The 107909-nt window shown below is 47.4% G+C and overlaps 2 protein-coding genes, 1 long non-coding RNA gene and 1 other non-coding gene across 7 annotated transcripts in view; 3 read left to right on the forward strand and 1 right to left on the reverse strand.

The window, feature by feature from the left end:
* The window catches only part of LOC119179495 (ras-related protein Rab-37), a 114162-nt gene extending 102252 nt beyond the window's left edge, over window positions 1-11910 (reverse strand). The window contains exon 1 of the mRNA XM_037430579.2: window positions 11610-11910. Within this exon, the coding sequence (XP_037286476.1) occupies window positions 11610-11777 (168 nt within the window). The 5' untranslated portion in view covers window positions 11778-11910. The remainder of the gene's footprint in view (window positions 1-11609) is intronic.
* A 15203-nt stretch (window positions 11911-27113) lies between these two features.
* LOC142767274 (uncharacterized) lies at window positions 27114-33421 on the forward strand. 3 transcript variants are annotated; one of them, XR_012884797.1, is made up of 6 exons: window positions 27114-27218; window positions 28135-28569; window positions 29158-29217; window positions 29287-29391; window positions 29447-29560; window positions 29855-33421. It is a non-coding gene; the product is annotated as an uncharacterized LOC142767274 (long non-coding RNA). The 3 variants fall into 3 exon arrangements; XR_012884796.1 differs by lacking the exon at window positions 27114-27218 and having other exon boundaries at window positions 27231-28264; window positions 28394-28569; XR_012884795.1 differs by lacking the exons at window positions 27114-27218; window positions 28135-28569 and having other exon boundaries at window positions 28591-29391.
* Window positions 33422-37391: 3970 nt separating this feature from the next.
* On the forward strand, window positions 37392-107281 carry sn (fascin domain-containing protein singed). 2 transcript variants are annotated; one of them, XM_075868624.1, is made up of 8 exons: window positions 37392-37594; window positions 98769-98892; window positions 99632-99961; window positions 101312-101541; window positions 102832-103004; window positions 103813-103969; window positions 104866-105164; window positions 106709-107281. In XM_075868624.1, the coding sequence occupies exons 2-8, from the start codon at window positions 98782-98784 to the stop codon at window positions 106912-106914; spliced, it is 1506 nt and encodes a 501-aa protein (XP_075724739.1). In that variant the 5' UTR covers window positions 37392-37594; window positions 98769-98781; the 3' UTR covers window positions 106915-107281. The 2 variants fall into 2 exon arrangements, with proteins under 2 accessions (XP_075724739.1, XP_075724738.1); XM_075868623.1 differs by lacking the exon at window positions 37392-37594 and adding an exon at window positions 94827-94957.
* Window positions 64662-64733, forward strand: TRNAA-CGC (transfer RNA alanine (anticodon CGC)). The gene has a single exon. It is a non-coding gene; the product is annotated as a tRNA-Ala (tRNA).
* Window positions 107282-107909: the final 628 nt, after the last annotated feature.

Consider the following 107909-nt stretch of genomic DNA (forward strand, 5'->3'; position numbering starts at 1 on the left):
TAGCTATGTATAGCCTTGTTGATTAATATGTGGGGTTTAACGTCCCAAAACCACTATATGATTATGAGAGACGCCGTAGTGGAGGGCTGCGGAAATTTCGACCACCTGGGGTTCTTTAACGTGCACCTAAATCTGAGTACACGGGCCTAAACATTTCCGCCTCCATCGGAAATGCAGCCGCCGCAGCCGGGATTGGATCCCGCGACCTGCGGGTCAGCAGCCGGGTACCTTAGCCACTAGGCCACCGCGGCGGGGCTATGTATAGGCTTGTGTTTGTTACCTAATATGCAATGTCGACTGTTGCGCAAGAGAAGAGGAGTTGGACTCAGTGCGTGTGCCATGTACCTATGTATAGCCTTGTGTTTGTTACTTAATATGCAATGCCGACTGTTGCGCAAGAGAAGAGGAGTAACCAGTGCCACGCAATGGCACCAACCTCCCCTTATATAACTTTAATTCTTTAAAAAGCCAAGCTAAAACCTAAGCAAACATCTCCGGCAATATCATTCAAAAGCAAAAGAAATTTCGTGAACGTTTTCTCGTACATTTTGGTTCATAGCAAGAGCTCGCGTGCGATTGTACGGACACGTTTTTGAGACTTCACAAAGGGCACGATGTCTTCAGGAAGCTATATCTATAGCACATTTTGTGATTTTGCGTACTGGCCGTCCGAGGTCCGATTCCGTGAACTGATATATAATTGACGGGGATTCCTTGCGAACACACACACACACACACACACACACACACACACACACACACACACACACACACACACACACACACACACACACACACACACACACACACACACGCGCGCGCGCGCGCGCGCGTTCCTACGTTCACAAGCTGAGAGGACAGGGCGGACTCTACTTTCATGTAACCTCGATAAGTGTTTGTAAGTTAAAACGTGTTTGACTAAGCAGTTTCCTGTGCGCGCATGTGTGCTTTCCTGGATGCATTATAGTGCGCTATGCCTCGAATGAGGTTAGATGAAAGACAGGCCCATTCTGTCCTCTTGTCTTGTGAATGTGTGTTCTTCTGCGCTTCGAAAATCTGTTCAACCTATGCAATATCTCGCCGATTTTCCAGTTTTGTTAAACTGATACATCTCTGCGGCGCTAAGTTACAGGAAGCGGGTTCGATTTCCGTACACAGTGGTAGTGATTCAACAGGGGGAGGAGGAGAAAGTGAGAGCGACGTGAAAACTAACCCATGCATGTACGTGCACAAGGTACACGTTAATTAGGTATATGAGACGAGTTCAAGGTGAAAGCCATCTATTTTTTTGCTATTCAGAGTATGTATAAAAGCAAAAAACAGTAGCCATGACATACGGAACAACGGAGTGTATTCAATATATTTGTGTACTCGCGTATGCAGTGGCTGTTAGATTCGAAGATAAATACGAATTCGACAATATTCGATCCGTTATTCGAAAATAACGAATGTTCGCGCAGCCACGTTCTTGTGAAGATTCCATTTTGAGCGTTATCTGCTTCTCTGAACGTTGAGGCGACGACATACGCGATAGGTGGCGTTCAAACAGGTTCCGTAGGCGAAGTCTCATCCAAAGCGTAGAAAAGTGTATTCTCAAAGGCTACACTTTTGCGTACTGAAAATGTTCGATTCAATTTAGGGAGACGGAAACATGACATAATTACCGTGTTTCCGACTGAATCTATATGGCACTTGGGTCGTCCAACTTTCACGTGCGCGACCATATGGTGACATTTTCATATTATCAAACCACTGCACGGTATATTGCCGAGACGTGGGCGCATCAGATACGCAATGAAAAGTGCAGACGCGAAAGCAAACTGCGTTACCGTGGATACGAGAGAAAGAATAAGCATGCAGCACTGATGGCTTGGTGGGTTCAACACAATCCGCACGGGAATTCCTCTCGAAACGCACAGCGAAGTGCTTTGATGGCGCGGAGCTTTTCAGCTGCTTCTCTGCTTACGGAATCGATCGAACCGAGAAAAGATTTTTGAAGCGCCGAGAAAGAGACGAATGAGTCACGAGGGGGTGGACATAATATATAAGCGAGAAGACATGTATACTTCAACTCTCCACTTCAGGGACAAGATGGCGGCGGATATTTATGGTGTAAACGATGCTTTGCCGAACTTCGCGAGGACACCGAGATGGTAGAGCAGTAAAAATGGAGTCGCCCCCACCAAAAAAAAAAAAGAAACGAGAAATAAAGAGCTGGAAAGAGCGACCGGGAGTGTTTCGGACGAACCGCTATGAAATCCATTAGCTCGACGCTCCCGACAAACGGTCCTGTTCATTGAAGCCGCCATCTGAGTACGTCGAACACACCTAGTATTGTTCTGCTATTTCCCAATAAAGTGATGTCTGGAACCATCTGAAAGAAGCGACGCCCGTTCGGAGGTAATTATAACAAGAAAGCGAGAAATAAAGAAAAAAATGATAGATTAGATAGATAGATAAATAGATAAATAGATTAGAGAGATAGGTAGATAAGTTAGACAGATAGATAGATACATAGATAGTTAGATAGATAATATTGATAAATAGATAGATAAGATAAATAGATAGATAAGATAAATAGATAAGATAGATAAATAGATAGATAAGATACAATAGATAAATAGATAGATAAGATAAGATAAATAAATAGATAGATAAGATAGATAAATAGATAGATAAGATAAATAAATAGATAGATAAATAGATAAATAGATAGATAGATAGATAGATAGATAGATAGATAGATAGATAGATAGATAGATAGATAGATAGATAGATAGATAGATAGATAGATAGATAGATAGATAGATAGATAGATAGATAGATAGATAGCATTTACAGCTACCTCACTGTATAACGCGCTGTTCATCCTGCTGAGTAAAGCACTGAAATGCGAACCCTTCAGTGAATCGCCGTTTAGCTCAGCACTACGCCCGTATCTTTCCTCCCCCCCCCCCCCCCCCCGAAATGTAGGATAGCCAACCGAGCCAAGCTTGGTTAACCTCCCTGCCTTTCCTCTCCATCTCTCTCTCTCTCTTCCTTCGGCGATCCCTCTGCGCTATACGTGGCAGGGCCATCGCGTCCCCCTTTTCCATGTCATATCGCTTATATAGTTTCTCGAAAAAGGTGACTCCCGAGACGGCCCCAGCTGCTGCAAATGGCGTTGTTGACCGACTCGAAGTTCAGACACTCTCTCCTTTTTTTTCGCGACGTCGACCCACAAGTGGACCGACAAGAGAGGCCCTCGTTGTCCCACAAGGCGTGCCTCGGAGGCACGTTGCAATGGCAGCTGGTCGTCCCTGCACCTGGTCGTCCCTGCACCTGTTGTGTACTGCGGTGCGCGTGGAACAATGGGAAAGTGGGCCGGAGAGCCGCCCGACGGATTCGGAAACAAATGCGCGCAGCGCTTTAGTATACTGACACGAATTTTTATTAATTTTTCGGATTGTTACTCAAACCAAAGGTACTGTTTCGAGAAACTTAAAACAGGTATTGCGGTGCTCGAGAATGCATCTAATATATTTTGTTACCGCTATCTCAAAGAAAGCGCTTACGAAATAGTCTAAGGGACGTGGAACTGAACTTTACTGCGGACAGGGCTGGACAGTTTTGAAGATATATGTGTCTTAGAGACTATTTGGACATTTTGTATCTGTATCGCGATACGTCTCGGAAGACGAGTATCTGTGTCTGTATTTCCGTTACATTCGATAATGTGGAGTATCCTCATATACAAGATACTGCGATCGCAACCATGCTAATCACAACGGCGGAAAGGAAAAAAAAAGGCGCGATAACTTACCTGCACATGTTCATGATATATGCGGACCAATCGACACGACAAGACAAGGCAAGGCAAGACAAGAAGCGTACCTATATTTGTTTCGTAAAACACGCCAACAAATTCCCCGATTGCCGTACAAATGTGCTACATGTAAGGTCCCTTTCAGCTGCGGCCGCTTTTACGTTGGAGCCCCTGCATTCATCAGAGATTATTGGAGCCCGAGAGATAGCTAACCAGAGGCTCCCCTTGTAATCTTTCTTTGTATTGCAAACAGTGCAAGAACACGCCGAAATTTGATGGATACGCAGTTTTGTATGGCCGGCCCCGGAATGAAAAAAATAAAAAAACACGTCTGAAGATTGAGGCATGACATGTCGATAATAGCAGTTAAACCGTCGATCAACTTGGGCAAACGTGAAACCAAACGCCTTAACCATTATCGTTCTCAAATAGACCTCCCCCGGCACGTCGAGTTGGTAATTTTGGATATTGCATGGGCGTGTGCATGAGTAAGTTTTCTTTTCAGTTTGCGGTCATTAGTGATCAGTCAATTAGTCCCGTTAGTCAATTTACAGTTGTTAGCATCTTTGGCGTCATGAGTTGCTATCTTAAGTCCGTGTTTGCATGCCCTGTCTTTTCATGCGTGCTCCTTACGGCGTGTGATGACTCTGTAACGCCGTATGCGATGTACGGGACATCCTTCTTGGACTCGCGCATTAGTTAGCAAGACCACTAGGGAAGAAAAGTGCTAGACCCCTCCGCTCACTTGTGGAGCGATACCAGGTGCGGTCATAAACCAACACGTAAAAAAAGACTTATTCCCTAACGCTTCCATTAGGTGTATACTCATCATCGCCTTTTTCGCGCAGACACTGCGAATATACCGTATTCCACCTATAGGCAAATTGTGTCATCCCATTGCTCTTTGATAGTGCAGCACATTGCCTGATTAGGTGGTCGCAGTGTCTCCGTACTTCGCTGAGCGGCTATGAATTTCTTCTAATTGATGGAGTTATCTTCGCAGTGCACCGTTCGTATTGATCTCTAAGTCTATTATGAAGTCACGACTACCTCGTTTTAGAGTCCGCGTCTCTTCAACTGTTTCTCTAATTGCTTATTTTTACTGTTGTTATTGTTATTATTGTTGTTATTGTTTTTTATTGTTGTTATTGTTTTTGTTATTGTTGTTATTGTTGCTGTTATTGTTATTGTTGTTGTTATTGTTGTTGATGATGACGATGATGTTGTTGTTGATGATGATGATGATGATGAAGATTATGGCGATCATGATGATGATGATGATAGTGATAATGATGATGATGATGACGATGATGATGACGACGACGATGATGATGGTGGTGGTCGTGATGATGATGATGATGATGATGATGATGATGTACCAACTCTCGCGTTAAAAATATTCCGACTCTCCTGCTAAAATTGTTCGGTACCGGAGGATGTGCTCCTTCATCAATAAACAATCGTGTTCTACTAGTAGCGCATATATAATACTGGCTCGTACTGTTAGTATATATGCTCGTTACCCACCATTTCTCGCCGCATGAATGATGGCGAGTGATCGGTGCATTTCCGTAAACTGCCACCCCATTTATTCGTAACTAAGATATCCAGCATGTGTGGGTTATATCCGATCATCCACCGCTTTTCCGATCCAAGCTCGACACGCTATTTGCATTTGTATTCGGTCGTGTTACGCAACTCGCGTCACCATTTATACCGCTACAAACAGCTGCCGACAGCATCGTGTACCTGCCTTACCGCGCCGTGCGTGATCGGGTGTTCATGGCGATTCACGACGGAACGGAAAGACAGGAAATTGCGTGACACCTTGCGCTGATAGACGCGCAGAAGAGAGGAGGAGTAGGGCGGAAAGAGCGTGAAGTCTGCCCCGTATATTTACGAATTCTTACAATTGTTTATAATACCTTTTATTTTACTTTACGTCTCCCAACCACGATAGTGACACGCGCGCTCGTTGTGATTGTTTGCGGGGAGCATTGTTATCACTTTCTGTTAAGTGCAACGCAGGCCGCGTTTATCTTGCATGCCACTCTTGCGTTGCGCTTAACAGAAAGTGATAACAATGCTCCCCGCAAACAATCACAACGAGCGCGCGTGTCACTACCCCCCCCCCTGAAAAAGCATCGTCCCGATGCTAAAGACAGAACATAAGAGAGAGAGTACATGCAATAAATTACATTAACAATGCTCCCCGCAAACAATCACAACGAGCGCGCGTGTCAATATGGTTTTGATAGACGCCGTCGTAGAAGCCTACGGAAATTTCGACAACCTATAGGGTTCTTTAACCTGCGCTCACATCGCACAGCACACAATTCTCTACCCTTTCGCTTCCATCAAAATGCAACCGCCGCCGCCGGAATCGAACCCGCGACCTTCAGTTCTGAAGATCACCGCAGCCACTGCTCCAAAGATCGATTTGTGGGGCGTCCCAAAACCGCCATATGAGAGACACCGTATACAGTGGCGTGCTCCGAAAATTTCAACCACCCGGGGTTTCACTTAACGCGCACTACAATCTGAGCACACGGGCCTACAGCATTTTCACCTCCATCGAAAATGCAGTCGCCCCAGCCGGGATTCGATCCCGCGACATGCGGGTCAGCAGCCGAGTACCTCAGCCAATAGACCACCGTGGCGGGGGGCAGCCATTGCTCCACTATGGCGGAGCCCGTAATTGTTCAAGGTTATGGCCGCTTTGGTTAAAATAATTACTACACTCTCACAACAATGGCGGCAGAAGGCCCTAATATAACTTGTAAACTTTGGATTTTGAAGTTACGTTATCCTGCTGCTGGGAGAAAATCAACCCCATTTTCTCCGCTAATAATAATAGCGATAGTGTAGCATACGGCATTACAGTTCTCAGAGTGCAGTTCGTAAATCTAAACCAAGTCATCATTCTTCTTTAGTGTCCCGTTAAGATTACAGATATACAGACAATAATGCGCGAGGGGCGATCGGTCGGCATTCTCTATGCTATAGATAGCAGATCGTTTCTGGCGCGGCGCGCTATCGTGATCAAATCGCCGATGTATCGATCTCACAAACTAAGCGCGATATTTTCGACATAAAAATCAGGCTCTCCATATTTTGCCACGTGAAACAACTTCACCATAAAAACAACCGCCTAAAATTGATAATAAAGATCAATTTTTAAACATTATTCAAAATTACCTGTTTTTGAATAATCTAATTAGTGTGCAAAATCTTTGCACCTCAGGCTAGAAATTGGCTTCGAAGGCGACAAGTGCCTAGCAGGTTAAGGAGAGCATTGCAAATAGTCCAGTAGATCATCCGTGAGAACAGTTACAACGGAAACGTTTATTTTGACAGTTTCGACCAGTGTCTGGCTACTTGAATGTGTGTGCGTGTGCGTGTGTGTGCGTTCGTGCGGAAAAGGAATCATCTTTTGGAAGCCGGTCCACGTCGCTTTTCATCCGTGTTCCTTTGTGAGCTATAAAAAAGTGAAACATGGATGAATTTCTGTGCTTGGTGTTTACGAAAGTAAGCTGTTTCCTCTCTTTTGGGCCTCTGCAGATGTGTTCGCCACTCGTCATATATATATAAGCGCTGAGCATTGTTCGGAAAATCACTGTCTCTCAACTCACAACAAATCGGTCGATACGAACGGGTCACGCGGTCGACCACGTGCGCACCAAAGCAGGACGCTGCGCAAGTGCTCACGTGTACTTATACACAAAACGAAAGGATGGGAATGGATTCAGACAATGGAATATGTAATAACAAGCAACATGCAATAACTAATCATTGCTGTTGGGGGTAATCTTCCCAAAACCAAGATAACATTACGAGAGACGCCGTATAGTATAGAGAACTCTGGAAATGCACAGCGACTATTGCCTTCGCAACACGCTCAACAAATTGCATAACGAACCTCTGTCGGAGGATAGAATTTTACCACATCGTCAATATGCGACGTCACAGAAGAAGGTCCTGCAAGAGTTTACCGAGTTTTTTTTTTTTTTTTAGATCGACCGACCCTTCTGAAAGATTATAGCCAAGACGCCCCTTCCTGCCGTATGTTATTGTTTTCTCCTGCGTGCATATGCGTTTGAATTGGTGACTATTCGCGTTTCAGAAGCATGATCTCGGTGTGTTTCGTGATCTCAATTTGTTTTCGAACCGAGATCCTAGGACTCGAGATATTTTCGAAGCCGTCTACATCAATAAAGTATTTCGTGCATAAGCATGCGCTGTATACGCTTGCGCTGTCTAGCCGCAAGGTAGAATACCTTGATATAATTTAATCTGCTGGCCTATAGGCGTGCTCGGCGTTCTTTTATATGCATACACATTCTGCGGTTGATGCCATTCTTATAGTTTTCTAATGTGTTTGTGTATATCTTTCAACACTTCCGACTAAAACTTCAATAGAGCACGTCCTCCTTACACGTCCGTCCCTGCAGTGTACACGTCTCCGATGACGTAGGCAAAGTTAACTCAACTCCAATTAACACTTATTGTCAACGTCTCGATCGGGCGATGTATATCAAACGCGAAGCTGTGACGGTCATTCCTACGAATAATAATTAGGCCAAAGTTCAGTTCATGCTGTAGCGCTTTGGCTTAATGCGCGCAATATACCATCACATGCGCGACGTGGCATATTGATGAGACAGCGTATAGTACCTGCAGGTATCACATCGCGTAATGACGTATGCACATTTAACAGTAATACGTACGAGCAAATGCATAAAAAAAGGTAAAGCAGCTTCACCTTATTATTGCAAAGCCTGAAGAAAGTTGGCAGTTTTCTTCAGGTCTGTTAGATTCACGTGCACGGAATAGGTGCACGGCTGTGCAGCAGAAATTGTGCAGCGCGAGTTCGGCGGCGCAGGCACCGCCGAATGACGATGTACCGACAAGGTGCAGACCCTATATTTGCGTTCGCTTAATTTGCACCGTTCAACTAACATTGACCGATGGCAAACTGCACGCGCTAACAGTTTATGAGGTACAAACATCTTGGCAAAACACACCAGTATAGAGGCAGTATACGACGTCTATGCATAAGTTAGGGGCCGTCTGCTCAACTGCACGTGCGGCTGCACCAAGCCGGCACCGTCAGCGTAGGGGGTGCAGGAAAATTGTGAACCAGTGCTCCACCTCTTCTGCCCCCTTTCGAAAAGAACGGCAGGGTTCATGAGGTCATCAATGCTGCACCGCCGAAACGAATGGCAGGGAGCAGCACCTCGTGAACTGGTTCACGTAATGCAGGCGAATCAAACGGACCTTTTATTTCTCTCTGGCTTTCTCTTTCCTTCCTTCTCTCATTATTTCTTTTTCTTCTACTTTTCCTCAGTTTTTTCCTTTGTTTTTTATCTATGATTTTCTTCCTATTTTTTCGTTCTTTTTTTCTTTTAGGGGCGAAGCTCTTTAGGGTCGACATTGTCCGCCGTCCATCGTGACGCGCCATGACGATGACGCTCATGACGATGAAGAAGCATTCTCTTTCTGCCATGGAGAAAAAAGACCACGAAAGCGCTCCGATTTGCGAAAGGCCCTCATGGGGTTGACCCTTTTTATGACGACCAATAAAACGAAATCGTATGCACTGTGCAAACATGTTGTCCCTCATTTGCGCGTTCAAGTGGACAATGTGGACGACAACCCGAATGACCCCGCGGGAGCTTCGCCTATTCATCATCGTTGACTTCGTGTTAATGCTGCGACGTTTTGCTATTTATCGCCCGCTTCCTCTTTCAATTGTTGCACGTGGTTTGCGTTGTCGCGTTTTCTTAGTTAGCCATAGTAGTAATATTCGCGCTTAATATCATCACCTAGGCGCTTAAAGAACACTAGAAAAGAGGAGCTAGCTAACCTACCTGTCCTTCCTCATTTATTCCTCCTAGAAAAGAGGTGACTATTGGACACGAGTGTGAGCTCAACACGCGGCAGTTGGCTATGCAAAATGTGGCGGAGCCCTTCTTTTTGCGCTTAGCGTCAACGACGAAACATGATCACAACATACGACAGCTCGTCGCCTAAACTGCTCCGCACATATAAATAATAGCTAGAGCTCAGCACATTTAAATATGAGCTAGATCAGGGGTGCATATTCGTGTCCGGCATGACAAGCGCCTAGCATCATAACGCCAGTAGCCTGTCCTCACCGATTGGCTGGCTACAGTCACGTGACAGGATGACTTATCTTTTCAGATTTAGTGGCGTAGCGAGGGGATAATGCGCGTGACGCCAGAGTTTTGATTTCGTCGGTTCTCAGCCGAAGTTTGGCTCATCAGTATACGGCGCATTTCCGAATATCGGGACATAGTCATTACTGCCATCCGGAGACGGTAAGATATGCGGGCGTTCGGCACAATATGCACTCCTCGATAAAGGCTTCATGATCCCGATTTGCAAAGACAGAATCACGCATGTGTAGAACCCACAGCTGGCTTCACCAGTTTGCCACTTTCTGGTGAAATCTGCAATCACCGAAACGATACCTATCGCGACAATGACATTACTGTCATCTTAAGACGGTAAGATATGCCGGCGTTCGGCACAATATGCACTCCTCGAAAAAGACTTCATGATCCTGATTTGCAAAGACAGAATCACGCATGTGTAGAGCCCACAGCTGGCTTCACCAGTTTGCCCCCTCCTGCTGAAACCTGCAATCACCGAAACGATACCCAAAGTAGTCAAACTTCGTGCTAAGTCCTCTAGCTATAATTCAAAAGCATGATCGAAAACTCGTAGCTAAGGTGCGGCAGCAACTGCGGACAACAACGGCGCCCACAGCCGCGTGCTCGACCGCACTATAAAAGCGCGCTTCCGTCTGTACTGCACGTAAATTTTCTCCGTGCTCTTTGACAAGTGTGACGAGAACGTGAGCTTTGCGTGTTCCTGTGCCGGGCTTCTTTGCACTCTCCGACCGTTTGCCGCGAGCGTGTTCTGTGCAACAGGAAGCCTTCCATACGGTCACCCACGTTGACACCCCGCGAAACAGGCTGGCGATTTATAGTCCAGTGTCGATCGATAAGCAACGCGTGTGCTACAGCGCTCATATATAAAAACGTCCCCAGAAAACTACAAGCGCTATTCGAAAGCGGAGACGTAGCGAAACTAAAACGCACACAGCGAGAAAGAACCAGGCCGGACAAAGGTTGTACTTAAATGTAAACCTTTATTGAAGTCCTACACACACGAACCATCAGCGCATGCGTGAATGGACCATCTCGGCCGTGTGAAAGTTTAGCACGTATCAGTCGAAGCCTACGAAACACGTCAATGTCGTACTAACAACGAGTTACATGACTTGGTATAGGTGGGCAACCGTGAAACGGCTCAGATAGCCTGTTTAAGCGTGCACTTCTGGTTCACGTGTGCGGCGGCTTTCTTCTACAGATATTTAGTTCTAAGCCTTGTCCTGTCTGGTTGTCAGCTGTCATCGCTGTCGTTTTCGCTAGTTTAATAATATATGTTGGTGTTATACGTCCCAAATCCACGATATCGTTATTAGAAATACCGTGTTGGGGGGGGGGGGGGTGCTCCGGAAATTTCGATCACCTGAGGTTCCCTTAATTCAAGAGTACACGGGTGTTCTTTGAATTTCCGTCAAAATGGGCCGCGTTTCCGGGAATCGTACCCGTGCCCTCGAGCTTATAACAGCACGACACTACTTGCCATTACAAGTTTTTTTTTTTTTTTTTGCTGATTTCCTCTTCCGAATAGCAGGAAAGGTACAGTACTACACAGGCGCGCAGCAGCAAACGCAGAATCGTGCAGCAGCTGTTGGTCGACAAGCACTCACCTTGAACGCGACGTCGTAGAATTCCACGCTGCTGATGGACGAATGGCGAAGCATGGCCCGTCGAAGCGCGGGTCCGTTTCCGTTGGCGACCGCGGGGCCGGCGGGCGACGCGCGACCCGAACTGGGCGCCGTCGAAGTCCTCGACACGGGCGACGCCGGATTCGACATCTCGTCGAACCTCACGGCGCACGCACTAGTGGCCCCCTCCACGACGACGACAGGTCAATTGTGGAGCGACAAAGAAACACCACACACCGAATCGCACGAAAACTTTCTCGCAGAAAAGCGTAGCTAGGAGGCGTGTGTAGCAGACGCCATGATTTCCGCGCGTCGTCTGGTCGGGCCTGCGTGGGAGGAGCTCCGTCGACGACGCTGCTACGAGCAGACGCTCAGTGCGCTAGGCAACCGCGGCGACACGATGGGGCCGTTAGCGCCATTAACGAAAAAGAGCGGTATGTCGAGGGCCCACAGCTGAAGCAGCTGGAACGTCCGCCGCCACTACGAGACGCTAGCGACGCTAACGCGAAAACGAAACTTGTGCGAGAGCGGCGCCACCTTGTGCTTCAATGCTGAATCTCATGTTCGACTTTCCGAGTTCAGATGGCGCCAGAAAGCGCGTACGGTGCAACAAAATTTTTAGATACTTTAGTGGCAGCAACGCTTTCAAAGCGCGCCAAGATTGACGTACTGCGGCCGATGGTGAAGCCACTCGTTCAGCTAAATACGCACTGTAATATTTTTGTATAAATCTGCAAGCATATGCATATGCGTTGTTTGTTCGATATGTTCCGATGTTATTTTTTTAAGAGAAACCTGGAGCAGTGGCAGACGCTGAGGCTTCAGTAGCGGAAGCGGTTCAGGTTCTGTTTAGCTAGTGTATTGTTTTGTTTTTGTAATATTCGTTTTTCGAATATCAAAGCCATTTTGGTTATCAGTTTGTTTCGCTTCCTTACCCCTTCCTCAGTGCAGGGTAGCCAACCAGGTATTCTTTTTCGGTTTAATTTCCCTGCGTTTCTCCGTCACATATCCCTCTCTCTCTCTGCTTACCTAGAATATTTGCACTTTATTGTAATAGTTACGTTACGACAGGTTTATGTTGTATACTCCTACGGTGTTTTATTTAACATGAACTGTAACTTTTATTTAAGAGATAAACATATACATAGGAACAGAAAGAAAAAACACATACAATGAAGACAGAGAAAAACAGAGAGCACGACAGAAAGGGAATTACTGCGTGCTATAGATAGAAACAGAAAGAAAGTAAGAACGAATGAACAAACGAAAAAAAAAGAAGATTCAGAAAGTAGAAAAAGTGAAGGAGAGATATATAATGAAAGAAAGACTGCACAGCGAAAGAGGGATAAGAAAAAAATTAGAAATATAGAGAGAAATGAAGGGAATAAACAGATAATAAAATAGAAAGACAGAGAACAGTATTAAAAAGAGACAGACGCGAAAAAGATCGGAAAACAGAGAGCAATTTGGGAGGAGAAATAACGAGAAAAATAAGAGCAAGAAATAAATCAATAGAAAGGAACAGATAAAAACGGAGATATCAAGACAGCAAAAGAAAGAAAAAGAAAGAAAAGAAAAAAGAAACATAAAGAGAAACAAAAAGGCCAACCAGGTGCGCCCCCCCCCCCCTCTTTAAGGCTTGGTAGAACCTCTGCAATATTTTCATGACATTTATAGTGTTGTTTTTGAGAGCATGTAAGATGGGAGAGTCTACTAGGACCTGAACAACTCTGGGCGACGTGACGTGAGCGAAAAAATTCCAGTATGACATCACACCATCACCCTACAATCTGAATGAAAGGTAAGCTTCAGCCTGTCCTTGCGTAATTATCACTGTTTTTACAATGCCAGTGGTCAAACATTACGACCTGCACATAAATCGCCTGTAGAGCTAGCTTCATGGCAATATTAGCCATAATGCGGTGAAGCCACACGACAACATTACCAGAACCAGTTTATGCATAAATCACCTCAAAAGCTAGCTTCATATGAGTCACATTGAGATGAAGCCACACGTGAATATTTTAACATTTCTTGTATTATGATGTTATTTTTCAACTCTTTCTCTATAATTTCGATGCACAAACTATAGGTAACTACATGACACACGTTAATTAGAGCGAATTCCGACAGTTATATTATTTTCGGGTGTATAGTCTGGGCCCTGAATTACGACAGGATGGAGGGAGGGCGTGTAATCCCGACGTATTTCGGAGGAGATTTCATTCAGTTATGTTTCGGACGCTCCGTATCACACAATCTTTCGAATATATCCAGGCAAGATGCTCTTAAAAATGGCTGCTCCATTAGGTTGTACTCCGCGCTCCCTTTCAGTGACGAGATAGGTTTTCCGCTTTCTCGAAGCTGCACTGTCGTTGCACTCAGGCTATCGTTGACATAGCACTAAACTTCATAGCGTAGCGGCAACGCTTTGGCCTAATAGTAAATGTAGATGCGGCAGTATAAGCCACATTGTAGCACAATGTTCCTCACTGATCATAAGTTTTCGTTCACGTCACGCGTTTTTTTTTTCTTTTTTTGCACCGGTTCATGTATCAGATTGGACCCCATTATTGTGCGGTCTGTACATAGGTTACCACAAAGTTTGTGTGTGCTGACACAGACCGGAACGGGACTATCTCACGTGTCAATAGAGCGGCATAGGTTGCGACGCTTACGTCACACAGTGAACGTGGAACTTCAAGCAGCTACAGCGACAAGTTAATGTGAAAAACACAAGGCTCAACCAGCACGAACTGTGAGATGAGGGCGACCCCGTAGGCACATTGTCTACGCTTCCGAAGTTGAGGCACACATTGAAGATGCATTCTCGCAACAAATTATCTTATCAACGAAACTCTGATAGCAACCTGACTCCGCAGATTAATATCTTTTTTTTTTTCCTTGTTGGCGAGTGCAGATCCAACTCTTTAGGTGTTTTTAAATATGCGTTCATAAAATATTTTAATGTGAATAGTGCTAAATCAGAAATTTTTTAAATTATGTTCGGATATGGCTATAAAATTGTTTTCCACTACTCTGCAGACTAGATTCGTTTGCAACCACTGCAGACAATAGATTTCGGTAGACACTTTGTCTTTCTTTTTAGGTTCTCGCAATTTCTTTTTTTTTTGGTCTACCCTGCAGACATCAATCAACTAGCACAGAATTTTACGCATCTCGTAGGAGTCATTTCTCAACGGACCGCTTGTCTTAGCGTTGCCGAATGCGTGAGTCAAAGAGTACACGCAATTTGTGCCATTGACTCACCGTGAAGCCGATGCCCACTGTGGCGGAGAAAGAGCCCGTCTGGAACTTTCCCTGGTCGAACTGCACCAGCAACGACGTCTTGCCCACTCCGCTGTCGCCGACCAGGATCGTCTGCGTGCGAATCGTCGCTCCTTTACACATAGCTCGGTCGTTAATAAGCTATACAGTTACAATACGAAACGAAAGTGTTTATTCTCAGAACAGAACACTCAATTGTTAAAACGTGTTTACGATACGATACGAAAACGTTTATGACCAGGTACAGCGTGACCTTCTTTAGCACTAGAGATACATGACATATGGAGAGAACATCCAGTGTCTTGGGCTGTTTTCAATTTGCTTTTTGTTTTCGTGGGAAGTTCTTTGTTTTTTTAGCGTTATTGGAGTTTTCAAGAGGTGCTGCGCACAATACGTAACTTTTACAGGGTGCTTATCAGTAAGCGATGAAGCAGATCACAATATACCAACGCTTATAGGATGATGCAGAGCAGGCTTCTCAAACTTCTCATCACCTGGCAGGCCGCGGACAGAAATCTTATTTCCGCAAGGACCCGGACAGAGAAGAAAGTTGAAGGAGGGGCAGAGCGGAATGTCACGAAAGACTGCCACTCTAAAGGACGCATTTCCCACATATCATTCGTGAATCATTCCTGGATGCCAAGATTTGAAACATACGCTTACTGGTTTCCCGCATAACTCAAGTTGGTACACCCGTCGCGAAATTTAGAGAATTTGTTGCTCGGTCAGGCTTGAACCCGTGATGACCGCATGGAGAGACTCATGAAAAAGATTCTCGAAACTAGTCTCGTCGCTTTGGCTTACCCGAGTAAATCGTTAATAATGGTGATAGGTGAGCAAATAATTCCGCCACCATTTTCAAGGTCGCAAGCATTTTATTTTTTTGTGAAGACATGGGCTGCGTGTTTCAGGCCCCTGATATGAAGAAACAGAGGAATGGCTCGGTGTACCGAATCCGTCCTGCATTAGTATCTTTTTTAGGCCAAATGACATCGAAGCTTTTTTTTTCTTGAGGGGGGACGGGGGGTGGCATGGTATACGATTGAACGAACGGAGTATGGGACACGATACCTGATGTTCGCAGTGCTGCATCTGTATAATTCTCGCGCTCAGGCACTCGGGATGACAGATTACCGCCACATCGACCGAATCTCGGTGGCTGCAGACTAGAGAACATTTTCCACTGGGGAATACGTGCGAGATAGCCTAATGGCTACGTATAGCTTATCAGCACGCATTAAAATAACAAAGAAAAAATACGCGAGGGATGAGCTCACACCACGTTTAGTCGCATCTCTCAGGACTCTTGATAAATTTTGACTAACCAACCAACTTGCACGTACACTGTATAACTCTCAAGTGCCCTGAAAAAGCAACTTCATTTGTCCCGTAGAGACAAAACTAGAACCGAGTTACATTAGATAATAGCTCGCTGCTAGTCGGTCGAAGCACGCGTAAATTATTTGATCCTTCCAAGTGATGGACCTGTCAAAACAAGATTCAAACCAACTCTCCTTTAGCCAGCCTCTGATAAAGTACAGCGCTAAAAACCTATGAGCACGAAAAAAAAAATGGAAGCAGCGGACTAGCGCTTCACTTGTTCTTCACTCGAACGGAGCTGTTCGAATGAAGCTTAATCGTGAGTATAGCGTAAACAAACATTCGATACGCTGTATCGTGCGTAATAATACACAGTAACTGGATATGGCTCGGTATAAGGCTTAGTCTTCGATTTTTTTTCTTTTTTAAATGCTTCACAGGCCCGTTTTACGGCGGCATTTTCATCCTTTCAGAGGAAAGAATAACAGTCCCGACGGGATGCCGCAACCGCATAATTTACTTTATCGCAATCTCATCCATTCGAATAACTGGCGTCCGTTTTTTTGCGCGCATCGACAACAGCCAAAATGTCTGCGGACACTATTCCGTCAAGTGCCCGAGAGAAGACATTGCAACAGAAGGCGACAAAAGCCCTGTTGAAATTCCTACGCGACACGGACTTGAACGAGCGGCTGTAGCAGCAATGTCACACACCGCGAAAGACAAGACTGGACTATATGACTGAGTGTGCGCGCGTGTGCTGCCGAATGTGCTGTGTTTATCTCTCTTCCCTCTCTATCTTTCATCTCCCCCTCTTATGCGCAGGGTAGCAAACTGGCTGCCTATAGGCTGGTTAACCTCCCTGCCGTTCTTTTCCTCCTATTTTCCTTCCTTCATTCATTCGAAGGGTACGCGCATTCGCATCGTGCGAATGCGCGTATCGACCCGTGCATCTTAAAACAAAAGCCCTTCTCAGCGCGGGCGATAAATAAAGGCGCAGCATATATGAAAAAGGGCGGGCACGCGTAGTACACAAGCGCGGCGGTGGAGTCGCGTTGCACGGGACAGCGCTATTTTCGGGGGACGGGCCGGGATAATTGCGCGAGCCGCTCGATGGCCGACGCAGATGCACTCGCGATGATGCTCTCGCCGGCTTACGAAGTTTACTCGATCGAGTCGGGACGAGCGGTCAAGTCCGGTTTCAAGTTTGGGTTTACGTAAGACCTGTCCATGGCGGTCGAACGAGGGTCGAGGCGAGTTTGGCTTGACGGGCGTCTGCAATGCACGGGGCAATGTGGGTTCCATGAATGCCACTCGCCAAGTAGTACGCAAACGTGGTCGGCACTTGTCCAACCAGAGGAGTTTCAAGTCTTTGAAAAAAATTTTGAATTTTGCATGTATACACCAGCACGAACATGCGTCAGGTGTAGTTGAACCCCCTCATCCCTCGCCCATATCTACCACCAAAAAAAAAGAAAAAAAAAGTTAGAGCAGCTTCGTCGCACTGGTCGTGCCGGATAAAGTGCTGAGCTAGGCAAGCTTCTCTGTCAAGTTATTTTCTATTTTCTCTTCAATTTTTTCTACTAGCTTTCTTTCTTCCCTGTTCAAGATACTTCTTTCAGTTTTTTGCCTCTTTATTAATATTAATTCTAATTTTTCCTCCTATATATTTCATTTCTGCCCTCTTTATATATCTCGCTTGCTTCCTGTGTTTCAATTTTCATACGTCTTTAAACAGGGCCCCCAAAGTGAACTGCTCCAACATCATGATCAAGGCGCTCGAAGAGCAAGAGGAAGGAGTCTTCTCCTTGGAGCGAGCAAGCACTCAACATGCTGCAGCTGGCTACTCTATATGTGGTGTTTCCTTCGTTATACTCCAAGTGATGACAGCATACGAATCGAAACGTATATGACTGCGTAATACAGCCCGCCCCTATGAAGTATCCCGCACTAAGCACATTCTGGCCGAACCCCTGGCGGTAGGATCTGCTTGTACCAGCTCGACCTCTGACTCACGTATAGGGTGGGCTATATACTCAACGCAGTTGCCTATATATATTGACAGACAGCGGCGTGGTGGCATTTGCATACCATGGAAACGACGGACACCTGTCGGTGTCATTTAAGTCTATATTTCTGCGCCACAATACATCGTCACAATCATCAGGATGACTGCCCCCGCTGCAGTGCAAAGGCATCTTCAGTGATCCACCAACCAACCCGGCCCCGTTGTAATGGCAGGCTTTTCAATGCCATCTGCCCACCCAACTTTCTATCTCCTCTTCGTACGTTTGCCTTCTCTGGGAATCCAGTCAGTTACCCTTAATGAAAAAGCAGTGTTTTCCTGCCAAGGCCCAGAGGCCCTGCCATGCATGTCTATTCCTTCTCGTCGATTTCATCTACGATATGTCCTTAACAACCGTTTGTTTCCTGGTCCACTGTGCTCTCTACATGTTTCTTGATGTCACAATTATACCTTAATTATGGTAGAACAATAGACTTTCCCCCTAATATGTTCACACGGTTGACTTCGTCTTATATTACCATCAACATCGGCGTGAGCTTGTAGTATATAGTTAACCATCCGTAGTTATAACTTTACCGTTTCCCGCGGGTTCCAGCTCCTTGACGCGTTCACGCAGATTTTTTTTTTGGATGTTGCTGCGCAAAAATTTAATCCTCCGCGCACATATTCATAAAACAAAATTATTAATGAAACAATTTGCGACGTATAACGGACTATAGCCACGCAATGGCTGTAATCGTAATTGACGCCTGGCCTTGTTTTTGGTACAGAAAAAACAAGCATGACTTTTTAAAAGTTTCTTTCGGTTGGCCGATCAGTATACACCTCAGCATACGCTGAGCCGAAGGTCGTGGGTTCGATTCCAGCCCCAGCTATCACATATCGATGGAGACTAAATGCACGATGTCAGCGAACGTTAAAGAATACCAGATGGTCCAAACCTTTCGGAGCCCTCCACTTCGGCGTCCTACATAATCGTGTCGTGGTTTTAGAACGTAAAATGCCAGATAATATTAATATTATTACACTTCAGCGTAAACTGAACGAGTGCGTGAAACCGCTGACAGTCGGTGCTGGGAACGACGACGCGTTTTTGATATAGCTTGTTATCGGGCACGTTTAATGGCTGCAGCTATCGGTTCGCGTCAAAGGGAAGGAATTCAGAGAGGAAGTCTTGATCGCTTATCACAGATCGCGGTAAAGCGATAGCGATAATTTGATCTGACAACGGAAGAGAGCGACGCTCCGCGGGATCACCCGAGACTGTATCGGGCGTGGAGCTCGGCAAAAAAGTACACCGTCTTTTCTTCACAATGTGTGCATCCCTCCAGGACAAATTTCATCCGTCGGCTGGCAGCTCGAATCTATCGGCCCACGGCCATATTTTCGTCGTGGTGTAACGTACAGCGTCTACAAGATGGAATGAAATCGGCGGCGCTTTGTTAGGCGTAAATCTGGCCAACGATCTTCTATGTTTCAATCAAGACCCGAGCAGTGAGCGAAAGTCGCAGACCGCGAGACGCTTCAAGAGGCCAACAGCCCCAGTAACCCAGAAACACGGGGTTAACGAACCGCGCCTGTTTAGACATGCGGCGCGAATGCTCTCGCCACGGACTCAGCGGCTCTCCGCATCTGTCGTCTGCTACGCCGCTAGGCCTACCTTGTGTATGATGTCGTCTGCGTCGGGGTCTTCGAGCAAATATCCGGCAGAACCCCGGCTCTGTAGACGCTGCTTGTCTTGACCGTTACCGACGACCCGCAGACCCGCGCCGCCATCGGAGTCGGAGGCGGCGGCCATCTTTGCCGAGACGGGGTCTCTCTTTTTCTCGCTTTTTTTTCTCCGTCTTCGACCGCGGCTGCTCTCGGAGGCAGCGCAGTGCGCGCCCTCTGCCGACCGACGCGGACCTTATAGCGTGCTCGTCCCGGCCCATCCCCCGAACACGCTCACTCTCTTCGCACCCACGGCTCATCGCCGCGCAGTGTCCCGATGCAGGATCGATGCAGCCTTGAATCGGGCTCCGGCTTCGGCTACGAAAACAATCGCGTCGTCTGCTAAGCGCCATGCACGGGAGTACACGCAAACTGCCTTCTGCCAAGGCCGACGCGTTTGTCTCGCCACTGCGCCTTTCAAATGAGAAGTCGCTAGAAGCAGCAGTTTCGTATGTGTACCGCCTATGCCCGAATAAAAGCAGCAGTGAGGAAAATTACATTACGGTATTTCTCGCTAAGTCTCCTGCTCACCTCACAGAACCTATACTTCCCTTTTATGCGCAGCTTGTTCACACACACCTGTTGCCAAATACAAATGTCACCAAAAAGGATCCCAATGACTGCAGAGTAGCCTTTTCCGTGTACTCAGCAGTTCGTGATGGAAACGCAGGAGATCAAAAGAAAATTTCAGCCCCATGAAAGCCTACGAATCACAGACCTAAAGGCTTACAAAGAGGGTACAACCTAAATTGAGAACGACGCAGGGAGCAGTAGAAAGAAAAATAATAGGTGAAATCTTAAGGAGATAAAAAGAGGGCTGAATAGGTCAAGGAACAAACAAGTGTTAACGATATGATAGTTCGAATCAAGAAGAAAAATTCAAAATGGTCCGGTCGCAGCGCGTAGGCAGGATAACCGCTGGTATTTAAAGGACCGCTAAAGTACCCGGAGTTCGAAGACCAGACAGTAGTCTCTATCTACTGTCTATCTCCTAAAGCGATGCGTCCTAGTCGTCACTTATTTCTTTATAAACACGAGAAATATCAGCAATAAGCGTTGAACCAGTTATAATCTCGAGATTTTCGACTACACGCTGTTATCTCTGCTTGCGCAGACGCAAACGCAGAAAACGAAGTGAAATCAGTTATTGCGCCCGGTATAGTCATGCAATACAAGGTAGGACGGGCATGCGACTCTAAAGCAGAGTGCAAAAAATAGTGACAACTATTTCTCGTAGACTGACCAATCCAGAGCTTATTTCATTCTGACGTCACGCGAACAGACTAATGATGTCACAAATAGCGTCCCGAGGACGCGAACTGCCTGGAGAGAATAAAGCCTTGCATTCCTTTTGTATTTTCACACGCTGTGCAAGGGCACCTTTAAGGGTAACTGGCAAGATTCCGTGAGAAGGCAAAACGAGCGAGAGTGCAGACAGAAAGTTATAGGTGAGCCGATGATATTAAAAAGTTTTCGGACGGCTGCAGAATGCTAAGGACCGAGTTGATTGGTGGAACATTGGAGAGGCCTTCGCCCTACAGGGGGCGTATAGTCAGGCTGATGATGGTGACGACGTAAAGCTTTTTTTTTTTTACTGATATGATATATAAGGAGATGTTGGCGCACAAATATGGTGCCGGCTACTCCTTAGCCCTTGAGTGAAACTTGAACACGTATCCTGAAGTAGAATATAAAAAGCAGTGCATTGAAAATAGAACACTCGGGCACAGATATGCAAAGACGCACTTATAAGCACACCAAACAGAAAGAAAATGTTTGGAAGTCACAGAATTAAGTCTCTGAGAATGTCTTTCGTTAATGTTCGGTCCAACCAGCACAAAACAGCAGACGACACACCTGGTCCTTACGAAGATATATTCACTCGTGTGTACATAAAGTCGACACGTCATTCACTTCAGTACACACATACGATGGGTGTCACGTGATACGGAGCTGAGTGATCTTAGGTGCTCAACGTGTGCCTGCTTGGCTAATGCTAGGTCATTATTGGCGTGGACAAGGCAGAGTCGATCAACAACCTTACCACTGACCATGCGAGGATGTCCAAACTCCCGCACCAGAACTATCGCGCGAAGCTTGATGTGGCCCCCACCGTGGTGGTCTAGTGGCTAAGGTACTCGGCTGCTGACCCGCAAGTCGCGGGTTCGAATCCCGGCTTCGGCGGCTGCATTTACGATGGAGGCGGAAATGGTGTAGGCCCATGTGCTCAGATTTGGGCGCACGTTAAAGAACCCCAGGTGGTCGAAATTTCCGGAGCCCTCCACTATACGGCGTCTCTCATAATCATATGGTGGTTTTGGGACGTTAAGCCCCATAAATCAATCAATCAATCAATCAAGCTTGATGTGGCGCCACCGGCAGAAGCCACAATGCGGACGGTTTTTCGAGGACACCCAATGTTTCACCTCGAGCTTCAAGAATTTCGCTGTTCAAATTGATATATAGTCCCTTGAGCAAACTCATTGTTTTTTTTTCTTTCATAGACTAATCAGAGACCAAGCTGCTTTTCGAGCGCCTGTCACTCGCTTCATCGTATTGGTGCCTCGCTCTGCCTCTTTTATTTTTCTAATCGAGCGTTTATTCAGAGGCTAGCTACGACGCAGAAATTTTATTTCGCTCACTCTTTCGCAACCCTCGCATCTCCTAAATGTGAGAAATCGGACATTACCCTCCACACATTTAGAAAAGGCAGAATGACTGACAGACAGGTTTGTGTGGGCAATATTTGATCGTTAGATAATAAAAATAAAACAACAAACAATACCCTGCCTGCTGCACCGAAGTATTTCAGGCCATATTAATAAACAAGATCAATAGGACGAGTGTAAAATGGTAGTTTTGAAGGGAAATGATAATGCGACAGCCTGGCGGAGGTAACGCCACCAGCATCGTTCTTTCATCATTGACCGCGAAACAGAGCAGGTGGATTTTTTTTAGAAAATAATTTAACAGCCTGCACTGATTTCTCGTATCACTTTGCAGTAGCTTTAAAAGCAAAACGAAGCAACACAAGAGGCCGAAGTAAGGCAATGAATGAGTTGGTGTTACGTTCGGGTTGTAACGGCAGTATCCCAGCTGGCAAAATACTATAGATCGCAGCCCCATATGCACAAACCGTGTCGCTCCCGAGGGGCTACGTTTTCGGAACACGACAGCGAGAACACGTGACGTCAGCAGATGGAACCGAGGACGAATGGAAGCTTTATTCCACGGTTAATTCGAGCCCCTCCCTGGGCAGCTGAGCACGGCACGAAACTCGACGGCTCACAAGGCCGAAAGTGGGCGAAGCTACGACGTTGCTTCGTATTCTGTAGCAAACAGCGATTCGGGGGCGTAGAGAGAGAGAAAAGACTTGCGTAAGCATCATTTTTCTTTCGTGGGCGTAGCCAAGGGCTGGGGCGAGGAGAGGGGGGTTGGAAGATTGATTGATATGTGGGGTTTAACGTCCCAAAACAACTATACGATTATGAGAGACGCCGTAGTGGAGGGCTCCGGAAATTTAGACCACCTGGGGTTCTTTAACGTGCACCCAAATCTGAGCACACGGGCCTACAACATTTCCGCCTCCATCGGAAATGCTGCCGCCGCAGCCGGGATTCGAACCCGCGCCCTGCGGGTCAGCAGCCGAGTACCTTAGCCACTAGACCACCGCGGCGGGGCGGGGGGTTGGAAGAGTTCAAAGCCCCATTTCCCTCGGAAAATTTTCAATTTAGCTTGCGTTTTTTGTTGTTGTTGCTTTGTTATTTTTTCTAATTATTTTTCCCTTTCTATTGACTGTACCTAATCACTGCCTTAGATCGTCACCCTGCTACAATCCCTCTGGGATTAACAGTTTGTATAAATAAAATAAAAATAAAATAAAAAATACATACAAGCACCGCCACAAACGCTCACACGAACATACGTAAAGCACGGTTGGACCCTCCCCCCTGCCTCCTTCAAAAAACTTTCTGGCTGCACCCCTGGCTGGGAGCTTGAAATGGTCATTTCTCGCTGTGTATGCCACGGCGAAAAACAAAAATAAGGTGAGAAGGAAAAAGAAAACGAGAATGTTTGCCTATGCCACCACGCGAAGCATTGTTACAAGTTTATTTTACTTATATTAAAAGCAAATAAATATGAACCACGCACCAAACGCGGGAAAAATTATGTTACCACGATTTGTTTACATCAATCTTGTAGTTAGGCAGACGCGTTTGAAATGGGAAGCAATCTCAAAAATTACCCCAACTTATCCGTAATACTTGGTCATCGAAGCTAACTGAAGGCAAGAGATGCCACCTTAAACAGTTATTTGCAGCGAACAAGGTGAATCTTCCAACAACCACGTCAAAATCCCTTTAAAGCGGGCGTCCGAGAGCGCCGCCATGTTTACGCACACTACGTACACTTCCACCTTAAATCTGAAAAATACCGCACGTACGGTAAGTGCTACGGGTAACGTACGTATCTGCGCATGCGCACTTCGATTCCGGTATCACGGTACGCCCGGTATCACGGTAAGTCCGATATAACATAACATATAACAGTCTATTATTACTGTATGCTGAGCTCATCGAATGCATCTGGCTTAAAATGACTATTTTATCTTTAGGTTCTAGTTCATTAAATTACCTGATATTCAGTTCTTCATTCGCTTGTTTTCCGTTTCTTGCTCCTCAATCGGGTGTGAAACCGAGTTTAGCCTATCCTCGTACTCCCTTGCAAAAGCTGGGTGGAAGTGGCACGTGAATTAGGCATCCCACAGCAAAATAAACTTTGCAGGGGGGTGTCTTGAAGGGCCGGTGGGTATTTCAAGATATCGGAATCGGATCGAACGTGAAATCTATGAAGTGTTCCAAACCAAGAAAGAAAGGGAACACGTGCGCCAAGGAGCCCTTCATCGCGCTTCTTAAAATAGTGACTGTGTTACTGTCGAGCTAAATGAGCATCTTCACTAGATACCATGTGTGCATCCAGCCACTCATTTGAGAGAGAGTGGGGGCAATCACTTTATGTAAAACCAGGGAGGTCAGAGGGCCTCGATTCTTACGTTTAACAGTTAATTACTATTATCACAAGAATTCCATCACAGCATATATACTATCAGTTTGTGCTCACGTGGGTTTCACCCATCTGTTCTAATCAGTTTTCAAGTCGTAATGAATTTGAATAATCAAACCACATTACAGGCTACCACACTTCAGTTATAGACAAATGTGGGGTTGAGCGGCCGTTGCGAACACGGCTTGGAGGCACTTAAGAAAGATGGGGGCGCCCACCCCTGCTGCCTCTCCCCATCTTATGTGACTTCTTGTAGGATTAGGGATAAAGTTACTGTATATGCTCCCCAGCCAGCGATACTTCGGTGCAGTAGGCAGGGCTTAACACTTTATGTTCTTTTAGGTAAATTTAAAGTGCCCAACACCACTCTCTGTATATGCTCCCTAATATGCTGCCTAAAGGTGGCATATACAGTAACTCTAACTAGAGAGGGCGCCCCTCCCCCCTCCCCCCCTATAGCAGGCGGCCCTCTGCAAGCACCGCTGAATCATCGCTAGGAATAAAAATCGACGTGAGGGACATTATGCAGAATACAGTCGTAGTGAATCCAAGTAGATTACCAATTTGAACCACTTAACCTCGCCAAATTTGTCTTTTTTAAGTTTCAACATAATGGGAAGCATCTATAGCAAGGAAACAGTCATGCTGTACATGACACATGAATGTCATGATTGTCTTTTCACCACCTGCCATTTATGTTCGTCATACATTCACGCCACGCAATACCAAATTCGGTGTATATCAATAGTTCGCGAAATGGCCATGACTCCGCTAGCGTGCCACAAGCGTGCACCATGGCTTGCTATAGCAAGCCATGGTGCATCCCGTACTGGTGTATATCATATATATCATGGTGTATAACATGGTGTATATCACGTACAGCATAGCTATAGCTACGTTGTACGTGATATAAACCTCATGATTTTTATATTACCACCAGTCATTTATATTAGCCCTCCAGAAATGTCTCGTAGTACCACTTTTGGTGCATTTTAGGCGAACGAAATGGCGGCAAGAGCACCGAGGACAATTATCATGTAAACGATGTCGTTCATGACAAATAAGTCATGATTTTCGTTATGTGTCTTGTCATTTAAGTTTGCCATACAGTCAAGTTATGCCATACCGATTTCGGTGTGTATACCATTAACGATACCGTCAGGAGAGCAAAAAGTTTTAGGCGGCTCAGTCACCTGATAGATACACTCATAAATAGACTAAAGTCACCGAAGTGCGCCAAGGAATATTTCTCATGAAAAAAAAGAAAAAGAAAAAAAAGGCAGATCCCATGTACAGTGGGAATCGATGATATGCGAAGCACGAATAAGAAATGTTGATATGTCACCTTAAAATCAGCACAACGTTACGTGGTGGAGGTAAATGATGCCGTACCTGACCTCCGTGTCATGATTATCATGTTTGGATGTGTGGTCATTCATTCACGTCACGTGATACCACATTTAGTATATGTGTAGCTAGCGAAACGGCCGCGAGCACGCTATTAGCGTGGTATGTTGTCATGTTCTTACACGACACGCGTGTCAGGATTATCATGTTTGCACCAGTCATTAATTTCGTCATCCACTGACGTCACGTAACACCGAATTTGGTATATGCGGAGCTAGCGAAACGGCCGCGAGCGCGTCATGAAGGGCCCAATATACTCCAATGTAGCGTTGACGCGCGCGCTCAAACGGACGCGCTGAAACGCGCATGCGCCAAAGCAACGCAGCGCGGCGCGCGCCTGCGAGTAGATGGCAGCACCAGTGCCTGGCGCATAGAGAAAGAAGAAGACAAGAGCGGACACTCCGCAAAACCTGGCCTCAGGAAGTGCGTCACGACTACGTAACGAACTAGTGCTCCCACCAAACTTCAGAGGGCGCAAACGCAAAAAAAAACACAGTTATAATCAATGCAACAGAATTGTTTTCACAAATTAATAATTACACGCCCAAATTCGGTATGTTCTTTATACATAAAAACGATTTATTCAACACACCTTACGCGATTATTTTTCTTCAGCCGTACTGTCATAAACACCATCTACCCAGCGACCACGGAGGAAGGAAAAGGTTTTTCCTTCCTCCGTGCCAGCGACAAGCCCATGCACGACTGACAGCGAGAAGCTTTCGTCGCTTTCGTCAACGTCGGCTGCGTCGGCGCTTTCGTGCGTGAGATATCAGGTGAGGCTCGTTTTCAAGCGAAGCTTGTTGAATGACATGTTGTTGGTCTTGTTGGGTCCTTTTTTCAGAAAACGGTTACGCCTGCGCGAAAAAGACACCATGCAACAAACATAGAAAGATGCACACACACACGTTGCGCTTCGTGTGTGCGAGTTTGTTTCTTACGTGGCGTCTCATTCACGCAGTTGTAACCTTTTTCTGAAGCTTGTAAGGACTGGGAGGTTCACTAAAAAAGTTTGTGGCTCTATGCGGCGGTTAGACGGGAACATTGTGCAACGTATGCAGTATAGCAAAGGCGGCACGGCGTCAAGCCGAGGCGACGCGTGCTGCGTTTGCCACGGACGCGAGCGTCTGTGCGCTGAGCATAGCAGGGCAGCTAGGTCAAAGGTTCGCTGGCTCGGTGCAAAATATTGAGAATCGTTCGCTGGGCCTCGCATGCTTCACGACGCGTTTCCCGAAGGCTCGGAACACGAATAATTCTTGGTGTGCCGGAGGCAAATCTGGACTAGCCAAGTGGCCATCATCTTCGTTTCTTCGCTAGCCTTGTGCCACTAGTGCAAGCTGCCCACAATTTTTTTTTACGTTTCCAATATGATTTTACCGCACAAATTTCAACTACGATTTTTCTTCCCAATGTACTGCTGATACTGCGTACGCACGAAGGTGTTCTAAAGTTTCCAGGCCGCGATACCATTGCATTACAAGGGATAGCGGCCTGGAAACTTCTGAAGATCTTTGTTCGTGGTCTTGACGTATATCTTTGTAAGTCAGAGTTTTATGGGTCAGAGATGTATCACTGGTTTTGTATTGTGCATCGATTAGCTAATCATTCAAAGGGGTTTGCTGGTACACTTATGACGTGCACATATCTTTTTCGTAATTTGACAGCGAAGCATCCACTTACTAACATTTTCAGACCGCGCTGACGCCATGCCGTCCGGCGGTCCAAGCTACGGCAGCTACTGCTGTGTATCGTGGTGCTTCAACAATGGCAGAACCCACAAGAAGCCTGGGACAAGTTTCTTCCGCGTACCACGGGACGGCAGGTGTGTTAAAGCTTTTGTATGGTTTGCATGTCTGTAGGCTTACTGTTCGTACTTGCTAAGTGAGGGTAACAATAAAAAATCATTATTCAAGCACTTCCCCTTTCAGCTGATAGTTCATTGCCAATGCAGGATGAAAGCATGGATGCAGTATGCTGGACGCGATGATCTCCTGAGTAAGCCGGCCAGCCTATTGTACGCAACGTACAGGGTTTGTAGCGACCATTTTACTGCTCAAAGTTTCATGGACCCTGGGCACACAAGGCTTACAAGAATGGCTGTTCCCAGTGTGCAACCAGCTGCACCATGTAAGTGATTGACTGAAACTCAAATATGTGCAATAGCAGCCACTTGTATTGAATCAGTGGCGACAGTTAACCGTGAAGATTTTTGTAGCCGATGGAGAAACCTCACTACAGAAGTAACACTTGGAAAGTCTTAAATTCTGTGAATTGTGGGCTGTTACCTTCCTAACAGCAGCTTTACATTTCTGTCGTTTTTTGATGCTCTTGACCAGCGCAACTTGTTTTGAAAGACTTTCAAGGGCTATTTCACGTTATCTTCAAGCCTGAGTGCACATGTACATATACCTTTCCTCGGTGAAAGCTGGCACTGTTGATAATTCCAAAAATCACAAATTACTTGTTTCCTAGTTGGTTCCTTCTCTTTTCCTCCACGTTCGACCAATTTGCGCATTTGAAAGAGCTGTTTAAGTTTCCCCATGCTACAAGCTTTGTAACTTGTACCAACTGCACATATATGCACGTTCTCCGAGCGTCGCTTCAAATAGTGACTGTGACATGACTGCAGAAGCTGCACTGCAAGGTGCGGATGAGCTTCAGTTTGTGTTATTTTAAGCCTCTTACTGACACATTGTCGTAATTTCATTTCTTCAGGACCTGCGGTAGAGGCTTCAAAAAGCGGCTCCCACACATTGAGGTGCCCCGATGAACAGGGTGCGTTCAGTGTCGCGATTTCTTTTTTTTTTTTTTTACCCAAATTGACTGTTGACCAAACCTCTGCAGGTGGCAGCTCCCTTGGAGCTGGTGAAAGAATTTCTGCTGATTTCGTCTTGCCGGAGAAAACCTTAACCAGTCGTTCAGCTGTCACAAAAGGAACCTGTGTGGCCGGTAAGTTGTATGTTCACTTCAACACCAGAGTGGATTGATATAGAGACTTCCGCAGGCCGCTCACAAGATTGTTCCGACAGCACTGTCCGAGGCACTGAACAAGCTTCACAAGACCCTCCAGAAGACGTCTCCGCCAACAGCTCCACGCCTGAGTGCCTTAGAGATAATGGTGACTATGCTTTTATTGCAGCAGTTTTTAATATGCTATTTTATGTTTAGGACATTCTGATGAAACTATCCTCAAAAGGACAATACGTGTGCACTTACAAAATGTAAGGGTGGGCTCTCGGTGATTTTCATTTTTTGTGCATTGTCAACATTGTGAATGGTTTGTTTTTAGGTAGTGGAATCGAAAACTTTGTACCACAGAAAGTTGTGCACCTTGGGTCTGAAAGAGCGAGGAAAGTGCTCGTATGGGATTAGTTGTTCTTCGCTTTTACATCAATTTTTTTGTTTATTGCAGTGCGTTCCTGTGTGCCAGCGACAATGTCTCCATCAATGAAGTACAAGCAAACCATTAAACATCTGCAAGCCAAAGTAGCAGCACAGCGTAAAACTATCAAAAGACTGCAGAGACAGCCTCACCAAGCACCGTCATCGACTTCGAAGGCCCTTGAAGTTATCCGACCGCACGTCACCGAGGAGGTTTTTAAACTTCTTTCTGCGCATGTTCGCTTGAGGCCCAAACGCAAGGGCAAGCGGTTTCCCGTGTGGTTCAAGAAATTCGCTCTTCACTTAAACTTCCGAGGTCCGCGAGCATACCGATTTCTGGCTCCATATTTTTCTTTGCCCTCCCGGCGTTCATTAAGGAGGTGGCTAGCTAATGTAAAGATGACTCCAGGCATAATTCCAGGAATCCTTTCTTCCATTGCAACAAATACTCAAGCTTGGAATGAACGGGACCGAGTGTGCGCTTTAGTTTTCGACGAAATAGCACTCAAAAAGAATTTGTACTATGATGCTTCAAGAGACGTTGTCCAGGGTTTTACAGATGATGGCACTCATCGCACTTCAACCATCGCTGATCGAGCACTTGTTTTTCTGCTTGTTGGTGTTTCGAGAAAGTGGGTTCAACCGGTTGCTTTTACTATAGGGCACACATCAACACCATCATCTGTTATGCATAACTTGCTGGTGTCACTCATTTTGGAGCTTAGGAGCATTAATATTGCAGTGAAAGCAGTCATTTGTGACCAGGGCAGTTCAAATGTAAGTCTCGCTAATTAACTAAGAGTGACTGTAGCAAAGCCTTTTTTTGAAGTTAATGGTGAGCGGCTATATTACATTTTTGATGTTCCGCATTTAATTAAAACAACGCGCAATAATGTCCAAGCACACAAGTTATACATTGGGGATGACATCGTTAACTGGTCGCACATTGTAAGCCTTTACCAATCCTCACATGAGTTGCGGTTGCGATTGGCTCCAAAGTTGACTGAACGGCACGTTCATCAGAAACCTTTTTCTAATATGAAGGTCAGCAGAGCAACTCAGGTCCTCAGTGCATCAGTTTCGATTGCTATCACGGCAATGGTGTATGCGAAGGTGCTGCCTGCCTCGGCCATCACTACAGCTCAATTTTGTGATCGTATGGACAGGATTTTCGATGCCTTGAACAGCTCGAGTAAAAAAAGAACTTCGCAAAAGCTGCGGCATGCAATCATGAAAAATGATTCAGAGCTGATTGACTTCCTCCGAGGCCAGCTTCCCTGGATTGCATCATGGCAGTTTGTTGGCAGACGTCAACCACAAACCATCATAGGTTGGCAAATTACAATTCAGGCAATTTGTCAACTATGGGACGACCTCTCCAAAAATTACAATTTTGAATACCTGTTAACACGCAGGCTTCAACAGGATCCTCTGGAGAACATATTTGGCCACATTAGGCAAAAACAGGGTTGCAACACCAACCCCAATGTAGCACAATTTATTTGTGGCCTGAAGCCCATCTGCATAAGAAAACTCTTCAAGCTGTCAGAATACAGAAAGGTCGAGGATGATGAATGTGACCTCCTCCAGGAGCAGCTCTCGCCATTCTCCCTCACCAGTGCGTCTCTTGTGGATAATGAGGAGTGTGCACAGCCAGAGCCTGTCGACTTTCCCGCTCTAGACGATCTCTCTGAACTTGCGACAAACATTCACTCCCATATTATCGATGACTCCGCTGCATATTATGTAGCTGGTTTTCTCATCAAACACTTCCTTCGGAATGCATGTGACGGTTGCAGTTGCCCACAGTTACTGAAAGACGACAGTGAGACGCTTAAGGGTACCCACCAGTATTTCACAATGCTCAAAGCATACCACGTCCCCAGCAAACTTTTTGGGAATCTCACTGTGCCATCAGAAGCAGCTTTTGCATACGTACAACAACTTTAATCTCACTTTCTTGCCATAATTGAGGCCACTGCACATCACCTGAAAGTGTGCGATGTTTTGTATCACCATCTGTCAAGTGTTGGCGATTTTCATTTCTGCTCTGCTGGGTGTCGCGCTAAGTTTCTGAAAATGTTTTGCCGGGTTCGTTTATGTTGGCATGTGCGTTTTGTGAACCGAAACTTAGACAGGGTTAGGTTCCAGTCTTCAATCTCGGGCATACAGCTTGACAAGTTCAAAGGTTAGCAATTAGCGGCGGGTTTACACTAAAGTATTCGAGTTGAGCCGAATCCTGCAATAGCTTTGTTATGTTATTACTTCGTTACAGCAGACTTCATTATGGTCTTATATGCTTATATTCAGTTCAACTGGACTAACCACTCCTTCGTTGCATTCATTGTTTTGGTTACCCGCTATGAGGAGTACGAACACTGTGTATTCGCTCGAAGTGATTTGCATAACCTTAAAAAGAATGTTGGGTATCCCTTCTGTATTTTTTGTAGCAAATACGGGCGAACTGTACACTTTACTGTGGGTCGCTTGGTCACTGTGTATGCTTTATCTCTCCAGCTCAAGTAATATATCGATAACAAAACCGCTTGTTGAAATGTCTTCGAGCGGGTAAGGAACACAGTATGAAGTGGGCACGGTTCATGCTATCACGCTTTTCGTATTTTAGCTTCTCATCAACCTCCTCATCTTGCCCATCAAAATTTTCAAAAGAATACCCAAACTTGTAGCGTTTGATGGGGCTGCGGACGCTGCCATTTTATTTTTATATAGCTTGTGAGTGATAACGTACGATGTAGAGCCTTTGTGAAAAATAATGAGCCAAAGTGGTTTCCTTCTGCTAGTTATTAGCCCTGTAATACCGCTCTCGTACCACCAATTAAAGTCCACAATTCTGGATAAGTGATGACTACAATCTATTTTAGCTCGCAAGCGTCACTGCAACACCCAGACGCAAATCACTTGGGATCTTAAGTTTTTGATGAAGGCGACGCATAACAAAAGCCACAAGACCTGCCAGTGTTTTTTTTTTTTTTTTTTTTTTATTGATACAAATACAAGAAGGTTACATGAGTTAAGTATACATAAGGAGGTCCCAAAGTCGAAGCATAAAGTGTAGCATAAAGTTTGTCTTTCACGTAGTGAGCAAGCTGCAAAGCCCTACCTTTCTGAGGACAAGCAGGCATCAAGTCTGCTTTTTTTCATTTTGGACTAGCTGTTCTTAAGCACAGCCAGCACACTGCACCTTTGCCTTTCTGCTATATTGTGTCGTGTGGTTTCTGTGCGCTCTTTTTTTCTATGCATTATTTCGGTTAAGCCCAGGCGTGATTCGCGACTTCATTGCTGTGTATATGTCACTTCTTCCTTCTTCATCAGCATTGTGCGCTGTGTTTTTGCCATAGATCCTTACATACCCACTGGCCCGGTGTGTCATACTTCACCAGCTTCTCGGCTTCTGCCAACTCTAGCGATGTGTGCGTTGTCTGTGTTCTCTATGTATTTGTTACAATATTTGTTACAATTTATTTGTAAGGCGAGATGCATTTGTTGTCTACCTTTGTCATATTGTGCTTTTTATATTCTCATACTCTACCTTGCCTTTGAATAAAACATTGCGGATGCTCTGTTTCTTTGACTGATATATACATTGATCACTTGTTCCAAAAGAAAAACACAAGCGCGATGAATAAAACCGTAGTGAATTATAATTACCTGCATCTCTTTTTATTAGAACTTAATCGAAATAAAAATTACGTCACGACCGATTCGCACGAACCACTGAAAAAAACAAAACAGGGAATCGCTAAATCAAAACGACCTACAAAAACTATCCATTTGGGCGATGAATAGTAATCTGAAATCATGAACATTCGTCATAGCCAAACGTCGGTTATGCAAAGTAATTCAAAATTTGCGCCAGTGAAACCGAAACCGGAAGCGCTTGCCACTTGCTCTCATCAACCACTAGGTGTGCTAGAGTCGATTGGGCCGCTGGGGTCTATGGGAGTGTCCACTCTTCACCTTTTTTTATTTCTCTATGCCTGGCGTGGCAATGCCGGTGTGACGCGACGAAACGAACGCCGGCGAGCACGCGCACCGCGTCACGTCGAAGTGTATTGACACCTTGACTGTGGCATGTTTATGTTCTCACATGACACGCATCTCACGGTTATCATGTTTGCGCCAGTCACATACTTTCGTCATCCATTGACGTCACGTAATACCATTGATTGATTGATATGTGGGGTTTAACGTCCCAAAACCACTGTATGGTTATGAGAGACGCCGTAGTGGAGGGCTCCGGAAATTTTGACCACCTGGGGTTCTTTAACGTGCACCCAAATCTGAGCACACGGGCCTACAACATTTACGCCTCCATCGACGTCACGTAATACCAAATTTGGTACATGTGAAGCTAGTGAAACTGCCACGAGCGCATCATGAGTGTGGCTTGTAGTCATGTTGTTACATGACCCACATGTCGTGATTATCATGTTTGGATGTGTCATTTACCTTCGTCATCAGTTCACGTTTCGTAATACCAAATTTGGTATAATTGAAGCTAGCGAAACGGCCGCCAGCGCATCATGAGCGTGGCATGTAGTGATGTCGTTACATGACACGCATCTAATGATTATCATGTTTGCCCCAGTCACATACCTTCGTCTACTATTCACGTACCGTAATACCATATTTGGTATATGTGGCACTAGCGAAACGGCTGTGAGCGCATCATGAGCGTGGCATGGAGTCATGTTGTTATATGACACGCATGTCATCATTTTCATCTTAACGTTTGTCGCTTGTGTTCGCCATGCAGTCATGTCATACCATGTCAGCTTTGCGACATGTCATGTGAACAAAACCACCGCGAGAGCTGTAGGGCCATGAAATGTAAATCATGACATTCATGACATACATGTCATGATTTTTATGTTATGACAAGTCAAATATGTTCTCCATACAGTCACGTTATGCCATACCCAGTTTGGTATCGATACCATAACCGAAACAACCAGGAGAGCCAGAAGTCGTAGGCAGCTAGATAGATAGATAGATAGATACGCTCAATGTCGCCGAAGTTCGCTGAGAAATCCTTCGCATTTAAAAAAACCGCGTAAACTGCAGAGTGAAGAAAAAGCAGACCACAGTGTTGTGCTCAGCATCCTTTCCTCGACCTGGAGTTCTACAGCGTTGTTTTTCTCCTCGTGACAAAATAACACAATATCTGTAGTCCCTCTCCTGTTCTTGGTTGTTGATTCACATGAAATACTTCATTCCTTTCGCGCAATGGGAAAGTCCCAAATGCTACCAGGGGAGAGATTCACCGAAATCGCTCTTTAGCCATGCTTATCTCGCATGGTGAGGAATAGGGAGGCGTGCGATATCAAGCCAGCGCAGCAGATAAGGCAGTGTGCCAAAAAAAACTTGGACAATGGGGTCAGGTGAAACACGGAACTTCATAGCAGCGCTCGTTCACGAAGTCTACATCATCCCCGCTTACAATGACTATCCATGCATTTATATACCCGGCAATTTCACGACGTGTTTATGAACGGTTTTGAGCGCTGTTACATTCAAGTTATTTTAAAAAGTGCTAAACAAAAACATATGTCTTGGCAAATTATTGAAGAAATTTCTTTTGTACCATAGTTCTTTTAAGATAAAATATGACTCTATGCTAAACTGTAGGCAGCGTTGCGTTTTCATAGAATAAAAAGCTTGCATGATTGACGTTGGAGAGAAAGCGACATCTACATAAACACGAGCACGACTTCGTCGTTGCGTTCGTTTTGGTACTCTAGATGGCGCAGCCTGTTCACAAATTTGTTTGGAGTGCTTTGGAGCATGGTAAGGCAAGCGCGGACAGTGGCGAAGTCAACAAATGCCCATCAGAAACTCAGAAGTGTAATAAAAGAAAGAAAGAAAAAATAACGTTGAAGACCATTCTGAACGATACAGAGCGCATTAGTGAACTTAATCGTGACTGGACACAGCTGCTGCTGTCATAGCAAAGATAGGTCACATCACGGCATCTAAGCAAAAGCTAGAGACACCGGCTGCTTTAAAATGACGACCTGCGCGCATCCTGTGATTATTATGGCTCATAACAGTCCTCTAATTTCGGGCATGCGCTGTCATAAGCATGCGCTCGCATAACAATGCAGATATGAAAATCTATTGGACCGCCGTTCAAAAAAGAGCACACCTGGAACTAAATTGAACTCGTTTTTTTTTTATTCGTTTGGTCCGCGTTGTGTGGTAGCCAGTTTCAATTGGCAATTTTCGTCTAATGTGTTGGAATTCGGCCGATTATGTTCACAAGAAAAAAGGTAATTAAACAAAGGTGCGTTAAACGTAGCCAAGTTCAGATTGCGGCTTGTCAGGACCAGGAGATCCAAAAGGTAGAACAATATTCTCCAGGGGCAAGGTACGAAATTGTTTCGCAAGCACAGTCACGAGAGCGCACAGGTCGAACTGCTCTATCGGCCAAAGCTGCTTAATTAATTGAACGAATGATTAAACGATGGCAATAGCATAGCGCTGACTCAAAGCAACGCTTTTATCGGCCGTCTGACTGGCTGTTGCGCTAGATTAATGCGCGATCGCCACATACACCTACACACGCAAAAAAAAAAAGGCAACCATATTTAAAACGACAAGAAAATATGAAGCAAGTAACGATGACAAACCAAAACTAAAACCGTCATTTTATGCACTACCAAAGCCCATCAACAGGACTCTAGTATTACAAAGAAACTGCACAGAACATGGTGAGTCTGCAAGCTTTTTTTTTTTATCTGTTGGATTAGTCGCTATACATATGACGTTTTAATGCCCCCGCCATGAAACTGGCTTCTTTTTTTTATTTTACTGCTATTGTAAGCTTTTCATTGCTTATAAACTGCAACTATTCCACTTTGAACATGTTGCAACTGTGCATGAATGTGCATGGTGGAACTGTGCATGGTGCAACTCTGCAGTTTGAACCTGACGTTCCGCTTATTCTATGCGTGTGTTAAATCCATGTTGTACGCTCAAATCATCATCGTAAGAGAGGCAATTTGATAACATTTTTGCCTAGTTTGCCTCAGACTTACTCACTGCTGTATTTGCGTAGGTGCAGCTTTTTCGAAAACTGCGACACTCTGATGACTCAGACCACCGAAAAATCCCCGCCCGAATCATGATCATTTGGCGGCACCTCTAACCTTACTTATCTGCGAAGTCATCCATGGCCGCGGGTCACGCAAGGTCAGTACAATTACAAGACGATACTCTAAATTATTTTCTTTATTTATTTGTCTTTACATGCGGTTATTCGTCAAGAACTCTGGCTGGGACACAGGAAGGCTTCGTGGTAGTGGATCACGAAACCGAAACCATTTCTAGGCGCGTAAAGCCAATGGCGAGTAGCGATTGGTCGGTACAGATCACGTGACGTGAGCGCCGTTGTTTTGGGTGTATCTGAGAGCGTCTGGAAAGAGAGACAAAAAAGCGAGGTGAGGAGGCAAAGAAAAAGAGAAGCGAGCAAAAGAGAGCAAGAGGTAGCAAAGAGAGTGAGGAGGCTGGAGACGACGGCTGGCTCGGCCGTCAGGTTCGGGGAGGCGGGCATCATCAAGGGAGAGACGAGCAGCAGGCATCGGTGCGGTCAGGCCTGCGCTGTGTCGAGCGGTCTTCGCTGGGTCGACGTCGACGAGTAGTACGCCAAGAAAGCGTGGTGGTGTGCCCCAGTGTGTGCGGACTGCAGGCTCGACCGGTGCCGAGACCGCGAGAAGGTTCGAAGGAGACCGTACCGCAACAGCACGCAAAGGTGAGTGCACTTGCAAGCCGGGCACCGGCGGCTTTGTTCGAAGAGAGGCCATTCCGTGGCCGCCGCTCGTATTTTTTCGGGGGTGGGTCTCCTCTTCCCGTGTCGGTCGGGCGTCTGTTGACTCACCCGCCGCCATCCGGTCCTCCTCGACTTTGAACCTGACCGGGGGACCTCTTAGACGATCACACCTATGCCGTCTCGTGCCTCATTTTGCTTGATTTTTTTCTTTAAAATATACCAAGGAAGCCGGCCACTCACCCTTTCAGTTTTTGTTGTTACGGGCCGCGGTGGCTGTGCTAGATACCTTTTGTTTCCTTTAGCGCTCCGTGCTCACTTTTTCTCCTTTCCATTCAGCCGTCGCATGCACGCCCGCAGCTGTCAAACAAAAGCGGCGCCGACTTGATTCCTTGTCGCGTTCCTTGTCGCCACCGCTCGGTTGTGGATCTTCATGAAGCACCGACGCTCGATTTCTCCGTTCGTCGGGCAGTGCTATTTTTCTTGTCTTTCAATCGCATTATATCGTAACACCGTTTGTACACAAGTAAGGCGCCTGCTTAGGTGATGCAGGGCTAAAAAGAAAGACACACCAGATGACGTTGTCAAGGTAGCAGGGCGTTAAAAAATACGACGAGTAAGTTTGGCAGCGCATACTGGTTAAGGCAGCTCCAAAACGTTGAAAAAGAAATTTGAAAGTATGAATAATATCGTCCCACGATCAGAAACTCGAGTCAGTGGCAAGGACATGCAGACATTGTAGCGAGGTTTAAACAAATGAAAATTAATACATGAAGTGCAGGATTTAAGTGTCCTGTGCAGGCCTGAAAGAAAGTTCCTAATCACTTTCAAGCGCCGATCCGTACCAAAGGTGTGGCAGCTTGGGCTAGTCGGTATGGCATGACGACAGTTATAGCTTGAGAACAGAACGACGACACAGAGTGTCCTTCTTGTCTCCGTGTCGTCGTTCTGTTCTCGCGCTATAACTATCGTCGTGGCAAAGGGTTGAGGACGAGTGTTTCCGTTTTGCTTATCATGCAACGGGTATGATGTGCAGCGAATGTAACGTGTTATCGTGAACTGGTCTGCTGAAACTCTACTGAAAGGTATTCATCCAGCCTTCTGATGTTTTGCTTGAAATCGTCATTAGCGCTTTACAATGTGCCACTCGAATGTTCCACACTTGGCTGCTCAGAGAACCGCCATTCACATTGAAGCTCTCGCATGAAGTATTCACCACTGCATGGGAATCAGTACACCTGGCTTCTGTGTGAGCGGGCAGGTCCGATTCTCTGCCGTGATGACTGCAGGAAAATAACGTGTACGATATATTTGGTCGCGCTTCAGCGGACCTCGTGTTCTCAAAGTTAGTGCATTAAACCTGCCAACTTGTGCGTATATGAGACTTCGTGGCTCTACCGCTGATTGCGTCATCGAATCCCGACCGTGACAGCCGCATTTTTCTAGGAGGTGAAAAATGCTTGAAGCCCGTGTACTCGGGTGCACATTAAAGGACCCTTGTTGATCGAAGTTTCCGGCGTTCCTCGCAACCGTATCGTGCTTTTGGGACGTTGAACCGCATTGATTATTGAAGAACTGGTGGTGTGGTTTTTCTCGAGTTCTATGCGCGACAGTACGTAGTTATTGCTCGAGCGGCCATATATGACATATTCCAGTCATCGAGCTGTCCAAGGAGCAGTTAAATTACACAACATTCAACAAAACAAGTCACCAAGAAACGTACATGGTTTGATGGGAAGGCGTGAAATAACCGCACGTTGTCAAAATTAGCCAGGAGTCTCCACACTACGGTGTGCCTCATGGTTTTCTCACTTAAAAAATTAAACGCGGTTTTGTTAACGTCCATCTTTTTTTTTTTTGCTTCATTCGAAGTCAGGCCACTGAACTCAGTGCTAATCAATCTGATTCTGACATTTTATTACATATTGTTCTGTCTTGGTGTTGGTGTTTATCTTTGCACGACTGCTCTTTTTGAAGGTGACAAACGCTTCAATTTCTGGGTCTTTTTTTTTTTGTCATACACTCGCCGCCAATGCTCCCTTCTCAATAACGTCCGATTGATGTGTGAATAATATTGGACCTTGTTAGCTTCAATGAAGCGAGCGAAATGTTGGGAGCTGTTGTTAATTCTCGTAGCTGTGACGCAATCTTAACCTCGAAAAGGTCAGTCACCTCGTTCTGCCCCCGACCGCGGCCATTGTCTTGTCCAGATTGTGAATAAAATTTCAGGACTGAATAAGAAAGCACAACTGCCATAACCCGCCGCTCTGCCCCTTCTTCGCCGCCAAAAGATGTGGAACCTTGCGTATACCGTATTCACTCGCACATAGGCATCGGTTTTCCTCCCTTTCATTGTTCGCTCCTGGCCCAGTACTGCTAGCACGCTTAAGTTTACAAAGCGGACGGTATTACGATTTGATTGCCTGAAAACTACGTTCGACATGCCAAGCAGCGCGTGATTAAAGCGTTCACGTCATTGATTATTTCCTACGTCTCCGAAGGCTGTCAATACCACGGTACTGATAAGTGCTAACTCGAACATCTATGATTTCCATTCCTTATTTGAAGACTGTTGTCAAAGATGTCGAGTAGAGTATTTTTGCTGAATTGTTATTATATATTGTCGTGGCTGCCACGTTTGAGCCAGGGACATCGCTCTGCCTTTTCAATTTGGACGTGCCCATAAAGTATACAGCTAACCATTGACATTCGACTAGAGAGAGAGAGAAAAAAAAGACTTTATTCGGCGGACGACTATCCTAGCCCCGCGAGGGGAGAAAAATAAAATGACTAATTAACCACCGTGACCTTGTAATGCATCTGTACGCTTCTTCGAGTATTGATTCTTACGCCGGAAAGTTGTGGTGTTTATTTATACGACAGTTTCTCGTATGTTTTCGTCCAAGTAAACGAAACCGCATGTACAGAAAACACATTGAACTGTCGCTCAAATCCAAAAAAAGTCCCTTGGCATTTTTTTTTTATCTTCAGCTTAGATCGCAGCGCACCTGTTCTAGTGGGAAAAGGCATTCTTCGCTCACTAATTCACAACTACGTGCGCCGGTGCTACAATATACGCGACGATTTCCCGCGAAACAAGAGAGAGAGAGAGATGAAGATGCAAGGAAAGGCAGGGAGGTTAACCATATGCACACCCGGTTTGCTACCCTTCACTGGGGAAGGGATGAAATAGGCACTGCGCCGTGTCGCCTGTAGGCAGACAGAAATTAGGTGCCTTCTTCCTTTTCCTCATGAACCACTAACAAGGGATGAAGGGGAGAAAAGGGGCTGCAGAGAGATAAGAAGGTACACACAATCACGAGCACACTCGGGGGAGCACACACAGTCTACAGGCGGTCGCTCAGGTTTGTTATCTAAGTAAAGTAGGAGTGCTTTAGTCGCGAAACAAACAACGTACATATATATTTAAACGCGCTCCGCCTTATGGTAGTCTCTTCAGGAGCGCTTTCGACGCGCTCTCAATTTAAACCATCCAACCCATTTTTTTTTATGCATTGGTTATGCACACGTGCTATTCACGCCACTCTGTTCATTTCCAGTAAGCAGGAATAAGTTCTCGTATTTTATACTCGTGTGAAGGGCGCGTATTAAGAGCTGAAGATGACTTCGTAAATCGAAAGTTGCTTCTTGGGATTCGTCGTCTTGAGAGACAGGCGACGAAAATGTTATAGAAAGTAGACCACAACAACAAATGCGAATAGCTACTGTGGAAAATAGAATAATAAACAGTGGAGATAGCAGAGCACGGACTCGGCGCACAATGAATTGTTTGGAGCGAATAGTGAGTGATGTAAAGTATACCGTGTTCCTACAACTAGGTTGAGAGATGAAGAGAAATGGTACATAATATGTCGAATGGCGAACACCCAGTGAATCGAGCTTGGCTGTAGACACGCAACGGTCGAAATACTGCACCATTGCTGACGGTGCGGGACCCGTCTAACGTGCCGTAAAACGCGGTATAAAGAAGCCGGTGTGCCAGTGTACCTTGGCTACGCAGTGTGGCGGTTTGGACTAGATGGTATATGACATGACGGTAGATATGGCGCGAGTACAGAACGACGACGATGGGACAAGGAGACGAGCGCTACGTCCCTGGCCTGACTTCTTCCGGTGCTCCTTGTTTATTACACACGTGTTTGCGTACATTATTTCACAAATCAATGAATGAATCCATCAATAAATCAATTATTTAACGTGTCCAGGAACGGGTGATTGTAATGACGCACAGTGCCTGGGCTCGTTAAAATAAAACGACTGAACGTCAGCATATGTAGAAACCTTTTGGCACAAAGGTGGCATTTGGCACAAAGGTGGCAACGAAAGCAACTTTTCGTTCCAAGTTTGACCAGAGTATCGGTTGTTGCGTGCTCAAACGCGGGCTCGGCTTACTACGAGCGTCGACAGCGAAAGAATGCATTTTTATTATTTTTCCCGGCCTTGAAATGTGCGCCACTTTCATGGTGTGACATGGTGACGTCACCGTTGTCGCCTCGTAACCGACTGGCCGTGTCGTTTGCGATTTCCTGTTTTGGTGCCGCGCCCAAGTGATATGCAAATCTTACGCATGGAGCGCAGCAGGGCGAGTGCCCCGCCTCGTGCGGTGGGCGATTCTTGCCGAACTTTCGCGGCTCTGCTTCGGGGAAATAAAAAAATCACCGAGTGAGCTAATCGATTCGCTGAACGGTGCCGAGATCGTCACGCTACGCCATGAGGCTGCCTCAGTGCAGATCGTCGATGATTGCAAAACTATTCAAATACTTTGAGTAACTATTCGCTGTTAACGGACGGCCAACGTGCACGTAATGAAATGGTTGAGGGACAAAAACAAAGTGTAAGAAAGTAAAAAAAAAATTATATTAGCATAAGACACCGGTTTATAAATCTTGAAGGCGTTGGAGAGAGCACGAAATAAGCATTACTCAATGTAAAGTGACAAAAAAATGTAAAATAGATGAAAAATTCGTGAACACGTATTGTTACTGGAGAGACGTATACCGACAAGCGTAGTAGTTTTCTTCAAGGCTGTGATTGTTTTCCTTGGCGAGTGTATGTGTTATTGTTGTACCCTTTTCTCCAAGCAAAACAAAATAGGAAGCAAACTGCTTGAGAAAAACAACACTCCGTGTTCGAGCAACACTTCGTGCTCATGAATTTTTCATTACCAAGCTTTTATTTCCCCCCTAAACTTCTTTCTTTCTTTCTTTCTTTCTTTCTTTCTTTCTTTCTTTCTTTCTTTCTTTCTTTCTTTCTTTACAAAAATGCTAACTCTTCAGGCGTAAAACGCCACCTTGCCCCAGGTAACAGTTCACTTTCTGCAAAAGGAAGGAAAACAAGGCAGATGGGAAGGTCAGGGATACTCGCCGGTTTCGGGTATACTTTAAGAAGGAATTGGGGCTCTTCTGTCCGGTTATCAACGGAAGATAAGCACACATAATTAATTACGATTTATTAGTCTTGGCTCGGTGGATCAGTGACTATAGGGTGCTCGGCTGCCGACCCGAAGGTAGCGGGTTCGAACCCGGCTGCGGCGATCGCATTTCGATGGAAGACTCCGAGATCGCATACGGGTATACTTTGTGATGCCAATGCACGTCAAAGAACACCAGACGATCGAAATTTCCGCATCCCTCCACTACTGCGTCTCTCGTACTCGTATCTCGGTTTTGGGAAGTAAAACCCCCACATATTATTAATTGCGATCTATTCGATTAGTTCTTTCCCCGCCGTAGTGGCTTTGAGACTGCCTTCTGCTCACGTGCACGAGGTCGGGAGGTCGATTACCCAGCGCCATCTGATGACGATTAAATTAGATGTAAAGATCTTTTACACACATGTAGGTTTACAGATGCGTGTACTAGACCTTTTTTTTTCTCTTCGTTTTCTACGTGCACGCCTTTTGTCGAAAGAGGAAACTCTGCTGTTCTCCCTCGCAAACAACGCCTCGTCCACGCATGAACATTCATTTACGCGCACTTTTTCCTCGCACCTGTCAATGACGGCGGCAGGTACGTTAAAAAGAGAACGGACATTGTTTTTATCATGCTATGGTTGCCCACCACGACGCCATGATGGCGTTTCCACGCGGGCCTTACAGTGTGAGTTAAGGATGCCTTTTACGCAACTGTGCGCCCCCCCCCCCCCCCGTCTTGCTCAATGTGGGTTCTTCAATCGATGCGAGGCGGCCGCAGTGGAAGTACCCACGATTGGCGCCAGGCGTCGCACCTTTCGGAGAATTCGACCAGCAAAGCCCGACGCAACACCGGCACGAGCGACCAACAGTAACGTTGTGGATGGATGCTATTGAGTGCCCCACCTTTATAAAGGGGCCTGTGCGCCACCTAGTTCGAAAAAAAAAAACTGCTTTTTAATTATGATTATTCGGTCCAATGCGTTTTCTACGTTAGTTAAACTCCTCTTCTCATAGAAAGAATGGACGTAAGTGTGTGCAGGGGGAGGGGGGGGGGGCATTTTTATTTTGGGGAGGGCACCACCTTTCAAATGTTCAATCCATATATTGTGGTGGAAAAAAAAATTCGAGGGGACGGGGGCACGGACCCGGTGTGCCATCCCCAGGCTACGCCCCTTCGCTATGCGCCCTATCAAGTCAATGTATGGAGTTGTACTTGCGCCCCCCCCCCTCCCCAGATCCTGCGTTTGTTGATAGGTTGTAACTGAGATTGGTGCCACAGCCCAAGTGGCACTGAAAAGGCGTTTGCATACTCTATATACAAAGCGCAGCAGCGGTGGTGGCACTTCCGGTAGCCGTGACATATGGTATAGTCGCGTGACCTGAGCAGAAAGTCACCTATGACGTCACTGCTAGGGCAGCGCACGTCGCCCTCTGGCGTCTTTCGTGCCGTGCGCAACGGCTTCGGCCTTCTTATCTCTGCTACGCGGAAAAAAAAAAAAGAGAGAAAATGGCTACGCAAGAGCTGCCGTTGAGCGGGTTGGTGCCTGCGATCTGCTTTCTGGTTCGCGTGACTTTCGTTTCCCGCCGCTTCGCTGCTTTTTTTATTTATTTTCACTCTATTTTTTTACCGCCATCTTGCTCCCCGGCTTCCTTCTCTCGCCCTTGTCGCTGCTTGTCGCGCCGTGCTTGGCCGACCTTCCATATCGCCCCACTCGTGCTCGCTTATTTTATTTTTTTTCGCCTTAACTCATACCGTCTTCACTTTTTCTTTCTTGATTCTCCGTAGCGAATCTTCTTGAAGCGATGATTGACGATTTATTTTACGCGTGTTTTTGGGCGCCCATCGGTGAGCATTGTTCGCTTCAATGTCGTTGAGAGTTACTCGGCCGCACAATTTACCGGAAATGGGATTTACCTACGCATTATTGCATTAGTGCATAATTTCTCTGAAGACTTTGACTGAAGCACCCATAAAAAAAGAGGATTGACTGCGTTTTTTTTTTCGTTTGTCCCTTTTTTTATGAATCTCGGCTTGCCGCATAGACAACGCTCTTGAGGGATACACGTTAACTCCGTGGTGGACACTTAACTTGTCCTGCTAAAGATAGTTATATATTTGGCAACTCAGACGAGACACTCTTCTTCTAAATCCCAGCCCTCAAGGTCTGAGGAAAGATTTGACCTGTTGTTACGTTTGGCCCGGCGATTCGTCTGGGCAGACGCCATTGTGCATAAGCCGGCCTACTGGGGAGGCTCTTAGCCCCTTCGGCGCCCAGTCTGCCAGACGCTGTCGAAGATTTCGGCAATTACCCAGACCATGCGGCAAGCAACGGCGAGTTCCTGACTTTATCAGTAGGTTAGGCCGTCTCACTCACGTGACGGAATGGAAATGTTCGTGAGAAGTCGCTCCCGGATTCATCGATGACATCATGTGGCGGCGTCTTTTCCGTATATTGTACCTTAAACCGAGCCATAGGACTGTTCTACCCGCCGAGCTATACGGCTGTCTAAGTCCAGCTGCATTCACGCCGCCACCACTGGTGCGCTGTGTTACGTTGTCCGCTAGAGTTACTGTATACGCTACCTCTGAAGGTAGCATATACAGTAACTCTATTGTCAGCATAGGCGTACGCGCGGGATGAGGGAAACCGACCCACCTAACGACGCAAACGAAGAGCGGGAGAGGAGGGGGGGGACAAAATTTGCCCCACACTGCCATTAAATCAGAATTGTTTTAGGGGCGAAGCTCCTAAAGCCGTGGGTCTGTCCATCCCTTGTATATCTCTCGTGGTACGGGACTGCCTAGTTATATGATGCGCGCTCTAGTTTGATAGGAGCAGACAGACGCACGGACGGACGGACACTTCGTCCTACTCATCATCATTCACTCGGATATTCTGCGATTTCTTTATTGATAGAAATACAGGAATGTTACATGTGTTTGGTGTAAATAAAGATGTCCCAAAATCGAAGACTGTATCGGGACCTCCTGTTAAGAGTAGATAATGATGATGCATATATGTTTGTAGCAACAGTAATGAATGAGGCTAAACACATTTGCAGCATAACAGTAAAAAATATATATGAAATGAAAATCAAATATACACGACGAAGCAAAATGGAGCGATGAATACTTTCTAAGAAGTAAACCTCTCGGAAAATACAAAAAGCTATAATACATAAAATGTGGAAATATAAATGAAATAAAGATATAAAAAGGAACAGTATTTGTAGGCATCTATAATGTGAGTTTAGTTCCGTCTTGAAATAATGTCTTGCATTTTTTTATATAGAATCTGGTATTGTATTCCGTTATGACATTGGCGGATTCAGCCGAACTCATTCGGATTTGTCCAGTCATCCATTTAAAGGGCGTAGTTATGACCATGCAGAATTTTGGAAATTATGGTGGTCGAGCGTTCCTGATATTGCATTCCATGAGTAGCTGTTTCCTTGCCATCCTTACCACCCGGAAAGCCAGAGATGGACCAAAGGCAGGCCTTTGCGACAGGCACGTCATCGCCTTGTTTCCCCCCCCCCCCTTTTTTTTTCGTCCACTGTAAAGCATGTTGTCATTTAGACAGCTACTAGCTGTGCGAACTGTCCTTCGCGAACGCCTTAAGGCAGTCGGCATAACCGCGCGGAAATGAGCAGCCCACGACGCCGAAGACGAGTACACAGTTCTTTCTCGCAATGACGGCGGAAGAAGGGGGGTCCCCGTCGTGCGCGCTCAGCTATGCGGGCGACGTCGTACGGCTGACCTACAATCCTCTGTCAGAGACGTGTGGCTCGCTCATCGGTGTTCAGCGTGTCGAAACGCTCGCCAATGCATTTCCACTGGACGCAGGTCACTCGCGACTTACAGCCGCGTCCCTCTTGGTGCGTTTGCATAGAGAGAGGAATGCATTTTTACATGTCAATAGAAAGTCCCACTTCCAACGCCCCACCCCCACTTCTCCGTTATCTCTCTGGGCTATTCAATACCTGACCGTCTGTCAGATTAGCGCGACTGTTCAAAGGAGAATAACGATGGACGTGTTCTGGTTTGCAGTAGTGCTTGCCATAGGTCAGCGAACTCACTCGCGAGTCGGCTCACACAGATTCGGCCGTGAGTTTGAGTCCGTGTGGAGTCCGGTTGAACGAAATTTTCGTCAGTGAGTCCGGCTCGGAAAAATTTCGACGAGTCTGGGTGAGTCCCAAGTGCCAACTATACTGCATGAGGGTGTCTGAGTGAGCTCCTCAAGGTTTGCCGATCTATGGTGCTTGCTCGGTGCTGAAAAAACGAATGCGAAAGAGACGTGTACTGTAGTTTATCGCCATGTCTACGAAATATATCCACAGGCTGTCGCTGACAGCCTGTGGATATATATGTCGCAAGTGTCGCTGACAATTTGTCGTCCTTTGCTATCATACCATCAGAATGCACAAGGTTGCGCGAATGTGAAACGGAAAAAAAAGAAACACAATTAGAAGCGATCAGAAGCGCAAACTTGCGACAGCTTTGTTCCGACAATGGCCCGACCTTTCGTATACAACGGCCACCACAAACAGCGACGCGTAAAGTTTGGTTGCAATGGCACGTGAAACCAGCATAACAGAGCAAGCGGTATGGAAGCCCCGAGTCATTTTCTAAGCTCTGTCGTCAGTTGCGCCACAGTTTGTATAGTATTGTCAGGATAAGTAATGTTACCTCCTCAGAATGGTCAGTTGTTTGGCTAGTTTTTTCGACAACTTGCGTAGGAAAGCGCGGATTTGGTTACAAAAAGAGCGTATTTTCTGTCGCGTGTTCTTTCCTCTAAACCAAATCCGCCCTCCCCTACACTCTAATAACCAGCTCCTAGTTAAATTCTGGCTATATCCAGGACACCGAACGAAAAATGCCTGGTTTCCTGGTTATATCCAGCCTTTTCATAAGCGGGGCTTTGCCAAGAGTGTATATGCAAAATGGCCTCAGTTTCACTGAGGAACTGGTTTCATTACGATGACACAACGATGACAGAGGTGATGGTTGGACGTGGTCAATCCAGGCTCGAGCTGTCAGGATGCTCTGCTGTCTTTGAACAAGGACGGGCAGAGCGGGGACTGTACAGTGTTCTCCCTCCACTTTCGTGTCCTACGCGTAGCGATGCATCTTGCGAAAACTAGTTGCGTTTATGATTCAATGGCGCTACTCTGTCTGCTTCCTTCCTTCTTCGTGTGATCGAGCTGTGCAGCACAAAGACGAAACAGCACGCTACGTTCGCCCACTTTTGTTCATCGGCCCGAGAAGCGGGCGTCCTGCAGCGCATCCCTACGCAGAGTTGACCCTGCAACGGGCGGAGGGGGGGGGGGTTGTTGGTACATCGGTCTATTTTCGGTCACTTCCGCTCTATCGCGAGATACACGGGCTCGCGCTAAAAGCGTGCACCATCCCGAAACCCGCGGAGCGCACTCCGTATCTTCGCAGGCACTTTGTGTTGCAGCACGTCCCTGCATTCCGGAAGGTGATGCGCACCACTTGGTCCAGGTCCTCGCCGAGAACGCGGCGAAAGCGAGCGCCAATGCTCTCCGGAGTTAGAAGCGGTATACCCTCGTGGCGGGGCGACGGGGAAACACGTTCAGTTTTTACTTCGTTTCCCGTGCTAGAGTGTACTAGAAGTGTTCCCGTGCACCTATATATCGTGGCTTTCTGTGCCGGCGCCACTTTCTTCTCGCCATCGGTGGACCGTACGATTGAGCATCAGAAGCAGAGGAACGTGGCATTGCATTCCCAATGCTGCAACGCTGACGTCACTGCGTACATAGATTTAGATCGTTCGCAAAACGCATTCCATTGTGTGTAGAATAGCGCGCGCGTCAACACTGGGCTGATCGGCGTATTCAAAGACTAACCCCCGTATTCACAAATGCTCCTCGACTCGACTTTCACCCTTCACTTGACAGAGTTGAACACTGCGCCGCAGCTCGGCTCAAAATGACGCCGCGCTGCTCAAGAATCGCAGAAGATTATCGCTTATATGCAGTGACTTTCCGTGCCTAGAGACGGCACTCCCATCGGCTTTCTCAAGTGAAGGTGAAGCGTTGAGTGGAGGGACGTTCTAGAATACGGGGGTAAGACAGCAAGGGACATGGGTCATTTAATTGGAACTGTCGTCCAAGTAATAGAAGGCAAAGGAACAGGAGGAACAGTGCAATGGAATTTACAACTTGTCTTGGCTCAATATGCCTTGCAACACGCCTGGTCCGCGACTGTGCAAGTAACATGTACTACGACGAGGTCTTCGCTTCGATAATGTTATGGTGTGCAACATGCCAACCAACTTTAAGTGCATGCTTGCTGTTCAACTTAATGTGGCTAAACATCGTGACTGTACAGGGAAGTAGTGCCTACTTGAAACCATGCTGCCGCAGTCTAGGGCCACCTCGTACTCCTTTTTACTTGCCATCGTTTTTAAACACGCCTTGACCCGAACTAAAAGCTTTCGCGCGTCACACTTCGAGAAATGAGCCATAGCAACTTTCACCTTTGTGGTCTCCTTTGCAGTTTCTTAAACATCTTAAACATGATCGAAGGGGAGCCGCCATCTTTTTCTACCACCGTCCTTAATTGTTTTCAGCGTTTACGAAACACTGGCTGCTACTTGTCCTTCACGTATGATGAAAAGGGGGGGAGGGGGACCTCGTGTCTGAGCATTGTTCGACAGCCTCTGCTCTGGTAATTCGTATTTTGCTAGGAGTGCATCGTCTGCTCTGCTGCTGCTCTCGGGCACAGAGGGACGTGAAACGCTTAAAAAAACATGTTTTACTGTAAGTTATTCTTTGTGAACCATATTCTAACGAATTTCTGCATCATGTTTGTTGATAGAAAATGGAAGTCAGTGTGAATGTCAACGTGACTTCACTGATCACTTTCTTTTTTCATATTTTGGCAACACCAGTAAATATACTCTTTAAGCTTGTAACGTTGACTACCTTCAATATAGAACGCATGCATGCAAAATTCGTTGTCTCGGTAAAGAATTACGCAGGTTCTATAGCAGCCGCAGTCGAATTCTGACGTCATGACTTGTCCTTGCAGGAACATCAGGGTAAGTGTCGCCCTAGGTATTTTGAGCGTGCCCGTCTGTTTGGCCTGCCAAGGCTGACGTGGTGGCAAACGTGACTCTTTCTGGCTTTACGCTATACCTCCGGTTTCCGCTGTCCTTACGCAGGCAGGCCCTGCCCAATATCCACACTAACCACGCGATGTATACAAAAAAGGGAGCATCACCCACTTAATAATGGCGCGAAAAACCGGTGCAGTGAATCTGTCTGCACTGCCTTCTAACCTGGAAGCCTGCCTCGAGTCGCCTGTGAATGCGTATCTATTCTTGCACCTAGGACCGAGCTTTCAGATGGAGCGTTTTCTTTGTTTCTGAAAATTTTGATCGATTTCTTTCATCGCGTGATGATCAGAACCAATATGTCGATTTATTCGGTGCTGCAGTGTTCTACTATTTACGGTTCACTTTTACTTCCTGCTGTTTCCAGGCGTACCGTTATGGTCGTAAGTCTTGCGGGCCTGAACGCCAGCGAAAGTCGTGCGTCACCGTATATGACCTGATCCCTGCGGTGGCTGTGCTTTTTCACCAGTAAAGGTACTTGGCCGCAGACCCTAAACACGCCAGTTCGATCCCGGCCACGGCTGTCGCATTTGGGTGTAGTCGAAATGCTAAGCGGCCTGGCAGTGCGCTTAGCTAAAGGAGGCGCATGCTAAGGAGTGAGTGTAGGAGGTGGTGGATTAATTTGTGCGGAGGAGTCCACTGCTGCGTCCCGTATCGTCCGAGTCGCTTCGGTGAGGTAAACTACGTAAAACCAAACCAAAATCGTTTGTTTCACCTCAACAGAGGAGCGCGCCCGAAGCCTCCGGGATGCGCCGTCGGCGGGACGGAGATTTGGGTCTTGTGCGACAAGAAAAAAAAAAAAGCCCCTGAACTTGAGCTACTAAACAGACGTGTACCGAGTAGCTAATAAATAGAACATGTGCGGGGGAGTGTTGTCAATTTGGACTGAATACGGGACATGACGGCGACGGCAACGCCGAGGACAAAAACCCGTCGGCAGTGTCCATATAATTGCTATAAGAGCCCCTACAGGTCTGGTTGGTGCTGCATCTTGGGTACACGCGTCTTTAATCGTATATACAGTGACAGACTGGGTATGTTTGTGTTATGTCCCACTCGATCAATCGCTCCCCCGCAATAGCCGAGCTATTACAGTGACTTTGGCGGGAAGCTGCCTGGTGGTGACTGTTTTGCCGCGAATGGCCTGCAGCCCGTGCCGCAGAAAAGAATTTAAGGGGACGACGCCGTCTCTCCCCTTCTGCCTCGAAAATGGGCCACCAGACAACTTCATTCTTTCTCATTTCATTCTCCTTCTTTACGCTTTTTTTTCCTGCCTGCATGCCCAGTTCTTTCTTACCCTGCAACCTCCCGATTGCCTCCCACTTCGCGTGCGCACTTTTTTTTTTTTTTCGCCTCTTCTTTTTCCTTCGCGTTGGCGTGCCGTCTTTCGCACAAGTCGGGCTGCCCGCGGCCGACGAACCCGCTTCAAATCATCCCGTCTCGTCTTTTTCTCTCTCTTTTTTTATCGCCTCGCGGTGGTCTACGTATACACCCTTTCGCTAATTCCGTGCAGCAGTCGTCGACGAGGTCGCCGATGGGTGCGACCGCTCTTCGCATGCTCCCACGTAGCAGATCTGCAAAGAGGATAAACTTCCGCTTGGTGCGCTTCGGTAGTGGAATTCGGCGAAGACTACGCCGTCCGCCGCACGTCAATTTCACCTAACGCAGTCACGTAGCGTTACGTTAGATACGAACGTCTTTCTTGTTTCTTTTTTTCGATTTCGTCCGAAGTGCCGTTGACCTGTTCGTAGACATGCAGCTCCGTACTACGTACCCTTTATTACGTCCTGGGCGGCTTCAGACCGCGAAGAAAGCAAACAAATGTGTTATAGACAGCTTAACCATCCGATTGAAGTAGCATGGTGGCCATCTTTAGCCTTTTGAAGTGTTGCTGGCTGCCTCGCCCACCAATATCAAGACATGCCTGCCGCAAGGACTCGAAAGAATGTCGCGCGATATACTGTCGCACGTTTATTGACCCGAAGCGCACCCAACTCGGCTTGCTTATGCAGCAGCGCAGCGTGAATGACCAAACCGAATAGGTCCTCTGCTGGAAAGACGTTGATGTCTGTAAGAAATCGCCACCGTTGTCATGTCGCTTTTTATAAATTTGCAGGCCCAGGAATATGAACGCAAGATTGGTCGCGTCCTTGGTTGCCAAAAAGTTTGCTGGCGGTTTTATTATGCAGCACGTTAATTTTCCCGCCACCCGCCCGTATTCGAGAAACTGTAGTAATAATTGTTGAAGCTTAAAGTCTCTGTACCATGAAAATGCTATACGTGGCAATAACACTAAGTCAGTCGCAAGCCACAGTACAGCTCACACCCAAACGTCGATTTCTTCAAATTTCTTCTAGACGCATTTTAAGGTGTTTTACTACACACTGAAAATTTCAGTGAAAAACACGCGACACAACCTCCGCGGGAAGCCCCGCTGCGGTGGTCCAGTGGCTAAGGTACTCGGCTGCTGACCCGCAGGTCGCGGGTTCGAATCCCTGCTGCGGCGGCTGCATTTCCGATGGAGACGGTAATGTTGTAGGCCCGTGTGCTCAGATTTGGGTGCACGTTAAAGAACCCCAGGTGGTCCGAATCTCCGGAGCCCTCCATCCACTAGGGCGTCTCTCATAATCATATGATGGTTTTGAGACGTTAAACCCCGCATATTGATCAAACGAAAACCTCTCCGGGGGGGGGGGGGGGGGGGCGTATAGTGGAGGGCTCCGGGAGTTTAGACCACCTGGGGTTTTCTAACGTGGACCGAATTCTAAGCGCACAGGCCTCACGCATTCTCGCGTCCCTCAAAAAAATGCTGCCGCCACGGTCGGGATTCGATCCCGCGACCTGCTGGTCAGCAGTCTAGCCAATGGACCACCGCGGCGGCTCGTATCAGAGATATATGCTCGTGCCACGGCATACAAGTGATATCGACGGCCAGTGGCCGGAATGTACTGTACGTATATACTACAAGCGTCTCGCACGCCCCATGTTCGATCTCGATAAGGTTGTGCATAAAATATGGTGACCACGACGTGTTTGCAGCTCGCGGGTACCAAATGCGGCTCTTCTATATAGAACACAAAATTATAGCCTCTTAGATTTGTGACTGGTTAATCCGAGAAGAGCCGACGCTGCAGGACGTGAGCTTCCTTCCACAGCACGGCTGCATGCGTGGAGATTATCAAGTGGTCACGCCGCCGCTGTCGAAGCGAGTACGGCTGCAAGGAATAAACCAAGATAAGGCTGTGGAGACCCAACATTATTTCTTTATTCGCATTTCGCGGCCGTGGCAGTTTTCTTTCTTTCTTTCTTTTTCTCTTTCTTTCTTTCTTTCTTTCTTTCTTTCTTTCTTTCTTTCTTTCTTTCTTTCTTTCTTTCTTTCTTTCTTTCTTTCTTTCTTTCTTTCTTTCTTTCTTGCTTGCTTGCTTGCTTGCTTGCTTGCTTTCTGTTTTCCAAAACAACGTGATGTAATCCTAAGGTGCCTTCACCTGAAATGCACTCTGCTGCGGATGACTAAGACTAACCAAACCAGTGCGGACGTTTCAGAAAAAAAAAAAAAACTGAATGAGAGCAGGCTGTTCGAATACAAAAATAGGTTGCGCTCACCTGCAGGAGAGGAACAAGTGCGGCCGTGGACAGGCCGGGTCAACTACATTCACGGGGAAATTAATAGCGAAGCCGCTGAAATTACAGTTCCCACTTTTCTTTCACTCCACGAGGAAAATATTCCTTAGGGGTCACAAGTGCCCTATAAGCGCTGCAATAGGAGCCACCTGGTTATACTGCCATGCACAGTATTGAGTAAAAGTGACGTAACCAAGCGATGGGCTGTATGCGCTCAGTCCCTTCTTGTTAATAATATATCTGGTGTTTAACGCCGCTAAACTACTATATGATTATGAGAAACGCTGTGGTGGGGCGCTCCGGAAATTTCGGCCACCTGGGGTCTTTAACGTGCCCTGATGTTGCACAGTATACGGGCCTTTACCATTTGGCCCTCATCGAAAATGATTACCACCGCGGCCGCGATCTCGAACCCGTGATCTTCGGGTCAGTAGCCGATCCAGAGGTGGACCGCTGCTTGGGTGTTCAACGTCCGTCTCCATAGCTTACGGTGCTGTTACCCGAGGTAATCGGGTGGCTATAAAATAACAGCATTAATTGAAAGAACGATTATGTGTATACGTGTAATATCAGCTGCGGTGGGCCGATAAGTATTAGTGAGGTGATTCTTCCGGGTTCACCGTATACAAACTAACTTAAAGTACTCAGGCTGTTGTGATAGACGGCTCAGTTTTACGGACGGGTGTAATCAAAACCTCGCATTGCATATCACCTAACTACATCGTCAAGAAAAGAAATGGAAATTTGAAGGCTTTTGTTTTTGTTATACACAATATGACCTAGCCAGTTTTCAAAACGCTTGACACCGATATTCGGTTTAAATGCAAGAGTTGTCGCGTTGTTAAGAAACTTTACCCACAACGTAGGGCGTTCGTAAGGCTGCACGCTTTTAGAATGAATCGGGCTGCGGCGCATCATTTTCTGCGAACGTCGCGAATCCCGGAGGGGGGCGGGACGGTCGCCACCGGTGTATACGTGAGTGTCGCCTCAACGGAGAGGACTCGATTTCAAGCGACGTCGTTATGACTTACGCCAAGTGACGTTTCTTTATTTTCAGTTATTTGTTTGACTTGATTTGTTGATTGTCGAAAATGCGTCGTCGTCTTTGTACTCATACGTCAGCTGCGACGCTATGGAACATATGCAAGAACTTCCAACGTCAGCAAATTACGGGCGTGTCGCGCTTGGATTTCGTCGTTTTACACGCGGCCTCTGCGATAGGTTACAGAAACGCGTCGCGGAGGCTATGCTAGAAAAACAGACGTTAGGCGCTCACCCTTCAATAGCAACCGTATTGATGACGAAGTTTGTTTACTTCTGAGACACAACGAATCTTTATCTATCTCTGTTTAAAAGCAAAAAAAAAAAGATCGTATTACGGGTGGTAAATTCATTGAACTATTTCTTGGTGCAAACACATCTGCTGCGAATAATCTCGCTAGCCCCTCTAACGTTGCATCTGATGTATGAAACGGAGTTAGCGAAGTGGACGGGGCGGCCTGTATCAGAACGTATGCAAGCGAACTTGTTTTTTTTTGTTTTTTTAGGGCCGGGGGAGGGGGGGAGTACGACTATAAAAAGACATTAAACGATGAATGGACGGAACTGAACTGAAGCGGTCGTCCTCGTTGTTCCCATTCGTCCGTTGTTTATACCGTTATTGCACTTCAGCTGTAAAAAAATACATTCAAAACTGAACGAATTACTTCGAAACCGCCATAACGGCTTCGTAGTGCACTCCACGGAAACATCTTTGGCCTCACTAGCCATGACGTCGTTCAACTAATGTTCGCAGCGCCTCTCTGTCGGTGGACATTGGCGGCTCGTACAAAATGAGAGACCGGTCTAGGGTATAAATATGAATGTCCACTCGATTTGTCGCTTGCCTCCGGGCAGCTCTCTAACGACGCAATAGTTTAGAAGTGCGTTTTTTTTTAATGGAACGAGCAAAAATTGTGGTATCGATTACCTGAACGACAATCCTTACTTGTAGTGAAGCAATATAAATAATAGGAAAGACGGTAAGTTGAGTGTGCGCGATTATTTATGAAAAAAAAAAAAGCGTGCAAACACGGACATGCGAGATCACTATTTTTTTATACTAGCTATTTGTTTGTGCACGTAAGCGTGCGCAGGGTTCACCTTCAGGGAGGTGGGGCGGGGTGGAAGGTTCGTCGTATAGTTACTCTACATGCCAACTCTGGTTGGTCGCAGCGCACTCCACCCTTCATATCAACATATAAAGCATACTTTGCAACCCCCCTCCCTCTTTCGTGACTGAAGGAGGTCGCCTCCCCCTCCCCCCCCCCCCCCCCTGTGTGTGTGTGTGTGTGTGTGTGTGTGTGTGTGTGTGTGTGTGTGTGTGTGTGTGTGTGGCATAGGTCGGCACTTTGAGAGACTACTCACTCATACTCACTCGCCACAATTTTTTCTGCCTTCACCCTCACTCACGTTCGTACTCACGTCTACTCCCCCTCATAGGCCCTCACTCACGTTCATACTCAAGCCTACTCACTCCAACTCACTCACGTTTATACTCACTCCTTCTCACACTCAAAGTACTCACTCACGTTCTACTCACTCCTACTCGTACTCATCAGTACTCACTCATACACTCACCACGTTCAAATGAGTATGAATGGGTGTGAGTGATTGTACTCAATGAGTGAGTATGCCGAGCTATGGTGTGTGCGCGTCCTATGCCTGTGCACGCACAACACTCATTTCCTGTCAGCATCCATCCTGGTGTGTTCTTACTCTCCGCGCTGTCGAGGAGGAGCTCTGTCTTTCTTCATGACGGGATCAAAATCGCGTTGTGTAGATCTTTTTTTGTTTTGTCCCTGTTAGACTTCTTTTTTCTATAATAAATGACAAGGTTCATTACATGAACGAGGACAGACCTGGTCAAGCATACCGCGATAGTCGCGATTCGTCGAATGTAGCGATGATGAACACGTTCGGGCTTGGGCGCGAAATTTCGAGAAGAGTAATGATGCTCCCAACGTTTAAAGTTCGCCAACGCTATTTTGGGAGTAATATCTTGTCGAGGTTCGGACTGTTAACCAAACATTTGTAGGTCGAATCGGAGGCCCTTGAAGAATCACGAATGCGGCAGCAGATTACCAGCCGTGCCCCGCCGCGGTGGTCTAGTGGATAAGGTACTCGTCTGCTGACCCGCCGGTCGCGGGTTCGATTCCCGGCTGCGGCGGCTGCATTTCCGATGGAGGCGGAAATGTTGTAGGCCCGTGTGCTCAGATTTGGGTACACGTTAAAGAACCCCAGGTGGTCAAAATTTCCGAAGCCCTCCACTACGGCGTCTCTCATAATCAAATGGTGGTTTTGGGACGTTAAACCCCACAAATCAATCAGATTACCAGCCGTCAATGGGTTGGGCGTATTGTGCTGTGAGGGAACTTATGACGTAGTTCAGGCTTAAATACCGTTGGCTGGCGGACTATAGTTATAGTAATGCATTGTTAATCCTGTTACAGCACCATGCGAGGATATATACACCACAAAAAAAAAAAAAAACACGAACGAGAATGCCCACTTCCGACGAACAGGTTTTTTACTGATGGACAGCTCGCGCACTTAAGCGAGGCCTATACCGTGTGAGACAACATATGAATAAAAAAAAAGAGGAAAGAAATCACTCAACAAAAATGAAAATTTCGAAGGTCGCGACAGGAAAAGGGTGCACGTCCTCCGGGCAGAGATGGATCACTCGCGCTGACGTCTCGTTTAGTGGCATCCACCGGCAGGCACTTGGAGTGAGTTACCGAGGGATGGATTTCGCTCTCTTACTGTTTGCCAGGCACACGGCAGTGCAGCGGCGTAACAGCGGCGATTGCGATGGCCCCTATTCTCCGAACCAAGCAGGGACCGTATACACACGGAGCCCATGTATATAGGTAACCCGGGGGCGCGCCGGCAAATGTTTGCGTGGTGTTGGGGCACTTACGAAGCACTCCGGCAATAGGAGGTGTTTCGACCCGTCCACTCCTTTCTGCATTATCCGGGTTTTCCCGGTAACCCTCCGCAACTTTGGTGATATGTCTGTCGTTCTTGGGAGCTGCGAAGTCGTGCGGATTGAGAACCTTTCTGGGACGGGCCATAGTGTTGTTCGGGTAAGGTCCTCACGCTTAGCCCGAACAGTCGATGCAGGGACTTTGCTGTAAGGGGGAAAGAGCTCTGATCGACCACGAGCCGGTTAAGACGTGGTTAAGAGATGTCTCCTCAGCCAGAGGCCAAGATTCGACGTGACCTCTGTCAAGGCCTTGCATACCATGACGAAGAATTCTCGTTTCTCTTTCTCTTTGCATGTGGTTTCCTTTGCTGTTTGCTCTGTCTCTCCCCTCTCACACTGGCTATGTATACATGGTACCGCCGGCTGGATAATTAGCCCGTTCTTTCGCAGTTTCCTCCCTTTCTTTCTCTCTGTTTTTTTTTTTTGCTAGACTGTCTGTATACACGTCGATTTCACTGAAGTAACGATATCGCTGTAAAAAATACGCTAAATTCAGATATTTTAGCTGGGAAGCGGCGGTTTTGTTCGTTTGACGTTAGCGTCCTTCAGTCATGAGTAACGACAAGGTCGACAGCGGCACTAGTTTTGTCTTAGCCTGGTGGTAGTTGTTGTTTCAGGGTGAGATACACCCTTATTTCTGCAATACAGAAGTGAAAAAAAAAAGAGATTTCTTTTCCGAAGGCCTCAAGTGGAACAGACAGACCCTTTTCTTATAGCTGTAAAGCTAGCTTTACCGCAGTGCAGTTTGTCCAACTAATGGCGGTTGCTCAAAACTGAAAACGGCTCGTTCAAGCGCAGTTATGCTCTCCCGGTGTGGCTGGGAAAACGTTTACTAGGTTAATTTAATATATGCACGCATGATAGACAAGCCCTATAGCGCGCGCACCTAGGATTTCGTCTCCACTTGAAGGACGACAGGTGCCGCCATTAGTTGGTGGTATATGCAGCATAGGGAAGCGCCCTTGCGGATTAGGAAAAGGGTATGAGCCCTTTCCACAATCCGCAGGTGCTCTTCTCTCTGATTTTCCCGCCATAATTGTCTGTCGTATTCATTTGGTTGGGCAACCCATAATGGAGCACGGCTCATCGTCGTTGGAAGGGGAGGAGTTCAAGAAGAGAGCGGGCTGGGGCCATGATCTCGAGAAATGAGTATAGCCCCGACATCGAGCACCATGCCTGGGTCACTCTCTTTCTCTCTCTCTCTCTCTCTCTCTCTCTCTCCATTGAAAAAGCCGGTTTGGCTGCACTGGAATCGAACACTGTACCTCCCCAGCATTGGATGCGTACGCTATAAGTGAAGATTGGGCGAGTTGGTTCGTCGTACTTGAACTGGTATGCAGTGAGATAATCCGGGTGAACAGTGGAAGTGCCTCAGACTGGCTGGCTGACGTTTCGATAGGAGGACCTATCTTTTCCGCCTTTGAAAAAGATTGTTCCTCCTATCGAAACGTCGGCCAGCCAGTCTGAGGCACTTCCACTGTTCACCCTGATCATCCCACAGCGTTGTTTCCATCTGTCGGCTCCCATCTAGATTTTGGATTGAACTGGCATGGCGCGTTACTTACGGTGAAGACGAGCAGACCGACACAAGAGGACGGAGCGCTCTGCAGTCCTCTTCCGTCTGTCCGCTCGGCCATTTCTTTGTTCTTTACCGTACTGCGCCGTACCAGTTGAAAGTCTACTATTCCGCCGAGATAACAACGCTGCAGCCTCCGTTTCCGACAGTGTATACCTTATCCATCTTATCCCTCCCAAGATGGGCCAACCGTGGGCGTATGTACGTGGCTGCCACGATCCGGGAGCAAGAACATAGCCGGCAGTACTCACGTCTCGCCATCCGTCAAGTACGCCGACGGAGAAGGCCTGCACTTGAGGAGGCCACCCGCTCATTAATCCACGCAACAACAATGGCGCCTTCTATCTCTCCCTGGGATCGCCTCCGTTCCTTGCGAGCAACTTATTCATGGCTTATAAGCGGCGGGTATAATAAGGCCGCGTGTTTAGTCAACAAGTCGGAAATTGAATCTCGGCGTGACGGAGCAGATGGCTTGCACGGTGGGCGTGATTGTGCGCGCGTCTTCCAAACGGGATGACGTGCTCGGTTCTCGGCGTCGTTCGCCCGATCGCGTCTCCCACGGATATCGGGTTTGTCGAATGAACAAGGCGGTCTGTATATGGTATACGCGCATATACATACACGTCTTGTTCATGCTGCGGCCCCTGACGTGTCCGCTGTCTATCCACGTGGGAAGTGAAATTGAAGGACTTATTACCCCCGTATTCAGAAACGCTCCTCGACTCGACTTTCACCCTTCACTTGACAGAGTTGAGCACTGCGCCACCTCTCGGCTGAAAAATGACGCTGCGCTACCGAAGAATCGCAGCAGACTGTCGCTGACGCGCAGTGACTTGTCGTGCCTAGGGATGGCGCTGCCATCGGCTTTCTCGAGTTAAGGCGAAGCGTTGAGTGAAGGGAGGTTCTAGAATACGGGGGTTAGAGACTGTTGCGTAGGCTGCTCGAGTAATCTAAACGGGCCCACTGGGAATGATCGCGCAGAAATAGAGACATCACATTCAATGGTTGAAGGAAAAGAGTGCCATCCAGTGACAAGCGGCAAGAGCAAATGATACGACGATGCGGCTCGCTTCTTTCCCCGTGATATAATAGCGGGTGCCAGCTAAAAAAAAAAAAGAGGATAACATAACTTTCAAAGGGAACCTTTTTTTTTGTATGGACCATGATACCACTTGAAAGCGTCTTCCTTTGTTTGGGGCGTTCGATTCAAGCCGATTGAGATGTCATTCTCTTCTGGTGACGCTTATAGCGATAGACTGTATAGTCACTGCTCATTTCTTTCTTTCTTTCTTTCTTTTTTTCTTTCTTTCTTTCTTTCTTTCTTTCTTTCTTTCTTTCTTTCTTTCTGTCTTTCTTTGTGTGAACACAGTGCTGTCGCTCTGCGACATCGCGTCTTGCTGTGAACCATGAAGTACCTGGTTCGATTATCTCCAGTGGCGACCGCATTCCGAGGGGCCGAAATTTTGAAGCACCCGACTACCGTGTTCTGTGTGGGCAACACCGTATACACCATAACAAAAAAATACCAAGCGGTGGAAACCAATCCGTATTCCCTTCCTTATACGCAACCGACTGCGCGTTTTCTGAATGTTAAATACTTATTTTTTTTTCTTTTTTGGTGAGTATGTCGACGTCAATATGCACGATGCTACGTCGCTATACTGTAATCTGCCTTGGCCGGGAAATCTACGGTATTCGTTCAATTACGGTGCGAAAATTACGACTCGCGATTCTGGAAATGAGGTTGCTCACTGTAAAAAAAAAAAAAAAAAATCAACGCGGCCAAATTCAACACGTGCCAGTGTTAACGTCCTATTCTTGCTCTTGAGTTTTTCTGTGCACTGCAAGCAGCATGCCGCTCGCCGTTTCACAAGTGGTTAGCTTTTGTTATACAAGTGGAACAGTGGCGCCGCCGCGCTTGTTTGCGCCGCGCCGTTCGTTTTCTCGTCTCGTCACGCGCGCATCCCGTGGAAATAAGCAAAAAAAAAAAAACAAAAAACGGACGCCCCCCCAAAAAAACTTATCGCCCGTTTCCTCGACGGGCGCGGCTCTGCAGCGCCAGCCAAACCCCTGCTCGCTCAAGCGGCGGGCGGCGCCATTTTCTTTGATGACCAACGCGCTAGCGCTTTTTCTTTCGGCCACGCAGGCCATCTTGCGAGTCTGCAGGCCCCCGCGCTCATGCAGCCAGGAAGGCGTGCTAGGCCTAGATAGCGGCGTTTTCCCCTTTGTGCCTCGGCGCTTTCGTCGTCTGCTGCCGTTCGTCTGCTCCGGGGAGGTGCGCACTGGCCGTCTGGATGAACGGCTGGATGAACGGCATCGGCTTTGGCCCATTGTTTCTCGCCGGCTCCCTCCTTGAGCGATGATAATGGCCGCGTGGCCCGGTTCGCCGAGTGTGACGTCAGAACCGTTACAGTGTGCCTCTTCTGGGCCGAAGAAGAAGCCTCCCTAAGCGTGTGGCTCATGCATGTGGCCCAGTTCGTTGTGCCAAGAGTGCGGCGCGAGACAGGCGCGCTCCGTGCGGGGCTTCCATGCGTGGCCCCGTTTTGTGCAGGCACGCCTTGAAAAAACTCCCGCGGGAGGCGACACACCTGCACTCCCCGACGACGCCGAATCCGTTAGGTGCAGTCTCGTGATAACCCGCGCGCTATCGCGGCGGGGTCTTCGTCAACTGTCACAGTGCATGGCTTCAATCTATGCGTTGTCGGCTCCGAGAACAAGGGTTCTTGCTGACTCTTCGAAAACGAAATGATTAAGAAACTACACTGCTATAGGCGCACGTCATTAATTCATTTTACCTAGAATATGTCTTGAACTGTGTACTGTTCGAAGCTCTCGGGATCGAATGTCTGCCGCGTTTTTGATGGATGTGTAAATGCTTGAGGCCTGTGTACTTGATATAGCTAGGCCGTAAACACGCTTTGGAGGTGCACGGCTAAAATTTCGGAGCTCTCCACTACGGTGTCTCATACCGTGGTTATGGAACGGTAAACGTCAACAACTATCATTAAACTGTCTGTGCCAATGTGTACACTCGTTCAAAAAAGAAAAGTCGACAAAATGGAAAACCAAATAATAACCGTTACAAAAAAAAAAACACACATCTTAGTAAGTGGTACTAAAATGTGCTAGAAGTTGATAAATAAATAAGCTTACTAGCACGCATTTTAGCTAATTTTGCTGCCTTTGCATTTGTTAGTGCATGCATGGGCTCAAGTATGCACTCCGCGACGTGCCTAATGCGGAGCGACTGCGTTTTTCATTGAAGCGCGCCATTCGTACACGTTCGTGACGCAAGAGGAAGTTTAGTATTTCGGAAACACCTGCCAGGGCGTATAGTGATCAGGGAGTGTACACTACAGGGGCGCCATCTTTTCTACAGGTGTTAAAAAAAAAAAGCCAGCCTTTGTGTACAAGTGCTCGTGTTTTTCGGGGACATTGAGGAATATCAAAGCCTTCGTTTTTTTTTTCTCTCGCTTCTTTTATCTTCGGCGCCCGCGAATTCCACCTTTCTTTCACGGGGGAGGCTCAGGTGCCCGTGAGAGAAGTGTGATATACGCCCCCCCCCCCCCCCCCCCCCCCTGTATACATACGCCGTTGAAGGCAGCTCACTTCAGGGCGCGGGCTGTCTTTTATTGAGCCCTTTTCACGCGTGTTCCGGACGGAGTTGTCGCGCGAGAAAAGCGGAACAATTTTCCATTTGGCGTCCAACGCGGGCGTCGTGGAACGCTTTTTCCAGCTCACAACTGGGTCAAGTTCGCCGTGTTCGTGAGCTCCGAGATGCGCGTTCTCGCTGGCGTCATCGCACGGCGGAGCGAGGAGCCGCGCCTTGCATTGTGGGAGAGTCTATTCGCACCTCGGCAGCTCGGGGTCACGTGACCCCGAGCGGGACACGTCACGTGCGACGTCATGCCGGCGTCGTGCAGTTTCAACGCAAACCAAGGTTCGCGCCTGGCGTTGCTTAAGTACTGCACAAAAAAAAAAAACAAAAAAAAAGCTGTGCATGAAGACGGAGGTAGAAGAAGCGCGCACAGGATCGTTGTGTGCACTGTATGTGCACTTATCCGGCCCTGACATGTTGGGCTGTTCTTTTGTTACAGTGCTTTCAAAGAACTATTCCATGGACAAGCATTAACCAAGATTAAGTATTGCTATTTAGTCTGTGGCTGGCCCCGCCGTGGTGGTCTAGTGGCTAAGGCACTCGGCTGCTGATCCGCATGTCGCGGGTTTGAATCCCGGCTGCGGCGGCTGCATTTCCGATGGAGGCGGAAATGTTGTAGGCCCGTGTGCTCAGATTTGGGTGCGCGTTAAAGAACCCCAGGTGGTCGAAATTTCCGGAGCCCTCCACTACGGCGTCTCTCATAATCATATGGTGGTTTTGGGACGTTAAACCCCACATATCAATCAATCAATCAATCAACTAATCAATCAATCAATCAATCAATCAATCTGTGGCTGGCCCACGTTACCAAAGTACGGGTGGGCGGGGGGGGGGGGGGGGGGGGCCTGCTGTGAAATTTGGTTGCCTTATGTTTCGCTCGGTAAGTTAGGGATCACTAGCAATACGACAATCTTTCGTACTCTCCGTATTCCTGAATGCGGAAAATCTGCATGCCTATTTGTTCCTAACGCTCAAGTTATGTTTTCGATAATAAGTTTTGTAATTGTAGAGTGTGATCATTTTACAGTTGTAAGACGGCTGCTTAACATCTGCAAGGTATCCGGTTCGATACGTCTTTCGGGAATTGTTTGATTCGTGTTCGATTCGATCTGTGATGTTACTATCCCATAAACTTCAGTGGCATTGAGGCAACACATAGGAGGCTATAGGGAAGGAGGGGGAGGGGGTTAGACATAATGTAATAGGGAATAATGATATATTTACATGTATCCATTGAATATAAAAATTATTCTATGTCACAGCAAGAGTAATAAGCATTGACCACTGAAATTGAAGTACTTAGTGACAAAATCAACTCTTTCATGAGTAGCAGCTCGAACTTTTTGTTGGATACGTGCGAGTAAAATAATAAGTAGTCTAGAAAACAGTGACGGAGTTGACGGTAGCCACTATGCAGGCGTATGCCCCTATATAAATAATATACATACGAAATTCGTTATACGCCTCCCTGTTGCCAAGGGACACCTGTTATACGCCTCCCTGTTGCAAAGGCAACAGGCGGCACTGACGGACGGTCCCACGTTTAAAATGCACCTATATTACCCTTAAAGTGGACGGGGGGGGGGGGATGACCGCCACCGTAGCTCAGTGGTAGAACATCGGACGCGCTATTCGAAGGTCGCAGGTTCGAATCCTGCCGGTGGCACGTCATCTTTTCGTCCACTTTTCTTTCTTCAGATTTACATAACTACTCCTAATAACGGTCCCTATTTTGGCATCCTCGGGTCTGTTGGTTCTCATTAATATCGTGTCTAACAAAGAAAACTAGTGCTTAAATTTACGCGTCTTTCCTCTATACGACATCTGGGTTGAGTCTGCGGCCGGCGGAATCCTTTCGCGGGCGTCGCCGCTGTTTTTTTTTTTTTTTAGGAGGAAGCGGCCGCGCTTTTGTCGGGTGATAAACAGTTCCTCCGGATGCGTCGTCCTCGTCCGGTAGTTCAACAGTCGCGTGACAAACGCCGTCGCTGGCGCGCAGCGCATCGGCGTGCGCGCTTTATCGAGGCGGTGCCCTTTATGGCGCCTATAACACGCTTTGCAGTCCAAGTCTGACTCCTCCGTTGCGCGTGCTGCTATTTACTTTTCGTGTTACCCTTTTATGACTCGGTTCGGCGCGGGTTCCGCATTTCCGGAGCGCGAAAGACGGGCCCCGCAGACCAGTGAAGGGTAACGGAGGTATTTCGGTTGGGACGGCGCCTCGTGATCTGTTCCAGGGACGGATCCAGCGACTAAACTTAGGAGGCCGGGGGGGGGGGGGGGGGAGCGGTCACTTGTAGTGGTACGGGGGGAGGGAGTCCTCACTCTTTTCAGTAGCGCGAAAACCCCATCATGGGGATAGCCAGAATGCACTACGTACACACGTCCCTGCGTCATGCTAGTAAAAACGCATTGCGCAGGTTACCCCACCAGTCCTATTTTCCAGCGAATGTCCGCTTTCACGCTCTCCCAAGAAGTCTTCATTAATAAGGTCTACGCAAATTCTGCGTACACACCGTACTCTTTAGCAAAATGGCGACAACCGGACATTGCGACAGTGACGTGCAATCACTGCGAGCTGCGCTGCCGCGCAGACCTTCACCACTTACTGGGGCAGTGTTCCGCATTTTAAAAAGGGCGAATGGCCAATACAAGCTTTGCAAACCACAAATTATCGTGAAGCGCTCCTTACGCACTCGGACACGCTGTTATTATTTGCCCAATGCGGTAGTCAGAGCGGCCTGATCAGATTGGTTTAAGCGGTCCGACAAACCACAGTACTGACCCTATATCGCCTCAGTACCAGTGATGGTGAATACAATAAGTGTAAAACCCGTGACACCGTGAACTAGTGGTGTAGCTAGAAAGTCCTGCTTATCCCTACAGAGGTCCTGTGCCTCCATTTTTTTTTCCTTTTTTCAATAAAAGACCTTCCATCCATCCGATCATGGGATAAATACTGTTAATATACGACCACAGTGGTCCCACTCATTTGTTCAAATTGCTAAGAGGTGGACAACACGCACAGAAGAGGGTTTGGGTGCTGACATGCCACGGCCGCTGGATAAAAAAAAAAAACAAGGTGGCCCTGCACTGGTAAGCAGAGGCCGTCGTTGTATACCGATGACTTTCAGCAACGTCCCTGTAGTACAAGTAGATCAGCTTCGATTGGTGCCGAGCTGCGCTTTCACTGTATACACTTAAGACTTAATTTAACGAAACTGTATTTGACTAGCTTTCCCATCTAACGAACGAATTTCTATTCTCCGGCAAATGCCCATGGAGCCTCGGTATCATTCAATCGAGTTAACTCAGTCACCAAACCAGATTGAACGAATTCATTGGTCTTGAAAATGGTGAGCAAAAAACATGTGATTTCCTTTTAATTTTCACGGAAACAAGTACGGCAGATTCGGCAAGTTGGTGCATTTCTTGGGTCTTTCTTTGAGCGTGCGCTTTTATACTGTCCCGTTGAAACATGTAGGTGCATCACGGCTATAGCTTTGTGACGAAGCATGCTCGCCACGCCCACGAATGCACGCATCAACAGACTCGTCTCTCGGCATATCGCTCTTTTGTATACCGTATAGTGCTTAAGGTGGCAATCGTTATTTCACGGCTCACGCGACAGGTGGCGCTGGTCGTCTCCTCGCAATTCCTCGCAACGACAGGGAGGGCAAAATAGACTTTAAGCGGGTAGAATTAATTAGAAGGAGGTTATCTGATTGGAGGCTAAAGTCAAGGCGCGAGTGAAAATTAAACCCCTCAGTGCAAAGTACCAGTCCTCAACCTCACTATTTAAAGGGGAAAAAAAGAGAGAAATCTAGTTTTTGGTTCACTAACCCCCGTATTCACAAACGCTCCTCGACTCGACTTCCACCCTTCACTTGACAGATTTGAGCACTGCGCCACCGCTCGACTGAAAATGACGCTGCGCTACTCAAGAATCGAAGCAGATTTTCGCTCATATGCAGTGACTGGATTAGGGAACAAACGGGGGTTAAGGATATCATAGTTGAAATCAAGAAGAGAAAATGGACATGGGCCGGGCATGTAGCGCGTAGACAGGATAACCGCTGGTCATCAAGGGTAACTAACTGGATTCCCAGAGAAGGCAAGCGAGTTAGGGGGAGACTGAAGGTTAGGTGGGCAGATGAGATTAAGAAGTTTGCGGGTATAAATTGGCAGCAGCAAGCACAGGACCGGGTTAACTGGCGGAGCATGGGAGAGGCCTTTGTCCTGCAGTGGACGTAGTCAACCTGATGATGATGATGATGATGCTTGATGATGATGCAGTGACTTGCCATGCCTAGAGACGGCGCTCCCATCGGCTTTCTCAAGTGAAGGTGAAGCGTTGAGTGAAGGGACATTCTAGAATACGGGGGTAAGTATTACGGCTTGGTGGCGTTAGCCACCGCCCGATCTAAAGGGTACAGCCATATCCATCCATCCATCCATCCATCCATCCATCCATCCATCCATCCATCCATCCATCCATCCGTCCGTCCGTCCGTCCGTCCGTCCGTCCGTCCGTCCGTCCGTCCGTCCATCCGTCCATCCATCCAAACTTTCTCACATCGTCCTTCCAAACTTTCTCACATCGTCCTTCCAAACTTTCTCACATCGTCCTTCCAAACTTTCTCACATCGTCCTTCCAAACTTTCTCACATCGTCCTTCCAAACTTTCTCACATCGTCCTTCCAGCACTCTCGCTGCATTCGAGCTTCACGTGTAACTGGCCTGCATCGCCTCCGGGTCCGGGCAGCCATCGTGCACTTTTTGCACGCGCAGGCGTGAGTTGGCTGGCAAAAACAATGCCGTGCTATCTTTTGGAGACCCTATATAGGCTACCATATTGAATTTCGCGAGAACTTCCCTTCTCGATTCCTTGAACTCCCCGATTTAACGAAATAATTCGAGCGTCCCAATCACTTCGTTTCAACTGTTCATATTGTTGCGCATGCCTTTTGATCGAGGTGTATACACCAACAACAACTTCGACTGCAACGACTTTGTTCGTCGAATATATCTACAGCGGCGCGTGCTTGCTTCTTTAGCGCGGTGTCATTCGCATCTCGACGCAGTGTTTCCGATGAACTGTCGAGCACTGCGAAAGTTCCTTGCGCCGTTGTTGCGCTGCGTGCGCGACCATCGCAGACATGTTGGCGCATTGCCCGTTGTTCTTTCGCGGAAAGGCTGCAAGCCGTGGTGCAACGCAACAATTTCACTGCCGCCGTTTCGACGTGCAACACAGGAGGGGGACGACTATACGTGGCTTCGCAGGATAGTGTCCGCATTTGGCGCTCTTCTCTTCTAGTATTTTATTGCTTCCTTGTTTTCAGGCAAACTGCAGAGGAGGAGGAGGAGGAAGGGAAGAAATGAAAGGCAGGGAGGTCAACCAGACGCACGTCCGGTTTGCTACCCTGCACTGGGGGAAGGGGTGAGGGGATTAAAGGAGAAGAGAGAGAGAGAGAAGTGAAGGGCAACGTGTGTGTGTAGATGTGACCTTGTCCATTGCACGCTTACAAGCGGTAGCGTAGTCCGGTCGTCTTTAGAAAACTTAGCAGTGTTCGCGTCGCTTTGCTGGCCAGCGACGCGTAGAGCCATGAGCCGAGTATCTTCTCTTCGGAAAAAGGTCTACTGTATAACCAGCTCACTAAACATTTCTACCTGTCTAGAAGGATTTTCCCTCCACCTCACAAAAATCTAACCCGGCCCCAAGCACTTACATTAAGGCTTTTGCCAAAGCGGATGTACCCTACTTTGAAAATGTTACACATCATGTACCCTGACCTATACCCAAGTAATCTTTGTCCACATTGTGGGGAAATAGCTTCATTAGAACACGTGCTCTGGCAGTGCACCAAATTCGCTCATTTATCGCACATCACCCCTGCCAGATGGGAGGCGGCAATCCGCAGCTCGTCCTTGGCAGATCAGCTCTGCAGGCTGTCCACCAAGCCCGCGAGGCGGCTGAGGAGCTTGGCATCTCAGTCCCCACGTGGGAGCTGCCCGCAACACAGTGATCTGTGTTTTGGAGGACCAAATAAAAGTTTATCCAATCCAATCCAATCTAGTGTCTCTAACGTTTCGCAAACTGCAGAAGGGCATGCAATGGTCCCATGCATGCAGTTTGCAAACAGTCGGTTGCGAAGGCTGCCAAACTTCCGCCACTGCTCGCGCCGGGTGCAATGGTGGTGACGCGTCTATAACAGTCTTCGTCAGTGAAGCCCGCTTACGAAACAATGACAGAGGAGCGCGTGTGACAATAGAGAGTTTTAGTACTGCGGAATTGTGCTACGTACGCATCACGCAAGCGCCTTGCGTTACGTGGCGCCGTTTGCCACTAATCGGCTTTTAGTACGCCGTAGTACCCGCGTACGTAACGAGCGTGAAGCGTGTTGCGCCATCTGGTAGATCAAAATAGAAGCACGTGTTGTTGACAACCAATGTGAGCCAATCCAAGTGTTATAGCCAGATTATGGCCATATTTTAAGCCACAGAGCTGGTCGGTGCTTGCCTTCGGTGCCGCCATTTTGCAAAACGAAGTCTCGCGCTTTCGCGAACTTGTTCGAGAGCGGCGCGATCACCTCATACGTACGCACGCACGCATCTCATGCGTGCGTACGTAGCGGCTGCGTACGTAACGCGATACGTGCGCGTTGCGGTTTGCGCATGCGCACTAGGCAGAACGTGGCGTCCTTACGTACGCAACGCCGTCACGTACGCAGCGTACGCAGTACTAAAACTCTCTAATGTGCAGATGATAGACGCGTCGATTTCACCTCGCGGATCGAACGCAGTGTGGCCGTGAGGCGCGCTTTGCCGAAAGCACGCGTAAGTGATTCGATGTTCCGAAAATGGTCGGTTATTTGGTCAGTGTGATGATAACGTTTGCGGACGCGTCGCTGCAGCATAAGCACACGCGCTGTCTTGTAAACGCTATATACATCTCGAACGGTATCGAACGCGTTATTCGGAGGTCGTATAGGTACGATTCCCGCTCATGGCAAGTTATTTTTTCACCCACTTTTCTTTCTTCTTATTTACTTTACATCGGTTCTAATAACTTCCTCTATACATTCTTTGGCATTATTGTCTGTTGGATCTCATTAATATTGTGTCAAAACACGGTAAAATTAGTTACTTCCAGCTCCCGGCTGGGCCATCATCGTACTAGGCTAAATCTTTCAGTGTCAAACGTCTAATCGCCAAACGGAGAACGGCGCGAAGCTCGAGTAGTGGACACAGCCCCGGTCAGTCACGGACGGTGAGGGACGCCTGCCTCCGCTTAGTTCGGCTTTCTCCACGCTGGCTTCCCCGAACAGAAGAAGCCCCGACGACGAGAAAGACGCCGCGTTGGTGGCTTCCGTCTTCGCCCAAGGCCCCGCGGGCACGCGGCCTCCGTGACCGCCGCCGAAGAAGCCGAGATCGGGGTCAGCGTGCTTCGGCGATCGAAATCGACGAGCAGGAGAACCTTCCCTGCCCTCGCGCGCGATCGCGTCCATCGAAGTTCGAGCGACGCCTGATTTTCCCGCCTCTCGCTCAAACGCGTCGTAACGTGTGTTCACATGCGCGAGCTGCGAGAGGGAATAATATCGGCAGAGCATATTTTTTTGTTCGCCAGGTATACGCGCGATTGAAGTTCTCACTGTTGGCGCAGGGGCAGAGCTATCGCATAATCATAACGGGGCAGCAGAGCTCGTCATGACTACGCCCGGCTGCAGGGCAAAGGCCTCTTCCACGTTTTACACCCGCAAACTTCTTAATCTCACCTGCCCACTTTACTTTCAGTATCGGCCCCGTGTCCTATTCACGCGAATGAGAACGGCCTTATAGGTGCGCCAAAGGACGAACCAATCAGTTTGCTGCGTCGCCATTCATGCGCAATGTGATCGTGTATGCGAGCAGTGCATTCTTTTATTTGTGACATATTTGCGTACGGACCATGTGACTATACATAGATAACAGCACGTGCCACGCATCATGCAGACTCGTCCCCAGTGCATTGTTGCCAATCGGTATGAGCAATTAATGTCGACTTTCCACCATTTCACCTCTCTCTCTCTCTCTCGTGCGCGCGCGCGCTCACACACACACACACACACACACAAAAAAAAAAAAAAACTGGACGAATAAAAACTCTTGAGTGCCGCTTTGGCTCTCTGTCTGCAGGCGCGGAACCCATGAACCCTTCAACACCGACCAGCGCAGGTCATCATCAGCAACGGCGCCTGTCTCATTACAATATGTCTTCCTCTTCAGTCGGAGAAGGAGAGACACCGATAAAGAAGGAGAGGAGCAAACAGTTTGCATGTGACGTTTCGGGTGCATGCGCCGCCCATTGTGCAGTCGAGGCAGCGCTCGGCCATCGTGCCAGTGAACTCTGTCGGACCAAGAGCGTCTCGCGCGGAGGCTGCAAAGGCGCGAGCACGACAGAGTCTGTCCACTTGGGCGGCCGGCCGGCCGCGGTTGTTGCCCGGAATAGAAACCGGGTCGAACAGCCCCATTATGTACAACGACGCTCTTTGCGCTAGAGGTCGACCAAATTAGTACTACTGCCCCCGGTTGTCTACTCGACTGGCACGGCCGCCCTGTCTAGGCCACTGCCGAACGATTGCGCGTCTCGTATTGCAGTCTTCCTGACCTCCCGTAACCCCGTCTCTCTGTCTGTATGTCTGTGCGTCTGTATCAGAGTGTGGATGGGAGTCAGCTTGACGCTGTCGACGTATATTGGAAAGACGCGTGTAGCGGTTTCATTTCTAACTCGAAATCCTTAGGCGCCTCATCAAATGCAAAGCTGACCGGCGTCCAACGTCAGAGCCGTCAACATGAGTGATAAAAAAAAAAGGCATCACGTAAGACGTCATCACGAAGCCGCAGATTGTGAAAATTTGTGACATGTGACTTCACATGGCGACTTCATCACGTGACACCGTCGCTCCGTCAAGCGTGGTCTGATCACAGAGGCAGGGTAAAGCCGGGGGGGGGGGGGGGGGTTAGCCTTTTCGATCTTTGAGGCCATGCAAAAACGACGTTAGGTGTAAGAGGGGGGCGGGGGGTAGAGGACACATCGACCGAGAACAGAAGGTGGCTTTCGCCAACGAGTGATGAATGCATGACGGACCTTGTGAGTTTCATATTTACACAATAATGCATTCCTAATAAAATGAATCAGATAGGCAATTAGGCCAGGTAAGGCACTAGGGACGTTAATTTTCGTCTCTTACCTGTAATATTTTTAACGTAAGTTGTTGTGCGTCGTTATTTGTCCTATCAGTCTGCTCGTTTTGTTGCGCTTCGTTGCGCATTGAAGTATGTAAATCTAAAGTAATTAAAGAGAACGATAATATGTCCCTTCCATCGGTGGGATCCGAACTCGTAACCTTCAGATTATGCACCGGACGCGTTTTTTTTTTTGTTTCTTCTCGGTCGATCTATCGATTCATCTCTCCCTCCCGCCCTCCTCCGAAATCTTTCTGCGCTAACGTTGTTTTTGCACTACCTCCAGGATCGGGGGCATCGCAAGATTTCCCCACTTCGCCTGGCTTTGCATAGCCTCCGTGATCGGCCCGCGACTAAGCGACGATGTCACGTGATGACGTCGCGTTTTGTAACAGAACGGCACACGATGACGTCACAGTGACGTCTATGGGACGTCAAAGATTTCGCATGAAGTGACGTCGTGAACAGGATTTCATATCGTGTGTTTTGGGCTGAAAAGAGTCGTGGGAAGGTGCTCTACCGCATTTACTCGCACTTCAGTCAGCCTCGCGATTCTCGTCGGAAACCCAAAAAGCGGATGGTCAGAAGCAAAGAAGCCTTAAACTTGAATACGAATGATGTACAGTCGGCCAAAACATAACTTTTGTGCGCATGCAGCGGCCACTTTTTTGTCTCTCAGCGCCATATTATAGAATGATCGAAGCTACAAAAAATTGCTTCGTGGACATGTGCTTGATGGGCATACACTGGTCCTTAATTCAACTGAAACTTCATTCAGTCGTATGGCAAAGATACACACACACAAAAAAAAACTCACTCACACACGATAGCTAAAGATTTGGCCGACTGTACTTCGCAGGGTAGTACAGTTGCTGCATTTATGAACACAAGTCTTGTTGAAACGTTTGTTCTAGCGTCATTCCTTGCTTGGAGTCGTTTTATGCACTTCAGACCTCCATCTTCAAGTTTATTATTAGAATGAAACCTCCATCGTTGTCTCAATTTGTGTGCCGAGTTCAGCGATGCAGTAGTGAGGCCTATCGTCGCTATAGGACAGCTACACTGCAGATGTCACACAAAGGCGCTAATTTATGCACGGCGTCTACACTGTAAACAGAAATAAGCCGAAATGGGAGTAAATGACCTTGTCCTCTAGCGCACACCCAGATGGGAGTTTTAAAAAACCCGTCTCTGGGAGTAAAAAATTTACTCCCCATCAGAAGGGGGTTTTCGCATGGTGTCAGGGGGGTTTTTTTTTACATCCATAGGGGAACTTTTTCAGGTCAGTATGGGAGTAAATTTTTTGCATCGACCGAGAAAAAAAATTACGTCAGCAGCCGTACCATGCGCAAGCGTAACTTTAATTACATTACATTTAATACGCACAACAATGATTACAGTACACAAACATTATCACAACGTTCACGTAATATCACAACACTCGCACTCACCACAGCTTGCCACACGCAGTACACACCTACCATATAGTCACCGAGTATATATAGGCACCACATTCTGACCTCCTGTAGCCCAGGTGAAAGCCTTTTTTTTCTAATAATTAAGCAATAAATACGCACGGCGTAAGTATGAACTTGCGGTGGTCTGATGTAAGCACTTCAACACACATGCCTTTTAACCTAATCCTGCCTAATATTTAATATTTTTTTACTATAACGAAAAAGTTTAATCAGTTGACGCTCTGTCGTACAGGCTGAATTCGCATCAGCAGTGCTGTTTGTGGACCCGTAAAATGCACTGAATCATACACAAAGTGCGCGCGGCCTTGAATGAACACATTAACGAGGCACATTCAGCAGCTCCAGCGATGAACCGAGGTAGACCGCCGCTACCGCGTTCGACGACTAGGCCTCACTCACGAGTACGGCACGGTGATTCGATGAATGACAGCTGGCGATCACAAAATGCTCTGATGTGCAGTTTACGTCTCGTTTTTCCCATGCACAGAAATAGGTGTCCGCTATCCACGCAGTTTAAGCTACGGAGCGATAGACCTAAACGAATGAGACGGTTCGCAGTCGCTGTTCCCGTTGCTCGCATGCATTGCATGTATAGCTCGCAGAGCTCGCCACGGTGGCCGGTGCGCAGTGCGAGCTCGATACGATGCCGGCTTGATACCGACGCTATAGCGAGGCCTTCCTACCGCTTAGATGTTGCAGCCGGTGAAATACTGGTGACACTCCGAGAAGCCACTATCGGAGGAGACGGGGCGAGCGCGTCGCCGGTGCAACTCTCAGACCGGTTGCCGGCCAGCCCGCCGTAGTCGAGCGAAGCCTACTTCGAACCGCTTCGAAGTTTTACGGTGCAATCGCTGACGATCGTACTCCGCCTCGTTCGGCGCTCGCCTTGTAGTTAGTCATTGACAGCTGCTGTCGCAAGGCGCAGAAGACTGTTATACATCCCAGCAGCCTTCATTTTTTGTGAAACACATTCTTTGCATCGCCGGTGGTCGGTGCTAGCTCGTAGCGCTTGCCGCGGTGGCCAGCGCACAGTGCGAGTTCGATACGATGCCGGCTTGATACCGACGGCATAGCGAGGCCTTCTTACCACTTAGATGTTACAGCCGGTGAAATACCGGTGACACTCCGAGAAGCCACTATTGGCAGAGACGGGGCGAGCGCGTCGCCGGCGCAACTCTCAGACCGGTTGCCGGCCAGCCTGCCGTAGTCGAGCGAAGCCTACTTCAGACCACTTCGAAGTTTCTGATGGTGAAACTCCAGGAGCAGCCGCTGACGATCGTAACAGCTTACTTTTGCTACCATTAATTTATTCTTCGAAGTTTTTTGTTACTCGGCCCTTTGAAGCGTGGCATTCAGGACGTTTCGTTGAGGAATCGGACCGATGTGCAGCGTGGTTTAAGGTGCGAAATATATTGAAATGTTCCCAGTAAATACCAACCGGTCGTTGCTATTCTTCGCTGCACTTATAATTTCGTTGCCTGTTGACAGATGCTTACACGGTTAGCCACACAAATCACATGTGTTTCACACCGACGTGCAAACATATGCCCGTACAGACACATACACACACACACACGTCACGCCCAAAGAGGGTTTTTAAAGCTCCTATAGGGAGTTTGTAACCACGTGACCTGAAACTCCCTGGGGAGTTTAGCAAGGTCATGTCGTTCATAAACTCTGTGATTACGGAGGGGGCATTTTACGATGACATGTGCCGAGTTCACTCCCTACCAGGGAGTAAATAATTGGGGCAGGGGAGTTTTGTGGGCTCATGTGCTGGAGAAACTCCCATTTCGGCTAACTTTTGTTTACAGTGTAGAAAACGTCTGCCTGCATGCCAGCTGTATTGCATACATGGTGCTGCAGACTGGCGGCGCCGTTGCTAACGAGATGCTGCGAGGCATTATACGCACAAGCTCAGACCGTCTCGTTCCGGAGCGATCGGGTTGCATTGCGCGCATTGAGTGAGACGAAGGCAGTTCAGTTCCCGGCTGGGAGAGCAGTGCGGTGGTTCAGGGACTTTTGCAGTGACTCCTCAGGATGCAGCTGTCTGAAGATCGTCGATCGAGAGGGACGGCGTCTGCCTCGTTGCCCGGAATGCGCTGCGATTCGGCGCTGAAATTCTGCATTTCCTCTCCACATTGGTACTTTACGTTGGAACTTTACGTTGGAACTTTACGTTGGAACTTTACGTTGGAACTTTACGTTGGTACTTTACGTTGGAACTTTACATTGGAACATTACATTGGAACATTACATTGGAACATTACATTGGAACTTTACATTGGAACTTTACATTGGAACTTTACATTGGAACTTTACATTGGAACTTTACATTGGAACTTTACATTGGAACTTTACATTGGAACATTACATTGGAACATTACATTGGAACATTACAGTGGAACTTCATATTTAATCTTATAATTGAATCTTATAATTGAATCTCATAATTGAATCTCATAATTGGAATTCATAATTGGAACTCATAATTGGAACTCATAATTGGAACACTTAGTTCAAACTATACATTGGATCTTCACATTGGATCTTCACATTGGATCTTAACATTGGATCTTCACATTGGAGCTTCACATTGGAGCTTCACATTGGAACTTTACATTGAAACTAATAAATGGAACTCTTAACTGAAACACTCAATTCAAACTCTACATTGGATGTTTACATTGGAGCTTCACGTTGGAACTTTCCCCGCCGCGGTGGATTAGTGGCTAAGGTACTCGGCTGCTGACCAGCAAGTCACGAGATCGAATCCCGGCTGTGGCGGCTGCATTTTCGATGGATACGAAAGTGCTGCAGGCCCGTGTGCTCAGATTTGGGTGCACGTTAAGTTAGAACCCCAGGTGGTCCAAATTTTGCGGAGCCCTCCGATACGACGTCTCTTATAATCATATGGTGGTTTTGGGACGTACAACCCCACATATAAATCAGTCATCATCACCTTATAGTACTGTGCATGTCGGTACAGATGCACGCTTAGCAAATGCGAGGACACGACGACGCAAGCACAGAAAGAGGAAAGGCGTGCCGCACGAGTGTTGACTCACGAATGAAGCTTTGTTGTAAACCGCATTTATAAAACAAGCGAGCGACCATGCGCGAACAACCGCGCAGTCGTCTATATCCTTTACACACTCGGCGTGTAACGGTGAGCGCTCAAATCCGAGTCAGCGTTCGTGCCACGTCAGCGGCGATACGTTACCCATTTACGAGTGGGCGACTCAATCGGGACTGACCGTGCGCTGTGCTGGAGCGAGGAATGCAAAAGTATATATTTTATTGCTTCGATCAAAATTCGTAAGTCTGATTCTGCAAGGTTCGTTTCACTACAACAAATAAGCGGCTAATCGACCCGTTACGGTTGCTATGCTTACGATGCTCGAGGTGTCGCGCGATCAAATCCCGGCCGGGGCGGCCGCCACATTTTCCGATGGAGGCGAAAATGGTCCGAGGCCCGGGCGCTTCGATTTGGGCGCACCTCGCACGACTCCGCGGGTGATCGAAATTTCCGGAGCCCTCCCTCGACTGTGTACGGCGTCTCTCATCATCATGTCTCCACATTCATTTAGAGGCGTTGCAATAAATCCTGTGCTATCTTCGCCGAAATAAAGGTTGAAACAGTGTATCGCGCATGTGCTCCCACATTGCTACATGTGCTTTTAACCGCCTGCGTCTGCATATCAATGTTACCGTTGATGTTATCATGCTAAGTAGTTTATTTCAGTGAAACACATGTGGATTATTCATTTATTGCTTTATACTGTTATATCGTTATTTTTCTTTCCATTTTTATCTTTGCGATATGAAGTGTTATTTGCTCTGTACGCGCTCTCCTGTATAGGCTTGAAAAGGCCCACAGTATTGAATAAATGATAATAATAAATAATAATAATAACGTCGCAGTTTTAGGGCGTTAAACCCCGGCAATTATAAAAAATGGCCGACGATCAGGGCTACGTTGTTAGCTAAGGCATGACGATCTTGGAGTAGGTGGAAGAGGGGGGGGGGGGCACTAGACTTAGCGCCGCGCTTTTAATCAGCCTTACACGAAGGTGGTCGAACCCGAGTCCACTCAACAAGTGTAACTCGCAACGCGGTAAAGATAGACACGCTCGAGAAGCAGCTTTGCGCACTGGAGTAATGTGAGCACGTGGAGAAAAAAAGAGGAAGAAAACGGCCTTCTGAGGAAGAGGCCGCCCGTGAAGCTTTTCCCACGCAGCAGCAAGCGGCGGCGAGATGGAAGAAGAACGGAGGCGTGATGTTTACCGCGCGTTCGCTTGCACGAACACCAGTGGCCCGAGCGAGGAGGGCGGCAGGCCGTCTCGTTTACGAGCGTCTCGGTATGCGGGGGGGGGGGGGGGGGGAATTCTCGTGTGCGGGGACGCGTGAGAGGTAGCGTGTTCCTTCACCACGTCACGCGTCTTGTTTCACGACGCGCTCTAGGGAGGGCCGCCGCCGTCTTCGTCGCCTCATTTCACCTCATCCTGGCGAGGCGAACACGTGAACCGATCGGGTTGGTCGAAGCGTGTGGTTAGGGCCAATGGCGTAGTCAGGGGGTGGCACGCCGGGCCCCCTCTTCCCCCCCCCCCCCTCCTCAATTTCTTTTTCGCTATGGCTTACAGAGCGAATGACTATTTCGAGGTGCCCCCATCCCATCGAATTCAGGGAGGTGCCCCCTCGCCCCGAAACTTCTGCCTACACCCCTTGTTAGTATCTCGTCTCGGTTCCACAATAACATCGTTCAACGATAGCGCTTGGTCTATTCGATTGTTTGATCGCTTGATTGATCTGGCGGGAGAACCTTTGTTCTATTGAGGAAAAGTCGTTGTTCCGGTGCAATCGGGGCATAAGACCTATGGCACTATCGTACAACAGGACGCTATGTGCGCTGTCCGTTTCAGCGTGATCTGGTCGGCTGTACCTCCAGAGCCAGCTACCCCCCCCCCCCCCACACACACACACACACAAACAACAAAAACAACAAAAAAACACGCCAGTTACTTTAGTTGGAATACGACTGCAGTAGGAAGATATCCGCGGTTGCTTTCTTAATATTTTTTTGACCAGCCCATTTAGAATTGCTTGTTGGTGATTCCGTCAGCAATGAACTGCACAACACTCAAGTAAAAGCATGCACGAATCGGCCAAGTCGCTCATGCGCGTTTTTTTTTTCTTTCTTTCACTGTTTACTCGAAGCTCAGGCGAGTGAAAAAGGTTTCGCGGAAAACTCGGTCGTAGAATTCAGATTGAATGAAGACAACGTTACTGTTACAACAGCGGATAGAGAACGGTCAAGAGTGAGAATACGCCAGCGTTCACTTATTCAGCGTTAGCCAACTCTGGTCCACATGGTATGTGTCAGCCATCGTCACCATATTAGCAACCCTGGTGACACCATCATGTCATATAACCCCTCCAGTGAGCGTTAGCAAATGTTTTAGCCGCAGTTAGGCAGTGCCAACCCGTCCGGTGCTGAAAGTGTTCGAACGAACGCGGTAGTTGGATTCGGTGATACTCATCGTCAGTACGTGAAACGGCCTATACAAGTTCGCGTTTAAAAGCAAACGTTAGGCAGTACACCGACCCATCTCGTGCTGTTCGGCGACAAATGTTCGTGGTCAGTATACAGTATAGATTGTCACCGATAGCGACAATCTACACTAGCCCGTCAAAGTGAAGATTCTAGATACTTCTTTTCTTTGGATGATAAAGCTATGGAAGCCACACTCACACATTTTTCTTTCATTTTGTCTATTTCAAAAGCGGGCTAGTGTAGATTGACGGGCTAGTGTAGATTGTCGCTATCGGTGATGACACGTGCATGGGCTGTGCTGTATTCTTGACGTGACATTATCCAGGTTTTATCGGTCTTCTGTTGTATAAAACAGCGTGTGTGATCGCAAATAAAACATTAGTTGCAAGTTAGTGCTGTGTGTGTGTGTGCATCTCTCCTTTGTGTGTGTCCTTGTCGTGGTGCGCTATACCAGTGAAAATGACGTGACTTAGCATAGTGGTCAGTATACGTGAAACGGCCTACAACTTCGCTAATAGAAGCAGGTGGCGTGAAATATGCGCAGAAGACTCGATTCTCGACGAGGTCGCACGCGACTTGGACGGGAGAAGAGCGCGCCCCGCCAACAGGTTTGACCATAGCGCGCGGGCGTGTGCGCCCAGCGCCAGGTGAGGTCGTCGACCTCGCGGCGGCGGCCCGATCCATTTCCGCTGGTTCTCCGGGGCGTCGATCGGCGAGCCTACCGCTCGGCCAAAGGCAGCTCCGCCGAAAAAGAGCTGCAGGTGCACGGCGCTCACTGTTGTTGTTGAGTGATTCTAGAAGGAGGAGGAAGAAGGCACCTAATTTTCTGTCAGGCCCCACTGGGCGACAGGGCGCAGTGGAAGGACGGCTCCGGCATCGGGCTGCCATGCTGACAATAGATGGGAAAGTGGGGCCGCTATTGCTGAAGGGACAGCGAGTACAAGGGACCAGAAGGTGGCAGGAGACAGCGCAGGCCCTGTCATCTTCTAGGGCGTTTGTATTCGTTCTTGGCGCTGTCCCCCCCTTTTTTTACCTTGGTCTCAACACAGACTCGTCCTCATACCTGTCATTCTGCAAAGAGGGGAGCAGCTTGTATGTCGACATGTCCCCCCGCTTGAGGACCATCGAGAATTCGTGCACGTGGTACCACAGAGACCAATAAACAAGGTGCTTGCCATGGCTAAAGACTGGACCGTTTGTTTGCGCACATAGGCGAATGCATGATGGGAGCAGGGAAGCAGCAGCCTACTCCCCCCCCCCCCCCTTCCAAATCCACTAGTTATATACCCTATATAAAGTAGACGGAAGGGTGGGGGGATGACTGTTGCCGTATAGGTCAGTTTGTAGGGAGCATGAGACGCGTCATTCGAACCTCGCACGTAGAGTCCCTGTGAGCGGCCAGTTATATTTCCGTCCACTAGAGTTTCTTCACATTTACCACGGTCGCTCGATCTTCCCCCAAAGGGGGAGATTGAGCTGCCGTGTATTTACATTACAAATAACATCCCCTGTACTTTCCTTGGCTTAATTGTCTGTTAGTTCTGATCAATGTTTTCTCGTTCTGTAGTTTAAAGGAGACAGCACATTTAAACTACAGAACATGTCCGACTTGTTGATGTACAGGGATGCGACAATCTGTTTTCGTACCATTCCTTCTGTATTATTTGCGTATATGGTGTATCTCGTACTAAGTTACTGCCACATCTTTTTTTATTCAATTCTACCGCTGTCTACATGTAATGTACATTGCAGGTACATGTAATGTCTACCGTTTATATATACGTGCTTGTACTTATGTTAATTATTCACCACACGCACGTGATTATTCTGTGCAGTGAGTGCGTGTATGGTGCTAGAGGCCTAGTCGGGTGCCGTTTCTCCTAACGTCACCTTTTGCCATCAGTACCATGACAATCTTGTTGCACAAATAAATAAATAAATAAATAAATGTTTTGGACTATAATGACTACTGATGGCCCCCGATTCCGCATTCCCAGAATAACTTTCCATCTTTTACTCCCCGAAAGGCCGGGGAGCAATTGTGAGAAACTACATCATCGCTTGAGTTTCACCTTCGCGTCTATTACGGAGCTCCTTTCCTTCGTACTCAGCCAATATGCAGTGCGGAAAGAGAGAGAGGGAGGGTGCACTTTGGCTCACTGTAATCGAAAAGCCCTCGTGCGCTTGTCTTCTGGAGATGACTATTGCATGCCGTAGTTGTGTGTGTATATATATATATATATATATATATATATATATATATATAAATTTTTTCCGCAGCATTGTCTCGGTTCTCAAGTGTTCACAGAACCTCGGCTGAACTTGAAGGTGGCATTCAGGGAACGAGGACGCGTTTTTTTTGTGTTTGTGCGTGGAGTATATAGAGACCGGTCGCTCTAATAAAGTTATGCTCACACGCGTTGGATCCTCACTGGCCACTTGTGGCTGATGGCCTTAGAAACGCACGAGCGAAGAGCAATAGAGCGCCTCTTAAGCGCTAAATTCACACACCCGCCGTATTTCCACTGCATCGGTAATTTTGTCCTTTCTCTGGGCCGCAGTTCTATACTACTACTACCTCGCCCAAGGGGGTTTCCGAGAGGGTGATATTTCCTCCTTCGTCACCGCGATCGGCACGTCCACAAAACGAGGTACATGTCGCCATGCCACTTCCAAACTTATCTTCTTAGCGTGAGCCGCTCTGTTTTCACCACAGCGATACCAAGGGAGCACGTTCATTTCAATCTTTTCGCACGTCCATATAATTTTTCATCCGTATATCATAACCGGCATGCGAGGTTTCAATGAACGTATGTATTCCTTCTACGTATGTGCATATCTAAGCGTATACGTATTCCTTCTACGTAACGACTTCAATGAGTGCTATCAGTCCTCATTCTATAACTCTTATAGACACTCTCTTCTTTCGTATCAACGTACATCACTCGGAAGTGGGTCGGATAGCTTCGGTCGGCGAATGACATCGATTATCTCTTACATCGCCTCCGAGTCTGTGCCACATTTCTTGTATTCCGGACAGCGTCGTCAACAAGAATGGACGTCCGAATAGCGAGGCCACCTGCTCCCATTGATATGTCGAAGGCTGCACCAAGGATGCTTGCAACGATAGGGCTTAGCGGCTATCTCGCTTCGCTTTGTCTTCAACTCCACCGTTGCACATTTTGCCTCTCTGACTAATTCGCATTAATTCCTTACGGAGAAATAAAAAAAATATGAGTAAGATAATCTATAAGCACAGTGTGGCAGAAAGGTTGCGATAAAAAAGCTTGCGATGAAAGAAAAAACTTCGGTAAACATGCAGGGCCCTCTGTGTTTCGACATGTGGAATTTTATTTTTCATCGCTGGAATTGATTTAAATCGATTCCAGCATTGAAGAAAGGTCCAATAGTCACAACGCCGGCTCGAACACGCAATACCGATCTATAAGCACGGGGGGCGGTTTTTTTTTTTTTTTTGGTATTTCGCCGTTTGTAGAAATTCTGCCGCTTCTGCTGCCTTGGCATGGAATCAAACTAATGCCCTCGGTGGGTGTTACCAGGGCAACCACCTTATCCGCTGAAACCGCTGGTTACCGGACAACGAGACAGAGTGATCCCTTGTTTTGTCCCACACACAGATTATCGGTTTGTTGAGCTTTAGTCGGCGAGCTAGTATATAGTTGCTCAAAAGGCGCTGACGAGCATGAAGTAATTACCTTACGTGACGGCAGCGCCATCTTTCTATATACATACTACTAACGCATATCTATATGTACATCTTTATGGAGTAATATTTAATACAATGAAACTAACAATATTGCAATACTAACAAAAAAATTGTCGACCGCTTACAGCAATCAACGGTCACGTGACCGGGTGCGTCATATGGTTCGTTTTTTTCTTCTCGTTTTTTTCTGCCGCAAGAGGAGCCACAGGTCATCTTTCAAGATTATAAACGAATAATTAAATATATAAATCCACCTCTGACGGGAAAACACAGCGCTGGTTTTGAGTCAATGCGACGGACAATCTTTCCGTGAGGGTCCGGCGCGGTTACCGGTTGCTCGGCTGCTGACCGGAAGGTCGCGGGTTCGATTCCGGCTACGGCGGTCGCATTTTGACGGAGGCGAAATGTACTGTGGGGTGTGGTCGCATTTTGACGGAGGCGAAATGTACGGTGCGGTGTGAGTGTACACCAGGTGGTCAAAATTTCCGCAGCCTTCCACTGGCGGCGTCTCTCGTAATCGTATCGTTGTTTTTGGGACCGTAGTACCCCAGACATTTTCATCAGTGGAGTCGTCTAATTTCATGTTCTGGGCAGTGGTTGGCCTTTTTAACCAGTCTTCGCGACGTTAAGTCCGGGAAGAACTCTTTTTTTTTTCGTCTAAATTACGTCGTTAAAGAGGCTTGCTTCTCTAGACGTGCGTATGAGGTTTTTTTTTTTTTCCCTTCCCAGGAACATTGCTATACGGAACGTAGTTGTGTGCGGACCGCCCGTCTCGAGTCTTCTCGTTTCCACGTTCATGTGGGAACAGTGTATACAGCGGCGGGGGATCCCAAAGCGAGAACTCGCGTGTTCCACTTCGCGCTTGTAATCCTAAAGCTCACACCAGACGAGGTCATTGCTGAAGACTCAACTAAAAAAAAAGAGAGAGCACACGCTTTATTCTCGCGGTCTTATACATTCGCGTAACGAAAGACGTCCATGCATGTTCTGACGCGTAATTACACAGCCGCGCCCACTTATAACGTAACTCCGCTGGCTTATCTTTTTTTTTTTCCTTCGCAAGACGCATCCAGGCTAGCTTTCGCTTCCAGTGTGATCCCCTCCTCCTCCTCCTCCTCCTCCTCCTCCTTCCATCGCGCCCGAAAATAGAAACGGGTGATTATTACTCGGTGTGCAGCGCGCGTGCCTTATTACTTCTTCCTCGCAAGATACGACGCTCGCGTTTGGGTTGCGTGAAATTTGGAGCGGCTACCGAGTCGCCTGCCTGTACACGCGCTCTATAACAGCGTGGCAGCTCCTCTGAGAAACTTTTTTTTTTTCCTTCTGCCCTCGGCTGTCCCTCCATTGAGCATGCGTGCAATGGCCGCAGCGCCACGTCGGTCGTTGCCAGTGCTCCTCGCGTTCTGATTACCGCGCCCGCGCTTTTGGCAGTGCCTTCGTTTTTTCTTGTTTGTTTTTCCCAGTTTGTCCACCTTCTAGTCGCTTGTTTGAGTTGTTTTCTGCCCTCGACGTTTCCTGCTCCGCCGCTTGTCCGGCTCTCGGGGGGGGGGGGGGGGGGTGCTTTTCAAGGTCATTTCGACGAGGGTAATAATCGGCGTGCCGAGATTGGTCTTAACGCCGCCGACGACGACTGCAGCAAGCCGTGCTTGGCGTCTTCGCCTTTTCTTTTTTTTTTTTCAACTCTCTGTTCTTCATTTAATTCGTGGATCCTTTTTTTTCTTTTTCTTTGGCGCGTACCCTGGTGCATTGGTCTAGCGTGACCTTCCACGTCTGATCCTTTCTCTTCCTTGAAGACGCCGTCGCATTCCGCGTTTCGTACATTATATACTTGGCGTCGATCTCCTATTCCGCATTTGGATAGGAACGGGTGACTTTGGGAAAGGATTAGGCGGCACATCGATATGATGTAAAAACCAAGCACGTGACAACGAACGCGCTAGCCGAACACGCAGTGTTCACTGTCCACGAAATCGAATGGGACAGTGCGAAGATAACTGCAAAAAAAAAGAGAGCAAAAAACGGCAACGCTTCGTCTGTAATCCCTTCGCATTGTGAAGTAAAACAATGAGGGCAAATAAACGACGCAAGACGAGCACGTAAACAAACACCGCAAGCGTTCCATTTGCGCTCGGAGTTTTACTTCGTAATGCCATACCAAGTTCCCAACCAACCCATCTTCACATTCCGACATCAGAAAACATGTTCAACGAGAACTCTCAGACTATCTGTACCCCCGATATACGATCGATGTTTCCGTCACATCACCAAAGCCTGTATTACCAATGTCACTCGAAGCATTTCATTCTGTGTAAGTAAGGCCCCTGTATAGCGAGACCTAAACGTTTTTACTATTTTTCTCATTTTATCGATTAGTCGGCGCTTGTTTCTTGTGATTTGGTGTCGATTCTAATCCTGCTGCCTTCTTGGCGAGTTCTTCTTCGCGAGACTCCGTATGCGACGTACTATCAGCACTATAGTTGAACCACTTCTGCACCGCTAATCCCTGAGACGTGCTTGCTACAATCGATTACATCTCATTCGCGCATAACCAGCTTGTCTTTGGGTCGTTGCACCGTATCCAAGCGATACTCGTGGCAGTTACTAAACGGTGCGTTCCCTTTAACAGTGGACCGGACTGTACGTATTGTTATTTTGTATATATAGCCTGACGAACAAAACCATTCTTAGGCTCCTGTATAAGATGAACGGGTCATAAGGGCTGTTGCGTGCAGATTGCATGCACCACCGCGACCTCACTTCCGCATTGTACTTTTGTTTAGACAACCTGTGCGCACCTTTGCAGGGGAACGAGTTTCGTGTTTAGCCAGTAGTAGTCCGAGGGATCAGTTTTGCGTGATTAGCCTCCTGTAGGGTAGAACAAAACGAGCGTATAGTTTAGGAACCAACCCGAGTATTGCACCGCCCTGCATATTCATTGGCTATATGGTGAATAGTACAACCGCTATACTTTTGAAACCGGCGTCTGTTTGACGCCGAACAACGCTGCCTTCGAGAACTATTTCCCAGAACTATTTCCGATTGGAATAAGCTTCAGAATTCACAAGTACTACAGCCTTCTCTAAGTTTGAGTCCCACCTTAATTAGCATTGTATACCAATCCTCTGTTCTTGTTGTATTATTTGTAACAACTTTTTGTACCCGAGAAGAAGAGCCATTTCATCTGTGTTGAATTGTACAGTTGTTGTAAACCATGTATACTTTTTATGCACTGTAACCCACCTGCCAGAATCCCTATCAGGAATTGCAGTATTTATAAATAAATAAAATAAAATAAATAAAATAAATGAAGGCTAAAAACGGCTTCGCTTTCGAGCAGCTTTTTTTTTTTAATTTTTTTCCGCATCGGCGATGCCTGCGCCTCGTACGCCACTCGTTATCTATCTTGGCTTCCTTCGCAGGCGGGCGTCGGTCGCGAGAAAATTCAGCGCACGATCCGCACCGTTCGAGTGACTCTGAGCGCGGTGGCCGAAATACCGAACGGGCCCACCGTGCACGCCGCCGTCAGGTCTGTTTTGGCCAAAGAGGGAAATCTAAAGAAAAAAAAAGTTGAATACAGAAAAAAAAAAGACAACTGGCCGAGCGCGATTTTAAAGGAAGAGAAAGCGCCGCCTCCACGTTTGATGTTCGGTCATGCGAGAAAGGTTCTGCGCGTCTGCCAAAGCGGGCCGGGTGATTGGCCAGATATATACTTACAACTTGTCACGTGACTCGAGTAGAAACGCCATGATTAAGGTCGCATATACCACCGCCTTACAATATGAACGAGAAAGCGATTAAAGTTATGTTTGGCGTTGCATGAGTATACTGTTACTTTGACAGTGTCCCATGGCTGGCCCCGTGTCCCTGGACCGCTTAAATTGGTACACTTAGAAACACCGCCGTGTTAGCTACCGATCACATAGCTCGTGGCCGTTTTGATATCCAATCAGAGCGGCTTCACTGAGGAATGCGACGGTGTTCAGAATAGTGTATACCCTGTCGACGACGCTTACGGTGACGATTAGCATGTGTGGCTCCTCAATGTCAAACTTTTGGGCAGCTATAAATCCACCAAGCCACTGTATAGCATAATTTCACAAACACACTGATGGATCATAGAACAGGCCCTTATATATCGAGCCAGCGTACACATACTACGACGGAGCCCACAACAGTGCCCCTTGTGATGATGGTGGCTAAGATGTGTGGCTCCACCATGTTAAACTTTCGGGCAACCCTAGCTGAAGTTGCTCGTATGTTCTTAAACACAATGACGGGATAAGCCTTTACAAGGTCATACTGCGTACGCATAGACAGAGTATACATGCACGTAAGCTGCATACCATTCTCGAAGGATATGCCCGATGAATAAAAGCGCCATCCCAATCCACGAAGAATGCACGATCCTAACTATATGCCGTCGGTGCTGCAACATGATTTCCTGCTTTCACACAGTGCGAAAGTAATGAAAACTGAATGTCCACGCTATACCTTCCGCGCCGTCTATTGGCAACGATAAAATATACAGCAGCTGCCGTCCCGCACGACTTCTGCATGATGTCCATAAGGTATACGGCGTCTTGCTGCGACACAATCTCGAGCGGAAATTTGGCGCACCCCTTTTCTTTTTTTTTTTTTTTTGCTCAGGTCATTTTACATTCAGCTCAGGAGAGATGCCCGGTGCAAACAGTTCTTGCACGCGTGGCCACGTGCTACTTCGGCGATGATTTCTCCGCGGCTCTGCATATTTATACCGCGGCGCGTAATTATTGGGGACAGATATTTCACATCAATTCGCTCCGGTCCGCGGGTTCCTTCGAGGAGTTTGTAATATCGCGCGGATGTATATCGCTCATTTTAATCTTTCTATCTAAGGGCATGCATCGAGGCCGATGCCGTCAACTGCCAGCGCGTTGTGGACGATAGCGGCGCAGTCGTTTGTTCTCGGCAACGACGAATGCTAACGAGTTTCGGTCGAACAGTGCTTGCCTCGTTAAAGAAATACGAATATTAATAGCGAGACGAATAGAAAAAAAAAAGTTCTGAAATTGAAGGCGGAGCGGCGCAACGCTTTCCGCACGAAAAGCGTGGCGTTTTGTGGGTCGGTGTGGTTGCACGTTTCGCCGCCGGCTGCGTAGCTGAGTCATGTAAGCACGTTTTCGAAACGAGGCTGCATGCGTCGGTTCATTTAAACCGCACCAAACGGAGGACATTTCTTTTTGTAATTGGTCTGTTTTATAGGAGGAGAAGAAATTGGCGCCGACTGCTCCTTCTTGCTAAAAAAATAAATAAATGAAACCATGAAGTTGTAATAGATCGAAAAGCAAATCTGTAAGAGTGAGATATCACAAATATTAGGTAGATCCTAGAGCAAATTGTCTGAGCTGCATAGGTATACATCGCCGTGCCCGAAATGTGTTTTTTTTTTTTTTTACCGCAAAGAGGCGCTGGATAGCAGGACCATGACCAGATTTTTCTTGGGGATGGGGCGGAGGGGTGTGTTTGGGGGTTATGTTCACCTTCTGTGCATGTTCGTTAGCGCGCTTGTATGTGACGTGTACGTATACATGCACGTATACACTGAATCAAAATTTTGGGAGGATGGGGTTGCAGCCCTCTGCACCCGCGTCTCCTCTCCCGCACTGAATACGCCATGATCGAATGCTTAATAATGTCAGCCCTTACGCTCCACCTTGAAAGCTTGAAAACAGCGGGATAGACGGCAGAAAATGTTTCTGAGCGTGCAGTTTTTTACTACTGTGCAAAACTTCGGTGTTGGCATATACAGACTGGAAGGTTAATGTAGGAGTATGCCAGACTGGGCGAGTTCGTTTAAATGCATTGTACTTAAAAACAACAGCGCGAAAAGCTCGGATTAAGGTGTGTGTGTCTTCTCTTTCCTTAATCCCTTCATTTGCGCTGTTGCTCAAGTACAATGCAAGCTTATATACACCAAGTTCCCTTCAAGGTTGCTGAGTTTCTTCGGCACGCTGGCGGTTTCCCGTTCTTCGGTCGGTCGTGCATGCAGTGTATACCTCAGGTGCAGCTATAGGTGACCTTTTCAGAAATCGCCGGTGATCGCAACAGTCTTGTAATAATGAATCCCTATCGCGTTCTATAGCGTTCGCACCACTTGCATTTACCATGCGCAACGAGCTATACATATATTGAACGGTATTGTGTACCTTGCATTGATAGTATACATGTTGTCGTAAAAAGAGCTTCGCGAAAGGTCAAGCTCTGCAGCTGAATAACGCATACGTGATTTGAGATTTACTGGAGGTGACTCTTTTCTGCCTTAGTCTTTCGCGCTTTCACCCTGTGATGCGAGACCGTATGGTCTTTTCGCGTCTATATCGGGCCGACGTATTCAGGGTTGCCCGTGTTACCCGCCGTCACCCGCCCAAGTGGCATGCGAAAACGTCTGAACGCCTCGACCAGTTATGTGGAGCTGTTTGTGCCGCTCTCGCAGAGCTGGCTATCGTCCAAGGCTACTGGAACTCGAAGAAGAATAAAAATTCAATGAGCGAACGAACGTCGTAGAGGCAGATATGCGGCTTTCACGCTCCGTTAAACCTGTAAATAGAGCTTTGGAGTCAAGCGAACGTGAACGTATAGTAGATTATTCATCCGTTTTACTCGGAGATAAAACGCGCCCATGGCCTAAAATATTCACAGAAAGGAGCAAAGGGGGGCGAGGGGCAATGGATATGCGTTCGGTCTCTTAACCCCTCTGCGCCCTTCCCCCGACTACGCCAATGATACTGCGTAAACCATTTGCAGCTATTTTGTGGAGGAAACCGACGCAACAAACGTAAAAGAAAAACGACAGCGACGAAGAACCAAGAGAGGACAAGCGCTGGACCTGCAACTAAATCTTGGTCTGCCGCGGTGTCGTAGCGGTTACGATTCTCCGCTCCTGACCAGAAGGTCTCGGGTTCGATTCTCTCCGCGGCGGTCGCATTTCAACGGACGGAGGCGAAAATACCAGAGGTCCGTATAGTCTTTCACCACGACGTGTGTCAAAATCGTATCGCTATTTTGAAACGTAAAACCCCACATATTTATTATTATTATTATTATTATTATTATTATTATTATTATTATTATTATTATTATTATTATTGCTAAGTGAATACGCACCGAATTGCTGCAAAAGGGAGAGAGAGTGAAGGTTGGTGAGGGGTACACACGTACAACTGTACCCGTCTGCGGCCAACCAGATGGGGGTAATATAACAGTTCTGATGGAGCAAGAGAGAGAGAGAGAGAGAGAGAGAGAGAGAGAGAGAGCAATCGTCAAACACTTCCTAGCGGCGCTTCCCGGTGGTGCGATACTGGTGGGCGCCGCTTGGGACACGAGCTGGTTATCCTTGGCCTTCGCGTGTTCCTCCTCTCCTCTTCTTCGGAATCTCGATCGCGCCACACGTGGTCGCTCAGTGCGGAAGGAATCCGTCTCGCTGATAATGGCGATGAACCGCTCCACTGGATGATCCGTGTGCCGCCTTTTGTTGTGCCTCGTTATATATACCTCACGTAATACACGAAGACTGACGTCGCCGGTTCGACTGGCTCTTCAAGCGCGATGGAAGGAAGTGTCTGGACCTTCGGTCGCCGCAGCAAATGGTATAGGACAAACTATCTTCTCTCGTATACGTCTGCAGCCTGTCTTCCTGGACAGCTGTTGTGTGCGTGCAACAAGTGTGCGCTATCTTAATATTTTAATGCGCTTCATTGAATTGCATAACTACCTTTCTTGCAACCCTCTGACCCTCTTGGCGCAGTCAATTTAACCTTATGCTGTCCACCGCGGTTGATCAGTGGCTACAAGGTGCTCAGCTGCCAGTGTCCCGAAGGTTGTGGGTTCGATTCCGACCGCGGCGGTCGCATTTCGATGGAGCGGAAACGGTCGAGGGCCGTGTACTTTGCGATTTCAGTGCATGTCAAAGAACTCCAAATGGTCTAACTTTCCGGAGCCTTCCACTACGGCGTCTCTCACGATCATATCGCGGTCTTGCGACGTAAAACTCCAGATATCATATAAGTTAGCTTATGCTCCTCCATGTGTTTTTCTGTGGAATTTTTTTTTTTCACGTTTCACAGCCAATTTTGCACGCACCTGGGTTACGCGGAACTGAAAGTGGAACGTTGCCAGCGATATGTCAGGCCGAATTATCCGGTATTGTAGTGCGATTAACGCTCAACTTGCTATTGCTGTAATACCGGTGTCACAGAGTCGCTTCTGAGACAGAATTTGATTACCGTGATTGGTTGCTTTATGCGGGCTGTATAAAGGAACCAATTGCTGCTGAGGAATTTGATCCCGATCGAGCTTAATTGCAGTCAGCAGTGCTTCATATGGCACCGGCATGTACCTTCTCCTCGCTTTGTTCGGAATGATTGTTCGACGAATGAAAGCGTTACGACGTACCGAGTCGATGATTAGGATTAACACATATCTATGAGTATCTTAATTACGTGACATGGACGGTGGCTCCTAGTCAGCTTCTCACCTAAGAGAGGGGGCGCAAAGTCTGTCCCATACTTTGTTAATTCTTGTCGGTGGGCCATAGTTCCTTGGGCAGCATTCAATTGCGCAGAAAGCGACTAAAGCACTCCTACTTTACTTGAAGACAACAAACCTGAGCGACCGCCTGTACTACTGTGTGTGCTCCCCCGAGTGTGCTCGTGATTGTGTGTACCTTCTTATCTCTCTGCAACCTCTTTCACCCCCTTCATCCCTTCCCCTGTGTTGGGTGGCGAACCGGATGTGCGTCTGGTTAACCTCCCTGCCTGCCCCGCCGCGGTGGTCTAGTGGCTAAGGTACTCGGCTGCTGACCCGCAGGTCGCGGGATCAAATCCCGGCTGCGGCGGCTGCATTTCCGATGGAGGCGGAAATGTTGTAGGCCCGTGTGCTCAGATTTGGGTGCACGTTAAAGAACCCCAGGTGGTCAAAATTTCCGGAGCCCTCCACTACGGCGTCTCTCATAATCATATGCTGGTTTTGGGACGTTAAACCCCACATATCAATCAAATCAACCTCCCTGCCTTTCCTTGCATCTTTATATCTCTCTTTATTGTAATGGAACAGCGCAAAAAGACGGGGACGGAAGTGCTATACGCACACAGTGCTCGTGTGTGTACTCCTTCCGCCCCTGTGTTCTTGGGCTGTTCTTTCATTACGAGGCTTCCCATACTTTGACTTAAATAAGGGGGAGCGGGGGCTACGATGAACCTTCGCTCTCCTCCTTCCTGAAGGGCCACCATATGCCCGTCTCCTTCTTTGGTAGTTAGGGTTGACGCCCAGCTCTGCGCACGTCTATACGCCTATACCGGGGACGAAATCCGGCACGCTTTGTACGCGGTAGCGCATAACGTTTAAGCCTAACGTCTTTCTCTCACAATGCGCGTATCACTCCAGCTGTGCCCGGCGTCTTCAAGCGACGCGCGCAGTGTCCGCCGCCGCAGCCGCGTTACGGACGGCCACGGGCCGTGCCTTTATGTCATTGTCCGCGGTGACAAACGGCCGCCCCTGCTAGACTGGCGTCGCAGATAGAGCGAGGCGGTGTCTTTGTGTGAGCCCGTCACGTGTCCAGTCGCGGAGGAGGAGTTGACGCAATAGGTCGGCCCGTTTTCGCCGCAGTTCCGGATCGCGGGCTGCTGCTGCAGCACTGTTGTTGCAAAGCGAGCCCGCCTGGTCCTACGCACGCCCGCGCGGATAGTGACCCCCTGCTGAAAGCACGAGGGTTCGATTCCTTCGTGCATGTTACGACTCGGCTGGGTCGGATACGTATACGCCTTTACTATTTAAAGATACGAGGTGGTTTGATATACCGGAACTATCTCACAACGAACATAAGCGATCTTTGGCAGGATGGCGGTGTGGTTTAGTTGGTACTTAATTTAAGCTTGAGTATTGCAACGTAACTAAGCGCCATAGTCAACGAGCTCCATCGTTGTTTGTTTTTAATGTATTTCTTATCTCCACTGGAGCAAGCAAATAAGGAACTATTAGGAGCTCAAAGAACAGCTGACCCTCCATGTTAAGTATGTGCGCTCTCACAAATGAGGGTCCTCGTCTTTCATGACCATATAGCACATTTTCATGCGCCCTTCCAACGCATTCCGCCAACTGGACAGGCTCGGAGACGGAGCGGTCGCGCCCATTACGACTCGCAAAATCCTGTACTCGTGGTCAAGGTGGCGCCAACACGGCACGGTGGCGCCGGCATAGAAAATCTGTTTGGACTGGTGGTATGTGCAAAACCGATTACGCAGGTGTTCCAGTGTAGGCTTAGGGGCCCCTTAAACCGTGGTCACCTTGTTGCAACTCCTTCTGGGCGCCGCTTTGCATGCCATTGTTTTGTTTGTGGCAGCTTTTTCAAAGGATGTCACTGCGATCGGCGCTCCGCTCCTTGCTCATCTATACCCTGCCTTCTCGTCGTGCTCTGCAGTTACCGCTCTCCTATAACGCTGCGCGCGCCTATTGCCCTCCGTATAGTATCGTCACGGGGTCGTGACGTGGCCGAAGATAGGAGACTTCGTGTTGGGATTTAACTGTTTATTTGGGCGAGCCTGTGCCCGGTAAACGGAAAGTCCAATTAGAGCAGCAGTCTTGCACAGATACCAGTCTTGGACTGATACAAAGAGAAGTTTATTAACTTCAAACTAAAAAAAAACTCTTTACATCATTTTATACATACAGTGCTCGTTTAGACACCCCTCTTGTGCACTATGATAGCGGCGGAGCGTCGGCCTTCGATCAACAACTGACGAGCGGAGAATCGCGTCGGCATTTATACTCTTGCCGTCGAATGTTCTAGCGCTATCGCTGGCGTTGGCGTAGGTTCCAGAACAATCTGTACCGTTCGCACAGTGGGCGTGATCTTATCGAAATGATCTACTGTATACAGTCCGGAAGCTTCTCGAAATCTTCAGGCGCGGTTTGCGCTGAGACGATAGTTATAGCGCGAGAACAAAACGACGACACAGAGACAAGGACACGAAAGACACGAGCGCTCGTGTCCTTCTTGTCTCTGTGTCGTCGTTTTGTTCTCGCGCTATAACTATCGTCATGCCATACCAACTAGCCCAAGCTGCCACACTTCTAAGCTGCGCTGAGAATCGTGTAGTGTTTTGGGACGATAACAAAAACTTGGGATATGGAACGTGGCAATATTTTACTAGGCTTGAAGGATGTCGCCCAGTATTCTCCCATTCCCCCGTGACACGACGCGAGAGGCCTTCCTCCTTACACGCGACCCTCTCCCCTTGGAACGGGAGGGCGGTCTTCCAACCTGCTGTGCGCATCTGGGTTAGCGGGCGGCGCGCTCTCCGGCCCCAAATGGCTTCGACGTCGACTCGGCCGGGCCAGACGCGCCTCGACCACCGGCGCCGACGCATCTTCCCCAGCTGCTGCTGCTTCTTCCTACGGGTGGACGTGCGGTCGCCCTTCACCGGTCTGCCCACCACTATGTGCCGCCGCGCCCGCTAACTTCACGTTTGCACCGCACCTCCCCCCTGTGCAAGACTCGCCGGAGTACAGTGTCACCTCTTTCCAAACCAACTTTTAAGATCCTCAACGTGTTACTACCTGGACTATCTTCTTTGCGGCTAGTTGTGTCGGAGTGGTCTCAAGTTGTACTCTCGTTGTTCTGGAATATTTGATCCCGGCGTACGTCAAGACTACCGATACGGCCGCGACTTCGTCGACCGTTCCGAGGCAACTTCGACTGCGTCCGATCTCCCGGCGTCTGCCGGCCTTCTCTAAGACCTCGACCGACGGCGCGTCGCCACTTCACGACTTCGTCCCTGTGCCGGAAGGGTACTTGATCTGCAGAGTGAGTTCGTGCAAGCCTTCCGACGCCCAAGAAGATTCTCCGGCGTGTGTTATACGATGCTTCTAGAAACCAGGTGACGTCTAAAAAGCGTTCACGTTTTCCATCTTAGTTTCCTGCGCGCACGTAGTGACTTTGCCCTGTAACCCTTGATGACAGCTTTGATGTTTCCTTGGTGGGATAAAGTCCGGCCCATTCGGAAAGCAGAGGGAAGAGCATGACGGGCGGATCATTGCAGTAACTCTGTGCCGCCTGAATCTCGAGTGTCTGTAACGTGCGGGACTGTAGATCTGCGGCGAACATTTGAGCCGCCCCCCTCTTTCTTTTTATGAGGGTGGAAGTGTGAAAAAGTTTCGTGAATATTTTAGGAAGGGATCACTCCGATCTACAAATTTATAACTCGTCTCAGTTTTTATTCACAATAATCACGACGACAAATATATTACATATTCATTTAATTTTATTACCTTAGAGACCACTCTAGGTGTTACATAAGGGGTGGAAGTGAAAAGAAAAACAAAAACAAAATGGTAACCACGTACGCAATTTGCGAGAGAGGGGTAATGTTTTACACTTCGCAAGAATAAATCGAGCAATTGGTTGCACAGCAAAAGCCTCGAAATCTATAGGGTGATCTGGGGAAGCTACGAATCTACGCTTCGTACTGATTCCTCTTACTACCTTCGATATCACTGTTTCTGGTCAATCATTTTTTTTTTTAAGGTTAAACGAGCGTTGTCAGCGATGATGGCAGGCAAGCGTTGTACCACGTGCCTGCTTGGCTGCCACTGTAGTACAGTTGTGATGCCAGGATGCGTACAGTTGTGATGCCAGGATGCCGACCCGAAGGACGCATTTCCGATTTCCGCCGGCGCGGTCGATTTTAGACGGAGGTTAAACGGTAGAGGCCCACTGTACCGCGCGATGCGAGAACCCAAGGTGGTCGAAATTATCGGGAACCCCCCCACTATACCACGGGTACCCGCCACGCGATGGTTACGGTGTTCGAGTGATGACCCGTAGGTTGCGAGACCGAATCTCGGCCGCATTTTGGAAGGATGCACACGAATGAAACATTTATTGCCGAAACTGGAGACGAGAATGTTCGACGTCCGTGTGCTTATATTTATGAGCACGTCAAATTTTCGGAGCCCTCCACTACGGCGTTTCTCATAATCATACTGCGGTTTCGGGACGTTAAATTCCAACAACTATTGTTATTATTATTATGCGTCCTTCTACCTTTCTCGCAATCTGAGCAGCTTCGAGACATTAAACCCCACAAGTCGCGCTTTCGTCCCTTTTCTTCCCCATGTTTCCTCGCTATGAATTGGATGTTTGTTCTAAACCCGAACAATAGTAACTAACGTTCGCAGTGCGTGGTGAAGTTTGAGTGATCTAGAATAAGTACAGATGGAGGAGCTAGATTAGAAACCGATTAATAAAGCTATGTACATGTTAAGACTGCCTAATACGTATCTAGTAAGACTATGTACGTATTGAGATTAAGTACTCAGCTAGACTCAGTGCATCCCCTCGCTCTGGTAGCCACTTCACGTCCGTGCGAATTTATCACAAGCGTAAACGAATATTTGGCATGACAGTGCTATCAGTTCCAAGGCTGCTTTTGTGGACCAACGAGCTACGTCTAGTGTGCGCACGCACACGCGTCTTTGACGGCAAGCGTGCTTCACTGCCAAATTACCATGCACTGCGGCAAAGCGACTGTTTTTTGTGTGTGCGGTGTGATTTTTGTTGTCTGGCAAACGATAGAATTTTTTTTTTCCAGCATTAGACAAATCTCGTCAGTTGCACGGAGAGGCGAGAATATACATGTGTTAGACGAGTGCTTCAAACCATAGAGTTTCCTACAATACTTACTAGAGGGAACTCTGGCGCTAGTGTCTATGAAAGCTGCAACGCACGGCACTTTAACGAGCATGGGAATGATGGGTGGTAGTACACACATTTGTCTAATCTTCGTACTTCTGGCCTGCCTTTGGCTCCGTGTGTGTTCATGTGGCTTAAAGCTTTTTTCTAGCAAAACAAAAAGCAGCAAATGTTCAGCGATTGCACTTCACCACCTTATTTTTTTCGACTTACCTTTCCAAATTGGGTCAGACAGTTCAAAAGAGTTAAATCTTTCTTTCAAAACAAAACCTAAACACAGCAATAAACGAAGCCGCAAGTACGATTCGCCGCCCGCAAGTACGAAGACAAGGCAAATGTGTGTACTACCCATCATTCCCATGGTCGCTGAACGATCGGAGTGCCAGAGTGCCCTCTAGTTAATTTTGAGAAACTCTATCCTTCAAACGGGAGGAGTTCGTGCCAGGAAGTAAAAATGTGCGTCTCCTCGGCAAATTCGGCCGCTGAGTCATCTCAACTGAAGTGGAGGTGAAAGGTAACTTAGAAGTGTGGCGGTTTGGGCTAGTTGATATGACAAGACGGTAGTTATAGCGCAAGGACAGAACGACGACAAAGTGACAAGGAGACGTGCGCTAAACTGAGTTCATTGCGCAGAGTGCGAAAACATATAGAGGAGTCAGTAAACCATCTGGCAAAAACTATGTGACACAAAGAGCAATTCATGAGTAATGGAAAAAAACACAAGCAAAAAAAAGTCGAAGAAAAATCTATCAGGAAACGAAACGGAAAAGTGAAAGTAAAAGTACTGTAGCTAGTTCATTTTTGTAATTAAAGTACTGTACTCTTTACTAAAGTACTGTAACTAGTTCCTCGTCTCCTTCTTGTCCCTTTGTCGTCGTTCTGTTCTGGCGCTACAACTTCCATGGTTGTCGCTATAACCACATAGTTCTCGCGCAATAACTACCGTCATGGGGTGAAAGGTTGAGTTCCAGCTAGTTGAAACGCCAGCGCAAGGAGAAAGTAACGCCCGGAAAAAGGCTGGACTTCCAACTGAAGTTCATCAATATACAATATTCCTTACGTGTTCGAAACTAGCCGGGGGCCCCTCACCACACGTCCTGTACAAACAGGTGCGGAAAATCACACCGCTAAAATCTCAATCGAAGACGCGTTCGCAACGTGTACAAGGAATAGGGCGCGTTTCTGAGCCGAATCGTCCCAAACGCATTTCACAGTATTACTGCGCTGGTAACGCGAGGTTAAGTGCTTTCAACACATATTATCGTAAAAGCGATGCGTAAAACGAGACCAGTAACAATGCTTATCGTGGAGCCACACCCAATGTGATGCTAGTGTCGAGGGGTAACTTTGTTGACTTCAACCACCGTATCGCCAGTTTTCGCATCAATTTCACAACCCTCGAAATGCAGCTAACGTACAGCTTACTTCGCGTGCACGACGCCAAACAACGTTTCTCGCAAAACTCGACTTTGTTCCTAATCTCTGAAGCTGATACCGCTGTAACAGCTTTCAGAAGGTTCATTGTTCATTGCTGAGGTCACTCGTGATTGCTGTGCATTCTGCTACGTGTCTCTACGCCGGATAGTAGCGTGTCAGCCATTTCTGTTGGCGTAACCAGGATTTTATTTCGGGGAGATTATACCCTGCCACAGCACGTGCGTGTATATGTACGTCTGTTTGCGTATAATAATTCAGTATACGCGTGCGTTTCAATTGTCTTGAAAACAATCGGTGGAAAGGTTGGGACTTCCCCATCCACCGCCCTCGTTCTGTTTTACCTGCGCTATTATATCAATACAACAATGGATTTATTCACTTGCGCCGAAATTTCGATGCAGACAGCTGTCGCACTGAGTGTACATACTTAACTAGTAACTTCGCGCTCGATCTCGGAACATTTGCCTCTACATGGAGAGTGTTCTGGTGTGCCGCCTTTCGGCGCACCTGTGTGACGTCATGCGAGTGGTGTGACGACAGCAGCGTATACATCCACGCAGGAGCCTGTCCAAGATGATGAACGGTAACGGCTGCGGGGAAGCGGTGACCAGCTCGCTCACCTGGAGTGTGGGTCTGCTCAACGGGGCCCACAAGTATCTCACTGCGGAGACCTTTGGCTTCAAGGCAAGCTCATATCTCACTTATACCGAGTGTTGGCAACTTGTGGCCCCCACGAGAATGTGCTATAAGGCCCCCGGCACAAGGTCATGCCACTCCCCCCCCCCCCCCTTCCACCACTGTTTAGACAGCAAGACCAATGTTTACACAGCAATGAGCAATTCGATCCCGAGAACTCACGCTCACAGCGCTTCATGTTTTGTGAAAAGCGATTTATATTAAAAGCTCTGGCAATAATTTGGTACATTTCTTAATTCCTGGCAACAGGACCTTTTCGCTGTGGACTCGTATACTAGAACGTGCCGCCGTATGCACAGTATTTCCACGTCGTGTCAGGGCAGTTATTTGCACTTTGCGCGCGGTTTGTATTGGGCTTCTGGTGATTTAACGAACATGTAAATGGCACGATTTCAAGAACACAAAATAGACTCCTTAGCTCGCGCCGGTATTTGTTAATTAAGGTGCTCGGTAGCTGACCCCAAAGGCGTAGATCTGATTCGAAAGGCGTAGTTTAGCGCGGGCGTGGTGTGCCATCCCCTGGCTACGTCACCAATACCTCCATAGTCCAAGTCTGTGGTTGGCTTTCTTGCATTGCTCAGACGCTTAGTGGTCGAGCCAGGCTTATGAGTCATCTCGTGTCTTGCATTTATATAACCAATGATTACAGCTTTCAAAAAAGCGTCCTGTTAGAGGAGGTACATTGTGCTTCTAAGACTTGAAGTTGGACTGCAAACCGCGGCCGCAGGTGAACGCCAACGGAGCCGCCTTGAAGAAGAAGCAACTCTGGTCACTGGAGCCGTGCTGCGACGCTGGCGAGGAGGCCGTGCGCCTTCGTTCCCACCTCAATCGCTACCTGGCCGTCGACCAGTTCGGCAACGTCACCTGCGACGCCGAGGAGCCCGGGCCGGGCGCCATCTTCCAGATCACCGTCTCCGCAGACGCTAAGGGCCAGTGGGCACTGCGAAACACCAACCGCGGCTACTTCCTGGGTGCCTCGGCAGACCAGCTGGTCTGCGTCGCCAAGGCACCGGGACCCTCTGAGCTCTGGACGGTCCACCTTGCCGCAAGGCCACAGGTGCGTCCCATGATTGACTCGTTAAGTTTTTAGACACACCTCTAACTCTCCCATTCCTGCATGGAGCTGCGTCGTCGTTTGCGATGTCGGCATACGCTAGCGTGACAGATAAAGCAAACGAGGATGAAAGAGAGCAAATATGAGTCTGTGTACATCACGGACCACTGGCCTCTGAGCTCGCTTTCTTTCTTCATCACGTGTGCTGGCGCCTCGAAATCGAGGAGCTCCTGCGCATGCAGGGCTGGCACGCGCACCATAGGTGTGCCCAGGTTTCCCTATAAGGGGGGGGGGGGGGGACAAGGCTCTTTGAGGAGTTACTGTATATGCTATCTTATACAGTAACGCCATAGAGCATATATAGTTGCTCTAGCTGGCTGCTGCCCCCCTCTCCCCAACCACCACATTAACTCCATGTATAAGATTTGTCACTCTTCTCTTGGGTAAATAAGGGGCTGAGGGTGGTTTTGCTTGCCGTAATGGAGCTGTCGGCACTTCGCTGGCTTCGCGACACCCGTGGTGCATAGAGTGATGTGCATAACACTCGAGCGCTAGCAGGTTTTGTGACAATATGTAACGAATGTTACGTCGCTACAACTGCAGGAAACCAAAACTTCGAAGCACAGTTGGCCTTGCCCCCATGCAACGCTGTGCTGAAAACTTGCGTTAAAGAGTATTGTAATCGTCTGTGAATTTTTTTTCCAGTGCGATTTATTGCGATGAGTTGGCTCATTTTATCTGAACGGAACAGCTCTTTTTATTTTTTTATGCCATCTGTTGCAGTCCCAAGTGAAATTATTATTGCAGTTTTCACTTTCGTTTTCCTGGGGCGTTAGGCATTATAAAATAATTTTCAGCACATCAGTAGGAATGATGAAAAGCTAAGTTGTCGAAAATTAGTTGCATGGCCAGTGTCAGTGTCTTTTTGCTAAAATGGCAAGACCGATATGTGTCCCAGTCGCTGCTTTTGTTTACCAAACGTTAGTGTACTCTGCCTAAAATCTACAGTAATGCAAAGTTGCAGATAAAAGATTGAAGAGACCTTACGACAGACAGTGCGATAACTTTGCTGAGATGCTAAGGCACGACAGGACTACTACTACTGATTTCATGTTACAAAAGCCTTTGTGGACATTGTGTATCATGGCAATCTTGATGTACAGGTCATATATGCTACACTGTAATACTGTGGTAATATAGTGAACAATGTAGATTGTAAAACGGATCAAGCTTTACACACCTATCCGTGTTAATAAGGCGCATGCGATTCTCGCCTCGCGCTATTTGTATACTTGCTTTGAGTCACCGTCAAGATATGATCATGCTAAATTACTCCTCGGCTGTCTAATAAAGGTGACCATCCGGTCCATCGGGCGTCGCCGTTATGCCCACCTCTCGGGGACAGGGGACGAGATTCAAGTGGATGCTGCGACTCCGTGGGGTGAGGACACCCTGTTCACACTTGAGTTCAGGGACGGCAAATACGCGCTGCACACGGCCAACGACCGCTACCTCTGCCCCGACGGGAAGCTCATAGAGAACTGTGCACCCGAGTGCCTCTTCAGCCTGGAATTCCACTCCGGGTGAGTCCGCGATCCACAGAGTGCTGGCCGATATCAATAAATCAATCGATTAATTATTGAATAATCAACTAGTTAAACAAATAATTAACAACCAGTTTATTGATTATTCATTAATTCTATTATTCTGTCAATAATTAAACAAATAAATTAATCAAACTTTATTTTACAAAAAAAATGCTGGGTGGTCTTCATGCCTGAAAGCTGCTCTAGGCAACCTGACTGCGTCCCTTAAGACCCTCACATTGGCAGCATACAACATTCACTACAGAAATATGCGCATCGAAGTATAATTTCAACATACATGACAAATGCTGCAAGAGTTCCCGTAAAGATCACATCAAGTAAGAAACATGTCATTCAGAGAGTGACTGTAGGATTCATGTCAAATAGTGTAGTGGAGCATAAGCAACATTATAATATAAAGAAATTCTAATTGCAAAAAGAAAAAAAATATGAAAATACCATGCCGATGTAAAATTTAGCAGGTCTTGCACACAATTAAAATAAAAGTTTCACAAAACGAGAGACTGCATTGAGGTGACAAGGCAGAGCCATACAATTTCGAATGCTTCTGCACATTGTTGCTTTCTCCATCAGTTACACCCTTTGTTCACATGTCTATTAATAGTCGAGAATTGGCCAAAGCTGAATGCTTTTGACACTGACACCTAAACCAGCTAGCCTTCCCCTCTAAGACTGAGAAAACTCAACCCAACTGAGGACCGTTATAATTTGGTAAAGGTGCAGAAATAGTTTGCACGGGGCTATATGTATTGCAGGTTTCAGCAAAACATGCTATGCTACACTAATCTGCAAATAAGATTCACTGTCATTAAAAAGGCTACACATGCAGCTTCTGTGTAGGTAATATTGTTTTCTAAAATTATTGAAGTGTATTGAAGTCCCATATTTCTCATGATGATTCAGTGGTAAGGCACAATCCTAATGCAAAGATTATGGTGTCTTTCGTTCACACTGTATAGCAAAGTATTCGAAGTGAGTAATCAAGTTGAAGGCGTGCTACACTGCAGCGAATACACTCAAGCCTCATCATAGCAAAGTTTCATTGTACATGAAAATGACTTCATTGTATCCAAAAATTTGTTATAAAGGTTAATTCCTAACACTACAGCTATTGCAAGAAAAGCGAAAGTTGGGCTAGTTGGTGGTTCATGCTTGGGATGTAAAAACAGCGCAAAAATAGAGACAAGGACTGAAGAGACTATAGGGAGCCTTGTCTCCGTGTTTGTTATATCGATGTTTGAGTTAACATGGTCGACTTTTGTGTAGGTACCTGGCACTACGTGATGTGAACCTCCGTTACCTCTCGCCCATCGGCTCTAAGGCAGTGATGCGCACACGATCCAACTCCGTGACACGTGACGAGCTGTTCTCTCTTGAAGACTCTGTGCCGCAGGCGGCCTTTGTAGGGTTCAACGGAAAGTACGTCTCTGTCAAGCAAGGTAAGCAATAACATTTTGAGCTAACAAGGGACGCAATTTTAGTTCACCAATGACTTGCAGAGTTTTGAGGTGCATTTAGTGAATTCTCATGTTCATATAACATAGTACCACAGACCAAAAATGAAAAAGCAAAAATTCTTATTGCAGACGGACGGTACTCGCATCAAATGAATGTCAACTTGGTGCCCCACTGCCTTACACATGCATGCAAAAACACACACACACCCACGGGCACGCACGCTCTTCTCGTGGTGGTACTTGGTGCAAAATTAGCATACCCGTGTTCTCATAAATACAAGTATTTAAGAAAAGGTTGCACCCATTTTCATGGCAGTTTTTCTCGTAAGGTTGTCAGCAGCCACGTTTGGTAAGAGTATGTGAACAGACATGCACTCCCTGGAAGTCGTACTACCATAGTAGAAATGTTCACTCAAAAAAGGTATAGTTCACACATCTCCACTGGCATAACCAGGAGGGTTGGTCCTGGTTGAAAGCCCCCTAAATGTTAATTTGCATGTGTGTAAAACATGCACACATTCAGACACTAACACATTGTATAAAGTATGGTTAAATCCCCCCCCCCCCCCCCACCCTATAAAAAGAAAAAAAATTCTGGCTATGCTACTGCACGACACAAATGTTGATGCCATAATGTTCGCACGGCAGGTGTCTGGCATTTGCAAATAGGGTCTCTCAGTTGCCGCATTTTAAAGATAAGTCGCATGAATGCAGACGCCACTACAACACACGCGTAATGGAGCAGCGCTCCTATATCAAAGGATTAACAACGATGGGTGTTCTTGCTCAGGTGTTGATGTCACTGCCAACCAGGACGAAGTGTCGGACCACGAGACGTTCCAGCTAGAGTGGGACAAGGAAACTGGCCGCTGGTTTGTCCGCACTATGCAGGACAAGTACTGGTCGCTCGAGAGCTCGTCTGGCATTCAGGCCAATGCCGACAAAGGGTGCGTGTGCTACTCGTCATGACCTCTTCTACAGTCCGTGCCTGTCTGTTTATACGTTTCAGAAGCACAAATTAAAACATGAAAAGGCACATGACAGAAAGTGGTGAATTGTGTGCCTGTGTGTTACGTGCCTTTAAATTTGTGTGCTGTTGATGATTTTTTAAATACACAGACTACCAGTGTGATCAAACATAAACTACTATATCAATCTCTGTTTTACATAGTACATATAGCAAACTGTGCATCCAAACTATTTATGCAAAAGGTTAATTGAGATCTCAATGGTTGTAACACAACATGGCAGCACAGCAGTAACACTTCAAGTGAAAGTACCTGCCGCAAAGCTTAAAATGCCACTCTATGGCCTTGGTTCAACCACTGAATTGGCTATCTTGAAGTCGCAGTGTTCACTTTCTCTACGCTATGGCGTGACTGGCTGAGCATACAACTCGAAATGGGTAATAATTGTATTATAGAAAAACTTTAAGTGGAGCCAAATTTTGTGACAAGATAACTTGGTGTACATCCAGTGCTTAGTAATTAAACATCGTCGAGTGGTTATGTCCTGTCTCACCTGTTTTCTAGCATACTGCCAGCACTAATGCTTTGTAATGTCACCTAGTGTTGGCTGATTATTGCCTGTGCAGGGTAAACTACAATGAGTATAAACAACAGTGGGGTTACATTGGCTACCTGCCTTCAAAATCAATTTTTTGTATATACATTATACATTTAGACCAAAACCTGACTAAATTTGCCTCCTAGCTCTTTGTGTGTGTGTGTGTGTGCATACGCATGCGCACGCATGTGTGCGCATGGGCGTTCATGTGGTTATGGGCTTGGTTCCTCTCTCTTTGCCAGTCGTGTTGTTAACCATAAGCTCCCTTCATGTGCAGCTCTGCCAACAGCCTTTTTGAGCTTTGCTGGCAGCCTGACGGCAGTGTCACCCTGGTTGCCAGCAATGGCAAGTTGGTTGGTGCCAAGAAGAGCGGCCACTTGTTCGCCAACTGTGAGCCTGGCGACCCCGCTGCAAAGTTTCACTTTGCACTGGTCAACCGCCCCGTGCTTGTCCTGAGGTGCGACCAGGGCTTCGTTGGCCGCAAGGGGCCCTCTTCGCCGAGACTGGAGTGCAACAGAGCCAGCTACGAGATCGTTCATGTGGAGCGTGCTGACCGTGGCGTTTGTCACCTCAAAGGTACATCGTTGTTCTGCTAGCTCCGTAAGCCCTTTCAGTCATGGTGTGTACAAATGTACACACCAACTCCAATGGCACATCACGCACTGCGTGTTTCATCAAATCGCTTGAAACTTAGTGTGCACATTCATGCAGGCCTCCTGAGTGGACAGCTGGTGATCATTTAACCTAATTATGCTGCGTACTACTGCAGAGGATCACTTAGCTGATTACACTATACCATGTCTGAAGATTGTTCGACGGGCCGTGTTCAAGGACCAACAAGCTTTTTTTTTTATTGGCTCAAAGCAAACTGTTCATGCAATGCCGGCCTAATAGTGGATTCTTCTTATGCAACTACTAAAGCTGACTGGCGGCAGTAAATTAAATAGTTGGTTACACACTCATTAACTTTAATTACTAAAACTCACGCAAAACGCTTTCCTTCATTTTCTTACTTGGAATGTAATACTTAGTGCCTCGGAATTATGCCACGCTAATTTAACTAGTTTCTGACAGTATGCCATGATTCTGGACTGAAGGGGCTAAGCATGTTAATTAGTATTCTTGAATCAATCTCACAAGGCATCTGGTCTTGTAAAATGAGCACTGATGTTGTGTCAGGAGGCAGGATAAACAGCAGAGTGGCTGGAATGTGCCACCTGCTGCTTCAATATCAGATTACTACAGCTCGGTGTCTATAGTGAAAGTTAAAGATAAGCTGAATACAGAGCATTGAATAAAAGAAAAGTAGCGAGTACTATAAAGTAGAAAGGAACCCACATGATGCTGGTGTGGAAGCTTTCCAATACTTAAAACGCTATATGCTGTGCGAGCCTGTACCTTGTGAAACGTTGACTAGTCCATCGTTAGATGGGTTTTTATTTTGCTCTTCAAACCTTGTTTAATTAGTGTCGAATATTTAAGAGCTGATAATTTCGTATCAGTTTTGGTTGCAAAGCTTCCGTTTTGTCAGAGCTAGATGTTAGGTTACCGTGTTGGAAAAGAATTTAAGGGCTCATATTTTTTTGTTAGACACAATATTAGTGAGAACTGTCAGTCTCTTAGTTCTCATTAATATTGATTACCATGTAGATGGTTTTGGGACATTAGACTCCAGATATTATTATTATTATATTACAATTACCATGATGAGGTAATGGCTAAAGCTGTTGTTTGAGTGGAAGGCTGTCAACTGCTCTAGTTGTCTATGCAGCATTGCAGAATTTGTCACCCTCTATAAAGTTACCTGCAGAAGTAATCTAACAGCGCACACTGCTTTATATCTATGAAGTCATATCAATGCTTTTTACGCCTTGGACTAGTTTTGAAGGGTGGCCGCTATTACTGTGCTCAACACTGGAGTGCTCTCTACAATTTACATTTCTACAGCTGCTGCTGAATTCGTCATAATTGAGAAAGTTAGCTGTAGCAAGCCGTAAGCCTCCATCCACTGTATCGTAAGAGTACTGTATTAATTGGTGGCATGTCTTAAAACAAGCACCCGTCATTAGGCATGATGTCTTGTGGCTTCCTACTGCTAGTGAGAGCTTTCTTCATTGCAGGTAATAATGGCAAGTACTGGGGCATCGCTGAAGATGGCTCCATTTCAGTAGATTCGGACGACACCTGCGGCTTCTACGTTGAGCTGCGCGAACCTTCACGCCTTTGCTTGAAGACTGCCGACGGTTCTTATCTCAATGCTGACAAGAACGGCGCTTTCAAGGCTGGCGCTGCCGACCCAAGCCAAGCAACACTTTGGGAGTACTGAGCTGCCTAGACCGTCTGGCTACGGAAATCAATCGGGCATGGCTCGACTTAGATCAACACAGCAGCATGTCTCGCTCCATAATTTGCTTTGATGTTCCTTAGGACGTTATTTCCTAGGCTGAAACCATCCCTTAAAATTTTTTCGTGCACCCGTTAGAGATAAGTTAATTTTTCACTGATGTGTAACTGAACTCGGACATTCCTTGCTTTATATAAGCTTTGATGGCATTAATAGCAAAAGATCTGTACGCTGATGATTCTCATCTGCTATTCCTGCAATGTTTAGTTATGGTCAGGGCTTCATTTTCTGTCACACTTGTGAACAATTTTTTGGAAGTTACACAAGGCATAAATGTTTCCCAGGACACAGCCGATGCTGGGATTCCAGTGATGCACTCACTGTGCCAGCGAACTCTTGTGGCTTGTTTAACACGGTTCTCCGGAAATTGTAGTGTTGGCAATCATACTTGGCTTTGCTATGTTAGATCTGTGTGTGCATGTATCCGTCGTGTGCAAGTACTCTGGTCCTGTGTACACCCGTCGTAATACAAGTTACGTCACTCGGAGTAGCCTAAATATTAAAATGCTCAAGGAAGGCAAGCATGCGACAGGTAGAGTCTGTCATTGATCATTACGCACAACGGACCCTCATCCCTCACTCTGGTGGTTTGTGGCACACCAGGGTTTGTATAACCCGCACACTTATCTCCTTGTTTGTGGATGTGGTTCTTCCCTATTTGATACTGATAAGCCAAACTGACATTCCTTCCATAACTGTGTAAAACCGCAATGTAGCTGGTTACACCTCTCGATGCCTTCCATTGTCGAAGGTGCATCACTATTTTACTGCCTATTGAATAGGAAAGTCTTGACAGGTGCAGTGTTTTTTATTTAGTCATTGACATATTTTGAAACGAGATATTCGAAAGTATTACCAACGCAGATGGCTCTTTTTGCCGGCAGTGCAGGATGTACACTTTCTTTTTTCCATTCTGA

Source organism: Rhipicephalus microplus, chromosome 7 (assembly GCF_043290135.1).
Source record: "Rhipicephalus microplus isolate Deutch F79 chromosome 7, USDA_Rmic, whole genome shotgun sequence".
In the NCBI taxonomy this organism is placed as follows: Eukaryota; Metazoa; Arthropoda; class Arachnida; order Ixodida; family Ixodidae; genus Rhipicephalus; species Rhipicephalus microplus.

What these genes read in the sequence shown, in the direction of transcription:
- sn (XM_075868623.1), top strand. An exon ending in ACCTTGCCGCAAGGCCACAG is followed by an intron (nt 99,962 to 101,311) that starts GTGCGTCCCATG and finishes TGTCTAATAAAG; the next exon opens with GTGACCATCCGGTCCATCGG. An exon ending in AGCCTGGAATTCCACTCCGG is followed by an intron (nt 101,542 to 102,831) that starts GTGAGTCCGCGA and finishes ACTTTTGTGTAG; the next exon opens with GTACCTGGCACTACGTGATG.